We start from the raw sequence: 116,778 nt of genomic DNA, 5'->3' as shown, positions 1-116,778 counted from the left end.
CGGAAGTATCTGGGCTTCCTCTCTGGAGCTCCAGCGCCAGGCCATGCTCGTTTCCCACACTTCAGAAAGCTGTGGTTGGGACTTGCTCAGTTTAGCTAAGAAGCATCCACAGCTTCAGATCTCTCCCTAAATGAGACTGAATCCCCCAGGGTCCTCCCTGGGGGCTCACTCGGGAGTTGTGGGGCTCCAGAGCGAAGGACCGCAGAGCTACCCACTGGCAACAACATGTGGTAGAATCTTCCAGGTTCACAATCACCTTAATCTCGCTCGCAAGTGTCTCCTCTTGCGAAGAGAACCGCAAGTATCTTCCTGGTTAGTTATTTACCCAAGAATTTCAGTAAACCTAACACTTCCTTGGCTGAAAAATAGCCAACTAATTTGATAAAGTTTCATCAGCCAATAGTGAAGCCCAGAGCTGTGATGGGCAGCTCAGGCGTCCCTGTTCCACTCCCTCTTCAGGGACTTGTCTGAAGGCAGCAAAGGCCCGGGCAAGTCATGCTCCTGACAAATGATTTTTTGCACTGGCTACTTGGGTTCCATGGTCCCTCAGCAGCCTTGGCTCTGAGGACACAGACCAGCAGAAACCTTCCTCATAGGCTTGACTTGATTCATCTGGACTTTGCCATCATTACCCTTTGGAGAGGGAAAAATGGTGCTCACTTCATCCTTGTCCTGCCCTCCATTACAGTGTCTGTTCATGTGATCTGGGGTGGAGGAGGATGCCTACTACTTTGAGAGAGACCTGATTCAGTGTTAAGTGGGCCCCTTTCCCAGGGGGCAGGTGTACCCGCCGTCAAGCCCTCTCCTCTTTCTCACTGAGTCTTTGATTATCCACATTTCTCACTTGTACTGGCAGACAGACCCTTTTATTCTTTTATTTATGGCCTGACAGCCTTGTTAGTAGAAAGAAAGAAAAGCTACTTGGATGCATGTGTGCCCTTGGCAGATGCTGTTGCCTTTTCTCCAAATATTCAAGACTGTTTTCTAAGCTTACCACCCATTCCCAGGAGAGGTCTTTTCCTTCAGCCGTCCCCAGGCTTCTGGAAGGAATTGCTGTAAAAGGAATAGCCAACAGGAAGACTTTTTTTTTTTTTTTAAGATTTTATTTATTTATTTATTTGAGAGAGAGAGAAAGAGAGCACAAGTCGGGGGTGAGGAGGGGCAGAGGGAGAGGGTGAAGGAGACTCCCCGCTGAGCAGGGAGCCCGACCCAGGGCTCCATCCCAGGACCCTGAGATCATGACTGGAGCTGAAGGCAGCTGAGCCACCCAGGCGCCCCGCCGTAATGAAGACTTAAGTGGTTGGGAGAGTACATTGGGCCCTGGTGCCATTTTTGAGCATGACTGTGGATGCAAAGGCTGTGGAGAGGTGAATCGCCCACTAACTGGGTGATTGGAGATATCAATCATAATTCCTGCTTCATAAGGTTACTGAGAACTTTAAACGAGGTAAAGGTACATAACATGCTTGATGCATAGTGGGTACAAAATGAGTACTGCTTTCCCGCTCTTAGAAGAGTTCCGTATAAACCCACATTGCAGAGAAACCCATGTGGCACGTCTCACTAGAGTGGGGTGGTTTCAAGCAGAGCGCCTGGAAACAGGCCCTGGGCTTGAAGCTCTCATCTGCCACTTACCAGCTGTGTGGATTCAGTGTGTCTCTTATCTTCTCTGTGTCTTTATTTCCCCACCTTTAAAATGGGACTGATGGCAGTGGTGCTTTCCTCAGAGGATCTTTTGTGAGGATTATTCCAGAGCAGTGCCAGGTATGCAAGAAGTGAAGACGTAAGTTGACTGTTATTATACTATGTTATTATGCTACTGATTGTTATTCCATTTCTGTATGTGCATGAGTTGCAACGCCATCTACAGTTTATTCCTTACCTCACAAATATTCTCCCACACCTGTGTTGTCCAGGATAACACTCCACAATTATGCGCTTCAGATTTCTAAGTTTACCAGGTATTCATAGGTGCTTTGTGGAAAAAAAAATAGATCTGTAGTTAAAGAAATATGTGATTTTTTGACTTAATGATGTTAAACAGGTACTTTTACTGCAGGATGTCACAGATCATTTCACATGCTGACATACTTCAGGTGGAGGTCTCTCTATCCTATAGTTCCTCCCAGACCAGTGTCACCAGGACACACTTTGGGAAGTGTGGGCCTAGGATCAGGCAAAGAAAGGATGAATACCCAGTTTACATCATCAGGGATGGGCCTAGAGGAGATTATGCTGAGCGAAATAAGTCAAGCAAAGAAAGTCAACTATCATATGGTTTCACTTATTTGTGGAACATAAGAAATAGCATGGAGGACATTAGGAGAAGGAAGGGAAAAATGAAGGAGGGGGACTGGAAGGAGAGACGAACCATGAGAGCCTGTCAAGACCACCTTTTTAGAAGGATGTGGTTCCTCATCTAGATATCCATAAAGAAAAGGAAAATGCGGGACACCTGGGTGGCTCGGTCAGTTGAGTGTCTGCCTTGAGCTCAGGTCATGATCCCAGGGCACTGGGATCAAGTCCCACATCGGGCACCCTGCTCAGCAGGGAGTCTGCTTCTCCCTCTGCCTGCTGACCCCTGCTCTCTCTCTCTCTGACAAATAAATAAATAAGTAAAATCTTTCTAAAAAGAGAGAAAGAAAGGGAAAATATTTCCATGTCATTCAGGGATATTTGAATTGTGACAAATTCAATACTCTTGGAATTATTCGTTTGCTTGTTCTTGCTTATTTGTTTTTTAAATTAATGTTATAAATTATCTTTATGACTTAGGTTAGGAAATAGGATCAATATGAATATGAAGGTTTATATCTCCTTTTTGCCCATAGAATATCTAAGGCAAGGTATTAATATACCATGTTGTGATGGAGTTTCATTCTTCTTGCAAATGGGAGCTAGAGAATTCTTTGGTCCTCATTGCTTCAGATATAACAGAAAGAAAAGTATTTGAGGACCAGGAGATACCTGGTCCTGTCATTATCTAGCTGAGTCATGGAGTCAGTCCCCTAGGACTGTTTCCTCACCTCTAAAAGGTGGACAATAAATCTGTTCTTTCAATTTCATTCCGTTGACAGGAACAAATAGAGTAGAAATGAAATTGCTTTTAAGACTTGAAAGAAAGACTTGAAAATCCTAGAAGACATGGTGTTATAAATTACCAAAAAGTTAACTCTGCAATATTAACATAATCTGGATAATGTGGAAAAGCTTGGTCCTCTTACTTCAGCCAGGAAAGTCCCAGGTTTTAAGCAAGAGTTGAAATTATTCAGAATCTGCTATTTGTTTTGAACCATTATCAATAACATAAGCAGGCAGCTTAAGTCTTAAGTGCTATAAAATATATTTGTAAAAAGAGAGGCCAAAAAGAACAAATGCTGGGTTGAGTGAATGCTAAGTTCCTATCTGCATTTTTCCTACTGGTCAAGTTAGGTCATTCACACTTTAAAATTGGGAAGAGGGCCCATGCATTTCAAGTATGACCCTGATGGAAATCTTTCCATGTCAACTGCAGAATAGAGAACTTCTCTCCCTGTGGGGCCTGACTCAGGTGTCTAGAATGTATGCTTGCTCATAAATAGCAGGAGTGTTCAGCGCTGTGATTATTTTTCTTTACCTGGGTTGTTTGGAGAGTTCAGTTCACTCAGGGTAAATGATTAGTGTGTATCCTGGTAGAATATAATGTGTGAGGGAAATTCACGAAAGATATTAACCATTGGTGCTATTCCCCTGGCCAACAGAGACTAGTATGGGCACAGCCCCTTCTGCTCTAAGAGTTACTTACACACCTGGTAGAGTTATTTCAGCTCATCAGGATTCTTTCTCAGAAACAAACCTTGGGGGGCAGAGAGAAGACAATGTCTGTTGTTTTAAAGTATCAGTGGATAGAGAATCAGGAACCTGACATTCTTATCCTGTGTAAGTGACAGTGTGACTATGGGTAAGCCACTTGTCCTCTCTTGACCTCAGTATCTCATCTATAAAGGGAGAGGATTCTTTGGCTGTACAAATGTCAAGAGACAAAGCCAATGTTATAAGCACTACCTGTCCAGTTTGCCACACATCTCACCGGGTGGGCCTTATCTATAGGTAAATAAAGAGGTAGAAAATGAGGCCTAGTGGGCCAAATAAAGCCCTAAAGCAGATTTTTATAGCCTCTTTATAATAATTGTTAAAAGTTTTTATGTCATTAAAAATCCTTAGAAATCAGAAGACATTGCATTAAGAAAGTAGATTTCTGGGGCGCCTGGGTGGCTCAGTGGGTTAAGCCGCTGCCTTCGGCTCGGGTCATGATCTCAGGGTCTTGGGATCGAGTCCTGCATCGGGCTCTCTGCTCAGCGGGGAGCCTGCTTCCCTCTCTCTCTCTCTCTCTCTCTCTCTCTCTGCCTGCCTCTCCGTCTACTTGTGATTTCTCTCTGTCAAATAAATAAATAAAATCTTTAAAAAAAAAAAAGGAAAGAAAGTAGATTTCTGTTTGCTCTTGAAAAATCAAAGATCTGGCTGCATCGGGCTCAAATCCAAATATGGCAAAAATTAGCTAGAGCTGGGTGAGGCTGTTCCCTATGGATTAGGCACATGAGCTTCTGTTTGCCACAGTCCCCACCACTCTCTATTGATACCTACGCCTGGTCTCCTTTATGCTATCCTTCTGACCCCTTTAGGCACTTGAAATTATGATCCTCACCCTAATATATATCTCCTAATCCCAGATGCATTATTTTCCACTTTCAGGACCTTTTCTGAAAGTAAATTTTCTGCAGAGAGATAGAGAGAGAAATCCTTAACACCCTCGCATGAAGTCAATGAGCAGATGATTGTTCTCCAGAGAGGAGGATCTCAGGGCCCTAGTGAGGAGGAAGGAGGGCTGAGAAGCTGGGAAATACCAGTGGAAGGGTAGAAGATTTGGTAAAGAAGTTCTGCAGAACAGAAATATCATGCAAGTCATAAATAAGAGCCACTTACACACCTGAAAAATTTCTACATTAAAAAGAAGTAAAAAGAGGTGAAATTCTTAGGCAAACATACCCCAAATACCTTCATTGCATCGTGTGATCAATTTAAAGGTTATTAATGGGATATTTTATATATTTTCCACACAAAGTCTCTGAAGTCCAGTGTGTATTTTATACACGTAGCTCTTCATCATTCATGCTAGCCACATTTCAAGTACTTAACAGCCTCACGTGGTCGTGGTTCCCATAGACGACAGCACAGAGCTGGAGAACCAACTTACCAGTGTTGCCTAGAGCTCTTGCTAGCTACGTAGCATTCAAAAGGGAACCACATGGATTGAGGGCTCATTATGCATTATATGAAATACAAGTACAATTTGTTTTCTTTTCGTTTGTATGTCTCACTAAAAAAAGATAACTAGAGCAGAAGGTAAATACCACTGAAACAGTATCGAAACACATCTCCTACTATTGCATGGTCCTGCGGACTTCATATTTTTTAGGCTCAGTTTTCTCATCTCTAAAGCTAGTAATAATTGTATTTACCTTAAAAATTTTCTGTAAAATTTATGAAAATGTTTTACAAACTATAACTATGCAGGTTTAACAAAAAGAACAATAGCTGTGTTTTTTTGAATGCTAGCCTCTGTGCTAGAAACTTTGCACGTGTTGTCTTCATCTTTTTAATATCTCTATCCTGTGGTATTATTATGCAGATTTTAAAAGGAGGAAACTGAGGCTTTTAGAAATTAAATATCTTGTGCAAATTCACATGGAGCCAACTATGGTTTTGAAAACAGGTTAGATTATATCTATGGTATTATTCTGCTTACAGAGCCAGAGCGAGCAAGGGAGACACTTCACTTTTTAAGACACTTTGATAAGTATTTTAAAGATGAAAAAACTGGAGCCTTATAATTATACCCAGGATCACATGTATGGCACATGAATGGTCCTGAGAAATTTGGAATTGGACAGTCTCTAAAGTTATCATTCTGGTTTTAAGTCCATTGAACCTTCTGAGCCAAAGGAATCTTCTGATTATTGAGATTACTTTTTAATTCTAAAAAATGTAGAATGAGTCTCTTTGAGGTTGAACTTCTTCAATGGATGGAAATGAATGCATAGGGTTGGGAGGTGAATTTGTTACCATTGGGTGATTCTGCCCCTTCTTTCCTTAAATAACTTCAGTATGAGTCCTTCCGAAGTCATCCTGTTTCCTAGGAATTGTGTTACCACTTCTTTAATGAGATGCTTTATCATCGATTTTCCCAGTTCCAGCCTGACTCATGCAAATATAGGTAAGAGAAATGATTTGTCACCAAGTTCCTCCACAACTATACACAGACTCTGTGTGAACTGAGGCATTGTTGCCACCAGAGAGATGTTGTTTCCACCACAGCAAATGACATGAATTGTTAGTATCCATTATTTTCAATGTGTCTTGGCCAAACCACCTTCCCGGGTGGGTCCCTCCTCCTGCATGCACACACTAATCCCTCCCAGGGCACTACCTTTGTACACCCTGTTCCCACTGCTTGGAGTGCCTTGTCCTACTCTCTCCCATCCAAGTCATGTTTGTCTTTCAAGGATCATTTAGCCGAGGTCAGGATCCTGACAAGTCTACACTGCATCTTTTCTATGTCTTCCAAACACCATCCGCTCCTCTTATCTTAGCCCATCTCATACTCTACCATGTTTTGTCATGGAATTTGAATACGAACTTAGTTCCTGTGTGTATTTTCAGCCAATTAGGTGAAGGTTTCTGGAAGACAGGGGCCCAAATTACACTTTAGCAGTACTTAACACATTTTATTTACTAATTGCATGTACTTATTCTGTACAATGAGGCTGGGTCTATAATAGGTGTGTAATTTCTGTTGAATTAAATAAGTTTTAGATTTGAAAACCATATGGGAGTAGTTATTCCAGAGGTAACAAAGCTCTGCCATAATTTCAAGGTTTTTTATTGTCTCGTTCTCCTTTCCTCTCTGCCCCATCTCTGTAGACCTTGAATGTGAGTTACTAAATCTTGCCCTATTTCCATTTTTACATCTGTTTAAGAGTACTTTGATAATGCTACTTCTTACTTACAATACATATTATTAATATCCTCAAGCAAAAGACTGAATTATCTCACAAAGTATGTGATCAGCACAACATGGAAAGCAATAAAACCGGTATGGATATAGAAAAACTTTGCTCCAGGTGAAAATGTAAAACTAATTGAAAGCAATGACTCAGTCGTCTGCATTTTTCCTGGTATAACAAAGCAGCATGAAATGTACGGTGGCTGTGGATAAATTCTTAATGCCCTTCCAGGTAATGAGTAACTATGTGTGACTAAGACAGAATTAGGAGAAAGTCTCAGACATTGGGGGAAAAAAGTCCCCATGACTATCTAGTCCTGGATACTCCCATTTCTGGGAAAGATTATTATGTCCTTAGCTTGAGTTACATCAGCATTTTTATTTGTCAGTTAGTACCTGAAAGAAGCAGTTATTGTCTTTAATTTAAAAGAAAGAGCAATTATAAAATCCAGAGATCTGGAATTTCCTTGAGCTCCCTCAGGGTCCTTATTTCATACATTTACCCTTTAGTGGGGATTTTCATATTTTCATAGAGATGTATTTGTGAAATCAGCAAACACTGGGACAGAGTGAATGTTGGCAAAGCAGAATGTCCTTCCAGGTCTAGGTTTTCAGGTCCTTAAAGGACAGACTGGACTGGCAGTCTTCACAAGAGTAGGCACTCCGGTTTACCTTTAAGTTAAATTACATTCCAACGTGAAGACTGTTATCACAAGTCCCCATGCCCAGCCCAGCTCCTGAACTCTCCCTCTTGCTGCCATGGATATTTTATCTGGTAAACAGAACTATTGGCTACTTCAAGGCACTCGACATGCCTTGGGCTATTTTTAAGTTATCTGACTCTCTAGCCTGTGGAATTGGTTATGGTTTGCTTCCAAAAGCTGTTTTTTAAAAACAATCTAGAACCAATTGATTCCTCTAGCAGATTTTCTCCATGTTTCTCCTATACCCGTACATACAGGGAGAGGGGGTGGTGGGAGTGAAGGAGGAAGGAAGAGAGGGAGAGGGAAGTGCTCATGCCCCTTTCCCCTCTCAAAGCTGGAATAAGCAACACTCTACTTTGACAACCACCCTAGCTGAGGCCACCCACATCCCAAGCTGGTGAGGGGCTTGGTTTCCTCCCTTGCCATTTGAGAAATCCTTCTGGAGTCCCATCTTTTCCTCAGTCTCCACAGCCAATCAGTAAGTCCTGTCAGCTCTGGTCCCAAAGATCCTGAATCTGTCTGTGGTCCGGGGTCTGACCATAGTCACCTGGTCACCATCCTCTCCCATCTGTCCTACCACATCAGACTCCTGTCTGATCACCCTGCTACTTTTTGCTCCTCTAAAGTTCATTCCTCCCACAGAAGTCTATATTCTCTTTTTAGAACATAAATCAGATTATGTGGCTCCCCTGTTTCAAACTCTAATTGCTTCCCATTCTTCTTAAAACAAAAACCAAATGTCTCTCCTGCCTCGGCGAGCTCTCTACCTCCTGGGTCTCTCATGGTGACTGACCGACCTCTTATGGCAGCACCCTCCCCTTCCCTGGACATCTTGTATTCTTCCCATCATCAAGACTCCCAGAGCATGCCTTGCATCCTTGACTGTGCTGTCTCTCTGCCTGGAACCCTCTTCCCTCTGATCTTCACATGGGTGGTGTCTTCTTTGTGCTAATCTCAACTTGTAGTCACCTCATCAGGGAAGCCTTCCTTGGTATCCGTCTCCAAAGGAGCCTCCTTGACACCCTACCATATCACCCTCAAGCAACTCTCTGCAGAGCACTTATCACAGTCTGATATTTTCTTATTTATTACTTTTATTTAATTTCTTTAACATTTCTCTTTCCCCACTAGGCTATCACTTTTTCACTCACCCTGTATCTCCAATGTCTAGGACAAAGCCTTCCAAAGAGTAGGTGCTTTTAAGTAGATTTTGAGTGGATGACTAGACAAATAATAAATGTCATGGCCAGTAGCCATTCAGTAATGGTATCTGCGGAGCATCTACAGTATGTAAGGTTTTAACGTTGTATTACACTGACATGGCCAGTTTTAATTTATGTATAAGCTTCACCACATTATCACATATGATCCTTGTGGGAAACTCTGAGGAAATTAAGGGAAAGGAATCAAAGACACTTGCTGCCAAGAAGCTGTACATTGCTTTCTGTCTAATGCCAGAAAAAGGAATACGCATGTTAGGGACTCAGTCCTTTCCTTGTAGCAGAGCCAGCTAAGCCCAAGCAGAAATCAGACATGTGAGACCAGGACCCACCAATAGTTTCCAAGCATTTATTTGTCTGGTTGATCTGCATCATCTTGTTTCTCAGCTGATGGTGCAAGGAAGAGTTTAATGAATGGGGAGGGACGCTGAGGGCAAAATGAGGGGGCCCAGCAGGGCTTGAACCCTCAGAAGGCAAGACAAGAGCCAGAAGCTGAGGTGCTATTTGCAGGAAAGAATTTGGGAATCTTTGAGCACAAGCAGAACAGCTTTGGGACTCAAGGTATAAAACATGGCCAAGGGTGGAGGGTGTTTTCCTTTCTCTTGCAAGGAATGAATGCAGTGTGCTCGCAGCATGAGCAGCAATGGCCAGGAGCACAGAGCTCAGAGGAGCTCTGCCCGTGGGCCAAGGGCCAGGGGGCAGCTCTGGGGTGCTAGAACACAAGGACACTCTACCACTTCCCTCTGAGCAGCGCCAAAGTCCCAAGGCACTGAATGCAACTCTAGGCCACTGTAAAGTTCTGTATGGCCTTAGTACCCAAAAGCGCACAGAGGCCTGGCCAGCAGCTCAGCACCTTGTGCCAGGCGGGGCTGAGTCAGAGACTTGGGCCCTGTGCAGACATGTTTGCGCTCAGGGCACCAGTAGAGTATAGTTTCAAATGACCATCAAACCATATACCCCCACGAGTGGCAAACTTTGTTTGAGTATACTTAATACATCCTGCGGACTTATCCCGATAAGGAGAGAGACTTTGAGAGAGGATGCATGGAGGGCTAGCGTGTGGAGCCATCAGCCAGCAAAATGTGGGTGAAAATATTGTCTAATTGGCCCCTACAGGCTGGTGAGGCCTGGGGACATTTGATTACATACTTGCCAAGGAGGCTCAGTAAACAGGTTCAGACCTACTCATTCGGGAGGCAATTAAGTACAAATGTCAAGGGGAAGCCAAAGGCAACAATGGGCAGAACAATGGCTCTACTGTGGCACCCAGCCCTTTGTGGGCTTCTGGGGGGTTTGCTGTCAGCCCACTGGCCACTCTGCCACTATGCTTAAGAAGGCATAATTAATTAACAGGAGCTAATTGTAATGGCTTCTGCCTAAGGGGTTACATGCTGCGTAAGTTTACAAAATATGGAAAATAATTTCCTTCCCTGCAAGGACACTGTCAGTCCAACAGAAAGGTGCCCCAGAACTGTAGCAAAAGGGTTCAATTCAGATTGGGTTTCTAAAGTTCTCTATTTAGGAGCCAAATATAAAACACATGTAATTGTCTTCCAAATCACCAGCAAGAAATTTAGCTCAGTATAACCTATGCATTCTTCCATCCTCAAAAGCCTCCCTGAGATCTTGCACACAGTAGGCACTTAATATCTGTTGCATGAGAGAATGGACTTGCAGCAAGAAATGAATGTTCTTTCTGACTTGGCAGCTCACCTCCAGAAGTGAAACCCTGGAGGGCAGCATAGGCACATTCCAAGTGACATGGAGAAAATCAGTTCCTTTCCCATTAACATTCCCAGGAAAAAAATAAAACAATTCTGCTTTATAGAGCTGAATTCAAGGTAAAGCAAGATTTTAACAAAACAATTCTACCTGTGTGGTGGTCTAGTTGTCCCCACTATAGAAAAGATTCGCATGGTTGGTTTCATTCTGTTCGTTGGAAAGCTCTGTGAGTACGTGTGAGCATACGGTCTGTGGGGCGTGTGCAATGTTAACAGAATGACAGAAACCATTACAGTCTACAGCCACAATGGTGAGCACTGTGAATGCCATGCGAAGCAACTAGAATAAAGTTCATCAATGTTCAGGATGGAGACTTAAAAACAATGGGCCTTGTCACCATTGAGCAGCCCGGGGAGTTTGGAATGGCCATAAAAGAAAGCCCTAGATCAGTGTGGGGTTGCAAGAAAGCTGGTTGTTGTGCCTAAAGAAGATAGTCATGTTCACAACGTAGCAGGCGTCTGCTGGAGCAGAGTAAGGAGCTCACAGCCATGTCTCATTTACCCCTCCCTAGACGGTCTCCCTGGGGCCACAAGGTAGACCATCTAATCACATTGTCCCATGTGCAATCCAGGCAGGATCACCAACAGCTCAGAGTCTGCCTATCTCTGAGCTGATTTCACAAGTGAATCTCCCAGGGATTTTCAGGTGACCTCAGAAGGCCTTCAGATAGCAGCATCTTGGGGCGGGTTCAGTATACAATAACCATTACTTTGCATCACTACAGCTGTTATGACCAGGAAGGCAAAGAATCCTTTAGGAAACGTGTCTATCCTTAAGGGATAGCCTACACTTCTAGAGAATTCAGGCAGCCCCAAGATCCTGACTTCAATTTTATATGACATATTACAGCTATCCAGGTTCCCAAGACAACTCTCAATCTCAGATATCCTGTTCCCTTGCCTGGCGAGTGCCTCCTGGGCAGCTCTCGTCAGGGCTTAGTGTTTGCTATGGGCGGGGAGTATGGAACTGCCCTAGTTAGAAAGCAAAGTTGAGGTTCTTTCCATCAACTGTTGCTCCCAAAATGATGGTGACTCATCCGTGCCCAATCACCTGGAGAGCTGAAGGTGAGTCATCACAGAGGCAGGAGACGGTTATGCAGACCCTGAGGATCCAGGTTTAGGAAGGAAAGGACCAAGTCAGACACGACCAGAACAAGCCAGAAGTCCTTACCCACTCTCCCTGAGCCGAGCCATGCTAAGCTTTAAATAAATTTAATCCCATTTTTCTCCCACCACTTTTCATTTTTATTTATCACTACCCGTTGAGCCAGAAGCAGAATGGTCAAAACATTTCCAGTGAATCTGAATTTTCAGGGTATTCACAGTCCGCCTGGAAGCAGCAGGAAGTGGAATTTATAGATTGGTGTTACCCGGCAGGCAATTTCCCAAGCCTCAGCATTTGGACTTGTTTTTAATTAAATAAATGTGCAGGCTTAATGGGACTGGATCTCTGGATCCCTGGAGGTCTCCCAATAAATTGAGATAAGATCCTTAACCCAGAGGCATTAGCATCCCCTAGAAAGCCCCGACAGGTGGGCGTTCCAGCGAGTGGGAAGGATGATTGCAGAGTGAAGTAAATCCCTGGGAGGTCAGGAAGTTCTTGGCAGGTGTGGAGAGTACCACGAGGTACTACGAGGATAGAAGGAAAAGGTTCTCACAGATGAGGAGCTTTTCAGCAATGGAGAGGCAGCAGCCATAAAAAGCATGGTTCTTTCTGCCTGGGCTTGAATTCCGGCTCCTGTCCTCATTGGCTGGCCAAGAGGGGACTTGGATTCTCTAAGAGAAGCTTCCTGGTTTTAGAACAGGGATAATAATAGTACCTCCATCAAAGCTTGCTGTGTGCAAACCTCGAATGGCTTCTGACTTAAGAGCCTCATCTGTCTACACCAAACCACATAATTCTTCTGCTCAAGACCCTCCAATGGCTCCCATCTCATTGACAGGAGAACCCAAGTGCTCTCTGAGACCTCCAGGGGCTGGCTGCCTGCTGGCTCTCTCAGCTCCACCATCTTCCCTGCACCCTAGGTCCCAGCCCCACTGGATGGCTTGTAGTTTCTGGCACACAGAGTAGCCTGACCTCCCCTCTCCTCAAACACTTTGAATCGGTTCCCTCCCCTGTAAGTGCCCCCATCCTCATGCCAGGCTCCTCCCTCAAGGTCATCTGAAGCGCCATGCCACCTCCATAGAGAGGACTGCATTGGCCACGTGGATACAACAGCCAGCAGCATTTTCTCCAGTGCTCCCTAAGTACCGGGTGAGGGAAGAACAGCAGGCTCTCGGCTTCCCCCACAGGTCTCCCAGCTTTTTCTTGGTGGTTGTTTCCAAAGTCCATGATGTTTGTAGATACGAAGAACGGAGCAGTGGTCTCAACCTCCAGTTAACATCTGTCATCCCAGAGGCTCGCCACTCCATGTCTCTTGCTCCCAAAGCTGCAGAGAGCCTCTCTGCCAGCACCCATCCTCGGCCAGTTGGAGTTTCTGCCAAGGTGGCAGCCAATGCCTGCTGTCAAGGCCTACTGGCTCTACAGGAGCCAGAAGAGAACTGGGTGCCATGCAGAAAGAAGAAGGGCTCCTCTCCCAGCCTCTTGTCCTTGGGCCCTGAGGCAGTTCACTGACCACACCTCCCCTCACTCACCGCTTAATTTATTGAGCAGTTTTATCTGCTTTGGCCATCTGCCCTGTGACGAGAGTTCAGAGTCCTCAAAACTGGATGAAGAATAAAGGACACACAGTCCTTCCACCTTCCTCTCTTTGTTCACTCCTCCAGCATTTCCCCCTCTAAAAGGAAAGACCAAAGCTCTGGTGCATTTCTACGACAGTGTAGACACCAGAGATGCAAACAGAAATCCATAGCGGGGTATGTGCATGAGGAAAGGGGGTGTCCAAGTAGACTTAAGCATGCCCACACGGTGTCTTTATTCGTGATAGAAGATGGCACCCCTCCCTCAAGACACTGTTGCCATCTCCCAGAAAATTGTCATAAAGAATAGGCAGATCTACAATGTCCACCATGAGGATTGTGTTTACCCAGGTTAACACCTTCCTTCCGGTGCCTGGCACACTGTGGGCAGTCGGTAAACTTCGACCCATTCGATTTGTCATGCTCGTCAACATCCGGAGCCACAGTGAGCCATCAGGCCCCGCCCACAGTTCTTGGTTGTTTGCAAATAATCCTCCCAGCCTCTCTCTCTTCATCTACAAAATCAGAACAAGGACACTGGAGGGCAGAAGGGTCCCTCCTGGCCCCCAGACCACCCCAGCACCGTCCAGGTATCAGCCTGGTCCTCTGGCCCTGCACCAGGTGGCACAGAGGGGAGGTCCGTGAGGCAGAGGGGCAGGCGGGGGGAGGACCGGTGCTAAGCCTGGCATTCCTTGTCCTCCAGGTTCTGCTGAAGAGCCAGCAAGTTAGAAGGGGCTCTGACTCCTGACTTGATGCCAGTTATTACCAGCATGACTTCGGGCAAGTTTCCTAATCTCTCTTAATCCTAAGCACCAGTTACCTTATTCAGGAAAAGTAAAGAACAGAATCGATTTCACTCTACTGGTCAGGGCCCCAGCAGGAGACAGAAATGACACCAGTTATCTGAAGACAAAGAACTAAGCATAAAGAATTGTTGACTGGGTACAAACAGGGCTGTCAGTAAGGAAACTGAAAGTGTGGAAAGATACATCGAAGAGGTCACTGAGGTAGCAAATGTGGGAAGTGGCTACCACCCTTGCGGGGGGTGGAGAAAAAAAGGAAGAACTGGGATTATTAAAACTTAGACACTTAAGGACCAAAGGAGAGCTCCCACAGAGCTGAAACTCAGATCCCTGATCGGGAGCACCGCTGGGCTGACACTGGGGGTCTCTGGATGGGGGTGAGGAGGCTGGTTCTGCACATCGCAAAAAGAGCAAACTGGATTTGACTGTGTTACTGGAATGAGCTCCATTGCCAGGGTGTGGAGGCGTCACCGGGGAGACACTGGAACAGGAAGCAGACAAGAAGCAGCATGTCCCTCTCCCACCCCCAGCCTTGCAGCTTCCCTCTATTGGCCCGTTGGCAGAGCCTGACATGAGGCACTGCCAAAGCAGAAATGGGGTTTGTAGACTCCCAGCTTCAGCAACACAAACTGGGTAGAGATGGCCGGGTCTGGAGCTCTGAGACATTAACTTAACAAGTGGCCCATCCATAGTTGGGATTAAACAAACAAACAAACAAAACCATATATAATGTTTAGCCCAGGGCCAGGCACACAATACATGCTAAATATCCTTATCCTTATCTTCCTCCTCATCATCATTATTATGATAGACAAATGGGCTTGGCAATTAGATGGAAGATAAGGCAGGGTCTGTGGTGGGTTGATTGTAAGACCAGAGATTAATTTCTGGATTCCTTTTTAGAAGGATCACTGATTATAGGTGTAATATAAAGGAATAACATATCAGATATAGGAAGTTGATAAATTAGTCATGTGAACTGACCTCTAAAATGTCCATCCCTCTTCATTCCCATGGCCCTGCATGACATCACACCCCCTTCACCTCTTTCCCAAATTCACTAATTCTTTTCTCCCACCTCCAAACACCTAAATCACTCCACTCCAAGCCCAGTGGTCATTCCTACTGACTGCCTTCCCATCCTTAGACTCCCAATGCCTGTAGGGTAAAAACTAAATTCCTATGACTAACATTAGCACACTCAATGATCTGGTTTGGGAACCCCAGAAATGCTACCTTCCTTTGGATCTAGCACTGACCTCCCACACAAAGGTCAGAATAGAAGAACGAGGAATAGCAAGGAAGTCTGGCTAGACTTACGGAGTCTCACTTTGGATGTCCTGACATCAGCTCTAATTCAGAATATCCCTTTGCTTCTCACCCACCCCTAAAACTTTAATAAGTGCCTCATCACAGCTGAGGTAACATCCTAATGCCCTCAGCTCATGAAGTGCAGCTCTCCTTCATTAAATTAGCAACTCCCTTCTCCCTCTTTGTTCTCTTCAATAGTGTCTTCTTTTACAGTATTGGCTGTATCAGTCAACTAAGGCTAAAATCAGCTGCAGTAACAAATACAACCAATCCCAAATCTCAGTGGGTTTATTTCTCACACATTGTTTATTTCTTACACACATCGTACGCAGGCTTTGGGACAATGGGAGCTCTACTCTACTCCCTTTTCAATCCAGGATCTAGGCTTATGAAGCAGCTCCTCTGAGGAATACTACTAGTTCATGGTTGAAGGACATGAAAAGATAGTGGAACCTCCCAGTGGCTCTTAAAGCTTCTGCTTAGAAGTAGCATGTATCACTTCTACTCAGATTTCATTGGCCAAAGGCCACATGGCTTCTTCTGAGCTCAGTAGAAATAGATATATGATATTCATTAAATTGAGGCCACTGCAAATCATGGGGCCAAGATTGACATCAGTGGTCATAAATGTATAAAATTAGTATTTTGATCAATAAAACAATCGACTATACCATCTTCACCAAGGATCCTATCACCTCACACCTGGATTTTTAAATCTCAGGGGATGACTCATCTTAATATAATCTGGCCCCAATAGAAGTGTTCCCACAGATCCTTTGGGGTCTCCCTGCTTCTAGTGTTTCCATTTAATATCAAGAGTGAAGTGGCTGCCATTTTATTATTTCCTAAATGCTATTATCCTCTTGTCATTCCCTTGCTCAGAACCTGCAGCAGCTCCCTATTGCCATGCAGTTCAAATCTATATTCTGCAGCCTGGTGTTCAAGGCTTCCATCAACTGGTCCTCCCTTTAATGTCCAACTGCATCACAGCCCCAAAAATAGATCCAGCCTGGGGTCTGATGCTTTTCTACACGACTACTCCAAGATTTTGCTTGTGGTATTAATCTTGCTCCTGCTTTCCATCCTTGCCCTACTCTTTCTTTTCCAACAAGTTTATATCCTCCAATTTCTTTAAGAGTTGTCTCAAATCTCATCTTCAAATACAATGCTCTTGAATAATTACTCTTCACTCTTTATCCTGCTCAAAATTCAGAATTACAGCTCTATGTTCTGTTTTTATTTTCTCCTTCTGGAATCATTGTAAATTGGGAAAAGACATTGGGGATTTTCTACTCCACATATAACACCTCTGCTGAATTTAGGCATGAGGAAATTAAGACTTAGGAAAAGAATGAACAGAAATGTCACTAATTTGCTGAGAGACTAGATGGGGAGGGAAATTAAATCTCCTAGTACCTTGTTACTATTCTTCCCCTACACCAGTTTGTCTCTTTTAATTTATATCTATTTCTTCAACTAGATGATAATCTTTTTTAGGGTGGGGATGCCTCATTATATTATCTGTTATGCAAGACCCTTGACAAATACTGTCTCTAATTCTAACAACAACATTGCGGGGTAGCAATTATTCTTATTTTACCAATGAGAAGACTAAGTGTTAGGTAAGCCAAGATATGGGCCCAAATCACCAGTAAATGACAAAACCGTGTTTTTTGAATATCTACAGAAATGGTGCTAGTTCTTACTTAAAAGAGATTAAAATACAATTTACTTAAAAAATAAATGTCTCCACTTTAACATAGTTCTTAATAAATCCTAAAAGAGTAATATATTCAGGACTATGGAAATTTGTGGAGGACTGATATTGGGCCAAGGTATCAGGAAAGAGATTGGACTTGAGTGTGACAATTAAGGATGCACAGAATACGTACAATCTAAGCCAACATGGTGGGTGGGTGCAGGCATTTCCAGCAAGGATAGGGGTGTTGGCAGAAACTGGTAAAATGGGTCTTTGGGAAATTGGGAAAGACTTGTTTTTCAGAAACTATAGTTTTCATAGGAGAGTCACGTAGTATACATTATAACAATAGACTGGGGCAAAGTTACGGAAGGCTTTGAAGGCTGGGTCAAGATTTTGGGGTTTTATTCTATATGTTATGGAAAATCTCCAAAGATGGATGACTTTTAAAAGTGGTGTTTAGGCACCTGGGTGGCTCAGTTGGTTAAAAGTGGTGTTTAATCCAGTGTGTAATATGTGAGTGATGGAAAAGGAACTGAGAGAGAAAAGACCACTTAAAGACCACTTAGAGTGGATTAAAGATCTCTTTAACCACCTACCTTTTAACAGAGAAGACTGACATGGGGGTGGGCAGGTTTTAAAGGGTGATAGAAATCACATCGTTGACTTAAGAATTATTGCTGTTGTTTGTGGAGGAGGGAGGAAGTTAGATAAGTAAAATATAGATTTTTTTTAAGTTGCTCATCCAATACAGTTTTGTTTCCATGAAAACATGAATGGAAGTTGAGGGTACAAAAGCTAATGGAATACTTCCTTGAGATGGGGGCAGGTAGAGTCTATTCCTAGAGAGTTAAAAAACTTTATACCTCCCAATTCCATCTTCATGTTACATGGTCTTCAATAGTAATTCTTGCAATGAGTTTTTTTGTTTGTTTTGTTTTCATTTTGCTCTCTTCTTTCATTAGTAAATTCACAGTTCAGTGAGCATCTATATGGGGCTAAAATTGTGTTGTTTTCAACTTATTTGCTTCAAAGCTTATAATATTTCTTCTTTTTATAAATATTATCAGCAACTTTTTTCTATACAATTATTTGAAAAAAATAAAATGAACCAAATTTATTTAACTTAACAAGATACTCAATTTGCCTGAACTTTAATAAACAAAGATGGCACTATTCCCCAAATGGAAATATGGACCACCCAGACAAAGCAATGTACAATAGTTTCAATTTAAAATTTTAATTCATCATGAGGCGCCTTAGGTGGCTCAGTTGGTTAAGCAACTGACTCAGGTTTCATGATCTCAGGGTGGTAAGATCAAGCCCAGCACTGGGCTCCAAGCTCAGCATGACATCTACTTGAGATTCTCTCTTTCTCCCTATGCTCCATTCTCTGGCTCACACACTCTCTCTAAAATAAAATAAAATAAAATAAAATAAAGCAAAATAAAATGTTAATTCATCAACCAGCATATGGAAATTCAAATGTGAATCACTACAGGTAATTTAATGATTTCATACCTACAATGAGAGTTTAAAAAAAAAAGTATAGATTGAATAAAAATTGGATTTATTACATATGCATACCTCAATACATTAATCATTGGAGTAATATTTCCTTTAAGAACTTCTTTTTTTTTTTAAAGATTTTATTTGTTTATTTGACACACAGAGAGAGAGATCACAAGTAGGCAGAGAGGCAGGCAGAGTGGTGGGGGAAGCAGGCTCTCCGCTGAGCAGAGAGCCCGATGCGGGCCTTGATCCCAGGACACTGAGATCATGACCCAAGCCGAAGGCAGAGGCCTAACCCACTGAGCCACCCAGGTGCCCCGAGAACTTCTTATTTTTAACTCCAGAATCATCGTTGGGATTCCCTTTTGGCCCTTCTCAAAACTTAGAGTTTTCCTTAACTTTGGGATTCAGAGACATCTGGAAGTATTGGCCTAAAGAACATCAGTGGTGTCAAAACATAACTCCCAACTACTAGACCTTAGTTTGGAAACTCCAAGTCATGCTCATTTTACCTTCCACAGGGCCAACTTGTACATTTAATTGAATGACCCAGGAATAATGATGCGGCTTACATCTGAGTATCTGATGTTTTAATCTCATTTCAGGGATAAAAAAATGAAGAGAATTTTGGATTTTGGAAGGTCTAGAAAAAGAGTCTTCAGCCTGCATGACGAGTGCCGTTCCTTACTTAGGGGTTCTAAACTTTTTTTGTGTGGCATGGACCCCTTTGGCAGTCTAATGAAGCCTATGAATCCCTTTGCAGAAAAAAATGTTTTAAAATTCCTAGGCTAAAATATATACGATTAGAAAAAAAGCCAATTAGATTGAAACGTGGTTATCAAAATACTGAGAAACAAATTTATGTTATAGTAACGCATGTCCCTCTTTTTTAACCCTTTAATAATAAGGTCCAGAAGCAGGTCTGAGGATGCTATGATTTTGACACAATGACCATTTTTTACATCATTTTGTGATATCTGCTACAAATATAAAGTGATATGGAAAATATGTGTGATTTCTCCTGGTGAGAGTTAATGGATACTACTAATAGGACAGTGGTTTGTTGTCTACATTTATAGGAGAGAAATGTCTCATTATAATCTGGGAATAGTGAAAATTTTTTTCCATTTCAAGGTCACAGACCCTCCCCCTTAAGTTCTGTTAGTGGGAAGACCTCAGGTTAAGAACACCTATGTTAAAGGATTGTTTCTAAGTAAAACACAAGCTGCCAGGGATTTTACAGACCCCTACTCAGGCAGCATGGAGGTGACCCCACTGCCACTCTGGGAAGGGGTCCACTGAGCTTGCTCATCACTGTAACCAGCCCCTAGCATCATGTCTCACCCAGAGCAGATGTTCATCACAGATATATTGATTGTACGAAGACAGAGTTGGAGAGATATTAGAGGAGATGGCACTTGGCTTTTGAAAGTCCTTTCTGCCCTAATGTTCTGAGACTGTGGCTCTGTGACAAATGCAGAAGGAATTTCACTGAAGCCAGCTCAGAGGGCTATGGCTGCCAGGAAGTGACTGCAGGAGACAGTTCGGGGAGGGGGTAGAAAAGCAATGCAGAACAGCAGGGGTGAAGTGGGCCGGGTGTTGAAAACTCAGCAGTGAGTCTTAACTCCATCCCTAAGATAAAGATCCAGATCAGAAAATGGGGCTGCCACATCCAGTGACCACAGAGGGTAACCAAAGGGCAGAGAAACAGCTGAGGCTGCCCAGCTGTTTTTTGGTTGTTTTTTTTCTTTTTTCTTTTTTCTTTTTTCTTTTCCTGCTGCATGTCTATCAGCAAGGGGAATGGACAGGAAATTCATTCTTCAAGATTCTGGCTCATAATTCTCTTGATGAGGAGATTATTTGTAAGCCTAAAGTCTTTCTGTGTTTCTGACAAGAGTGATTAGTGGAAAGTGTTGATTGAGGGTGCTCCCCACCTCTACCCCCTAGAAAAGAAAGAAGGCCGAATTCACACAGCCTTGTGAAGCTCCTGTCAGGACAAAGTGTTGGAAATTAAGACAAACATAATGTAAAGCAATTGTTAAGGTTAATAATAGTTGTAAACTTGACACAGATGAATGAATTTATTTCAGTTGAGACATTTATTTATTTCAGTTGAGACATTTAACACTTTTGTATTGGGGGCCCTCACGTTAGACAAAAGAATAATAAAAATAGCTATTATTTTTCAAGTATGCCTACCATGTATCAGGTAACTTGTGTAATTCTGTAATGCTCACAACAAGCCTGTGTGCTTACTAGCCCCTGTAGTGGGTTAAATCGTGGCTGCACCAGAAGATGTGTCTACCTAGAACCTGTCTGTGAATGTGATCTTATTTGGAAAAAAGTTTTTACAGAGAAATTAAGGATTGTGGGATGAGATCATCCTGGACTATTTGGGTGCGTCCTAAATCAATGACAAAAAGTAAGACGGGTTGATCCAGACAGAGGAGAAGACAGAGGAGAAAGCTGCAGGCAGATGAGGTGTTGGTGCCATGGGTCGCTAACTCGAGGAAGGTCAAGGACTGATGTCAGCCACCACAAACTAGGAGAGAAGTATGGAACAGACTCTCCCTCACAGCAACCAGAAAAAAAATCAACCCTGTCAACATGTTGATTTCAGACTTCTAGCTTCTTGAACTTCGAGGGAATAAATTTCTGTTGTTTCCAGCTTCCTGGTTTCCTCTAGGATGTGCTCGAGGCTCTGAGAATCAGGGAACTATTGCTCTACTGTTGAAAACTGCCCATGCGACCGTGGCCAATCATTAACTAGCTAAGACCTGTGTCAGGTATGCTCACCTCTCTGCTGCCCTACCAGACGCATAACTTCAGTGATTCAAGTTGAAATAATCCCGTGAGGGTAATAAAAATCCAGTATGAAGGTTAATCCCATGCCTGGAATCAGAGTGCCTGGATTTGAGGCCAATTTTTCCACTTAGTAACTAGGAGACCACAGGCAAGTTATTTAACCTCTCTCTGTGCCACATTTTTTTTTCTTTTGTACGATGGGAAGAACTCAAGAGGAGCCTAAGGAAATATAACAACAGGTGTAATGTGGTTTCCTGTGTGGGATTCTTGAGCAGAAAGAGGAGATTAAGTAAAACCTGAGGAAATATGAATAAAATATGGACTTTAGATAATAATAGCATATCCATATGGGTTTATTATTATAACAAATGTACCATAATAATATAAGATGTTACTAATAGGGAATAATAGGGATCCCTGGGTGTGAGGCATATGGGAACTCTCTCTTCTAATCAATCTAAAACTGTTCTAAAATATAAAATTAAATTAAATGTTATTTTTTAAATGGGGAAGCTATCAGTACCCTGACTCACAGTATGAAACAAAATTTAGAACAGTGCATGGCACATTGTAAGGGCCATCGTTTGCTACTATTGTTTTAGGATTAGTATCAAGACCAAGATAATTTTGTTTCCCATGTTCCACGAAACAGGCTAAATAATTCCCTTCAAAAGTAAGATGGTGCTATATTGTTAGAGTAAGGTTGTCTGAAAATGTTGTTGCAATTCCAGTTTTGTCTCACTCCAAAGCTAGGTGAAGCTAAATAAAGTCACTAAACATTCTCTTATACCTCAGTATTTCTTGGTTTTTAGATTGTCAAACTGATTTCTGACAACCATCTTACTATCTGCATGCAGTTCAAATGAATAATCCAGCTTATTTATCCGTGAACAAGAAAAAAAATACTTGTAAATATAGCTTTGAAACATGTCTTCAGGTGTTAAAAAATGTTACTGGCTTCCCTGTTTTAAAAACACCTGTACCGGGGCACCTGGGTGGCTCAGTGGGTTAAAGCCTCTGCCTTCGGCTCAGGTCATGATCCCAGGGTCCTGGGATCAAGCCCCGCATTGGGCTCTCTGCTCAGTGGGGAGCCTGCTTCCTCCTCTTTCTCTGCCTGCCTCTCTGCCTCCTTGTCATTTCTATCTGTCAAATAAATAAATAAATCTTTAAAAAAAAAAAAAAAAAAACCTCTACCACATTTTATCCTTTCTTGGGAAATCAGGCAGACTGAATTATAGTGACTCTTCCTCTGCTATGTTGACACCCCACAAGGTAGTCAAATTATTCGTTTCTTATATATTCATGTAGATCCTCATCTCAGTGAAATAACATTTTTATTCCTGAACAATGACATAAAACTGACCACTGTAGAAAGTGAGGCTTCTTGGGGTGCCTGGGTGGCTCAGTGGGTTAAGCCTCTGCCTTCAACTCGGGTCATGATCTCAGGGTTCTGGGACATGCCCACATCAGCCTCTCTGCTTGGCAGGGAGCCTGCTTCCCCCTCTCTCTGCCTGCCTCTCTGCCTATGTGTGATCTCTCTCTCTCTCTCTGTCAAATAAATAAATAAAATCTTTAAAAAAAAAAAAAAAAAGAAGTGAGGCTTCTTATGAGAATGATCGTGTCGAGGAAGGACGTCTAGATTCAAGCAGATTGTTCCCACCTCACCTGAAGCCACACATCCAAAGAGTTTGAGTCAGTAGGAAGGAAAGCAAGTTTGGGACAAAGTGTTGCCCACTTTCTCACCTACCCAAAGGAGAAAACGCTGTTGTCTTAGAGGGAACTACTCTTTTACACCTTCTGCAAGCAAGACAGGCTCAAGGGTCCACAGAAGAGAGCTTGAGGATGGAATGCCGTACTAACAAGAAATAAGCAAAGGGTGGACACAAGCCAGAGTGGGGATCCTCTGCGTCATAGGGAAGTAGCATGCAGTGTTTCATAAGGGAAACCAGACCAGGTCATTCAGTACAAAAAATATTTTAAATAACCAAGGTCAAGACCTGGGTCTGAGTTTAGAGATTTATGAGTCATCACTACCCCAAGTTCTTATTCTGAACTGTCATATAAATGGACTCATTTTTTGGACTTCCCTGAGAAAGAGAATTTTCTCCAGGAAAACCCATCTTGAAAGGTCTTTGAATGAGATAATACGTTCAAACTGCAGCAGGAAACTAATTCACATGTGGATTCTTGGGAAATCTGGCTATAATGCTTAAGTTTGATTCTGGATCTCCTCAACAGGATCTTAGGTAAAATTTCACAAAACTTTCAATATCTCTATTCTTTCTTCTAGCACTTCTGAAACTATTAGGTGGAAATGGATCTAGGAATGCTAATAAGTACATGAAGAAAAAAGGCTTTCCCTAAGCAAACAATTTTTTGTTTAATTGGCTTTTTAATTGTTAAACAAAGGTAAGCAATTTTCTTCACTGTGGGGCATCTTAAAGTGTTTAAAAGGTTAATGAGCACTGTGATTTCTGATACGGGAGATTTGATCCTCTGCATTAACTAAACTATAGGAACATTTCACCATCAGGGTAAGGATTAACAGCTCTCTTCAGAACAGAGTTTGAGAGGTAATACTGATACATTATTTTGATCTGAAGTCTATACTTTATTCAATGCCTCTTCCTCCATTGACACCCATAAAAATAAATCATTCTGTTAGTTAACATTTAAATCCTGTCTTCCTCATCCTTAACTCCCAAAGTTTAGACCCTACACCATCTCAAATTAATTTACACCATGCAACAAATATCCAGTAATCCACCAAGGTCTGGGCTGAGACCAGAGCTGACAACTGCCTTTTCCACGAGTTCCTCTATTAATGCTCAAGATGTCATAATTTTATCAATGTGTAGCAATATTTGCCAAAAAACAAAACAAAAAAAAACTCTCCTAAAATATTTGCAGCTAACACAAAATTTCTTCTGCCAAAAAACTTTCATTACATGTGTTTTGGTTGGAATTTTAAAACTTTGAACTCCTTGATATGAAGAAAATTATTCACTACTTAAAAAAATGTTGAAACTATGGTTGAACCCTCTGCTGCACTGGGCATCAGTTAAAATCCTGGAACACTTTCCTCGGCTACCTGGCCCAGGGAAGGACTACCTGCCGGCACAGCTTCAGCCAGAGAAATTCTGAGACAACAGGATGCAGGACAGACAGGCTGTTTTCATAGTTCCTCAAAGTCCCCCACATCTGACAGCTCACTCAAGGCGTATTTTGTCTGAAAGTAATCATGTCCAACAATATATGGATTCATTCCCTCATTTAATTTACATGCCAGCTGAATTTATTTGTTTTTTAAAAAATTTATTTATTTATTTGAGAGAGAGAGAGAGAGCATGAGCCAGGGGAAGGGAGAGAAGCAGGCTCCCTGCTGAGCAGGGAGCAGGTATTGGATCCCTGGACTCTGGGATCATGACCTGAGCCAAAGACAGACGCTTAACCGACTGAGCCATCCAGGCACCACGAATTTGCTTTTAAAGACTTTTCATCTTCCTCCTTTTCCAATTTCTTTTAAGATTTTATAAGTATTTTTTTTTAATTTTTTAAAGATTTTATTTATTTATTTGACAGAGAGAGATCACAAGTAGGCAGAGAGGCAGGCAGAGAGAGAGGAGGAAGCAGGCTCCCTGCTGAGCAGAGAGCCCAACGTGGGGCTTGATCCCAGGACCCTGGGATCATGACCTGAGTTGAAGGCAGAGGCTTTAATCCGCTGAACCACACAGGTGCCCCTCCTCTTTTTTTAAGATTTTAAATTTTATTTATTTGAGACAGAGAGAGCAGGAGCTTGGGTGAGGAGCAGAAGGACAAAGAAACAGACTCTCCGCTGAGCAAGGAGCCCAGTGCAGAGCTCGAATCCCAGGATCCTGGGATCATGACCTGAGCCCAAGGCAAATGCTTAACTGACTGATGACCCAGATGCCCCTCCTTTCCAATTCTTGAGACATCACCATGTTAACAACATTTTGAACAGTTTATTAGAATAATTTATTGGTCAGCCCTTTTAACGATTAGAGCATTCAATGATCTCAATCCCTTTCCCTATTTGACTTTGCATAACTTACTGGTAGGATTTAGTGAGCGGGCATCAACAACAATCAGAAAAAGTCCATAAAATGGGAGCTGAAAAAAAAAAATGGGAGCTGAAAGTAGTCAACTCTCTATGGACCTCCTCAAGGATATTCCTTAAACATAATCATTAGTGACCATTTCTCCCAGCTTTTTAGAGAATAAAAACCTTCTCTACTGTTACAATTGCATGAATCACATCTTTAAGGTAAAAAAAAAAAAAGTCCAGAATCCTTCTATTTTGCAAGATTTTTTAAAAATTAAAATATGCCCATCTCACCTGCCTTCTTACAGTGCCCTAGTGAGGAATTATATTTTTAAAAAATCTGTTAGGGCAGACTCTTTCCCTATTGGAATTCATCCCAATGGTCTACCTGTACAGTTAGAGAGGACTGTGGGATCATGGGGATTTTCCAGGCTTCTTTTTTTTTTTTTTTTTTTTTTTGCTTCTCAAATACCAAGACACGGGGAATTCAAGAGCAGAGATGCCAGCCAATTGGACTTTCACCAAGCTGAAGGAATGTTAACAATACAAGTATGTAGACAGTCTCACCATGAAGCACTTGCCTGCATTGTTCTGACCCTTCCTATTCTGCCACAAAACACCTTCTGCACAGTTACGATTATACATGACTGTACAGGTTATTACAGCCAACTAAAACTGACCATGACTCTTACTATGGGCAGACCTTATCTGTTATCTCTATGACATGTCTGGAGAAACCACTGATGATGGTTATCAAGCAGAAACGTTCATTATTCTTGGAATCTTCCTAGAGCCCTGGATTCCTTTCCTTTCCTACACAAGACCCATTTGTAGATCCTGTCTATCTTGGAAGTATGTCCAGAATCTAACCACCTCTCACTACATTCCTTGTCTGAGCTTTCATCGTCTCTGGCCTGAACTACTGAAAAAGCCTCTGATAGGTCTCCCTGCTTCCGTCCTTGTCTGCTCAGAGTGATCCTCTCAAAACATAAGCTATGTTATGTCTCACAAAACCCCATAAAAACTTCTCTTCTCTATCAGAATACAAATCCAGAGTTCTACACATGGCCCACAAGGCTTTCCTAAGGAGCTCCTCATTGGCCTGCCCCAGTACCTCCTCAGGCTCACCCAACCCAATCTCACCAGCCACCTTGTCTGTTCCCAAATACTGTGCCCCAGGATCGTATACTTGATCTTCCTCCAGACAGCGCTGTGTCTCTCTCCTTCACTTCCCCAGAGAATTGTGTCATTCCACGTTATCAGAGGCTCCTCTGGCCACCCCACCCGGTCATTTCCTGACCCTTCACCATTCTTCATGTTTCTAAGCATGTACCACCGACTTAGCATGTATATCATTCATCTTTGTTTGTGGGCTTATTGTCCATCTCTTCCAGGAATGTAAGCTCCAAAAGGAAGAGATTTTGTCAGTTTTAATCAATACTGTATTTCCAGAACAGTGCTTGGAACAGAGTAGGATCTCCATAGAGAGTTGCTGAATGAGTATGTGAATGAACAAATAAATAAACCAGAATCCATTTTTACCAGTAATACCACTGCCCATTGCAGCCCCAGAAATAAGAAATGGTGCTCGTCAGAAAAAACATTTGCTTAAAACCAAGGAATCCTAACCTCTAGTTAAACTATTCGAATTATCTTTTAAAAAGAAAAAAAAAAATACTTAGTTTTGCAAGCTGTGAATGAGCAAATCACTCTGCAATCTGTGTGTTCATATGGACTTCTTGTCATGCCATACCATTCACTTCATAGATGGGAAAAAAGGGCACAAAGAGAGTTCTGAGTCAAGTTAGAATAAACTCCTATTCACCGAGATTTTATGAAAAATCTCGTCGTTGGGATTTTTCCACAAACTAAAGTGCAGAAGGAGCTCAGTTCTTTAAGCCTTCAAAATCATTTCCAAAACCTAAAGTGAGTGAGTTTCCCAAGCAGGCCTCACATGCAAGACATACATCAGACTTGCTAAGTGAGAGCTATCTTCCTTGAACCAAGTGTAACTAAGTCCTGAACTTCAGAGTTGGGTGGAGAGGGACTGCGGCTGGAGGAGGAGGAGTTAATCCTGAGTCATTTCCTGGCCACAGGACGCGCCTGCGACCGCCCTCTCCTGGACACAATGCCAGGCCTGGATCCTACAGGCAGTGTCACCTTGCCCTGAAAGGGCAAGGCAACAGGCTTTGTTTCATTTGCTTTTAAGTGATTTGTACCAGACTTCAGTCAGAGAAGGAATACAAAGGATTGTGTGATCCAGGACCACATTTCTGTCTCATTTTTGCTGGTGAATGATCCAAGGATGAACAACAAAACAAACCAAAAGGAAGACAGCTGGATACAGAGATCTAGCTGGAACACGGAGTCTCAAGGTTGAGAAGCAGACATGTCTTAAAGTTCCTTGGGAATTTCATTTCTTGCTGACAGCTGCTTGATGATTCTATGAACACCTTGTGTCTATCAGGAGGCAGTGGGCCTGGTGATGCTAAGTTTGGGTTGGAGGGAGCATTCTGTCTCCAAGGCTTTGCTGCCTGAGCAGCTCTGGGGACACTGGGCAGTTTACAGAGCTTCTCATGCCTCAGTCTCCTCATCTGGTAAATGGAAGTAAAGTAGTTCCTACTTCATAGAGATACTATGAAAATGAAATAAGGCAATATTACCAGATGTTTAATAGTGCCTGGCAAATAGGGAAGAGCTCAATAACACTAACTGCAGTAAACATGAATCCTGAGTGAAATCAGAGGGGGTTCTCCATAAAGGGATGAAGGCTCCTCTGAGGTTCCACCTTGTACAGGTGTGGGGGAGTAGCTGGGGGCAGTAGGTAGCTCCAACTGAGGGCAGAAAGCCAGATAACCATCAGGAAGCATTCCTGGTGAACTCCCTGCCGAAGGAGATATCAAGAAGAATGGGACTAGAATCTCCAAGCCTTCCGTAGTTTGTCATATTTTTTTTTCTTTCCTTCTCATTTTAATGACAATAGACCCTTTCATACCTAATTTATTTCCAATTCTGCATTCCTTTTCTTTTTCTTTTCTTTTCTTTTCTTTTTTTTAAGATTTATTCATTTGTAGAGAGCAAGTGAACATGTGAGCAGGAGGAGGGACAGCGGGAGAGGGAGAGAGAGAGTCCTCAAGCCAACTCCCTGCTGAGCACAGAGCCTGACACGGGACTCATGACCCCGAGATCATGACCTGAGCAGAAATCAAGAGTTGGACCTTAACCAACTGAGCCACCCAGGTGTCCCTGCATTCCTTTTCTTAAAGAAGGCACCCCAAATCACATCATCTTTAGGCTTTTCACAACTGGATTCATCCCAGAATTATATAATTAAATCTTCACCATAATCTTGAAAAGTAGCTATTATCTCCATTTCTCAGGCTGGAAAGTGCTCAGAGATCAGTGGTATCCCCAGCAATATACCATAGGACCCGGCAGGACTGCAATTTGAACCCAGGTCTCTCTATATACAAAATATCATTTCTTCCCACTAGACCCAACTTCCTCCCATCATGAGCATCATGAAGACTTCAAAAAGCGAGCTCCAGACTCCAACCGAACCCGTGTTCAGAGCAGCATTATTCACAATAGCCAAAAGGCAGAAACAATTCCAATGGGTATGGACAATGAGTAGATAAAACAAAATATGCTTTATCCACACAATGGAATATTATCTCTGAAAGAGGAATGAAACTCTAAAGCATGTGGATGAACCTCGAAAACTTTATGCTAAGTGAAATAAGCCACACATAGAAGGCTTCATTGTATGGTTCTACTTTTGGCCAGTTACCTAGAGTAGTGATTTCATAGAGGTGGAAAGAAAGAGTGAGGGTTAGCGGGGGCCAGGGACACAGGAAGTTATTATTTAATGGGTACAAAGTTTCAGTTTGGGATGATAAAAATTCTGGAAAGGGATAGTAGTGAAAGTCGCAAAACAATATGAATGTACTTAATGCCAATGAATTGTACACTTAAAAACGGTTACTGTGATAGATGTTACGTTATGTATATTTTACCACAATAGAAAAAGTGAACTCCAGACTAGAATGTAAGGCCCAGGCCACTAAAAATTTCTCTAACATTTAATACATGTGGGCATTATGCACCAGGATGACAGGAGACTGATCCATATCCTCTTTAAAAGAATTTTTTTGAAAGCCTTGAAATATGAAGGCATCATTTTTTCAAGTGGATACAAATGTATCCTGCACTTTGCAAATGACACACACCTGCAAGTCATCCATAACATGTTGCCAATGCCCTTCCCTGCATTGTGTCACACACATAGATACATCAGGGTCGGACCCTAAGACAAAGCACCCATTTCTTCTGTCTTCTTTCAGCTACTCACTGTGAAACGTTTTCCTAGAAAGACAACTAGAGGTAGACCTGTCACTGGTACTTGAAATAAAGCTGGTAACACAGCAAGACCATCCCCAAAGCTGGCAGTCCTCACTAAGTTCCCAGGGTTTGAATTGGATACCAGCCAGGTCTACTCAGGAGGGTTTTGAGGTGCCCTGGGGCTGGCCCTGATGGGCTCTAGATTGTCACTCTCTGATGTTGAGTGGCTACATTAGGAGAGACCCAAGCCAATTACAGCAAGTCAGATGGGTTCATGTGGCTTCCTGAAGTCAGGGCTCAGCTGAGGACAGCCCATTGCCAAATCTCAGAAGCTGAGGCTCGTTGAAGGACAGAACTGTGTCCTTCAGTGTTACTGAGCTGTGTTACTCCACCTGCCCCCAGCTCAGAGCCTTTGAAGAAGATCAGACTTCTAGAAGGAGTCAGAGCCCCCAGGCTAGGGCTATGAACAATCGGGACAGTATAATTCTGTGAGCCTAATCAGTCTATATAAAAATGTACATGGTGTGACAGGATCTCTTGAGTTTAAAGAATAGAGACTCGTTTGACTACCTGTAAGTAATGGGAATTTGTTTCAAGATACACATTGCCCTAAAAGAGACAGGATCCTGGGAGACCTAAGAAGATCCAGGCCTCAGAGAGATTCAGATTTTATTTATTTATTCGACAGAGAGATCACAAGTAGGCAGAGAGGCAGGCAGAAAGAGAGAGGAGGAAGCAGGCTCCCTGACGAACAGAGAGCCCAATGCAGGGCTCAATCCCAGGACCCTGAGATCATGACCTGAGCCGAAGGCAGAGGCTTTAACCCACTGAGTCACCCAGGTGCCCCCTCAGAGAGACTCAGTCTGGAAGGGCATTTGGGATCTATAGCAATTCTTAGCCTGGGCCATGCTCCTTTCTCCTTGACAGAGTAAGTTTGCCAACCTGACTCTGGTGTCCTGTTCTGGGCTCTGGGTCCCTTCTCTGCTGCTTTGACTATGGCACTCTTGACCCACCATCTCATCTTCTGTACATTATAGCTTTCCTCTGCCTTGGGCCTCTTCCTCCTTCTACCTCCTTGTAGCTGCCAATTCCTCCTGTCATCGACCCCCTCCTTGAAGTCATGTTCCCTCCAAACTGAGTGTACTCCCTGCTAGCTTCAGGTCCCAATACCAAACCCCTGATTTTTAGTCTTTCTTTCCCAGTTCAAATTTCATACGTAAAGGAACAGAGGTAATTAATCTGGGTGCCTTGGCTAAGGGGACACAGTTTTTATCCAGGATACCTTATGGGCTGCTGGTCACCTCATGGAACAACTCGGGTCACTCCCTCCACAGGGGTACAGAGGATTGATACTTTCCAGGAAAAGGCACCAGGTACCACATCTTCAACAAGCAAGAATGTTTTTTCTATACCTTACAGCCTGTTACAAATTTTCAGAGTGGTGCCAAGGTGGAAACAGAATGGATGGACATTTTCTTGTAGCGTTGTTCTACTTTATATTTTCTCTTAAATATTTTTTCCCACCCTGCTTTTTAGGCTTTTTCTCAGCTTTCATCACAACCCAAGCAAAGGATACCTTTTCCTTCTCCTAATTGCATTTGTAGCTCCCAAAAGCATTCATTCATTTACTTATCAATTTATTCATATCCATGGAGGGCATGCTTATAAGAGATAAAAGCCTAGACAATGAAGACATAAAATTCATCCACTGACTTGATAAATATTAATTCACTACCTGCAAAGTGCCAGGCTTATGCCATTTGCTGGGACTATGACGGTAACTAAGACACAGTCCCTGCCTGATGTGTAGCAAGAATTCAGTAAATACTTGTTGAATAAGCAAGTGCCTTAAAGGAGCTCCCAGCTTCGTGGGCAAGAGACGCCAAGTATTAAGCAATTACAAGCAGAGTGAAAAAGGCTGTCTGGAGAAAGTCCTTGGGAAGAGGCCTGGAGAGACACGAAGGTCCTCCTGTGGGCACCCGTGTCTCTGCTGAGACATGGCAGTGAGCTGAGCTAGCCAGTGAGAAAACTGAGGTGAAGGCGGGGGCCTCCAGGCAGCACAAATGGCACAGGCAAAGGCTTGGAAGTAGGGCAGGGAATGAACCTCGAGGGGCTGCAATTAGAGATAAGGTATATAAAGCCGGCAATGATGATTTTAAGAACTGGGAGGGAAGTCTGTACATCAGATGGTACAGGGTCCTCAATTTAAACACAGGGTCATGTTGAGCATCTGGAATTCACCCAGGACCTTGACGTTGCCTGTCTCCAGTTGGCAGAGGGATAGGTAGATGGTCTGGACCTGGTATGTACCACTCCCACTCATATTCCATTGGCAAGAGCTAGTCATTGGAATTCTCTTTAACTGTAAGATAGGCTGGGAGAGACAGTCCGACTGTGTTCCCAGGCACAAGAGATTTCTGGCAGCTGTTAGAACCTTAGAGAAAAGGTTCCAGGAAGTGGTCACATCCAGAGTTGTACGGCCATCCTTGATGCCAGCTCATTGCCGGGGAGGGCAGTGGGTGGACAGACTACTCAGTGACCAGAGCAACACCAGTCTGTCCAAGGTCCATCAGGTGCTTCAGGCAGTCTGGGATGTAAGATCTTAGCTTCCAAAATGAGATTTGACAAGTACATGTTCCATCGATAGAAAAAGGTAGATTTCAAGTAGAAATTGTTAAGAACTATGAAGGCCTTGAGATTTTGCTTGCAGGCTACCAAGAGAGCTCGTCACAGATTCGTGGATGCCGATAGACATAAGGGGTACCAAGGTCAGAGAGAAACGACTGCGTAATTCACACCACTAGCAGCGGCCAGAAGGGCAGCACTTTCTTCCACCAGTTCCCCAAGGTCAAATCCCACGAGATGACACCAAGGGAAAGAGGGGGCACCTGCACATGTGATGGGCTGTGTTACAACAGAGGAGCCCTGAGTTGAGGGAAACTGAACGCTTTATACTGGGCCATAAGCACGCCTGCTCCCATTCTAGAGGGTGACAAGATCTCTGTTTTCCAAAGCTGTAAGCAATCTTTTCTTGGCCTGACAGACCGTATCTGTCCCTTCAGACATCCTTGAAAAGAGAATCTAGAACAAAGGCAGTCAGTGCCTCTGCTTGCAAGACACGCAGAAATGTGAGAGAAATTTGGAGAACTGTCTTTCAGAAAAGAGGTTCCTTTTTAGCCAGGAATGTTCTTCAGCCAGCAGTTTTCTTAACCGGATCCTGCTCCGCCTGACCTCTAGATGTGGGCCCATCGCAGGCTCAGTTCTCAGAGCTCTTCCTTATCTACACTTCTTTCCTTGGGATCTCATTCAGGCTCTTCCCTTTAAATCCATGTTGATGATACCAAATTTACAGTTTACCCTTCAACACTACCCCTACTTCCAGACTCAGAGAGCGAACTGCCTATGTGGCATCCTCCCTTTGTTATCTTGTGGAAGTCTCGAGCGTATTATTGAGTCCCATCCTCCACAGGAAAACGGATCTTTCCCCAGCATAACCCCTCTTAGGAAAGACTATTAGACATTCAGTTGCTCAGGCCAAGAATTTCTCTTTCTTCCGTATCCATGCCAATATTCCATGAGCCTATTCTGTTTTCTTTTCTTTTTTTTTTTTTTAAGATTTTATTTATTTATCTGTCAGAGAGAGATAGCACAAGCAAGTGCACAGGCAGGGGGAGCGGCAGGCAGAGGGAGAAGCTCCCCACTGAGCAAGGAGCCTGATGCAGGACTCAATTCCAACACCCCAGGGTCATGAGCTGAAGGCACACGCTTAACTGACTGAGCCTCCTAGGCATCCCAAGCCTATTCTGTTTTCAAATTATAACTTACGTCTGAGCACTGCTATCCTTCTATAGTACCATATCCTAGTCAACCACCTTGTCTCTTAGACAACTGCCGTAAATTTCTAATTGGCCTCTACCTTCTCACTGTGCCCCATACATTCTAACCTCCATGGCAGCCAGAGTAATTCTTTTCAAACGTAAATCAAATAATATTATTCTGCTTCCAACCTTCCAATGACATTCCAAACGCATTTAGAGTAAAATTCAATGTCAAAACGACGTACCCTCTGAACTCTGCCGCTAAATCGACCCACTAGGCTACCCTTCCTCTCCTTTCTCGTTCTCACTGTCTTTGAAAATGCTGAGCGTGAGGCTCTCTCAGGGCCTTTACACAGTCAGTTAGGGCTCTGTCAGGTGTCAGTTGAGCAGAGAACTCTTCTTGACTATCCTAAATAAAATAACACACCCTCGCTACCCCTCTTTCCTTTTAGCCAGCTTTATCATTTTTCTTCACCTTTATTACTGCCTGATTTTAAGCAGCAGCTTAGAATATATGTTTCATGAGTTAAGAACTTGGGTTTGTTTACTGACATATCTTCTCTGCTTCTACAATAATACCTGACACAGAGTAGATGCTCAGTAAGTATTTGTTGAATGAATGGATGGATGGATGAATGAATGAATGGATGGATGGATGAAAACAGTTAATATGAGGTACGAATATAGAGACAATATCAGGGGCACAGATATTTTATGCCTCAATCTCTTCTTTAAGCTAAATCAATTGATTTCATACCGTGTTTTTCTCCCCAAAGGCTTATCTTTCAGCTCTTTAATAATTCTGGTTTCTCTCTACAGGATTCTTGCCATGTTCTTTCATGTTCGTGTGTATGATGGAGTTCAAAATTGAACATAGCCTTCTGAGAAGAACCTGAGCAGTCTATAATTAGTTTTCCCTCTCTCCACAGGATTCGCATGCTTGTCTAGAAATACACCTTTAAAAGCTAATCTCCCAGGACAAACGCCCAGCCACAAAGAAGCCTGTCCAAGGTCAGACAGTTTAGAGAGTAACAAAGCAAATATTTGATTCTTACCTGTTTGGAGTTTTTACAAATCCCCATACATTCTCCTGAATACATTGGGACGAATATATAATCAACCTCATGAATTTAACCATAGATTGTATCTATTTTAAATTGGCCACTCTTCCTTTTAACCTGCACTGTGATTACCTGCACTGTGCCAAGTGGTGAGCTAGAGGCTGGGACAGAGAAAAGAGCCCTTGGTCCCTATCCAGAAGGATGCCAAATCCTGGGCACCTATGTGTCTGTTTCCATTGTTGTTGTTGTGAAATTATCTAATCTGGCTCTAATTTCATTTTCATATATTATATTTATTTCCAATATCACTTCTTAATTAAGGATTCTATACTCATGGAAAGAATATCTTTCATCTGGTTTGAAAAGCAAGGGAGCACAATGTTTTGCTTTCCCTAGCCTGCCTTCTATTTTAATTGTGAAATAATTTTTCTTTTTCAGAGTTCCTTTCAATTATCTGCGAAGGATTTAACAATGGAATACAAAAATCTCAGGTATATTCCTTTAGCTCATTTTTAAAACCCTCCTTACATATAACTTATATGTTTTTATTTTATTTATCACCTTTACTATTGCTACTAAATTAAAATTATTTTAGGAACAACTTCAGATTATATTTCCATTGCTTTTCTGACATTTTATTGATTAACATTTCACTAAAGATATTAACTTTCTCTAGGATGCAGAGAGACTAAGAGAACTCACACAAAAATTTCTACTGAATGAATTTCCCCACCTTCTTGGTGATTGTACACCTGCTTTCCTTATAAGGAGAACAAGGAAGTAAATCATGTTGAAGTTGCTTTTAAACACAGCTTTCCTTCTTTACCTGTCCAGGTAGCCTGTTTTCATTTCAGTCTTAATGAAAACTTTTAAATTTACATCTCAAGTTTCTTTCCAAAACAGTGTAAGTAGTATTTAACATTTTAAACCTCAAGAAAGAAAGACTTTAACGATGTTCAGCTTTGGTCTTATAATGCTGAAGGTAATTCATTTTTTAATCTGTCTGCACAGCGAGAACTGAAACGAATGGGGATTGAACTGCTTTGCCTGTTCTTTCTATTTCTAGGAAGGAATGATCACGTACAAGGTAAGACCTAAGCTCTCCGATATATTGCTTTTGTGGTATGCTTGATAAACCTGTCATTTGGTTCATAAACTATATCTGAAGTCATTTTTTATTTGATCTGTTCGATCGCTCGTTTGCCATTGAACAAACGCTTTAACATATTACAGGCAGAGGCAGGGCTGTTCCCACAGCATATGCTCTAGGCTTCAGGTAAATAAATACAAAGGTTGCACAGGCATCTTAATGAGGAGAATTAAACAGCTTAACTACACAATAGGGCTCCTTAATTCCTTAGTGACAACCATCTTGGTTAACTTTTCTAGCTATTCTATTGACAAGGTGTTCCACTTAAGAGAAATAATCCTGAGAAAGAAAAACTTACTTTAAAAATAAAAAATCCATTCGTCTGTTGAATTAAAAAAAAAACAACAACATGCATTTAGGAGAGATGCATTTTTTATTGGTAGCAAATAATTTTTAAAAATTAAAGTGGGGGATAGTGAATGAGGATAATAAACATAATGTCCTAAGTTTGTGAAAGTTGAAGTAGTTTTGTATTTTAGGAAAAAAAGAATGATCTCTTGGCTAAAAAGACATATGTCTTCTCCATGGGACAGACGTGAAATATGAACTTTTTAATGAGTTGCTAACATTTTAAGGACTGATCTCTGAAGGCTAACATCAACTCTGATGTTGCTTCAATCGAGCACGTTAAGAACTAGCCTTAAATGAAATGAAATGAAAATGAATGTAAGTCTGCTGAATCCTTGTGTCTTGCTGGGTTTAAACACAGGTGGCTGTGCCATGGGAGGTGCAGAAACCTGTGAAGACTGCTTGCTCATTGGACCTCAGTGTGCCTGGTGTTCTCAGGAGGTAAACAAACCACCTCAGCATGCTGGTAAAACTGCAGTTATGGGTTATGCGGCTTCCCTTGGTGATTGCTCTGGGAGTGTCCTGCCTTCTGTGGGGAACAGGGTGAGACGAATAGGGAAAGGAAAATAAAAGCATCAATAGGCCACAATGTCATTCATGTGATTACCTCCAAAAACAACTTGTGGAGGTGGCGAATGTCAAATCATTGTGAAAATTACCTACCTGGGTGCCTTTATTTAACCTGATTCCTCCTCTTATTTTAAAGTCATTTCTCACTGGTTACGTGTCAAATACCAAGGCTCTGAGTAATCGGAGATCATGGAGATGATATTTTCTAAAGTTAAATGTACATAGGACTTCAATATCATAATTGCGTTCCATCTGGGAACTAGGATCCCCTGGGAAACACTGCTAGGCTCTAAGAGAAATCTTCTAGGTTTGGGGCAAATTTTACTGCTCAGACAGTATCCAGTTCTTTTTAAAAATTAAGCTTTCATGAGCTTGGTGACTGTACCACACCGATGACAAAGCCTGAAACGGACATTCCTTATATGATCAAACTGAAAAGTATGTGAAAGTAATATTAGGGGTGGGGGCATAGGTAACAAGGAATCCCCAGTCACTGCCTCCCGTGGCCCTGAAGAACAGTCTGTAAATGATTCCTGGTAAGAAAGAGCTGCCTTAACTCTTTCTGGATTTAAAACAGTTCTCTACTGAATCTCATAAAGAACATTTGCGCATAAATGAAAGTATACAAATGCCAGGTTCAGCAAGAACTGAGTAACAGGCTCAAAGGGGAATAAGCCTGGGTGCCTGGCCCAGGAGGAAGGGGAGAGAACTATTTAGAGTCAGATTCCAGGGGCACCTGGGTGGCTCAGTGGGTTAAAAGCCTCTGCCTTCCGCTCAGGTCATGATCTCAGGGTCCTGGGATCGAGCCCCGCATCGGGCTCTCTGCTCAGCGGGAAGCCTGCTTCCTCCTCTCTCTGCCTGCCTCTCTGCCTACTTGTGATCTCTCTCTGTCAAATAAATAAATAAAATCTTTAAAAAAAAAAAAAAAGACTCAGATTCCAGGCTGAATGTGTTCCATGGAGGAAGGCCTCAAAGGCACAGAGTGTGAATCAAGCTTACTCCCCCACTACTGCTTTGACAGATGGGCCATACGTAACGCTGCGAAAGAATTATGCTTTTTTTGAGCTCATGTATCAAAAGCGGTTTTGAGGATATACCAAGACGGAAAAACCTATGTATTTTTTTTTATGTTGACTTCCTGAAGAAGACAGTATTAGTTGCATGCCAGAGACATAAAACAACAAATCAGTCTAACTCTAGGCCTACCTGTAGAATTTTTATTTAAATGCATTTTTTAAGAATTCATTTAAGAGAGCTTCTTAAGTTACTATTGATAGTTTTACTTGCAGATGATACTTATTAGCCAAATCACTGTTGATTTTTTTTTTAAAGATTTTATTTATTTATTTGAGAGAGAGAGAGAGAGAAAGTGTGTAGGAGCACAAGTGCAGGGGAAGGGCAGAGGGAGAGGGAGACTGGGATTGTGACCTGAGCCCAAGGGAGACACTTAACCGGAGCCACCCAGGCGCCCCACGAATCACCACCAGTTTTTAAGGCCACATTTTTCTAAATGCTCTCTAATAATAGTAGTAGTTGAAGCAACTGAAGCAAAAAGTACATTAGGCCTCTGTTTAGAACAGATTGAAAAAATGGGTCTAAGGTTAGCACCTCCTCTGACGCGCTGGCCAGCACTGTGGTTACAGGTGGTAGCGGCAACACTTGCTGAGAAGCATCCTGAGGCCTTGTCAAGCCACTGTTTGCCTTGGACATATCAGGAGAAGTTACAGTGTTCGCAATGCTTAGTCCAGGGCCTCAAATATGCACGGGGCTGGCTGACAGATAATGAGTTATATTGTAAAAAATCAATTTCAGGGGAGCCTGGGTAGCTCAATCTGTCAAGTATCTGATTCTTGATTTCGACTCATGTCATGATTTCATGGTCATGGGATCCAGCCCCACGCTGGGCTTAGCGCTCAGCAGGGACTTTTCTTGAGATTCTCTCTCTTCCCTTCTCCCTCTGCCCCTCCTTCCATGCACATGCTCTCTTTCTCTCAAATAAATCAATGAATCTTTAAAAAATGAATTTCAGAAGAAACGTAATTTTTTTAGTTGGTGAAATAGCTAGAGTGGCTTAGAATTCTAAGAGATGAGGAAAAACAGCATGCACATTGGTTTGCTTCTTTTCAAGCATGAGAGTCAATAAGCCTCAGGCTTGACTTTGCTTAGAGCTAAGAGTACCTCTAGAGAAGCCTTGACTCTCAGTTAAGACAGGTCAATGTTGCAAGGTTGTACTGGCCACATCTCTGCTCGGAAACATTCATCTCTCTGTCTCCTGTTACGACATGGATCAGAAGAGGACTGGGAAACTTCTGAGTCCTACACAGAAAGGTGGCCTTTTATGCCATAGTCCCTTTTGCTTCCCACCTCCAAACCTTGGAGAGAAGTTCTACAAGACCTTGAACTGGAACACTTTCAGACACAGAGTTTAAAGTCCCCAAGAGGCGGACTTTAGCGAAGTAAGGCTGCAATAGTGGGGGTAATGAGGCATCCACGAATTAAACCTCAACAGAGAGCTAGATAGGGAAGTGTCACCATCTTTCGCCCTTTCAGACCCCACAGGAAAGCCTGTATTTGCCACCAGATTTGGTAATAGACATACTGAGAGCTAAGACAGTACAGGAGCCTACAGGTGAACCCAAACAGATAAATCCATGGGATGATATTAACTCTAGAACCCAACTGTTTCAAGGATCTGGTCATGGCACAGAAAAAGCTTTAAAGAAGTGAACATTAAAAACAAAATGGCAATGCCGACAAATAAAAGACTGTTAGGTGAATCCAACTGGGTCTAGTTAAAAGGAGATTCTGATTTTACTTGGAATTTTACTGGCAGAATTCTCTGGTTATTCTACTGAAACTTAATTTTAGACCTACAATTAACATCAGGCACATGGGAATATGATATACTGAGTATGGCAAGATGCCTAACTAGCAAAACAAGCAAAAAAAAAAATTTTTTTTTGTCCTATAAACAAATGGTGATTTGTCTTCTTTTTCTTTGTCTTTTTTTTTTTGTCTTTTTTTTAGAATTTTACTCATCCATCTGGAGTTGGAGAAAGGTGTGATACCCCAGCAACTCTCTTAGCTAAAGGATGTCAACTCACTTTCATCGAAAACCCTGTCTCTCAAGTAGAAATACATACAAATAAGCCTCTCAGTGTAGGCAGACAGAAAAATAGTTCTGACATTGTTCAGATTGCGCCCCAAAAGTTGACTCTTAAATTGAGACCAGGTATGTTATAATTTCCAGGAGCATTGGCTCATGTAATACATCTCATGCCACATATGGTAATACCACTATTAAGCTAACATATCTTGTACCATCTTACATATCATTGATTATTTTGACTCAGATTTCCCATTCTGAAGGAAATAGAGAATCGCTGGCCTAACACTTTTCTTCATTCACATCGGTCACTTGCACTCCAAACGCGTTACTAAAATAAGCTTATCTAATAGTAAGCATTTGAATTACTCAAATGTTGTTAAGGCTTACCTCACATTTCTTTAAGCGTTGTAATGTAGCTTTAAACTCCTCTTTATGTTCTTCTCTTTTGCTAAAACCACATACAAAAAAATTCAGCTTATCTTCCATCTAAATGGATGCTAGCTCTCCCAAGGAGATATAAAATATCCTAACTTTTAGCTCCTTCATTAGCTCTAAACTCACTGCTGAGAGATTCTCATGGGCTCATTCACTTGTAAACTTTACCAGATAGTTTATGAAATCCTAAGTATCTTCAACTTCAGTTCTCACTGAAATGAATTGGCCGCTCACGAAGAAGTCTCCATGTATTTTCACGGATTTGCTTTTCTCCGGGGGCTTTGCAGGCAGTGAACAGACTCTACAAGTGCAAGTCCGCCAGACAGAGGATTACCCAGTGGACTTGTATTACCTCATGGACCTCTCAGCCTCCATGGATGATGACCTCAACACCATTAAAGAGCTGGGCTCTCTGCTTTCCAAGGAGATGTCTAAATTAACCAGCAACTTTAGACTGGGCTTCGGCTCTTTTGTGGAAAAACCCGTCTCCCCTTTTGTGAAAACAACACCGGAAGAAATCGCCAACCCTTGCAGGTAAGTAAATGATTCTCTGGCATTGTGGAACACTGATTTTCTGTAAAGATAGCCCCACTCTGAGCTGCGCTTGGCAGGATCTTGCTAACTCCCTGGCATTTCCCACCTGCCAGGTTGGATCTCAGCAGCTCTCTCAGTTGCCTGGGCTTCTTGAAACCAAGTTGACCTCATCTTAATACCTGGTTCTAGTCTTGGGTTCTTGCAGCACTCTCATGTCTGTCTTCCTGTGTAGCAGCTTTTTCAGGATGTGGCAAATTTGACTTTGTGTTTTGTAGACTAGGGAAGCAAATTTTTCACTGTAGGTACCAATGGCCTGTGTCCATCCCAGCCCCTCAGAGACATTCTAGGCCCAAGGACCACCACTTTTTGAGGCTATTGGACAGTAATTCACACTTTCTCAAGGTATCTTTCTCCACTACGATAACTTCTGCCAAAATAACAATTTGTGCAGCTCCGTCTGACATACTTTGGGAAATGAGGATTTCTCTTTCTGCTTGGAGAAGGACTTGGCAACCTTCACTGCTCTCCAATTCGGTAGAAATGAAGCATTACGGACCCCACTATACCCTGTTATTATCAGCTGTTAAAAACATTTATTATCTGGATGATTGTCAAGGGCAAGTTGCTTTGTGATGGCTTACCTGTACAGTCTATGACATATTCAAAATCAAATTATTCAATATCTTTCTATAAAGAAGATCTACCATTTGCTCTGTGCCAGACTCTGTGCTGAAGGTTTCACATACATGACCTCATTCAATCTTCATAATAACATCAGTTGAAAGCAAGTTTTATCATACCTATACTCAGAAGAAGTAACAGAGGCTCTGCCAGGTTAGTAATTCTCCCAAGGCCACATGACTAATCAGTGATCTGTACCAAGTCTAGGTTGATCCCAAACCAAGGCCCTTTCTACTATGAATCTAGTGTATATGCAATGACTTTCCAAAACTATATTGACTTTTAATACTTGTACACACCTAAGGCATCACCTCTAAAAGACAAGCAGCTTTATAATATCATTTAAAAACATTTCAGTGTGGTTCTTAACAATAATCTAACACAGTCAAAATAATTTGACCATGAAAGGAATTCATTACTGATTATAACTGTTAGGAATTGTGTTTGGTTGCAAGCATCAGGGATAGTAGCTTATAAAGGGAGAGTTTTTTTCTTTCTCACATGAACGGAGTCTAGAGAAAGGCAATTCAGGGCTGATATGGCAGGTCCCCACATCAGGGATCTGGACCTTTTCTGCTTTCTGCTCTACCATATTGGCTCTTGGATTTTATCTTCAAGTCCCAAGGAGTTTTCAGGGATATTACTCAAGACTTCTTCATTGTAGGCAGAAAAGAAAGAGGAAAAGAGGGGCAGATCAATAAAGGGCACTGTCTTTCTCCCCACCTTTTACTTTGAGGTATATTTGACATGTACCAAGATGCACACATGGAAAAGCTCTGATGAGTTTTGACAATTGAATATACCAACGTAATTACTACCTAAAACGTGATGTAAAGCATTTCCATCACTTCAGAAAGTTTCTTTGTGTGTATTATAGATAGTTCTACTCCCCCAAAGATAATCGTTTTCTGAATTCATAATTTAGATTGGTTTTTGCCTATTCTTGGATTTCATATAAATGAAAGAATACAGTATATACAATTTATTTCTGGCTTCTTTTGTTCAATATAATGTTTTTGAGATTCATCCATAATTTTGTGATTATCAGCAGTTTGTTCCTTTTTGTTTTAAGTAATAGTCCACTCTGTGTATTTACTATACTTTCACTTATTCATTCTTTCATTGAGGGACATTTGGGTTGTTTCCCACTTTTTGGCTATCATGAAAAATGCTGCTATGATTGACCACTTGCTTATAAATCTTTGTTGTAGGTATGTTTTGTTCTCTTGGATAGATACCTAGAATTGGAACTACTGAATTGTGTAATAAGTGTCACTTTAATCCTTAAAGGAACTATCAAATTTTTTTCCAAAGTAGATGTGCCATTTTACATTCCATCAGCAATGCGTGAGGATTCCAATCATTCCAAATCCTTGATAACATCTAGTATTGTCAGTCTTTCTAATTTTAGCCATTCTAATGGCTGTGTATCTTACTGTAGCTTTAATTTACATTTCCCTAGTAACGAATGTTGTTGAGCATCTTTTCATGTGTCTTTCTCCCATTCTCGTATCTTATTTTGTGAAGTATCTTTTCAAATTTTTTGCCCATTCTTAAAAATTAGATTTTTTTCTTAATATTGTGTCATATGAGTTTCTTGTGTATCGTGGATAAAAGCTCTTCACCAAATCTATGCTTTATAAATATTTCTTCCCAGTTTGTGTGTTGTGCTTTTATTTTTGTAGTAATGCCTTTGGCCAAGCAAAAGTTTCTAGTATTGTTGGAGTCTGGTTTGTCAATTTTTAAAATCTTTGCCCAACCAAATAATCCAAATTGTCTTCTTTTTTTGATTCTAGAAACTTTATGGTTCAAGCTCTTGCATTTAAGTCTATAATCTCAAATTACTTTTTTAGGTTTGGAATGAGGGAAAGGCTTAGATTTGTCTTTTGTTCCCATGCAATTATCCAATTGCTCCAGCACTATTTGTTAAGCAAGATTTTCCTTTCCCTATTGAATTATCTTTATGCCCTTTTTAATAAGCAATTGAGTGCATATGTATGAGTGTAATTCTGGACTCTTCATTCTGACCCACTGACCACTGAATTACACCCATGTAAACACCAATGTCTTCCCATCTTTATTACTGCAACTTTATAAAAAATCTTGAGATCAAAAGTGTAAATCCTCTTTGTTCCCCTTTTGTTTTGCTATTCTAGATACTCTGCATTTCCACAGAAATTTTAGAATCATATTGTTGATTTCTTCAGAAAAACATGCTGAGATTTTGATTAGAATTGCACTGAACTCATATGTCAATTTAGAGAGAATGGATATCTTAAAAATACTGAATGTTCCAATCATTACATATGACATACATTTCCATTCATTTAGATATTGCCTTCTTTTTCTCAGAAATGGTTTGTCATTTTCAAGATAGATATCCCACACATCCTTTGTTTGATTTATTCCTAGGGTTTTTAAAAAATATTATGGTTAATGGTGTTTTCTACTTGTTGGTTGAAAACATACAGAAACGCAGTTGATTTTGTGTACTCACATTGTATTCTGCAACCTTGGTAAATTTTGTCATTGGTTCTAGTTTGATTTTTTTATAAATTCCTAAAAATTTTCTGTGCACTTGATCATGTCATTTATGAATAACAACTTCTTCCTCTTCCAGTTCATATACCTTTTCATTCTTTTTCTTGCCTTATTGCACTGGTTAGGGTCATTTTAAAGTGGAGAGAGATGTCACTTATGTTTCTTGTGATTTTAGGAGAATATCTTCAACATTTCACCATTGATTGTGTTGTTAGCTAGTGGTTTTTTGGATTCCTTTTATGAAATTGAGGAAGTTCCCTTCTATTTCTTCTTGGGTAAAGTTTTTTTTAATCATAAATGGATGTTGAATTTTATTTCCTCAATATAAGGAGTTTTGTCAGAAATTTTCCCCACCTCCTTATATTTGTATCTCATTGGTAGACTTTGTTACATGGCTACAGCTAGTTGGAAAAGAAGCATATTGTTACCCCCAATAAAGCCAGGATTCTGTTAGTAGGGAAGAAAAAAAAGAATGGAACTTTCTAGCACTTCCAACAACACTGAACAAATAGATTTCTAGAGAACAAATTTATGCTGTATAATAAATAGTAAGGTATGGTTACTGTTATCGGTTGTTTGATTCACTTGTAAAGTGAAATAAACTTTGTTTTAACATCTCCTAATTATTTAATACAAAAGCATTTCTAATGCTCTGCCCCCTCCCCTTTTTTTTAATCAGAAAAAGTCATACTTGTTTAAAATCTGTATTATTTAGATCTTAGGGTAGCGAGTCTAGCAGTGTAGTTTCATTTAGGATTTCAAAGTGTTACCTCTGTCTCAGAGGGCTTGTTTAAAATCATTCTTTCTGTCACAGGCCAAATAAAATGTAGGAATATGAAGTACAGTAATGACAATGGGAAACAATGCTAAGGTATGTTGCCAGAGAAAACAACTAAAATTAACAAATAAGGTTCGGCTAAGTGGGCAGCCCATCATCTAAAAAGACCTTGCCTTTAATCAGATTCCTAGAAAAAAGAGAGAAGTTTGGTTTTTCAAAGCTCTGACTGCTTTTCATTCATGCATTCTTTTATTCATTCATTCAACAAAAATTTACTGTGTTCCAACTATGTACCAAGCATTGTGTTAGGCATGGGGATATCTGGAAGAAAAAGATTTGCACCCAGTCCTCAAAAAGTTGAAATTCTTTGGGGAGAAGGCATTCAATATATCATGGTGATATAAGAGCATGGGTTTGATAGTCAGCCCTGGATTCGGTTCTGATTCACCTACTCACTTATAACTTATAACTCACTTATAACACTTATAGATGAGTTTTTCACCCTCAGAGCTTTAGTTTGGAATAACCAGACGAATTACACACAGTGGTCATAAGGATTGGGTGAGGTAATGAAGAATTTGGTACTGGCCTTGACCATGAAGTACTCCATAAATGGTACTTACTAGCAACACCAACAGAGTGAAGTTAGGGGGAGAGCAGAGTATGGTATAAAGTTTGGTGAATGGGGTCCCAAACAAGGGTCATACAATTGATCTCTTGGAAGGTCAATATTTTCCCATTTTTTAAAAGGTATTGCTTTTATTCTTATTGACAAAACCACCATTAGTGGGGCGCCTGGGTGGCTCAGTTGGTTAAGCAGCTCCCTTTGGCTCAGGTCATGATTCCTGGGTCCTGGGATCGATCCTGACATCAGGCTCGCTGCTCAGCAAGGAGCCTGCTTCTCCCTCTCCCTCTGTCTGCTGCTCCCTCTACTCTCTCCCTACTCTCTCCCTCTCTGTCAAATAAATAAATAAAATCTTAAAAAGAAAAAAAAATGACCATTAGTTAAAATTATAAATAACAAGTTCTTTCCCACATTATATTTTTCCTTGCCCATCACATCCTTAATTCTTCCACTTTCTCTGTCCAGATACTACCTCTCAGACATATACACACCAAGAACTTAAATACCAAACATAAAAGTCAATCTTCGATCAATCCAAACCTTATAATTATGGAATAAAATGTTCTTTAGTAGGAAGGCAATGAAAGGTAGGAGGAAAGAGTGTGGAGTTTTTCAGACCTAGGTTTAAATCATAACCTTAGACAAACAACTTACACTCTATGAGTTTGGTCTCTTCTCTTGTAAATGGAGATAATAATATTCACCTCCTAGGATAATTGTGAAAATTGAGCAAGTTTAGAACATAACAAACAAGTGTTAATTTTCTTTCTCTCATCAACTCTTGGTATCTCTAGTTATTTTAAGCTGGAGTCCTCAAACTTTTAGATGTCAGGACTTTCTTACACTTCTAAAAATTAAGACCCCAAAGAGCTTCAGTTTATGTGGGTTATATTTATCAATATTCAGCATATTAGAAAATAAAACAGAAAATTTTAAAATAATTATTTATTGAGTCATTAATAATTACAATAAGAAACACACACAGCACATTACTATAAAACTGCTACTATAAAGCTGCATCTTTGTTAAAAATAAATCTATTTTTCAAAACAAAACAAAAATTGGGCACCTGGGTGGCTCAGTGGGTTAAGCCTCTGCCTTCGGCTCAGGTCATGATCTCAGGGTCCTGGGATCGAGTCCCACATCAGGCTCTCTGCTTAGCAGAGAGCCTGCTTCCCCCTCTCTCTCTGCCTGCCTCTCTGCCTACTTGTGATTTCTCTCTGTGTGTGTCAAATAAATAAATAAAATCTGTAAAAAAAAAGAACACAAAAAATTAACAAGAGGAGTAGCACTGTTTTACGTTTTTACAAATCTCTTAAAATATCTGGTCTAATAAAAAAATGACTGGATTCTCATATCTACTTTGGCATTTAATTTGTTGCAATATTTGTTTTGGTTGAACTCCATGAAAAAAGTCAAACCTCACATAGATACACAGCTGGAAAACAGAAAAGCGTTTGATTTCTTTTTACAATGTCTATGGACATTCTTCTCTGAGACTATGTTCAACCTAGATAAGAGGTAAAAGCTAGTTTCAAGGGGTATCTGAAACAATGTCAAGGAACTTTTAATAAAGCCATTGGTCGGTCTTGCACATTTTTTTTAAAAAGATTGTATTTATTTTTTTATTTGAGAGATCTTGCAAGTAGGGGGAAGGGGCAGAAGGAGAGGGAGAAGCAGAGAAATCCAAGTATACTGTGCTGAACAAGAAGCCTGGCGCAGGACTAGATCCCATGACCCATGAGATCAGACATGAGCTGAAACCAAGAGTCGGAAACTTAACTGACTGAGTCACACAGATGCCCCGTCTTGCACTTCTAATGGCTCTTTTACTTATGTATGGATTTTGTAATATGCTTCAGCCATTTGGAAAATATTGTTTCAGTGAATTGTATAGATCTTCTAAGTTTCATGACACAGTATAAAAAAAGTCACATTTGTTAATATCACCATAAATCTCATCAGATTAAATCTTGAAGTACTGACAAGCTATTGATCTCATGGGTAGCAGATTAAAGTTTTCCAAATTTTAATTTTCTAGTTACCTCAAATTTTATCATTGGCAACAAATACTGACAGTTGTTTTCCTTGAACTGACAGGCTTTCCTCATATTTAAGAACATGCCTGCTAAATACCCAGGTTGGAATAATAGTTTGGCTGTCATGTTTGACATGTAAAACCTGTCCAGGTAAAACCGTTCTATTAAAAAAAGGGCCAGTTCAGCTCAAACAACTGCAAAATTTTTTCCCCATTATAAACTTCCTACTTTGGTGCTGCAGAAATGTTATATGCGTATTTCCCATGTAGTTACACAGAAATATTTATTTATTTATTTATTTGTTTATTTATTTATTTATTTTTAAGTAAGCTCCATGGCCATGGTGGGGTTCAAACTCATGACCCAGAGATCAAGTCACATGTTCTACCAACTGAGCCTGCCAGGTGTCCCAGAAATATATATATATATATATATATATATATATATATATATATATATAAATGTATTCAAGGGTGTAGACTTATAAAATTAATAACTTTTACTGTTTTACCAAGGATAATCAAATGCAACTAGCAATTTTGTTATGATGATAAACACTTGCCAGGAAAAATCCCACACGCCACTAGCCGCTTGCCAGCCACTGCTTTGATCCATGTGAAAGGCAACAGTCGCTTTACTCATCATTGCCTTTGCAGCATCAGTGCAAATGTCAACACAGTGAAAAAGACAAATAACATCTTTTATTATTATTAAAAAATAATTTGACATGAAGGTCTCTCTGAAAATGTTTCAGTGACCTTTGTGGGTCTGTGCACCACACGTTTAAAACCTCTGTTTTAACCTAATCTCTAAAGCTTTTTGGAGTGGCTTGCTTTCTTTATCTTCCTTGGATGTAGAGTCACTAAAAATTTTATTTCACCACGTAGGAACGCTGAAGTGGCTTACGTTTTTAAAGAAATTTCCTTAGGCTGTTATCTAAGACGCAGTAACAAGAATCTATTTTTCCATTGTCATGTTTGTAGATAGGTTGTAATGTACATTTAAAAATATTTAATAGCACAAAGGTCAGACTTTCTTCCTCTATCAAACCCTGTGAGAGATTTCTTTCTTAACATCATTCCTCATGTGCTATGTTTTGTTTGTTTTTTAATATGACACCGACAGTGAGGGAATCATTGTAGTTTTGCAAAAGAGGAAGCAGAGCCATGAAATGCTTAGATTTCTTATATGTACACACACATAAATATATATGAGTGTACAGAATAGTTTCTTATTGCAAAGGTAATACAAGGCCATGTGAGAATGCAGACAAAAAGAGGAAGAGGTAAATTATTTTTAATCCCACTCAAAAAGATGGTGTTGTAATCTTAGTTTATGTGTATTTATTTAAAATTCTAACAAAAATAGTCTTTTTTATATTGTGTTTTCTAATTATTCTGCATTTTAATGTAAATCTATTGTTACCTAGGTACTCAAAATCAAATTATTTTGTAATGAGTACCTACTTCCTTCAATTGCTATGCTAAGAAAGTATCAGCCAAACATGAGTCTCTGTTAGAGGAAGGACTCTGATCAAAACAGGGGAGTCTCCACTCAAAATTTCCTGGCGTCACCCAAGTCTGACATTCTGCTTTGCTTTAGCTGCATGGGTCTCCCAGCCCACGAGTCTGTTTTCTGAATTAAACTAACATTTCCTTCCACTTTCTAAAAAGCACAGAGTTCTAGTAGGTTCTATCTAGTGATTCTAAACCACAGAGGTCAATTTTTTACAAAAAGATAGGAATGCTAATTCTTTGGTTTCAGAAGATGCTCAAATGCCATTTTGGTCCAGTGTGAACAAGCTGACCCAAATAAAAGATTAAGCTAAAAATTTCCAAGAACAGTTAGATTATAGGGACAGTGGCTCACCTCACATAGTTCCATACATTTTATCTCATGTAACCTTCACAAGAACTTTGTGAAGTAGGTAGTATTATCAGTCTCATTTTACAGATGAGGATACTGAGGCCCAGCAGTGGTAAGTGACTTGCCCAAGAATAAAAAACTATTCAGTCCTTTTATTCTAAATTGAATGAATTTTCTTCCAGCACACAACTACTCTAAATGCTAGCAGAGCAATTAGAACAAACACTAAATCATTGCCATTTAATAGGTAACAATTGGGGGGAAAAAATAAACAACAATTGGAAAAGGAAATTAAACCTCTTTCTCATAAATAATTCTTTAAAATATATCTCACATTTTAAGGTTGAAAAACATTTGACTGCATAAAAAGTTTTAAGGTATATATCCCCAAACAGCATAAACAAAATTAAAAGATAAACCACAAGACAAAATGTTGATATTTTTAAGAGAAAAGTTTCTTAAAATTAAGTTAGAAAATAAAAACCAAGAAAATGAACAAAAGATGTAAGTTGGCAATTGGCAAAAGAAGAAATACAAACTGAAAATAAATATGAACAAATGAGTGGTCTTAGTAGCAATAAAATGGAAATTAAAGATTAAATTAAGATGCCATTTTTAACCAATCAACTGGTATATTTTTGTTTTGACTTGTTTATTTTTTTTTTATGATATAACTGATACAATCTTTTTGGAAAGGAGTTTGCTAATATGGATCGAAATGTAACTTAGCACTTTCCCTTGAAAGAATCAATTCTAAGCAGAGATACGGTCTGCAAAGGTGTATGCAGAAGGATCACTGTGTTATTTAATTGCAGAAAGATTTATTAAATAAATTTTTAGTAATACATTATCAAACTGTGATACATCTCATAACTGTTAAAATTTATGTTTTTATTTTATTCTTTATACTCTTATATTAACTCAAATTTTCCTCGGTTAACATGTATTATTTCTTTAATCAGGAAAAAAACCATATGATTCTAGAGGTAGCATTGATCAAATCTATGTTCTGTCCTCAAGTCTGTGCTAGACTCTGTGTAAAATTAATTCATGTAAAAAGTGACAGTAATGTTTAGTAAGCAAGTACCTGAAAAGCACATTGTGCTGTTTGCTTTGCATATTTTATCTCAGTCAGGGCTTACAATGATCCTAATAAGTTGATACTATCTGTGGTCAGCATTTCAGAGCTTCAATGAAAGCTAATGCAAGATATTAAAAATAAGAGAATGAGATTGCCTTCTGAGAATTAAAGTTAAAAATAATGAGTCAGAACGGAAATACAAGAAGTTCCCTAGAAGCTGTAGGCTGGCTCAGGGGCCCACCAGGTGAGGTGTCTTGGCAGAGCTGAAAGATTGAACAGGCCTGTAGGCAACTCATAGGAGGTTAGGGGAATGCCGAGAAAGAGCAGTCCTGGAGGCAAGTATGGGCCATAACCATCCAAGAGCCTTAGCCCAGGCTTTTGCAGAGTTTCCAGTCCTGTGAGCTAGTAGGGCGTCCCAAATTTTTGTTAGCTGAGAAAGCTGACTGCTGGTGAGGGAGAGCCAGATATGATCAAGAACATCCATTCTGGAAATGGTTTTCTTGGGACAACTTAGGCTGCTGAGTTCTTCCAACTCTCCTGTTCTGAAGCCTGAGGATATTTGGATTATGACCTACTTTCCATGAAAGTCTACCGACGGGAAGAAAATAACTATATTTGCAGACACCAGCATTTTGGTCCCAGGAGAGCTCCATTTCTCAGTGTAAACAAATCCATAGTCATTTCCTGATTTGTGTAGTTGATTCTCATCACTCATGGGAGTATTGCTCTACAAACTTTCCGAACACTGACTTAGCCAATGCTAAAACTGCTGCTCTGAGGAGAAACACAAGATTAGGCTCATGTGAGCCTCTGGCTATTTTTTTTTCCAATTGATCAATATATATCTTTATTTTCTGTGTCTTTCTTTTTAAGGACAACTTAACACGTATTGTTGATTCACTAGCATTGTGCTCACAGCCAACAACACTGTATAAGTCATTGCCAGCACAAAGCTTATTTAACAGATATATTTTCTCTATAAGGCCCATAACAGACTTCTTGCACTTGGGAACACTAGACAACAGCACCACACTTGAGGGCCATTCTAAACAGCAAAATCACCAACAAAAAGCCCAAAAATGAAAAAAAAAAAAAAAAAGAAAGAAAGAAAAAGAAAAAATGCACCAAATATACCATGAAAGGACACTTATTTATTTATAGTTTGAGAGCTGAAGCAGAACACAGAGCCTTGTTTTACCTCAGTGAACCAGGTGACTCAAATTTTTTGCCGGTCTGTGTGTGTACATGAGTGAATCAGAACATACGGAAGGTATTGATTTGGGAGTTAAAATAAATATTAGTGAGTATTGTGAAGAATGAAGACTGTATACTTCAGGCAGATGAACTTGGTGAACAGAAGCCTCAGTGTGAAAGATGCTCCAGCTTTCCTGTGCTCACAAGACAGGCTCCTGAACGTAGAAAGCTGTTCTTGTAAGAGTCAACCTGCTCTCCCCAGCTGGCATAGTGGAACCACACTGAGGGTCAGTCTTTTCATCTCTGTACTCTATATACATGTTTCTCAAACATTAGAATGCATCAGGAAGATTTTAATGCATTACGGAACCCATCCCTCACATGTGTCACTCAGTAAGTCTGGAAGAGTAATCCCAGATTTTGCATTTATAACAAGTTACCATGTGATGTTTGTGTGGCTGGTCCAGAGACTGTACTTTGAGAACCTCTGCTCTATACTACTATCTCCATTGTATAAATGAACACCCGAAGCTCAGAGGGTTGAGTAACTTGTCCAAGGTCTCATCCATAACTACTAACCGGCTTTCAGAATAAGATGTGGCTGAATTCATGATCAGCTTTTTCTGTTCAACTGCAATATCTTTGGGGCAGATCTCATCCTAACATGGTGTTTCTCCCATGTGTCAACTGTTTTAAGTGGTAGTTTTATTCCTAGCCAGGCCCACAACAGTCTGTTCAGTCATTGTTGAGTTGAGCTCCAGAACCAAGAGACCTGCTATGATTTAGGGGCCCCTGGCAGGCAGAGTTGGGAGTACAGGAAGGAGCAGAGTAGAAAGAAGATGGGTATCTTTCTCAATCTTGCTACAAGGTGACTCATACTTGATAACAGCTTAAGCTATCAGAATACAAAGGAATTGTTTTCATCACAGAAACTTAATGGTAGATTTTGGTTGAGAAGCACTAGAAGGTAGTGATCACACACACATACACACACACACACACACACACACACAGGAGTGGAGAGTCTGACCTGATTATCTGTTATCTGAGCTTGAGCCAAAATAAACACACAGTAAGCGCTAAGTGGTAGCTAATACGGTCAATTTGGAAGGGGTAAGTGGGAGATGCTGAAACAAGCTTAACTGGGAGCCTCACAGCCAAGTTCCAGAGTCAGCACTTGAGCAAAATCCATCTTCACTTAAGATGAAGTTGCTCGGCTACTAGGTCCATTACTTGTGTGCTATATCCATATTTCATCAAGAACATTTTTACATCTTACTTTTGCAGTAGTATTCCGTACTTCTGCTTACCTACATTTGGATTCAAGCACATTTTGCCATTGACGAATGATGCTGAAAGATTCAATGAAATTGTGAAGAATCAGAAAATTTCTGCTAATATTGACACACCAGAAGGTGGATTTGATGCAATTATGCAAGCTGCTGTGTGTAAGGTACGCTGAGGGCTAACACAAATTGCATCTCTTATCAGCAAGTCTATTTTGAAAAGTTTAGATAACTATCTTTCCTTTAATTGCCATATTTCTACATTTCTTAAAACACAAAATTTCCAAAAATTTGTAATTCAGTCATGTTGAAACAGATACTTTTTTATGTCTGACGTTCAAATGATCTAATAAAATTATAGTAGTGTTGGGAAAAATTGTTTAAAACAGTAGTCATGTATGATTAATTTTCAGAGATCAAGATTAGATTAGTTTTTGAATTAACCATGGTAAAAATAAAAATCAGAGGTAGAAATTAATGAAAAAAGTAAAAATGCCTTGTATTGGTATAAACTTCTACATAAATTTAAGATTATGATTAATAAGATTAGATATCTATTGTTTTGAACCAACAAAATAGATATCAGAAGCTATGTTGTCCCTACAACAATGCAGGAGCACCACTCCTCCTTGACAATCAGGTATCCAAGGGAATGATTCCCCTTCTTCAGATGATAGCTCTTCCTGGAAAATACAAGGAAACAGACAGGGCTGAAAGTCCTGGAAGGTGGGTGGCTGGCAAGGTATTAGGGAAGGAAGGAAAAAAATAAGGTGGGATGGCCCTGCCAGGGTGAGCTTTCCTCCCACTAGTTCTTGGACTAATATCAATTAAAGGGGAGAGCTCTACTAAGAAACAGACAACAGACCATCTTAGAAAGCCATATTCTGGAGGTCATACTTTGATAGGCAATTTTACCTTTGTATTACATTTATAATTTTTGGATGGTATCAGTAGAAAGAGAAAAATGTGCCTAATTTTGGGTGACATTTTAATAAAACAGGCATCCTTTAAGTCCATTATGTATTTCATTCTTACCAGTTTTCTTCAGCTTGGATTTGGGATAATCTATGACCTCCCTCATTCCCTCTCCTCATTTTTCAGGTACATTGAAATCTGGACAGTAAAAATAATTAACTATGTACAAGTCAAGATCAACTGGATAGTGATTATAGTGGAACTATTTTTTCTGAAGCATAAATCATCTGAAAGTGTTATCCAAGAAAAAGCAACTGTCATAGAATTTCGTGTTTTTAATACATTAATAATTACCAATTTACAATAGATAAAAAAGATCAAGATAGATTAGCAATATAGTTTTCATTGTCTGAATGTACCCAATCATAATTGATCTGTTCTCAAGAAATGCCTGCCTCTATCCCATATGACCCAAATGTTTCTTTCTCACTGTAGGAAAAGATCGGCTGGCGGAATGACTCCCTCCATCTCCTGGTCTTTGTGAGTGATGCCGATTCTCATTTTGGAATGGACAGCAAACTGGCAGGCATCGTCATTCCTAATGATGGGCTCTGTCACTTGGACAACAAGAATGAATATTCCATGTCAACTGTCTTGGTGTGTAACCTGCACTCTACATGGTTTCCAGGGTTGCATGTAGGCAAATGAAACAACACTCACCACAACACACATCAGAATAACCCACATTTGGTGAAAACAGTGCACATTTTCTGCTTTGAGATGAACAAATTCCCCTATGAGCTTCCTACGAGAACACACGTGAGGAGTGGTATGTGAGAAGTCTGGGTCTACTATGGCTTGAATGACCCCAGAACCTCCTTCATTTTTCAAAGAGCCCAAGGTCAGTAAAAAGCAGTGCAGTCAGCTCATTCTGTTCTCAAAGACAGCTCCAGAAAGGGGGGCTGAGGCCAAAACAACAATCACCTAGGAGTTTCTGTGAATGATGGGTCCCAGAGTTGTGCCCCCTAATAATATCATACTTTTAGGCACCATGGTGCTTCATGGGGAACAGCCGTCAAGTACTGCTTGGCTGGTGTTTATTCACATTTGGTTTATTTTTGTCATTTAAAATTTAAAATATTTTTAAAATGCTGGTAACATTAAAAGAAAAAAAAAAAAAGCTCTTGACTTGTGCAAAACTTTCAGAGCTCTTTGACATACATGATCACATTTGATGCTCCCCAGAACCCTGGGTATCTAATAGTCCTTGTAGGGACTGTGAGGCTTCCACACAACGTGCATGTGTTGTTCCCTCTGTCTGGAATGCCCTTCCCTCTGAGGCTGCTGAGAGACTCTTAATTATCCTTTAAAACCCAACTCAATGATGACCACTCCCAGAGAGCCCTCTTTGACCTTTGCTGAGCCCCAAAGTGATCAACCCTCCCCTTGCTCTAGTACATAGATGTCTTCTTACCCATCATTATATGGAAATGTGTTTGCTTATGTTTGTCTGTCTTTCTCTACTATGCATTCCTCGGGACCAGGACTGGTGTATAATCTCTATTTCCTGCCAGCACAGTACCTGGAACACAGTGGGTTTTGACTGTGTATGAAATAAAATTAAACTGTGAAGCAGCAACCTGGGAAGGTCATATTATCCCCATTTAATACTTGGGAAAATATGACACAGAGAATTCAATTCTTAAAATGACAGTGCTATAGAAATGTATGTGAGAGAGAGACAGAGACAGAGAAGAGAACCCAGAATACTAATATCAGATTGGAAAAACTATTCTCTAAAAAAAGAATTCAGTGATATATATATATATATATATATATATATATATATATATATATATATGAATATATGAATGACATGGATCTCTTTTGTTATTTATTTTATTATTTTATTATTTATTTATTTATTTTATTACTTTTTTATTACTTTTTCTTGCAATTATTCAAATGCCCCATTAATAGACATCTTGGAAAAAGCAGGATCATAGAAGCAAAGATGACTTGTTGCTTAGTATGATCTCTCATCTAATAAATGTTCAATTCATTGTTTCTCAATAAGTTGCTACAAATGCACAGAAGTCTTGGGTTATCTTCATGCTTGCCTACAGCACTGGACTCGGTTCCAGGGGCCACTAAACTATAGGACATGGTCCCTGGTCTTGAGGAGCACACACATAATATAACTATGTGAATTAAGCCAATTGATCTAGGTCAAATAGAAAATGACACTTGTCCACTTATGAAGGGCTTCATGGTATGATCCTTGCTACATCCCCACAGCAGCTAAAAGTGCAAGAACCTGGAGATAGGAGGGGACAGTGTAGGGGGAAGTCAGGCTTAAAGGTAAAGAATTCTTGGTGTTTGGGTAGTTTAAAAAGCATCTGAACATGTCAGACTCTGGAAGATTTGTATTATCTGGATTCTACTATTGTTTACCAATAAAAATCCAAATAAGATGGCAAGCATGTATTATACAGCCAGATACGCAGTTGGGTCATTTACCTGAGTATTTTAGACAAAATTGCACTTTTCCCTCAATTTGAATCTTGGGTCTAACAAAGATATTAGACAGAATTACTCCTAGAGTGCAGAGTGTTAGTGTCCAGGAAGGATTACTTCCTCCACTTTGGCTGACTTCATGATCAACATATTCTTAGTTTCATTGTTTTTAGGCTTCTTTTTCATTTGAGCTTTCTCTTTGTACATTATCCACATATGGAGTCATACAACAGCCAAAGGTGCTGCACGGTTTTTAACTTTGGCAAGTAGAGGCCATGTTCAAAGTTGATTAATCTATGCCTACTTTATTTTTGAAAGAACTTGTATCACTTGGGAATGAATGTGTCAGTGAAAAAAAAAAAAATACACTGTGTTTTCAGTTGTCCTGAAAAAATATGGCGGGATCCCATAAAACTGATTAGTGACATCAAAACATCAGTAAGACCAAACCCAAAACTGGTGCAGGAATGTCTCAAATCAAATGGACACAGGAATTATAGTGTATCATCCTTCAGCAAGCTGTCCTTTCCTCAGCTCTCAGCCCGCCTCATCCAATTCCAGTAGGAGTTTCTGAGCTACCTGAGTCCCCTCGGTCACATCTATCATCATCTATCCACTCCTCCCCGGACTGTAACATTCTCTACACCTTGAGCCAGCTGCCAAGCGGCACTCAGAAGAATTGTGTCTCTACCCTTGAAAATATGACACACTATAAGTCTTTAAATAAATTCCAAGTGCCCTCCTTAGAAGCAACAGACTATAACATACCACATTGCCAGGCACTGACTCTTAGGAATTAATTGGATTTACAAGATTCAGGCAACAATTATTAAACCAATTAAGTGACTATGTTAATTGTGTATTTTTAAAATTATTATTATTTTTTTTACTTGGAACCAAACCAAAATGCCAAACTCAGTATGATATCTTTGAAAGAAGCATTCCTTTCTTTATTTTACATACTTGAGTTAAGATGATACTTAAAATCTTTATGTCAATTTTAGGAATATCCAACAATTGGACAACTCATTGATAAACTGGTGCAAAATAATGTGCTATTAATCTTTGCTGTGACCCAAGAACAAGTTCATTTATATGAGGTAAGCAAACACTATTTGGGGAATTCCTCTGGGGAGATTACTCAACGTGAAACTTTAACATGAACTCTGAGTGTTTAATGCATGGAACACCATTAGAAAATCGTGAACACTGACAAATATACTGGACACTTGGTAAAGTGGATTCAGTTACTGTTGGCAATTTAAATTACAAACCCAGGGGTACGATGGAGAGTGGGGGACAGATATGGTAGGCCAAGAAAGAAAGAATTCGAGAACGACATGCTAAGTTGTAAAGCACCAATGAATGGAGAGCACCTACCTAACAAAAATCAGTCTGTCTTCCCTTGAACTGTTCCATCTGACCAGGAGAGGGTTAGCAGAGAATGGGAGCAGAATTGACTTCAAACTTTCAGACAGCTATAGGTCAGATGCATATATGTAGAGACACAATTTCAACCATTGAGAAGAAAGAAGTTGAAAGAAAAAACTTGTTAAATTGGGCCAAAATATATTTTCTCCTTCCTAGTAGCTGGATTTGCAGTTCGAGTTTGGAAACACCAGATGCAGAAAGGGAACTGTTTCCTTAGATGAGCTAATGTTCATAAACCACTGCCTAAACTGTAAAATGCATATGCAAACACAAAAGATTTCTGTGGTTTCATGCCAGCCCATGAAAACAGTATGTCAGAATACCATGAATCAAAGTAGTAGCAAATGATTTATTGCTAAAGGATGGTTTCACAGAGAAGTAAGGAATCTCCAGCCTGGCCCCAAGAAAATGTAGAGAAAATAAGTGTACATTAAATTGTCTACATCTTCCTTCTATGCAGAAGCTTCAAATACTCCTAAGTTCAGAGTCTGATCTCCCCTTCCTTTGAAAGGACCTCTTAACTCTCTTGGTGACTTCACAGGGCTCAGGAAACTCTGAGATTATTTCACAGAAGGATTTGATTAAATGCCACTCACTGCTGAGGACAGTATAGCCCATGAGCTTGCAATGGGTTTTGTAGAAAGGATCCAGGAGGAGATCCTATCTTGCATTTTTAATGAGAGGAGGGTATTGTACTCCAGGTGAGATTGCCTTCTGCTGAAAACTAAAAAAGTCCTTGGCAATCAAGCTGCATACTCAAGGCCTTTGTTCTACTCAGAGACCATGTGGGTTCACCTGATCTGGGCATTTTTTTTTTAAAGCTCTTTAGTATGTGATACTTGTTTCCAGTGGTTTTAAGTAGTAGAGCTGCAGTAAAGATTGTTAAAAAAAATACCCCAAATACAATAGGGAGCCTATTCTGCCTTTGATCCTTAAGGCTATAGTGAAAGGACCCCAGGGGTCACAGCACCTCCTCCTCAGCCGGTTCCTGTTTAGAAAGGACAAGAGGGTTGCGCAGAACTTTTCTTAAAAGGGGAGTCTGGGAAATACGATTGATGATCATGAACATAGTCATCCATAACTCACTTCGGTAATAGTCTTTAAGACTCACAACTCATTTACACGCCTCCTCAAAACTGCTATTAAAAAGACAGAAGAAGATGAAAAATAACCACGTGGCAAAACAGAATCTGTCGGATTTAAGTTTGTTACACTGATGGTTCCCCTGTTGCAAAGGAAATGATCATTTCCAAGGAAAACACCAGATTAGAGCCTGCCTCTAATGTAACAGCAGGACATTTATTTTGCCTGCCTACTAATCTCATTATGAGGCGAATTTATGTTCTGTCATGATCTGTGGTCTTTACCATCCAGGCTCCACTAAATTCAAAAGGACATTGTCAGGGAGCCACGCAGCAGACCAGGGCAGCAGCCCACTCTATGACTCTGATGCTTTCTTTCATCATTTTATCTCTATTTTGATAGACTCATCATTTCATCTGCATTAGTGGGGGCAGATGCGGCCGCCTGGTCTAAAAATAATAACAGCGACATTGCACTTCCCTGAAGGCTTCACACGGCATGAAAATGCTGATCTCTTGTTTTATTGATAATGAAAACTGAAAATAAACCAATAATGGCTTGTGTTGCATTTCCATTTAAATCTCTTAGAAGGAGCCCTATATGAGCAGGAGCCCCATGCAACCTGATGTTTGGATAGCTGGCGATAGAAGGAACATATCTACTAAAGAATCAGTGAAAAATAAAATCAGCAGTAGTATAATAAAGCAGCTAAGTTGTTGGGTCTATGGAAATTCCAGAAGGCAATTTGCTTGGCCCGGCTCTGTGTTGAGCACAGTTATGTGCATACAGTCCAGGCAGGGGATGGCTCTGATTCAATGGTGGCCCCTCTTGCAGCAAATACGATTTATGTCGCCCACTCATAGAATGCAGGAAAAATCACTGGTTTTGGTTTTGGGTTGATTTTTTTGTTTTTGTTCTTTGAGAGGGGGGTAACTTTGCTAAAGATGCTCTGGACTGTCCAGATATGTAGTGTTGCTGTTCTTTGTGGTAACAAAGAAGAACGAACAATGGAAAGCATAAAGTAAGCAGTTTTGCCATCAGTTCACTATGACTGCAACGTGCACCCCAGACTCCAGCAAACAGATGATTTTGAACAAACTTATTATTATGAATAGATGCCTGTTTGTCCAATTACAGGGTCCAAAAGATAATGATAGATAATAGACCGAGCAGTAGGTAGTATATTACATTCTAGTGCTAAACACCATTTTGAATCAGGATTCAATTACCCAAGCTTAAAAAAAATAATTTATCTTCTCTGCTGCTTTCAAATGTGTACTGTTAATTTACATTAAGATAGTATCAGGCTGCTAAAGCCCAATTGTCTAATTTGACTAGTCTTTTCTTCCTAGTGAGATATTGAGATAAAAAGCAATTAAATTAGCTTTCTTAACTACGTTGTCAAATCATATTATTAATCACCTGGGATTTGTTGCAAGACTTTGAAAAATTCTAATCTTTCAAAATGTCTACATCTGGCTGGAAAAGATGAGTTTTGTGAAGTTAATAATGATAATTATTATATAACCTAGTATTTACAACATAATGTTGAAACTTTAGAAAGTAAACAAGACATTGGTAATGAACACCTCCAGTTTTGACGCTAACATCTATGACTGCTAATTGATGTCCCTATGGTTATTAGGACAGAGTGATGTATCTAAATCACAGAGACAGGGGACCCATGCTGGTTTTAATACCACCAAAGGGTCCTTTCCTCTGGAGGTGAAACACCCTCAATGATTGCCTGTTTGAGGAGAATGGTGGGTTTTGCTCATCTTTCTGTTTAGGCTATTTCTTGGTGTCAGTAGATTTTCATCTTTTGTCAAATTGGGTCAAAGTTTCTAAATAGTAACTTGGAGTTTTATGTGACAAATACCTGTCAAAGTTGAGGGACCCCATGTACAAGAGCAGGGAGAAGGGTGCCTGACCATTGCTACAATCTTCTGCAGTCCTGGCCATCCCCTCCCCAACCCCTTCCACCTTGGACTCAGATGGCACCAGAGGACAGAAACTCTCTGCCATCACCCTTGGGACCAACCTGTTGGATAAGCTTAAGAGCCTTCTTGCTCGGTTCGTAAAAGGAAAAACCCTGAACAAGTAACCCCATTTGACGATCACTGTTATCTAAGAACAAGCATAAAGAGTAGCCACAACATGCTATGAGCCTGATGTTTTTGTGTGGTTTTTGAATATTATCTATCACATACAAGTTTCATTTTTTTTAGGAATCAAAAACTAACTTTTTTTTTCACCTCTTCTTTCCTTTTTTGCTCATCTTTTGAGCTTTTCACTGAAGCAAGAGAGTTGAAAGGAGAAAGAGAATTAGAGAGGGAGATAAAACAAAAATCGGACCCTTTAAAACAAAAATCGGACCCTTTTGCTGTCTGTTAGCCTGTTCTATTATTGTTTTGTTTTATAATGTTCACTACCAGAAAAGATCAAAACAGTTTTGCTCTGATGAAAACCCCCTTTTCTCTGGCTTCAATTTTGACAAAATAAAAGGACTGGACCAGATGACCTCCAGCTTTAGTAGTCAGAGACTCTAAACCTGGTGGAGGTAAATCACCATGAATTCCAATGATCTACACACCAAGTTCAGGTAGCCAAAATATAGCTAATTTCAGGGCATGGACAAAAACGTTCATTCTATCACCCCCATCCTGTAACGAAGTATTCCAAATTTATGCTCTTAGTTGATATAAAATCATCTAAGAATAAAAAGAGAACTTCTGGATTATGAGAAATCCCCACAGAGTTAACAAATTACTCTTAAGTCAAGTGTAATGGAAAAGGATTTTGACTTCTCTTTAATTGATGGTATCTGGGAATAAAAACTGAGGAGAGCTAGCCTACGCTTTCCTCATTAATGAAAACAGCTTGTAGAGAGGGAGGATTTGGAAATAAAACTCATGTCCTCATATTATCAGGGCAAAGTTGTTAGAAGCATTTTCCACACTAATTAATAAATCACAACCGTGAAAAGTCACCACTAGTTATCCTGAGTTTACACATAGTACTTCTAAAGAACTCAAAGGCTCATAAATCAGAAAATAAACACACAGGGTAAAAAAAATTTAAAGATACAGATTTAAAGTAAGGTTTTAACGAGATGTCCTATTAGGCCGAACCTTAGACAAATACAAAATGGAATTTTTTTAAGTTTTATTGATTTAAGTAATCTCTATACACAATGTGGGGCTCAAACTCCTGACCTTAAGATCAAGAGTCGCATGTTCTTCCCACTGAGCCAGACAGGTACCCCCTAGAATGGAACTTCAACACAAAGCCTAATTGTTTCAAAAATGTACACACCACCCAGAATGTCTAGCATATCTTTAGAACCAATATGTTATTGATAGCAGCCATTTATTCATTCATCGAATATTTCATGAGAACCTCCCTTGGACCAGGCCACGCTTTCTAACTACAGAGGAGGATAAGACAGAGTGACTGCCTTAAGAAGTCTCACAGAGCATTAACAGAAATGTAGACCAATAATTTGCCTAAATAACAGGATGAGGGCATTTTAGAGGTTGTGTTCTGGACAGACATCCCAAGGCAGAGTTTTGCTGTGGGGTCAGAGTTTTCATATCTGTCAATGTTTTTACTTTTTTCTACTCACCGTCTTTGTTAGGAGGGGCAGCAAATTAATTGCCTATTGTAAAACTAGCTTTGATGCTAACAGTATGATAGCATTGGACTAAGCCCTTCACTTTATAACAATGGAAACTGAGAGCCAAAGATGTCATGCAGCTATGACTATGAGAATAATAGGGATGGGATGGTCTGCTGAGGGTTTATTAGGTGGTAGCTTAGGGTTAAGTATTTTAACTCATTTTATCATTTAATCTGCATGTTATGGACGCAAAATAAACCCAAATAAAATAAAAAATAAAAATTAAACCAAATAAAATAAATTAAAATGAAATAAGTAATAAAAGAACTCAAAATAAAACAAGTCGCCTGTGAGAGCCAGGATTTGAACCAAGGCACGTTGAGTCTATAGTCTTCAATCACTGAGTTAAGTTGCACTGGAACCTTGGCTGCTGTCCTGAAAGAGCCCTAACTACTAGACAACCAGAGAAGCAGCCTTGTCAACAAAGTAACCAACTATGAAAGTCAATGAGCAGTAAAAGCACAAAGCCTAAGGGTAGAGCAGAGTAGTGTCACAGATGAAGAGAGGAGTACATAGAATTCTTAAAAATGGCAGAGTCCTTAAAAACCAGTGCACACTTCATCTCGGTCCTTGACTGTTTCTGTTAATTTAGATGAATACAGCAATTTTACAATTTGTGGACTTGAAAAAAAAGAGACATTGGGATTCTGACTTAACGGGCTATTTAAGTTGAGTGGTAAGAACAGGTGACACAGCTAGGACACATCATGCCATTGGCCAACATATCCTCAACAGCTACTCTCTGTAGTAATCACCATCTGCAGTTCCAGCCAAAGGAGGAAAAGGGGGCACATGGTTCAACAAAGACTATAGATTCTGTTATGATGTTACAGTTCAAACACACAGAAAGATAGATTCATATAACGACACCCACATGCCTACTACCCAACTGTCTCAAATCTTAACATTTTGCCACCATATTTGCTTCAGATTTTTTAAGGAAATAAGACATTCCAGATATGGTTGCCTCCTGGGTACCTGTACAACGCTAGCCCTACCCTCCTCTTTCTTCCATAGAATTAATCAATTCTCTGAACTTAGTGTTTATCATGCCCATGTTTATTTTTTGTACCATAAAAAATCTATAGATCCATAAATAATTACATAATTTTGGCTTACAAGTTTAATTTCATGCTGTACCTATTATTTCTGCAATTTGCTTTTCAGCTCAATGTTATGTTTTTGGGGGTGGTTATAATAGTAAAATACACATAGCATAAAATTTACCATTTTAACCACGTTAACATATGCAGTGCTGTGACATTAAGTACATTCACATTGTGGTGCTTGATGTTATGTTTTTGAGGCTTATCCACAGAGATACGTGTACCTCTGGTGTACTCTGTTCCAATGCCATGCACAGTGTATTGAGTGTGTGCACTGCAGTATGCTCATTCTGCAACTGACAACATCAGATTGTTTCCAGTTGTGCAGCATTACAAAGGTTGTGGCCATGCACATCCTCACACATGTGTTCTCCATTGACGATCCATGTCTAGAACTCAAGTCCTTGGCTCACAGGAAATGGCATCTGCAAGTCTCCTAAGTGTGCCCAAACTGCTTCCAAAGTGTCTGTATCAATTAATCTACCAACTCTGTGGGAGTGTGGTCAAAACCAGGAAACAAAAAACACCACACACTTTAAGTTACTTTTCTTCCAATGACAAAATTAATCCATGTTAGTTGCCAAAAAAAGAACAGGGGGAAGGTGGATACAGAAAAACACAAAGAAAATAAAGATCACTCATAAACTCATCACTTAGACACAGCTAACCATTCTTGACATTTTAAAATAACTCTTCTCCTTTTATGCATGTATTTACATAGTTTAACATAATTGGCATCATACTATACATATTAAGTATATTCAGATTTTTTGAATGAATTTATACATTTATAGTCTTATAAAAGCATGAAAATTAAATTGTATTTAGTTGTATGTCAAACAATCACTTTTACTGACAAGAATCACATTAGATGAAATCAAGGGCATTCTACAGTATTCCAAATTTGTGGTTGCTGTACTTACAGGGTGTCTGCTTTAAAATAAAAGCAAACTTGCTCCCAGGCACCTGGGTAGCTTAGTCAGCTTAGTCGGTTAAGCCTCCAGCCTCTGACTCTTAGTTTTGACTCAGGTCATGATCTCGTGGTCATGGGATGGATCCCTGCATTGGGCTCCAGCACTCAGCACTGAGTCTGCTTCACATTCTTTCTCCCACTCCCTCTCCCTCCCCTTCTGTCCCTCTCTCTCTGTGTGCCTGCCTGTGCTCCCTCTCTCAAATAAATAAATAAATAAAATCTTAAAAAGCAAAAACAAACAAACAAAAAAACACCTTGTTCCCTTCCCACCAGCAGCCCCAGAACATCCACAATTACTATATTTTTATATTAACTACCAGGTTGCTTTTTCACATATTTGAATGATACTTAGTTATTTTTTATATATTCATGTAATAACCTTAATAGGACTAGCAAATTATTTCTAGTATTCTTTTTCTAATCCCCAAAAGTGCCCTTTTGATGAGGACTCCAACATCTGTGAAACAAACTGTTTCTTCAAAGGCACCCCTCTCTACCACAAAGTGCTCAAAGCTCTGTTAAGGGTTCCACTCTATGCTTTCTCGGAGCCTCACAGAATTCTTATTTAACTCAGTTACCCATTTATACCCTGAAGCCTACCTACAGCAACACTTGGCCACTCTGTCCATGCCTGCAAGGTTGGCCCAAATTACAGTGATGCTTAAAGGAAGCTCACCTTGGCTTGGATCATCAGACAGGAGTTTAACTACAACCAAGCATTCTTCACATGGTGTAGCCTTTTACAGATTACATAGAGCATCAGGGTGCAAGGACAAGTTAAACTTACAGGCCCTGGGTATAGAAAAATTTGGGAGTATTGTGCATTTTAATTTTATGCCTAATGACCTAAAAGAGCCAAAAATATGCTACAAGAGGTAACTACTAATTACAATATAGTTCAATATTTTCTTGCCCTTGTGGTATTGAATCTTCAAAAAGTAGACAGAAAATTCTCAAAGGAGAACATTTTGTTGAGCTTGAACATTTTGGGCACATTTTATTCACTTATTCAGAAGTCCACATACTTTTTCTATAAGGTTGCCAGATTTAGCACATAAAAATACAGGATATTCTATTTGAATTTCAAATAAACAAAAATCATTTTTCTTAGTATTATTATGTTCCATGACATATTTGAGACCCACACTAAAAACTTTGTAAATATTACTAAAAAATGGAAAAGAATAGTGTGTGACAAAGGAAAAAATAAAAGAGGAGAGTGTAAGACTTTCTTCTATAGGCTTTTCAGGGAAGACCCCTTTTACGAGGTGATTATAAGCAACCTAAAGGTTAAGGAGTTTTCAAGAGGAGAAGGCATGTGCAAAGGCCCAAGGCAGCAAAGGACTCAGTGCTCAATGTGTTTGAGAAACTGAAAAAAGGCTAGTCGGCCTGATGTAAGCTAGGATAGAAGAAGATGCAGTGGAAAAGGTAGGCTACAGCTAGATACCTCAGTCTTAAAGGCCTAGAGAAGTAAGCATGGTGTTATTCCATGGGCATCATGCATTCCAAAACATCACTTTTTTTTCTTGATTAGAAAGTAGATATCACAGGTACCTGACCAACTAAGGACCCCTTATGAATTATGGGTGTATAAGGTTTTTTATTTTATTTTATTTTATTTTATTTTATTTTATTTATTTATAGAGAGATTGAGAGCACGAGCAAGGGGAGGGGCAGAGGGGGAGGGAGAAAGGGTCTGAAGCAGAATCCTCACCAAGCACGGAGCCCAACGCAGGGCTCAATCCCATGACTCCAAGATAGTGACCTGAGTCAAAACCAAGGCTTAATTGACAGAGCTACCCAGGCACCCGTGGGTACATAGGTTTAAAAACATAGCAAATTTATTTTCCAGATTGTCACAACCCTTCCTGGAAGCATCCATTTGGCAACAAGAAGGGTGTGGACGGACTATTCTATAATGGATATTCTTAAACTTTGGTGCTCATTAAAATCACCTAGGAAGCTTTCTAAAAAATCCAGTACCCAGGCCAAACCCTGATCTGATTAATTCAGTATCTCTAAGGCTAAGACCCAGGCGTCATTGTTGCTTTTTTTCTTTTCTTTTCTTTTCTTTTGGTTTTGATTTTGGTTTTAAGTTCCTCAGGTGTCTCGAATCACTCAGGGAGTTTATTGAAACACCAGCTCTGATTCAGGTATAGGATGGGGTCTGAGGTTTTGCATTTCAACTTTTTTTAAAAAGTTGAGGTATAATGGACATATTTCATTAGTTTTAGTTGTACAACGAATGATTCAGTATTTGTATACACTCAAAATGATCACCATGATAAATTTAATTAACATCCATCACCATACATATTTCCAAAAATGTTTTCTTGTGCTGAGAACTTTCAAGATTTACTGTCTTAGCACCTTTCAAATATGTAATACAGTATTGTTAACCGTAGTTGTCATGCTACACATTATATCCCCATGATTTATTTATTTTAAAACTGGAAGTTTTACTTTTTGACTCCCCTTAACCATTTCATCCCCCCACCATCCCCTCTTTCCTCTGGAAACTATCAATATGTTCTCTGTATCTGTGAGCTTGGCATTTTTGTTAGTTGTTTTATTTTGATTTAATTGAATCATATGGTATTTGTCTTTCTCTGCCAAACTTATTTTACTTAGATTTTACTTAGCATAACGCCTTCAAGGTCTAGCAATATTGCTGCAAATGCAAGATCTCTTTCTTTTTATGGCCAAGTAATATTCCACTGTGTGTGTGTGTATGTGTGTGTGTATGTACCACTCTTCTCTATCCATTCAGCTATGGGTGGGCACTTAAGTTGTTTCCATATCTTGGTTATTATAAATAATCCTGTAGTAAACATGAAGGCGCATATATCTTTTTTGAATTAGTGTTTTCATTATCTTTGAATAAACACCCAGAAGTAGAATTGCTGGATTATATGGTAGAAATAAACCCACACATATATACTCAATTAATCTACCACAAAGGAGGCAAAAATATACAATGTCTCTTCAAGTTCTCTTCAAGAAAGGATGTTGGGAAAACTGGACGGCCACCTGCAAAATAATGAAACCAGGCTACTGTCTTCCACTACACACAAAAATTAACTCAAAATGGAATCAAGACTTAAATGTAAGACCTAAAGCTATAAAACTCCTAGAAGAAAACATAGGTGGTAAGCTCCTTGATGTTGGTCTTGGCAGTGATTTTTTGGATCCAACTCTAAAAGCAAAGGCAACAAACAAAAACAAAACTAAACAAGTGGAACTACAACAAACTAAAAAGCTTCTGCACAAAAAAGGAAATGATCAACAAAATGAAAAGGCAACCTACTGAAAGAGAGAAAATATTTGCAAATCATATATCCAGTAAGGGGTTAATGTCTAAAATATATAAAGAATTCACACAAGTCAATAACAAAACAAAAACAAAACCCCAAAACCCTAAACGATCCAATTTTTAAAAAAATATTTTATTTGTTTGACAGAGATCACAAGTAGGCAGAGGCAGGCAGAGAGAGAAGGGGAAGCAGGCTCCCCACTGAGCAGAGAGCCTGATGTGGGGCTCCATCCCAGGACCCCTGGATCACAACCTGAGCCAAAGGCAGAGGCTTTAACCCACTGAGCCACCCAGGAGCCCCAACAATCCAATTAAAAAAAAAAAAAAATGGGCAGAAGACCTGAATAGACACTTCTCCAAAGAAGACGTGCAGATGGCCAACAGGCACATGGAAAGATCCTTAACATCACTCATCATCAGAAAAATGCAAATCATAACCACAGTGAGATATCTGCTCACACCTGTTAGAATGGCTATCATTGAAAAGACAAGAAATAACAAGTGTTGGTGAGGATGTGGAGGAAAGGGAACCCTCTTGCACTGTTGGTGGAAATGTAAATTGATTCAGCCACTATGGAAAGCCATATGGAGGGTCCTCAACAAGTTAAAAATGAGTTTTTGCATTTCTCACAATTTTCCAGATGCTGCTGCTGCTCCTGGCCAACCCACCACACTTGTAGTAACAGGGGCTGATACCCTTTTAGAAGTCCCTGTATATATTCCTGATTTCTCTTTGTTGGTCCCCTTCATCGTGCTTCTCCTAGTCATCTTTCAAAGTTTTATTACCTGCCATTTGGTCTGCAAAGCACATAAGCTGCTACGAAACCCAACATTGTTTCCCATTTTAAAACAGCTCTGAAGCTTTGGGACTTGCATTTGCCAGCAAAGGTCTGCAATCCCTCTCGAAGAGCAGGGTGATCTTATTAAGGGACGATCTGAAGTCTCCTCAGCAACAAATAGTCAGGGTAGCCTCTTTGTTCTCTAAGTCTCCGTTCTCCAATGCCTCTGTGTGCATTTGTTTGTCTCAGCACAGTCATGCACGGTGGGTCCATTCGTCTTCCCTTATCACTCTGTCACTGTTGCCGAGCACTCTCGTTCAGCTGCGTGCTACAGCTCCTTGGCTGACAAGATAATTACATCCCAGGGCAGACTGAGAGAAAGACAGGTAGTGCTCAAAAGTTCCGAAGCCGACTACCTAGTCATTGCTGGTGCAGACTTCAAGATCAAGCACCTGATCTAATTAGTACACTCCCTTTGCTGCCTGCCTGACTGTGGAATGCTGACAATTGAAAGCCTGAAGGCAAAGCAGATAGCATGAAATCCAGAGACAGACATTCATGCTACCTTGTGCCAGAAACAATTACATATTCTTTTTGGAATCTTGGGTGTCCTAGTAACACAGTCAAGCCTGGGGGTAAACTTTTGCATAATACTGGGAGCCCTGCATTTACTGATAATGAACAAGAGAAACGAGCAGAATAAAATCCCACAAGAATGAAAGATCTCACGGGAAGAAAACCTTCTGATTGCCTTCAGAAGGACTTATTTCAGCAAACCCAGCCCACCACTAGCTCTGGAAGAAGCATACTGCTCAACAAAGCAAAGCATCACCAGCAAAGAGCTGTTTTCCTTTGACCAGATAAATAGCACAATATGGTCCCCCGGGACCAAAAAAAAAAAAAATTGCTTCTATGCTTTTGCTACTTGCTACATTTCTTTCAAGATGTAGCCTTTCCATTTGAAAGTGATTATAGCCACAACCCTTTTTCTTCCTTTCTTTTTGCTTCAGGTAAGAAAATGTTCTGGGGTGCCTGGGTGGCTCAGTGGGTTAAGCCACTGCTTTCAACTCGGGTCATGATTCCAGAGTCCTGGGATTGAGCCCCACATAGGGCTCCCTGTTCAGTAGGAAGCCTGCTTCTCCCTCTCCCACTCCTCCTACTTGTGTTCCCTCTCTCACTGTATCTTTCTCTCTGTCAAATAAATATATAAAATCTTAAAAAAAAAATTTAAAGAAAATGTTCTATATTCTCTAACCCACTATATATATCAATACGAGGCATTATTATCGTAACTTTCTTTTTTTTTTTAAGATTGTAAATTTTGTGTTATGTGTTTTTTTTTAATTTTATTTTTTATAAACATATAATATATTTTTATCCCCAGGGGAACAGGTCTGTGAATCGCCAGGTTTACACACTTCACAGCACTCACCATAGCACATACCCTCCCCAATGTCCATAACCCCACCCCACCCCAACCCCCCTCCCCCCATCAACCCTCAGTTTGTTTTGTGAGATTAAGAGTCACTTATGGTTTGTCTCCCTCCCAATCCCATCTTGTTTCATTTACTCTTCTCCTACCCCCTTAACCGCCCATGTTGCATCTCCTCTCCCTCATATCAGGGAGATCATATGATAGTTGTCTTTCTCCGATTGACTTATTTCGCTAAGCATGATACCCTCTAGTTCCATCCACGTCGTCGCAAATGGCAAGATTTCATTTCTTTTGATGGCTACATAGTATTCCATTGTGTATATATACCACATCTTCTTTATCCATTCGTCTGTTGATGGACATCTAGGTTCTTTCCATATTATCGTAACTTTCTAATAAGCCTCACCCTTGATGGCAGTTGGCATTTGCGCCAATTCCTGCCATGGCCCGGCAAGGGCCTGGGGGAGCAGAATGAGCACTAGCTTTGGAGTCAAGATCTGTTTCTAACCACTTATTAGCTCTGTGATCCTGCAAGGTACTCCCTTCTCCAACCAAAACTAAGGGTTTAAGGGTTAAACAAATCAAAAGAATCCTAGCAGACTGCAGGGGGTTGATTTGTATTCCCCACAAAAGATATGTTGACGTACTAACCCCTAGTACCTCAGAGTATGGTGTTATTTGGAAAAAGGGCAATGCAGATGTCATTAGTTAAGATGTGGTTGTACTTGAGCAGGGTAGATCCTTAATCCAACATGAGTGGTGTGCTTATAAGGAGAGAAGAGGCCCAGAGCTGGAGACCTAGAAAAGAGAACACTATGTGAGGATGGAGGTAAAAACTCAAGGGAATGCATCTTCAAGCCCAGGACCATCAAGGACTGCCAGCAACCACCAGAAGCTAGGAAGAGGCGAGCACAGATTTCAAAGGAAGTGTACCCTGTTGACACCTTGATCTCGGACTTCTGGCCTCCAGAACTGTGAGATAACAAATTTCTGTTGGGTTAAGCCACCCACTTAGATATAGCAGCCCTGTGGACCTAATACATTCAGTGAATTTAGATTTACTTGTTAACATCTCTCAGGCTCACCGATGACATCACCAGACCAGAACCATCATTGCCAGGCACTTTCCGTCAGTGGCCTGGCTAAGGGATCTGGTTCTGGAGCAGAGTAGAGAATACCAGAGCAGATGAATCCAGCTCTTTCTAAGCTGGATGTCCTCGGGCAAGCGAACTAAATTCTCTGGGCTTCAATATCTTGGCAGTAAAACAGAGATAATAAGGGTACCTGAATAAAAGTGCTTGTGGGAAGAATGAAAGAGATGGAACTACCAAGTACCACAAATCTTAACTCTAGTTCTTCTTTCCCAGATGATGGTGGGCTACAGGCGAGCTCCAGGCACCTTTAGGACAATCCACATTATGGGCTCATTGTACCAGAACAAAGAACTATATGAAACTAAGGACCTAAAGAGCAAGGTTATCCTGTCCTATGAATTTCTGTTACTTCCCCAAGGCTGCCCAGAGTGCCCACAATAACAGATGCTCCAGAATCCCTGGGTTCCTGAGGATATAGGTGTCCAAAGGCAGGAGGTGCATGGGGAGGCCAGGAGGCTGGTGAGGACCTCTCCATCCCATTGTGAGGTCCCTTGAATTGGTGAATGGAGATCGTGAGGACCTGGTCCTGAAACCAGCTCCTGAGGATGGAGATTCAGAAAGAAGCAGGCTGTGCTGTGAGTGCTGAGGAGTTTGCCAGTGTTTAGCTCCCCTGGGTCCAACCCCAAGTAGAAGAAATCCAGGGAAGAACTGATTATTCCTTATTAGCCAAACACCTGAAAGATCTAAGACCCTTTAAGAATTACCTGTACTATCTCTTATGTAGGTGACATCTTGATTACCAAAATCACCCTCTTGACAACAAGAATGAATGCCTCTCTATGCACTTGTTTGTCTCAGAGCAATCATACCTCATGGGTTCAGCTCTGTAGTGGTCATACCATGGAGTGGGATTGTAGAGCCATTGGCCATATTCTTATTCAACACTGGCAGCTCCTGCCAGTTCTCCAAAGTAGTTGTCCCAGTGTAGATGCCTCCTGAAAAGTACTTGAGAGCATCATCAGTTCTTTTACAGTTTAGACATTCTAGTGGGTGCACACTGGCATCTCATTCTATTTCTCTAATGATTAATGATGTTGAACATTTTTGCCATACTCTTTTGCCACTTGCATATCCATTTTTTCCCAGATGTCTTTTCCTTGTTGATACGCAGGAGTTGTTTAGATATTCTGGTGCCAAATCAGATGTATGTATTATACATATTTTCTCCCACTCAAAGGTCCCTCTTCACTCTCTTAAAGGCATCTTTTCAGAACAGAAATCCCTATTTTAAGTCCTGTTTATCAATCCTTTCCTTTATATAGGTAGTACTTTTGTGTCCTACTTAAGCCATTTTTGTTATCCTTAAGGCAATGAAATTATCTTCCCTGACTTCTATAGTAATAAGTCAGAACAGTAAACACTATTCTGTCTTTTAAGGGTGGTAATCACTGGGAAGCAGCACAAGGGAGGATTCCAGAGGGCTGATTATGCTCTATTTCTTGATCTTGGTGTGATTACTTGCTTGTTTACTTTTAAATATTCATCGAATACTATTTGTTTACTTTTAAATATTCATTTTGTATAGTTATTACTTATAGGCTGTGCATGTGTGTTATACTGCCATTAAAGTTTCTGAGAGAGAAAATGGACAAATAGTAGCTACTAATTGAAGAAATACAAAGTAATGACTATACATATATATATAGTGAGATATTACGGAAAATATTTGCGTACATACTTATAACATCACAGGTTCTCAATCTCTACAAGCCAAACTTTGACTAAATGTATTTTAGCAAACAAAAAACATTTAGTAATATAGTTTAAGACCAGAAATACTGATGTTGATTAATTATATAATATGGAAAATAAATGGCGCTGAGCATAAAGTCCCTCCATATTAATGAGCTTTTGCAGAAAGAGATAAGCAAGAATAAAGCGTAAAGACAAGCAGCAGATTGGTTTTGCACATTCTTTACTAAAATGGCTGCTAGCAGATATATGGGAAGTTAACCTCTCTGCTCTCTGATGAGGGACATGTGTAGCGTGCTCTGTATAAAATGGGACATGTGTAGCGTGCTCTGTATAAAACCACTGAGTCTCAGGTGGTCAAGAGTCTTTGAGACCACAGCAGAAATGGCACAACGGTAGGACAGAAGGAGTTCAGGAGGGTAACCATCTAAGACAGAAACCCAATCAAGATGTCCAGCAAGGATATAGTTAATACTAAACCATATTCCCAGTGCATAAACCTGGAGATGAGTGAACCCAACGGGAAGTGCAATCAAAGCAAGAATGTAGGTCACATTGGAATGTCTCATCTAGCACCAAAAGCAGCCAAGTATCTGCCAAGGTCCTTAGTCTGAGTTTCTTTGAAGAAAAAGCCAACCAGTAATCTGCCTGTGGGTAGCTGGAGTGGCAGGTGCGCAACTGCCCTCAACAAAGCAGGAGTACACACCTGAGAGTTTGTTCTAGCAGCCAGACACCAAGACGCCCTGACTTTGGAGACATTCCTGAGAGAAGCCCAGAGTGCGGATGTGAATTCAGGCACTTTCCTCTCTATCCTTTGTTGCCTGCCCACTAAATGACCTCCTGTCCTCTTCTTTTTATTTTTTTTAATTTTTAAAAAAATTTTTTAAAGATTTTATTTATTTATTTGACAGACAGAAATCACAAGTAGACAGGGTGGGGGGTGGAAGCAGGCTCCCTGCTGAGCAGAGAGCCTGATGCGGGGCTCGATCCCAATACCCTGGGATCATGACCCAAAGGCAGACCCTTAACGACTGAGCCATCCAGGCACGAAACCCAACCCCCTCGTCCTCTTCTTATCCTTCTTCCTAGACAAGGAGGAAATTTCTAAGGAGAAAATGCAAACTGTTGGACAAATAGGAAATCTTTTTTTGATACGGGAGCATAGTGAGCAAATAAATAGGGTTTGATGAAGGAAGTTTAGAAAACTAAGGCAATCAGTAAAAGCCAACTTTGCAAACACGAATGAGAAAAGTAACCTCGGCAACTCCTGGGTGGCATGGTAGCAGGAGAGGGAGAAAAATCCGTAATTAGGATAATCCATGGGCAGATAAGAGGAAATTCAAGCCCAAGAAATTCAAGCCCAAGGAGCTGGCATTTCTAATCACTCATAAAACATCATGTTTTTAGAGTTCACCATTTCTAATACCAAGAGTTATCTTTTACAGTCACGGCGCTGTAATTTATCACATCCAGGCATGCAAAATTATCCTTTTTCTAACATTAAACATGTTTAATCAGGACAATTTATAATAGCACTTTAGGGCTTTAATGAAAGAAAGGCATTTGACACATGATATTTACAGTAATCATAATACTACAAGACTTAAAGTATAATTTTTTATAGTGTTAGATCAGGAAGCCAAATTGTCCATGTTTTCAGTTAATTATTTGCAATGTTTTGGGGAGGAATCACCATCCAGAAATTAATTAATAGTTTTCCTCTACACAATTGTCAGAGTTATCACAGGGTACTGCTACTAGCTGCCAACTCCTTTATACTCTTGCTCTAGTAGCAATCAGCAAAGGCGATTAATGCTAAACTACTTGTCCTAATAGCCAAATGGCAAATGTCATACCACATGCAGGTTCATAATTATGCTCTAGGAAGTAGATGGATTTGGCTGTGTTAACTACAAATTAACCCAAAATTTAGAGGCTACTTGAACTAGTACTTGTGGAAAGTACCCCTTATACCTTGGCCTTGGAGAAACCAGGGCATTTTTCAAGGCTAGCAGTTTCGTGCAAAGCTAAGAGCCGTGACATTCTTTTTCGGGAAGATCCAAACCTTTCTTCATCAAGCTTTAAAGTTTCCTTTTGCCTTCCCTTTTGGGACCAGTCAAATTTACACACATTCCAGCTCCCCTTGAGTGAGATTCAAGTTCCTATTTAAGTATTCACTGTTAACCACAGGTCTTATGCTTCACGGCCCTTTTGACATGTGTTTATTTGAAAAGGCAAGTCAATGAACCGGTGCCTTCGTCAATGAACCGGTGCCTTCGTCATATTTGACAAGTTCTCCCTGACTCAGGGAAACAGAGTGGGGCCCACCTCCCATGGGCGGTGATGTGGGGCACCGGGTTATGAGAGGAATGTTACCTGGATTACTGTCCGTGACCCATTCAAAAATGAAACGCAGTGTCAAGGCAGAGTGACAACTGACGCTTGTAAGAGTTCAGATTTCCATCAGCTTCAAACTTAAACACAATCATAAACACGGAAATAAGTGAAATATTACAAAATCCACCAATTAAAAGCACCACCCATTTTTTCCACGTAAGAGCGGTAAAGACCTTGGAGTTAGCCCAGGTACCCGCCTCTAGCAAGTGCCTGAGCCCTCCTGGAACATGTTGGTGTTCTAACGTCACCCTGGCTTCATTTGTTCCTCTCCTTGCCTCCCCTTGACCTGACCTATTTACCTAATATCATGATTATAACCAATAATTACTATTAATTCTAACTTAGTCTTATAGTACATCTTCTAAGCTACTTAAATTTTCTTGGGAATAAGACAAGATACCATTATGTTTGAATTAGAGGAGGTGCCCTAAATCCTTCACTCAAAACTTTTTTCTCTTTCTATGTGACATTTTAATAAATTCAGTCATCCAACTTCACAACACACAGCAACTCAGGAGACCACAGTTGACAAAAAAAAGAGTGATTGTCTCTTCTTGACATAGCACAGCATATCAAGCCTACTTAATATGTGTTGAATGCAACAGTAAATGAATGAATGTGAAAATTGGTAGGTGAGTGATATCTTACAGTTTAACAAGGAGAAGATAGAAACTATTTCAAAACAAATAAAAGAAGCAAAAGCATAGCAGTTGGGGACCACTTGGTATGAATGTGATCTACCCATGGATTGTAGAAGTATTTGATGATTATAGAGCTATAGTTAATATTGATAAGTATGACTGTTGCTTCAAGAAAACAGTCCAAGTATGCTTGGGAATCTTTATTTAAGAAAACAGAGATGTGTACCATATCCTTTAGAAAACTTTTCATTTGAAAATAAGTTTTAAAACATAAAACTTAAGGGAGGGGTAATTTTCAGCGTTCTGGAAAATTCCCTTCTTTGCAATGCCTCATTCCCTGGTCCTCTTGATCCCTGGAGTGTTGCTGAACTAACGTGAGTTCTCTGCAGGTGGGAGCATGCAGATGGTTTAGAGATAGGTTCTGACTGACTCCATGTTGCTGAGTGGAGATCAATTCCAGTCAACCCCAGCACCACGGTGACATCCCCAAAAGACTGCTCATTACCACTAGGAAAGAGGGCTAACTGCCAAGCCTCCAAATAACTCACTCCTTTTCACCATCAAGCGATTGACAATTAAAGACCCCTGGGTTGAAAGACTCGCAGAGCAACCTGATGGCAGAGAGGGGCCAATGTGGAACTTGGGTTTCCATAACATTACAAAAAAAAAAAGAAGATAGCTCCTGGTAGCGCGCTCAGAATTTTTTGGACAAAAGATGTTCTGCAAATGGAAGACAGTATATAAGTGCTATTATTATTTGAGACTTGACTCCAGTTGTGATATAAATCACAGTTCTAGACTAAGGCAACCACGCACACTTGACATCCCCAGTGGCAACTCTGGCCAGTCTGTTTCCCACTTGTGCACAGGAATGAGCAGCAGGCAGGACCACAGTTTCAGGAGAAACACTGGTTTATTACCAGGATCCTGTTTCCCCCAGCCAGTTAAATAGAGGTGATCTCAACCATCAGGCTGAAACCCACACTTAACATTTCTTGATTATAGGGAGAACATTCACTTATTCTTTTTTGTTTACAGAATTATGCAAAACTCATTCCTGGAGCCACAGTTGGGCTACTTCAGAAGGACTCGGGAAACATTCTCCAGCTGATCATCTCGGCTTATGAAGTATGATATTTTATAGTTGGTTTTTTCTTTTTTTTTTGCATTTCTGTGGTATTCAAAACTAAGATGAGTTTTAGCCAGTTAAATGTGCTTGGATTTGTTAGTGGAGGGAGTACTTATCCAAAGAAAATCTCTCTGCATTTATGCAGATAAAATATCAATTTCGTTCTCTTTATTTGCAGATAGTCTTTCTGAAAGGTGAGGCAGAAAGTAGAAAAATCATAACTTCGATCATAAAGTTGAGGTTATTTTTGTAATAATAACCAATAGCAAAATTTTAATTTTACTGAAAGGCTCCATGAGCTCTATGATTAAGCTCCCCTCTTCTCTGCTTGAAAAAAAAAATTCAGTTTAAAACAGCAGTGAGTAACAGAACTATGTGGAGAAATAACTCCACAGGTTTCATAAGACTACCTCATGACTCAAAGAGAAAAAAGGCACCAAAGACTTTGTTGATTCTCTACTTTTGAGAACCAAGGAATTTTTCATTTTTGTGGATATATACATAGAGAGAGAGACATATATACATATGTATATACACATAGACATAAATTTTTTTGCCTTGACTTGATAAATTAGTACCAGAGTACAGCATTCCTCCCTTAAAATAAAATACATAACTATAGGGTTGCTATGTTCTCTTGCCTTGTCCCTATTTCATAACTTAATTAATCAATGGTAGATGGCCAGTTACCAATTCTTTTTTTAATTTTGTTTCTTAAGTACCATTTCCCTTTTTTGCTTTAACTTACAAAGAAAAAATACATACATGGGCACATAGGCACCAGCACAAAGGTGAAAAGGAAGCTCTAAATTAGAACAGGAATGAGAAAAGTAAATTTTTATGAAGGAGTAAAGCTCCAATAGTTATTCTAAACAGCAGTTACATAATAACAAATAAATAAAATTCTAATTTTGGATGTTTTGAAATTATAAATCGATGACCTACATGCACTATATGCCAATACTTAACATATACTGACCCAGGTATCCTTAAGTAAACATTTCAGAATCATCTGGGAAGCTTTTAAAAATAGGTGTATACAGATTCCGCTCACAGAAGTCTTAGGAGAACTTTAAGGAAAGGAAGAGCTACACATTTTGAAAAAATATTCCCCATTGATTTTGACAACACTCCACCAATTTTGAAACTCACCTTACAGAGGAAAAACAAGATATTTCTTCTCAAACACATTTCCTCAGAGAACAAAATAATAGATGTGTCCATTAAAACTATAGGATGAGGTGGGTTTTCTTGAACTTATAGCCTCAGAAACTTCAGTTTTCTTAGCTCACATCAAAAATTAACTACCACATTAGCTCATACTTGAAATTCTTCCAGACAGGAAAACTTGTCCACAAAATACTATAAAAACCATCCTCCCTCTTATGCAGTAATTAAAGTTTTAATGTGTAGAATCAGATAAAATCACACAGCAATCCTCCACTGCATTAGAAGACACTCAATTTTCTTTAACCCAGAATGCTCAGAAGCATTGGCCACTAACATCTTCAAAGGATTTCAGCAAATTAGAAAACCATGAACATCAGAAACATTTCTTCCTCTTGTTTGACAAGCTCCTTCCATGCCCCTGCTTACTCTGTCTGGGTTTTTGTCTCATTTTGTGGTCCCAAATCATCCACATAACTTACGGGTGATAGAATCAATGCATCAGACATTTAAAGTGAATCTCATGTCCTTATTTTACTACCCAAAAATATAAAGAAGTATCTATTATTCTTCTACTATATAATCTTGCTCTGGAGTTATTATTATAACGTAATGATTCCCTGAATGAAGTATGTAATAGATCTTGGCACTAGTTCGAAATATTTTTCTGTTCAGTTATTTTTATATGTATTCTAAACAGACATTAAAATTATGGGGATCCAGGGGCACCTGGGTGGCTCAGGCAGTTAAGTGACCAACTCTTGAGGCTCCGCTCAAGTCATGATCTTGAGGTCATGATCAGGTCATGATCTGGCTCCATGCTGGGATTCTTTCTCTCCTTCTGCCCCTCCCCCTCTATAAAATTTTTTAAAAATAAAAAATAAAATAAAATATGGGGATCCATCGACCGGATTTCTTTTAAGTCTATAAAAAGATAGAAAGGAAAGAGAATAGATTGAGAGAAAATACTTCTGACTAACTTCTGATTGGACAGAGGTAGACAATGTTTGTTTATAATTAGTGGCTATGAATTTCAGTTCAGTGTTTTACAATGACATATTGACATAAAAACCCTGAAATACCAGATGTGTATTCATTTGACCATCATTCCCTAATTTTCTTCCTTTCTTAACCATGTAATAAAAGATACTGAAATATCAGTGCCCCCCTGGCAAGCTCTCCTAGTAGCATTTAAGCTCCAGAAGGGAAGTGACTTGGTTTGTTTGTTTTGTCTGACTCATAGTAGATGCTCAGTAAATGAGTGAATGATTGGATGAAATATACATATAAACTTTTATGTCTTTTCTTTGAGAAATTCACATGAAAATATTCCTGGCCAAATCTGTAATATGATATTCCAATTGTATCAATGTTAAGATTTCCCTTATTTTGGTCAGATTACATCACCCACTCTTCCTAATTTCAAATTCACAGACATGCAGGTCTTATCCCTCACTTCTTTAGCTCCTGACTTATGGAGCCACCGTCTCTAACATTACTCCTGCTTTACCTCCTGATGATTTCAGTTTCAGTATACCCATATTCCTTCTTATACCCTGGCTTCTGTTTCTTGAACTCTGCTTCTAAAATGATCTTGTCCCCCTCTCTTGTCATACCTTGAACTTTGTTGTTGCTAATAGACTCCTCTATAATCTCAGCTTCATGCAATCCAATCCCTGCCCACCACTTCCTACTTTTTCATCTCACTCCTGTTAGTTCCCCTAGTATTTCTTCCAACCCATCAGGATCTTCAATTAGTTGACCCTACTCTCTCTCTCTTTTTATTCAAGTGACCCTATCTTCTCTTTTCAGTTCCTCATCCCCTTGATATCCTCTTGTGCCTGGGCCCCCAGCTTAAATGCAACCATTAGGATCATTCTGTAGAAACACCCTCACCTCCCATGCCCTTAACAGCTCCACTGGGGTTGCTTGGCCAGTCATGATCCTGGTTAATCCCAACTATCCATTCAACCTGCACAGCTGAACAGGAAGGGAAAAACATAAAATTGTGCTTTAAATTCATGATCACAGACCTCAGGAGGACCCTCGATGCTGCCCAGCAATCATGCTATATATATTTCTCTAGGAGACATCCAAGTGCAGATGTCTGGGAATCGGTTGATATCTTAGTTGGCAATTTAGGAGGGTAACCTGGATGCTCCTAAACATACTTCACCAGTAGTTTTCTCCTTCTCAATTCATGGTAATCCCATCCTTCATGTGGCTAGGGCCAAAAGCTTATAATGATCTTTGACTCTCCTCTTTCTCTTATCATGCATATTTAATCCATCAGAAAATCATGCTGGTTCTGTCTTCAAAATTGCTTAGAATTTGATCCTGACACTGCCTCCACAGCCTTCATCCTGATGGGAGCCACCATTTTTACTCACTTGAATGACTGCAAAAGCCTCCTAAATGCTATTTCTCATTTCCACCTTTGGTTTCCTACAATCTGTTTCAAAAAACAAACAACAACAACAACAACAAAAAAACACACACACAAATCACACCCACACACTAGCCTTTTTCTTTAAAAATATTAAGTAAGGTCATAACACTCTTTTATAGATAACCCTAATTGTTTTCTCATTTTATGTAGAATAACTGCCACATTCTTTAAAACCACCTACAAGGATCCTACCAGATCTGTTCTCCTCCACCCATTACCTCTGTGACTTCACCTTCTATTACTCCATCAGAGAATTGATCCAGTAAAACAACTCTAGACTCCTGGCTATTCTGTTTCCAGAGGAAGTCAGACATACTCTGACCTTAGGGCCTTTGCACTGACTGTACCCTTTTCCTAAAACACTCTTTTGACAGATATCTGCATGCTGATTCCTCACTTCCTCAAAATGTAACCTTCTTACTGGATTCTTACTGAATCGTACTCTAATTAGTTTTTTTTAAATTGCAGACTACACCCCCTAAACACACTCTCTTAATCCTCATTATCCCACCCTAATGTTTTACATAGCATTTATCACCTCTTGACATGCTACATAATTTTCTTATGTATTATATTGTTTCTCTCTGACTTTTCACACTGGCTTATAAACTACAAAAGGTCAGCTATCTTTGTGGGTTTTGCTTCCCAAGCACCTAGGACAGTGTTTGGCACATCACGGGAGTCAATAAATATTTTCTGGATAAATAAACTTATAATGTAACTAGTTGAAACAGATTTAAAGAGTAAATTTTAGGGCACCTGGGTGGCTGAGTTGGTTGAGCGACTGCCTTCGGCTCAAGTCATGATCCCGGACTTTCAGGATCGAGTCCCGCATCGGGCTCCCAGCTCCTTGGGGAGTCTGCTTCTCCCTCTGACCTTCTCCTCTCTCATGCTCTCTCTCACTCAGTCTCTCTCAAATAAATAAATAAAATCTTAAAAAAAAAAAGAGTAAATTTTAGTGCTAAATTGGCAGAATTTGAAATCTTAAGGCATGAGAGAAATAATCTTTATGACTGAGAAATAACACTTCAATCACTGATCAAGACCATATTCTGAAAAATCAGCATTATGTCCACCTACTGAAGGAGTGATGATATGGGGCAAATATAAAAGCAGAGAAGAAGAATGACTTAGAATTTAGTCAGCAACTTAGAATTTGGAGGAAAACAGGGTCATCTTACTATGCTTTGGCAAAATTATAGTTAAGGAAAATCTGAAGCTGAATATGCTTTTAAAATTCCAGGAGGATAGGGACTCAAATCCTAGATGAACTGAAGTATCACTCAGCTCATAGTGTTTTACAATTTATTTTTATTGTTTTATTGCTTTCATTTCTCATAATTTTTTCCTCCAAATACAGACTTTTATTTTATAAAAGAAAGAGGAATAGAAAAAGTCTACATAATAACACTAGATTTCCCCATAACAAATAAATCTTTCTTCCTTTTTCCCTGACAATCTTCCGCCATGAAAACCTTGCCCTTATCTCTCCTCTGTCATAACCTAGATGTTTCATATCTAGTCCTTCTCTCTTCAATCTATGTCATCACATTTACTAACCACCCCAGGTGCCTGATCCCTGTGCCTCAGGCCAGGGTGAATACAACATCCCATCTTTCTTGACTCCAGTCTACTTAACCCCTCACCTGGAAGTCTGACAGACCGAAAGTCTGTCCTGCACACACCTCCCAGACAACTTCCCCGCAGCTATATTTTCAGTGGATTGGACCCCTACTTTAAAGCTATAGGGAATGATTCCCACAAATCTAAAGTCATCTCTGCAAACTTCAAGGTTCTTTGTTGTATGGTGTCTCCCAGGACAGCAGAAGTCTGGGCTGGATCTAAGCCCCAATTTTCCCAATTATATATCCTCGGGGACTGAGCTTTCTCTCTCCTAGTCCCTTCCCCCAAGACACCATTGTCATCCTGTCCACAGATCCACATCCAACATAGCCATTAAGGACTTCTAATACTTCAGCCTTCACCGACCACTCTTTTCTGAACTGTCCCAAACTTGCATCTGTATGACACAATTTTTTAAACCTAATGGTACATTCATTGACCTGTATGTTGACTGCTCTACTTGGGGCCATCTTATTTGTTTTTTTCTCATCAAAATGATGATCATCTTGAGGGCAGAAATCCTGTCTTAAACTCATTCTACAGACCCAACTCTACATTAAATGTACAAAGGGCACATAATAAATTCCAATATTGATTTTGAGGAACAGTTTCTCCCACATTTAACATCTCTAAAATTGGGATATGTTTTATGATTAATGGTGTCTTACAAATGCTGGGTAGAAGTCACAATGTAGTATTCATTGCCTGCAAATATATGAAATTGGCCCTAACTCTATATGTTGTTGTCACCTCAATTTGTTAAGCACACTATTGGTGCTATAGGTGTTGAGCATAATTGCCATTTTCAAATATTTTCAAAAAGGTTGCACTATGATTTGATATTGAAATGAAAAGTTGTTGTATATGCAGCAATGTACCAAAACAGAGCAGCAGGGTATAAATTTGATATCAGTGAAGCAAATATTCATTGTCAAAGGAATGACCTTAATTCGGCATTCCTCGCAAAGCAGAACCAGCTGCTTTATGGGACCTAAGAAATGATGATACTTACAAGTAAAGGAAGCTGTTGTTATATTGTGTTACTGAGATAAAAGCCAAAAAAAAAAAAATGCCTTTAGATGCTAAGCAATGCTACTCAGGGCTGGAGAATTTGCCAAATCCCTTGGAATGGGTAAAATAATTTTCAAAGCCATGATAGACGAATAGGATTGATTCATATGTTGCACCGAATGATCATGAGATATTTTGCCATAATGTCATTGTCATAAAATAATGGTGTATTTTATAATTGATGGCCTCTTAGACTCAATAAAACATGGTGTGTATATGTGCACTATGTGTGTGTGTGTGCGTGCGTACGTGTGCATGTGTGTGTGTGTGTCTTGCTGGCTATCTTGCTTGATTGATAGTATGGTGAATTTCTTTTAGCCCCAATTTCATTTTATTCATTTGTAGTTTAATGAACAGGACTCACAGATTCCTCTGATTGTATTTTTTGGTTGTAATTTATCTCTTTATGTCCTAACTAAAGGAACTGAGGTCTGAGGTGGAACTGGAAGTATTAGGAGACACAGAAGGACTCAACCTATCTTTCACAGCCATCTGTAACAATGGGGCCCTCTTCCCACACCAAAAGAAATGCTCTCATATGAAGGTGGGAGACACAGTAAGTATAAGGTCAATAGATTGTCTGAAAAAATATTCAGGTAAGTCAGAAGTTCCCTTCTTGTTGCTCCGAAGAAAGATTTTTCCTTTCAAGAATTTTAAAAGCGATTTCAACAATGTCCTAATAAATGATTTTGGCAAAGCTGATCCCCATGCAACTTTGTTTCTTCCTATGTATTTTGGTGGATGAAAGAAGATAATTGGTATTTTCTTTTCCAGGCTACATTTAACGTGACTGTGAGTATACCAAACTGTGAGAGAAGAAACAGGCACATTATCATAAAGCCTGTGGGGCTGGGGGACGCCCTAGAAATACTTGTCAGTCCGGAATGCAAATGTGACTGTCAGAAAGAAGTGGAGGTGAACAGCTCCAAATGCCACAATGGGAACGGTTCCTTCCAGTGTGGGGTGTGCGCCTGCAACCCTGGCCACATGGGTCCTCACTGCGAGTGTGGGGAGGACACACTGAGCACGGAGTCCTGCAAGGAGGCCCCAGATCACCCCTCCTGCAGTGGAAGAGGAGACTGCTTCTGTGGGCAGTGCATCTGCCACCTGTCTCCCTATGGAAACATTTATGGGCCCTTCTGCCAGTGTGACAACTTCTCCTGCGTGAGGCACAAAGGGCTGCTCTGTGGAGGTAGGCGTTGTCTAAATCCACCTCACATCGTAAGTGGGCAAGTGTCAAGAAGGGGCTTTACATCCCTTGCACTTTCCACAGTGGTCTGGGCAGAGCAGGTGCTCAGTACATATTTGCTGATCAAGGGAGTGGGTTAATCTCTAGACCAAAGGTAAGTGATCTTCGCTTGCATTTTCTCTGGCTCTCACAATCTCTTGGGGTGAGATCTCTGCCAATTCAACTTTCATCTCTATTGTTATTTCCCTCAGAATTTAGAAAGCAAAAAATGGAAACACCTACTCTTTGGTTATTACCCAGACTACACAAAATTACCTGTAATCTGAACTCCATTATCTTCCAGACTTTTCTCGATCAGGCTTCTGGGTATTTTACCCAACTCTTAAATGCTTAAATGCCTATTACTTTGGAAAAATAAAAAGCTAGGCTGCTTAAGGAACATATTGCCAAGGACAAGGGACACGGAAACACTAAATGAACTTTCAGGGCCTTCATTCATTCCACAAATATTTATTAAACACCTATTATATGACAGATCCTAGATTAGGCACCAGGTATAATAAAGATGAATAAGGATATATGAAGGCTATGGAAAGTGTAAAAATGAAGCACTGCTTGGAATTTTTTAAGCTCGAGAACATGTTTAAATAGAAAAATACATGTTTTAAAATCCTTTGCATATGGAGAATCACTGTAGTTTAAGAATATGTTGCATATACTATGACTATAATAAAAATCATTCTGATATATATCCATATATTTAAGTATAAGTATAATCTATCTGCATAAGAATTGCAAATGCGTTCGTGTTCTTTAAAATGATATAAATTTGTGTTACAACAGGAATATTAACTAACTGCTGACTTTAAGCTCCCAATATCTCCCTTTTTCACAGTGTGTGAGCAGGCAGCTTTTCAAAACAGAAAGCCATTATCTTTAAAGAAAACTAAGAAAGTTATGTTTTCAGACCACAGAGTCAGGAACATAAAAAAGAGACTGATTTTCAGGAAAAAAAGGCCTGAGAAGAGAAGCCTCAAAGAATTCCGAGCTCTTTGAAAGCGCTGTGATGCCGTTAGAAGCGTACCTCCATTTCATTTCTTTGCGGTGGCTCTCGCTACCAACAAGTTTCTCTGAGGTTGCCTTCTTTCTTCTCCCTAGAGAGTGAAAAATGTAGGGTCTGTCCGGATCGAGACACATTTCTCTCCCCTTTCATCGGAAGTCTATTTCCTTATTTAATGGGTGTGTGTCAAAAACCACATCAGTTCTCTTCTCATAAGATGTAAGCAGGACACAACCCAAAGCCAGAGGCTGTGTCCACATCTTGAAATGAATATGCTGGGCAGATTCCCAGACTGCTTCTCTAATAAAAAATCTTTTAATAAAATATGTGCCCAAAACATTCGAAATTACCTTTCAGAAAAAATTCTACCTGTAATCTAATACAATAGGATAGTCGTCCAACCCCCACCTATATTTCACCCTTTAAATCTTAGATCCAAGAAGTCTAGAGCACTGTAATCGCTGAACTGTGCTCAGCAACATAGTTCTTCCAGTTTGTGGATAGTCTTTGACTTTACTTGGTGCCATGTGTGCAAATGGAAATGCACTCAGAAAGGGTTGACTTGGTCTGTGCATTGTAGTTTGGGAGGTCTGATAATAGGGCCTCTCTTTGTATCAGAAACATTGATCGCTAGAGATGTTCTATTTAGAAAACAATTTCTATTTAGAAAACAATTATTTCCTCAGTTAGACGCAGAAAACTTCCCTAATGCCAATTTCCTTCATATTGAGGGTACTTTACAAATCTCAATCATTACTGTTTCTCAAAAGCTATTTTGTTTGTAGTAATATCACAAAGGATGTCACTGTATTATTAGTAACTTTCTCTTTGAAAATGCATAGTGGGGGCACCTGGGTGGCTCAGTTAGTAAAACTTCAGACTCTTGATCTCAGTTCAGGTCTTGATCTCAGGGTCATGAGTTCAAGCCTTGAGTTGGGCTCCACAATGGACGTAGAGCCTACTCCAAAAAAAAAAAAAAAAAAAAAAAAGTTAAAAAATGGTTTAATAAAAGGAAATACTATTATTCAAATTCAACAAATAGTTATGAAATACCTACTATGTGCCTGGCATCCTGCTTAGTGCAAGGATAAAATCTGTGCCTGGCCTTGTGGACAGACACTCTATTGTTTGCAACAAAGGCCAGAATACGCTCCAGCTCTCCTTCTCACGCAGATCTCACTTCTGCGACAACTAATTTACTCTGTGATGCGCCACTTCTCGGAAGGCCTATTACCACAATGTTCTTTTTCATGTAGCTTCTTTCATCCATCTGTAAATACTCACAGATATAGGGCTCCATTGATTTATTCCTTGCCCAAATTCCATTGGTCTTCATATTTTGATTTTTAAGAGATGGGAAACAGGCAGATGGCATTACAGAAAATACTTCCTGCCATTATACACTTACAGTTTTCAGTCAATGGCATTCCAGAGAGACCCATCCCTCTGAAAAGAGCCTGACAATTTTGTCTTGATCTTTGGTTATCATCTTGTTTCTACATGCAGCCATTGTGGAGGTTTTGCTCTTGTTTTTGTGGTTGTGGTTATACGAACAGGTACTTCATAACTGATTCCTTGTGGATATCAATTAGCAGTGATATGGTGGATGGTTCTGGAAAGCCCACAGAAAGAAGGGTTTCTAAATTCTGACAGGAGCTCTTGGAAGAGTTTTCTAAATTTCTGCCTTCAATATAGAAATTTATCCCTATCACGAGAATAATTTCCCCTTTATGCTGAGGGAGAGACAAATAGCAATTGTATTTTAGAGGATAACTTAGATGAGCTCTGTCTGCAGCAACTTTCCATGCACCGCCTCCTTCAAGCTGCCTCTGCCCTGGGTTTCCGCAGCTTTGTTCTCCTTGCTCTCCTACCTCTCAGTCTCCCTGGTAAGATCCTTCTCTCTGATCACATTTTTTTTAAAGATTTACTTATTTGAGAGAGAGGGTGCACAAGCAAAGGGAGAGGGAGAAGAAAACTGCCCACTGAGCAGGGAGCCCGAAGCAGGACTCGATGCAGGGCCCGAGCCAGCAGAGTCACCCCGGCGCCCCTCTCTGATCACATTTTAAGAGTCTCATGCTCTACTGACTGAGCTAGCCGGACGCTGACTCTGATCACATTTTAAATGCTGATGCTCTTCAGGGCTTTTCCCCTCTGCTTTCTCTACATGACCGGATCCACAACAGCTTTACCTGCCATCTATCTCTGATGGATCCAAAACTCAAACCTTTCGGTCTTTCTTTTCATACACACACACACACACACACACACACACACACATATATATACATCTCTGCCTACTAGGATGTCCCATAGGCCCCTCAGAACTCAGCAGAGCCAAAACTGAACTTGACATCTTCCCTACCCAAAGCTGCTCTTCTTCCTCCGCTTCAGAACAACCTATTTGTTCAACAATTAAGCTCCATGCCAGGCACTGGGGATAAACCAGTGAGTGTGAACTGGAGGCTTCCATTCCAGGTTGGTCAGAAGCCGCCCCAGCCACTGAGCACCTCTTTCCTCTCCATTCCCACTGGCACCACTTAGGACATCAGATCTTCTTGCCTCATTTGCTGCAGTGAAACTCCCTCACCAGTTTTCCTGTCTCTAGTTTGACCCTCTCTACAGATGCCAGTATATTTCTAGGCACACAGCTCTTTGTTCAGGTCTCTACTTAAAATTCCATAACTTTCAGGATAACAGTTCTTTCTTTAGCCCATAAAGCTTTTCATGATGTGATTTCTCACTTTCTGTTGACCCTTCCAACCCCCACTCCCGCCATCCTGCCGTCCTGCCACAGCTCATATGCACCTTTGACTCTATCTATACGAATCCACTGTGGGTATTAAGCAGGTCACACGATCACAGACTTCTGACATTTACTTGTGCTTTTTTTCTTGGTTTAAAATGCATGTAACCCTCTTCTGTCTTCCATCTGTAGTATCCAAATTCAGCTCAAGCATCACCTCCCTTGGAAACATCCCCAAATCTCTGGTCTAATTTGGAAACTCTCCCACTGTGTGCATAACACTTAATGCACTGGACTGTATTTATTACTGGTAGTATTTATTTGCCTGTCTCCTACTCTAGACTATAAGCTCAGTGACCTTATTTAATTTTGTATCTTTGTGCCTCATGCAATCTTCGGCACATGATATATGCTCAATTAAAGTTTCTTAAATAAATGAATTTATTAAGCATTCACTATATGCCTGTAGGACATCTAATTGGTGAACACAAAACTAGAAGATTTACACATGATCTCATCTGACCACAACTGCTGTAAGATTTTATTCCCTCTATTTGGTAGATGAGGCTTTTATGATCACTCGGCTTAAATGATGTAGAGGGAAGGCATTCCCCAGGTCTGTGCTGCATCTCTATCTTACGGCACCTTAATTAAAAACAAAAAAATTGTAAAAACAATTTAAATACATACATACATATAAACACACACACACACACACACACACACACACACACACACACACACACCAAGTTGCTATTATAGGCTTGTAGATTATCTCATTTCATCTGCCCATAAATTCTTTTTGATATAACATCAGGTAATCAGATTGGTCTTCAGTTAAGAGACCAGATCAATAAATACATACACTTAGCAAAATTCGTTCCATAAAATATAACTCCTCCTAGCCCCCAACACTCACTTCTTTCTCATTTTTCTCCTTCAGTCTTTCTGAAGTGTTTAAAGGCAAAGGGAAAAGATGCCCCCCCCCATCTGAAGTGGCCATGGCCCTAAGCATCGCGGGGCGTTTGTTTTGCAGATAACGGCGTGTGTGACTGCGGTGAATGCGTGTGCAGATCCGGCTGGGCGGGTGAGTACTGTAACTGCACCACCAGCACAGAGTCTTGCCTCTCGGAGGATGGGGTGCCCTGCAGCGGGCGAGGAGACTGCATCTGTGGCAAATGTGTTTGCACGAACCCCGGAGCCTCTGGACCGACCTGTGAGCGTTGTCCTACCTGTGGCGATCCCTGTAATTCTAAACGGTAATGTCTCAACTTCCCTCCATGTTGCTTTTGTGGGTTTGTTCTCGGAGCATCCACCCAAATGCACAAAGCCACCAAGACCCTGTGATCCTCAGCCTGGAGCGTCCATGTCTCCCTTGCCTCTTTCTTTGTCCTCATTATCCAGGACCACAATGTCACATTTCTGCTAGAAGCAATCCTGGGGAAGCTGAGCTGAGGTCCCACACTGATAACATCAGATGGCCTTTCACTTACAATACCTGCCACACAGAAGGAATGCCGCGGAGGGAGACTGATGGCACTCACACTCAGTGCCTTTTCAGGGGAAACAGACAAGCTTCTTCCTTATCTAGAAGTTTAGAGCCTGACCTTGCTGATTCATTCCTCTCTATAGACTCCTGGAAGCAAAAAGGCAGAAAAAGGATCATGGATTTCCATTTCTTCCCTCTTCTGTACTGCTCATGCTCTTTGGCACCTGTCTTTGGTTGTCATTCTACACAACTATTGTGTGTTGGGTTTTTTCTTTATACCATATGAACAGCAATGACAACAAAACCCTTTTTTGTTTTCCAGTAAAACACTATTTCTTTGGTTAGTAGCTAACTTCTCAGTGAAAGTGGGGGCAACATTTCTAGGTCAAGTGAAGCAAGTCTCCAAATAGGCCGTGTTATGACATTGTAGTGTATAATGTATTATGCAGCAAACATGCTTAAGCAGTTCATAGTTTCATTAACTCTATACCCAACATGGTGACATTTGCATTTCCAGTGTAAATAAAGTAAGAAAATCAATATTCACTCAGTGGTTCCTCACCACTCAAGTGTCAAAACTCCTCTGTCACTGTGTCCGGACATAGGCCATGAGAAGTGTGGGGACATGGTTAGACTTATCTGAATGGAATTAAATGTAAAATGTCCTTTTGGGGTGTCTCTTCCATTATTTATCTATTTAATCTTCTCTGTAAATGTGAGTCAATTTAAAATGTGGGTTATAAAATATGAAGTTACAGAAGTCAAGGTAGTTTAAGTTTGAGGAATCAGGTAATTGCCTTGGTGCTTAGGTTAGCTTTGAGATGAGTCCATTCTTCCATTTATTCATTCATACATTCACTTATCAAATGGGTATTAAGTACCTACTGTTCACCGGAAATTGTGTTAGGCCAAGGGCATATAGTGATGACTGAAACAGTTACAGTTCCTGCCATCACAGGTGCTAAGAATCTAGTGGGAAAGACAGACATTATTTAAAACAATTATTATAACAATATCTTAGCTGACAGTTACAATAAGGGATATAAAGGGTGCTGTGGCACCATATGGCAGGGCTACCACACTAGCTTGGGCAGACATCATTGAGATGCATCAAAGAGTAGAGAGTTTTAAGGGTTTCCACTGTGTCTAGCAGCCCCCTGTGAAGCCACTCTAAGTAAATATATAACCTAGATAAATGCAATATACTTGAAATGCAAAGGCAATTTCCAGCCAAGACTTCTATCCCCACTCCCACATAGACTGCTGCTCCTCAACCCTTCCTACAAAGGAACGCAGAGGCTTCCAGGGCAAGAGAACTAACCGGTAAAGGTTAGAGAAGGCTTGCCTAGGGCAGGGCAATTTCGGCTGAGATTGGGGGAGGCCTGGAGTGAAGCATGGGGGGGAATGTTTCCAGTACTTAAAAGAGTATGCATTTCCATGGCCTGGGGAAGAGAGGGGTAGGATGATACCTAAGAAAACTTTTGCTGTTTTGGGTTACTCCAAACAGTCTGGTTGTGAAGTGATTTTTCAGCATAAGATTTCAGCATGAGTTTTACTTTGCTGTATAGACATCATTAGAGAAGCTTAATTCTTACCAGGCTGTTTTCAGAAATACACTTTTCTGTAATTTTCTGTAAGTAACAATTGTTTGTTTAAAAGCCTGCATTAATAGGATCCAAGTTGTAACCTCAGCTGTTGAAAATACCCCTATAAGGCTTGGACTCATTCAAAATAGTTACAGACAAGTGAATCTTTAAAATAGTCATTCATGACATGTATGAAATCTTACAGTTCTTGTTAAAATACAGACCACTTCTGTTAGGAAATTCAAACTTTGCTTAGTCACTGATCATATTTTAGGGGCATAAACCCTTCTCGTGAGAACGTAAAATGAATCAAAAAATTAAATCAAATACCAAAATAAGTGTATCTTATTGTTAGGGTTTGTTTGTTTGTTATTTAACCAATCAGAAGCAATCATTATAAATAAACAAGGATAGTAGCTATTATCAAGCCTGGCTCACCCAACACTGATTACTAAAGGGAATCAGAATAAGGTAATTTCCTCTTGAACATCACCCAAATATCTTTCTGAAAGTAACAAAAGCAGCGCTCTCTATGAGACACTCCTATAGCACGAATCACAGTAACAGCGGTAAAGCAATACCCCAGCTGCATATCTGTTTTCCACCAACATGCACTGATAAACGCTACTGAATAACGTCCACAGGAGCTGCATCGAATGCCACCTGTCTGCAGATGGCCAGGCCCGAGAAGAATGTGTTGACAAATGCAAGCTAGCCGGTGCGGCCGTCAGTGAAGCAGAAGGTTAGATCGGTCTTAAATCGCTTTCCTTTCCTTTACATTGTTCTTGAGAGGCAGGAACTCTGTGAAGGGCTTTTCAGTAGATTGACCTCAATTGAACCAGGATACTAGTTCAACGTTAGTTTTTAAGAGTAAATGCATCCCATAAGACTAAACACATGTTGGTTTGGGATACAATTTAAAGTCATAGCGATTCTATTTGACTTCAGCTCTGTTGGCAAGTTCACCTTTGTTTAACAAATGCAATTGTAGAGAACTCCAGAATAGATATATATATATATAATTATATATATATAATATTGGCAAATATATATATAAATATATATGTATTTATTTATTTATATATAATATATATATTATATATATTATATATAATATATATATAATATTGGCAAAATGTCATCTCGAATTATATATATATTTTATATATATATATATGAGAAGAAAAATTTTTAAATAGCTAAATTTTAACCCCTAAACCTGAAATCATCCTTTATCATCCAATTGCCGTATTTCCGGATAGGACAAGGTGAAGCATCATATGGGTTTCCGGAGAGCAGCCCTGAGATACCAGGCAGGTTCTGGTTCATGGACATTTTCCCTCCGCTCCTTTATATGTGCTTTTACTATCAACTTCCACTCTTAACTCCCTGTCGCTCACCCCCCAAATACAAGAAGGGCCTGTGACCTTTAACTGCTAACCAAATTCTGCTCTTGCTTTCTCTCACCTGTCATTTTAAGATTTAATGACTTAAACTCAGATTCTTTTTAATGGCAAAAATGTCATCTCGAATATTTAAATGGTTGTATTTTAGCTGGGAAAGCCACTTAAAAAATAATCTGTGAAGAAGATGACTAGCTCCTCCTCAAGGGACAGGCTGCGGGGGTTATTTTTCCATCATCCCAATCTCTGCATTCTCATGCGGCTCAGGTAGAACAGCTTCTCTACACACATGAGACGTTACCAAGACATATCTCAGGCATAGGGCAAAATCAAGACAATTTATGACACTCCAAGATATGTATCTTGAAGAAACAGACGTGGAATAGAGAAATTAATCCACTTCTAAAGTGGAATAAGTTAGCAGCATTTATATTATTTTGAAAATTACCTACATTGTTTCAAAATTGAGATTTCTGACTGTGCACAGTTGAATGACCCTGTATGGAGGAGCACGATCAGTGTTCAAAAGACCCCTCGGCTGTGCTTTTTTGGTGACTAAAGATAGATGTCCCAAATAACATAAATTAGGCAAGATTGTGTGTGCCTGACACTAATACTGAAAGCAGGAAGCAGTAAAAGCACTGAGGAAAGTAGCATTTGTGGACTGTCCACATTAGTAACTAGTTCAAAGTCAAAGCATATCCTCGGGCTTCATTTCACAGCCGTTGAGATATTTACCAAGTATTTCTAAGAAATGGCTAAAAATTGCAGAAAATGCCCTGCAATGACTAGAACTCCATTCACAGGCAGCATGAGAAATTTGATGTGTTGGGGGGTTGGGTAGGGAAAGAGGAGTAAACCTTGGAAACATGGTAAGTATTGAACAGAGTGTTACTATAGTTAAATACACAGTTTTCTCAGTAGATTATCAAATGCTTGGATTTGAGAGGAATACTAGGTCTCAAGGGGCATTTAAAATATTTGCATGATTCTTTTCAGTTTCTAAGTTAGAAATAGTTGTATTTCCCTACTTTGAAGATAATTTACTCAGTTACACAAAAAGGGTAACTGGATTCCTAATATCATTTAAAGCATTAATCTTGCTGAATTTGAGAGAAAAAAATATACTCATCAGTCTATGAATTAAAAAGTCACTTTTCCCAATGAGGATTTTTATAAGTTCTATCTCAAGTTACTCACCCAGTTATGACATTGATCACATTGCCTTGAAATTACCATCACATATTTGGTCTTGTATAGCGACTCTTATCAGCCCATACTTCCCCCCAACAAGGAAACGGAGAGTAAAGTAAAATAGCATAACTTCATAATCCAAAGACGTTATTCCTCAACTGTGCTGTGGAGACTTCAGTGAGCATCTCTAAAGACGTGGTTTAACTTTACTCATTCCATTTTACCAAAAGCCACTTTTTAATTTACCCCAAAACTCTCGTACTCACAACATTATTACTCAAAGTGTGTTCAATGGAAAACTAGTTCTGAAAATGTTAGATGGAAAACAGCACCCATGGTCATATCAGTTTTGGAAATGGGAAGCTAAGCTTTTTGTTTATTTCACGGGACTCCTGAAAAATCATGGATGTTACGTTACATGTATTTTCAGGAACTTTCAGGAGAGGCAAAAGGAAGTAGAGTAAGGAAGGATTCCCAAACTTCCTTGATCACAGAATCCTTTTCTTTTCCTTGGGAAACCATTTCCCATGAGAACTCCTGACTCGTCCCCAGAGCACAGGTCTTAAACCCATAGTTGTCATAATTCTGTGGTTGCATGCACATGGTTTCTATTTCTGTATCCTTCCTGGACCTTCCTAGATACCAGCCTCTTCACCCCGACTCTCACATTTCTTCCTTTCCTAAGTATAATTTCATGGACTGCCTGAGATCTTATTTTCATTGTATTATTCTAGGGCAGCACTGCTGGCACTCATAAAGGAGGGTAAAAAAGAAAGGTCCATTCCTTAATGAACAACAAAAGAAAACCTTAGCAGCTAATTATGCAAATCTCCAGCCCAAGCTGGACTCTTCATTGCACATTCAATAATACCATTTTAATACCCAAACATGACAAAACTGGCTAAATCTAGAGTCATAACAGTCATGAAAAGGAGTGGTGAAGTCATTAAAGCAAGAAGGGAGTCATGACTCAAAGGTCATATTAACAGTTTCATGAAAACTTAAGTAATCCTGGTGAAGTAAATTAAGCCTCTCTGTACTTCAGTATAGCTATTTAAAATAAAATTTAAAAGCAGGATTAATATTACTGAAAGGAGTGTTATAAGTTATAGAAAATACATATAACCTATGTATTTTCTACCTGAGAATAAAATGTTCCAGTAAGTAAGCTTGAGAGGAACAGAGTGGGTGTGCACTGTCATGGTAGAGAGGGAGAGGGAGGGAGAAAATTTCACCAATAAGAAAAGGCATATTCTCCAAGACTTCATGAATCCTAGTTAATTGAGCAGTGTGGTAGGAGGATATGTGGTAAAGGCCATCTAAAAATGACCAAAGTATGATTATATATGCAGTGCCATTATATGACATACACACGAAATAACACAAATATCACTGATCTACTATTGCCTAGAGGTTCCTGAATGTCATAATCCGATCACCTTATTAAAAATACTGTTAACTCACTAAAATACAAGCTCCTGTACATACCACTGCCCTCTCAAATCAGATACCCAGGAGGGTCCCTGGAATCCTTATTTGAAAAAATCCCAGGTGATTTACATAATCGTAAACATTTGGGAATGACCAGATGAGAATGATTTAGAATTAGATTTCCTTATAGTCCTATGTAAATAGATGCTTCTAGTGAATTCATAAGCAATTTCTTCACTTAAATCTATCATTTGAAATCCTATCCAAAATGCTAAATGTTTTACTAGTCCCTTTTTTCATAGCTAATACAGACATTCTTCTCACAGACCCTGACACAAATTTTTTAATCTTATAAATTAAGTGCAAAAACAACTCAGCATTTTTCTTTCTGTGGCTATCACATTGTTGAGTGAGAAATAGCATATTATTTACTTTTGCTTTGTTAGAATCAAAGAAACATACAGATTCTGTATGTGTTTTATTAGAACTTTTAAAATTAAAAGTTTTATTAAAACTTTTATATTTAAGCTAATGAGAAAATTATAGGTCTAGCAAGAGTATGTCCAAGATTATCTGGGACAATCCCAGTTTCAATATTTTGACCCACTGTGTCATAAATCATTAATATTGGATCATATGTCAAAATTTTTGGTTAAGAGCCAACAGTTGTTCTGTTTACAGGTTTCTGAAAAAAGTGTTTCATTGACCAAAAAAAAGGTGTAACAGTATCATTACAAAGTCTACAACTTAGAAGATAGGAGAATTTTAAGCAAGTTTTTTTTTTAATTTGGAAAATGCTACATAATTCTGGCATAGGTACCAGACCACTAAAAATTCTAATAGTATTAACATCTCAGATGGACCATTTTACTATATTTTCAATTTCTGTAGTGACATTCATTTTCTGCCTCTTGAATAAGCCCATAAAAAAACATTTCAATTTGAAAAAGATGTGAGGAAAACTGGATTATGTTTGTGGGTTTGTTTTTTTTTAATTAGCAAAGAGGCTATAATGAATGGTAGGCAAACTGTCAGCTGGGTTCCTTTTAATCTGGGGCTTACTTTCATCCTCCCAGTCCCTGAGTACATAACATTTCTGATATTTGCTATTGTGACAATACATGGCCAGCAATCTTGACTGTGGGAAAGGCCCCCTTAGAAGTATCAGTATCAGTTTGGGCTGCGTAGTCTTTTTCTGAAATGTAATCTAGGCTCCCTCCCAGGTGCTCTAAGCCAAGAGGAACATACAGTCACCTCGTCACCACAATCAGGGTCATTCTATTTCCAAAACAACTAGGCATACCTGCCTTCAAGTACTTTCACTCTATTGAAATCCTGGCCCCCATCAGTTTGATAGGTGCATTTGATGGTCAGTCCTGATTGACCACACCTGGAACTGTTCTTCTGGAACATGAATAGAAACTAAAACTTCAGGTGGTGGGGAAAATCCTGTGTTTTTTATTCCTATTCTGCAGTGTTGGAAATTCCTATTTGCATATTAAAACTCAACACCACTACGCTTTAAAAATAATCTCTTTAGGAATCTCATTTAATCTAATGAATGACTCCTTTATCTGCAGATTTTTCAAAGGATGGTTCTGTTCCCTGTTCTCTGCAAGGAGAAAATGAATGTCTTATTACATTCCTAATAACTACAGATAATGAAGGGAAAAGCATCATTCACAGCATCAATGAGAAAGGTGGGTGGCATGCCTTCCATTGTCAATGGTAAGTGATACTACATGGGAGAGGAGGAAACAACAAGAAATACTCGGGGTAGCTTTCCAGGAAGGACATTTCCAGAATTTTCCCAGTAATTTAAATAGACCTGTTGAAGGGTTTGATGTGTTCCAATGTCTCTTCCTTAGCCCACATAACAAGATGTATTTGTATCAATCATGATCGCCTCAAAAGCTGGCTGATGGTTTGTAGAAAGATGCACTGATTAATTCCAATATAAGCATAAGGTATATCTTTAGGAAAGGCTAGCAGCAGGGAGCCTAACAGTCTGAAAGAATGAGATTTGCATCAGGCAAACCTTGGCTCAAATCCTGCTCTACCACTTAATGGCTGCTTGACATTCTGGAAGATACTTACCTCTGAGTCTCTATTTCCTCATCTATAGAATTCTAAGGGTTGACTCAAGGATTAAATAGAATAATGCATATAAAACATTGCCAGTATGTGCCAGTAATGGGACATGGAGTCAGAAAAGACAGGAAGCAGCAGGTGAGGAAGGAAGGAAGTAATCCATACATAAAAGGACTCTGTTGCTTCTGTGGGTTTTCATCCATACCACCTCATGGAGTTTGCTTGGGGCTTGGGTAGCTCGCAAATAAAAATCTCATCTTCAGCGAAGGAGAGAGAGAAGTTTATATCAGATAGAACAGAAAATTGTGGGAAAGGTATTTCTCTTGAGAAGTTTGAAATTTTAGTGAGTATCAGACTTACCTGGGGAGCTTGATAAAACACCTGCATCCTGTCTATCCTGAATAAGAAGGTGTGATGTGTGGCCCAGGACTCGGCATTTTTTTTATTGGAGAGAGAAAGGGAGAGAGCAAGCACAAGTGGGGGGTGGGAAGGAGCAGAGGGAGAGGGAGAAGAAGACTTCCCACTGAGCAGAAAGCCTGCTGCATCCCAGGGCCCCAAGATCACAGCCTGAGCCGAAGGCAGACTCAACCAACTAAACCACCCCGGTGCCCCCAAGGACTTGGCATTTTAATACTATTCTGCTACAGATGGCTTCAAAACTTCCCTGGCTGTGTTCTTAGATATTCACTGGTGCCTCTTTTCTGTCTTCAATTAATGATGTGTTCCTAAATCTTTCTGGCAGAAATGACAGCTGCATTACATCAGATCTCTCCAGACCCTGTCAGCAACCTCCTCCTCCCCTCCGCAAAAGCTTGGAGCCTGGTTGTGTCCCAGACAATAGCAGCAAGGGCAGGCTAGCAGGCAGGTGTGTTTTGTTGTGCATGCTTGCTTATCAATGTGCCAACAAAATATTAAGTCCTGAATTTAAAGCCAAGAGTATCAAGCTGCCATCTCTAAAGAGTGTAAAAACCAAAGCAAGACCAAAGTAACCAAAACGTAAGTTCAAGACATTATAAATCAACCAAGAAAATATGATTAGAAAAATACCACACTGCAGTGTTGAGGGTGAAGGAGATGTAGAAGTCCACACGATACAAGATACAAAGGGTTGATTGTGATCTTGGCCTTGAAGCTCGGGTGGACAGAGTGCACCTGGAGACTGGATCTTGAAAATCTCATATAAATCAACTTCTTTGAAATGCATATATACAATGCTTTGTACAGGCCATTAGTTAAGGAAATTTAAGATGAATCCTGCTGTACAAGGAAGAGTTACCTAATATAAAAGACCCGCCTCCTCATTACGTGTTTTATAAAGTCAGATTCTTGGAACTATACCCTCCAACCCTCTTTGACAGTGGCAGTAGCTTTAGCAAGTTCTCCTGAAATCAAAGTCATTCCTTTTAATATGGATTCCATTGGATAACATTTTTTTTTTTTGGATTTTTTATTTATTTCACAGAGAGAGAGATCACAAGTAGGCAGAGCGGCAGAGGGGAAGCAGGCTCCCTGCTGAACAAAGAGCCCAATGCGGGGCTTAATCCCAGGACCCTGAGATCATGACCAGGGCTGAATGCAGAGGCTTAACCCACTGAGCCACCCAGGTGTCCCATGGATTCCATTGAAAAAATGAGTTCCAAACAACAAAAATGAACTAGAACTGTTGTTAATTCAGGGGCTTTTGTATCCGGTTGGTTTTGTTTTTATTTTTATTTTTTATTTTTACCTTTATTTGGGTGTGTAAGAGAAAGATGCTTTTAGCTGATAAGGGCCTCCTTGTTACTGAACTGTTGGTCATTTTTTGTTTGTATGTTTGTTTGTTTTGGTGCTTCCACACAATCTGAGTGGCACATAAACACGCCATCCTTCTGAAAGCACTCAGACTCTCTGATGACTTTTTATTAGGGCTTTTTATTCTCCCTATGCTTTTGTAGTAGGGAAAAGTGAGAGGAAAATTACCTTCCCAAGGCTTAAGGGGAGTCACCTGATAGCTCCAAGAAGGCTTATCCCTGTTCATAGGTAGGCCCCAAGCTTCCAGGGGCCCTGAAGACAGAGCCTGTCCTAGAATCTGTAGGCCCTTCTCACAGCGCTAAGACTAGAGAATCCCAGGGTAGCCCATCAAACACAAGGATAGGAAGGAGAAAGTTAAGGCTAAGGATTCCAGGGGTCCTACAAACAAATTTTAAAAGAAACCAAATGAACAGTCACCATCAGGGTGTGTGTGGCTGTAGGGAGAGCTTTGGCCGTCTTTTTTCTTACACCTGGAAGAATTTTCAGAGGAGAAGGGCCACATTCCTAAGAGCCACACTCAAAGAATGACAGTTGGGAGCCTTCCTGGCAGGGATGTGGGTGTGTATGTTATACCCACAGGTCCCAACATGGAGGTTCCAGGCCCTTGAAGTCTTGAGGATAGAAAAGAAGGAAGACTATAGTTGTTGTAATAATAATAATAATAATAATAATAATAGCAGCTCTCATTCATTGTGCCCTTACTAATGTCATATGCCAGGTATCATTCTATGTGCTTTACACGCATTAATTCTTTAAGCACCCTCCATATTACAACCATGTAAAGCAAGTGTTGCTATTATTTCCATTTTACAGATAAGGAAATTGAGGCAAAAAGAAGTTAAAAAATATGTTGGTCTATCAGTAATTAAGTACCAGTGCTGGCTGGGGAGATCTGGCCGGCTAGCGGGGAGTCCATGCTCTTAACTACTGTGCTATACTGCCTCCCACTGGCTGTATGGTCATAATGAATTCCTGGCTACTGGAAACCTGTTGCATCAGCCGCATAGAAATGTTATGCAAACCACATATGTAATTTTAAATTTTCTAGTAATCTCACTAAAAAGAATCTGGTGATATGGATTTTAGTAATGTCTTCTTCAGTCCATTCTATCCAAAATATTGCCATTTAGCATGCAATAAATAAATTATTGAGATGCTTTATTTTTTTCCATACTAAGTCTTCACAGTCAATGTGTATTTTATACTTAGCACACAACCTAATTCGGAAAAGTCACATTTCTGTGCTCAATAGCTACATGTGAAAGAGCTGGCAGATTGGCAGCTCAGGGACTCAGGACCCGAGAACTAGCTGGCACTGGCCAGGACTCGACAGGCAACATAGCATACAGTGGTGGCCCTCTTCTCCCACCTAGAAATACGTCTTCAGTCTGAGCATCTCAGGAAATACTAAAGAGAATGTAAACAGTAGACATTTCTATTGTGTAATAACTGCTCTGGTACTTGGGCCAAAATCTTTTCTTGAGAAATGTAGAATATTTTAATGTGTAATATATTATCAATGTATAAATGTATAATGACTCTAAGTTCTTAAAAATTATCTCTGCCAGGCTATGCCTGTTCCTTCTTTATTTATTCTTTACCGGGGAGCTCTCCTAATTCACATTCTGGCTGCAGGGTCTTAGCAAGCTTCATCTTGCTTTCCACAAGAACATGCTACACCCCACCCCAGACATTTCGTCGTCAAAGATGTAGCCAGTATATATTCTCACTGACACATGCCTGCCACTTTCTTTGCAGGACTGTTGCTAACCTCTTAAAGGCAGCCATGATTCATCTGCTATGCTGGAAACAGTCTTTGAATCTTTATACTATAGTAACTACTTCATTAGCTCCTTTACTTATTTCTGCATAATCTCCTTACATGGTTTTTTTTTTTTTTTTTTTTATCCAAAGAACAGAAGTGTGTGAGGCCAGGCATCATGCTGTTGTGGGGTCATTAGTCCTGCTCAAAATCAGATCAGTTACAGATCCTTACCTTGCAAGCAGCATGACTAGTCCTGTGTGTATAACTCTCCTTATTAAATATCTAAAGGCAATAAGAGTTAGGATAAACTCAGCATGATTCATTTCCTCCCCAGATACCACAGATTTGCCTCACTACTTGCAGAGGGAGGCAGATATTTAATGATAATTTTTATGTGGGATTTTTTTCTCATGAAAGCAAGGGGAGAGCTTAATTATAATGTTTCATTAAGAAATGTATCGTCTCCCAGGAATATTGCAAGAATTATTAGTTATTCTGCTGTCAGTGAGGGAAGGCACTGTATAATTGTGAAATTATATTAATATCATCAATAGAGTCAAAATAACATTTCAGAGAATGTTCCAGTTGAAAGGACTATACAGAACATCTAGTTTCCCAAACTTCCCCGAAAATAAGAATCCCTTGGGATACTGTTAATAATAAAAAATATCTGTGGCTCCATCTAAGACCAACTGAATCACAGTCTCTGGGGAGGGATCTAGGAAGCTGTGAGTTTAATAAGCATGAGCACCTGCACGGTCTTATCCTCAGGGAAGTTAAGGGATTGCTGAAGTCCCACACCTTTGTTTGATGGTTGAGGATCCTGGGGCTCAGAGAGATCAGGGGAATTGTATATCAGACGGCTACTATACATAGAGGGCAACTGAACCCACCTCTCCTGACCCCAGTCCAGGAAATTCCCAGGACACCAGAGCACTGATTAACATTAAAACAAAACTCAAAGTCATCATTGTCCTCTATTAAAAAAAGAAAAAAGAAGCAGCAGCAAGTAGTAAACTTCTTAGGAGGGTGGGTTTTATATAAGTTTGAATATAGTCTCCTAGACAGTTCATGTTTCAAGGAAATCCATGAAAAAGTAACATCGTGTGTGTGTGTGTGTGTGTGTGTGTGTGTGTGTGTGTGAGTGAACACACACATACACATTTCATTTCGATTCTGTCATGTACCCAGAAAAGACCATTTTTGTTATTAAACTGCAGTCTTTTTCACGGTCCTTTGTAGATAATATACTTTGTATATTAATCCTCATTCTTGGATTCTAACTCTTTTTACGTCAGTCATTCAAGTATATATCCATTTGCCTTAAATAACCAAACTCTATCTTTTGTTTTCCTTTGTAGGAATAGGACTTTCCTTCAACAAGTAACTCATTTTTTTAAAATACAGCAAAATGAAACATGTTACAATTTTCCTTCTACCAGAAAAAAATATGGTTGGAAAATTAAATGAGAAATGTTTTCTCTACATCACAAGATTTATTTTACCATCTATCCTTCTTTTTTTTTTTTTTTAAGTGACGTTTTTAAGGTTCCATGCTGGCAGCCCCAGGGCTTGGACTTACAGCCCTGGGATCAAGACCTGAGCTAAGAGCAAGAGCTGGACGCTCAACCAACTGAGCCACCCAGACACCCCAATTATACCATCTTCTTAATATAATTTTCTTTGTTTCCACAGACTGTCCAAAGCCCCCAAACATTCCCATGATTATGTTAGGGGTTTCACTGACTATTCTTCTCATTGGGGTCGTCCTACTGTGCATTTGGAAGCTGCTGGTATCATTTCATGATCGTAAAGAAGTGGCCAAATTTGAAGCAGAACGGTCTAAGGCCAAGTGGCAAACGGTATGTAAACCTTAGGGGCTATTCTTTGTCCAGGGGAGAAAGTGACTTGTGGAAGAGATAGATGTCAGCTTTCTTCTGCTCTAATAGAGAGTGAGAATGTCATGTTCTTTCCCTACCCCTTTTACTGCGTCCCTAACAGCTATGATTTATTTTCTGCTTTGAGGACAAAGGAACCTCCGTTCATTATCTGGGAGCTTGATAGTGCTCAGAGCAGGCATTTTTCTCAGTGCGGTGGGGATTTCCCCCACTCTGAAGAGTCTCATGAAACTCCTTATATAGCTGCTTAGGGACATCAAGGAAATACATTTAATCTTCATCACCAAGAGGAGCATTCAGGCTCCATTTGATAAAGCATAGGTGCTGTATCTAAATGCCTCTATAAATCAGTTGTGTTATAGCCAAAGGAATAATGTTCATGAGTAGCATGGCGGTTCATGCCAATTTCCATAGAGATACTCGTTACTTATAATAGGTCACCATTCCAAATTGAGAAGGCTTTTTAAATACCATCCAGTTAGTTCCTCTGAATAACAAATTTTAAAGAGCTACCTAAAAAATACCTAACAAGTGTCAACCATTATTTATGTGTACTCCATAGATATAATTTATGTTTCTCCTCTTCACAGTAGACAAACACAAAACAGGACTCCAATTTTCTGTGTTTCTTTTCCACAGGACAGATAATTACATTTCTGGAGGGCCATAGAAACAATTTCATGGTTTTAATTTCATCTTTCTGTCTCTAATGGTGTGCCCAGCTCTCTAAAAGCAATTATCTTACATTGCTGATTCTAAATACAGTGATTTCACTGGAGAAAATATAGAAAAACACAATGTTCCTTTGGGTTCATCTGCCCAAATAAATGGATGTTAACACTTTTTTCCTCTAAGTATATAGTGATATCTTCAGTTCTTAAAGCACATAGAATTTCTCTTGGATAAATTTGTCTTGATGAGAGACGTCTATATCTTATGCAGTTATTTTGAAGTAACCCCAACATATGGCACAGGGCAATGGACAGTGAAAATTTTCATCTACTTCATCTTCCTGTTAAAAATGCCTTTAGACACAACGAGCAAATTCAGCGGATGGATCTTGTTTTGATCCTAATTTGAACAGCCCAACTATAAAAATACATTTCTTGGACAACTCTAAGAAGGATAATATAGACTGGGTATTAGAATGATAGCTAGGAATTATGATTAATTCGATTAGGTAAAATAGTGGCATGATGACTTTGCTAGAAAATATCCATATTTTGGAGTGAAAGGAAATGAAGAGTAGGTTTGCTTTGAAATAATTCAGCCAAAGGAGAACGAGGAATAGTGAAGTGAATGTGGCAAAATGTTGATAATTGTTGAATCTGGTTGAGGAGTCTAGAGAAGTTTGTTATATAGCTTTCCTCTTCTTTTGTGTATGTATGAATTTTTCACAATTAAATAAGACCCTTTAGGAAAGTAAATTTGGACTTGCAATGAGAATATAACTTATCCATACATAACAAGGAAAATGTAACCTGATAGTTTAGTTTGCTGACTTAGAACATGGTATTATGAGGCTAAAGTGTTGGGTCAGTTAACTTCAACCAATCCCCTGGCCATAGATGTTTTTAACTCTCACCAGCTCTCAAGCAAATGCCTGGCAATGGTCAAAAAGGGCAATCAGGCAAAAGAATATAGTTAAGTTGGCACAAAGAACCATATGGCAGTAGTTGGTTGAACAATGCCAGCCCTGTGAAGTAGTTTGAGTAATCCCATCTTCAATGTAAGGAAACTGAGGCTCAGAGAAGTTAAGAGACTTCCCAAATGATTGGTCCATAGTGGAGCTGGAAACCTAACTGCAGCCTCTTCCAAGCACAGCCTTGACCCTCCTAGAAATAATAAGCAGGTGTTCTGCAAACAAGTACTTCGGCAATGATGTGATGTGTATCTACTAACCAGCACATTTTAATGTTCTCACACAAAGGCATGAATACTGACAAATGATTAACATCTTTAAAATAACATTTTAATTAACAGTTAATTTCCTCAAAACATGCATTGTTTTCCCTCAGGATGTAGAACATGACTGAAATTCAAATGCTGAATTTTTACTGTTTCTTCATCTAAAATGGAATAAAAATAGGCATTAAACAGATAAAAATCATAAATGAAAAATATTATTCTCTTGTTAAATTGAGTTTCTTTGAATAACAAATATTTGATGTTCTTGACTACATAATAACTGGGTAATAATTATTCACTTGGATGCAAAAGAGGTTTAATTCAAATAATTCAATTCAAATTTCACTAATATATCCTATTAAAAATGTTATTCAGTACATCTATTTTTGGGGTCCTCAACTTGATTCCATTTTTAATTTAAAACCTGTTTTTTCCTGAAGAACTGAATTTGACTGGTCTTCAAACCCCAGGGGACCTCCAGGGTTGGTAGGGATAGTTGGGTCTCCTGACCCATAGGCCTCCATTGGACTCCAAAAGTGTCAGAGCTCAGGACAAGAAAGAGCTTTGTTTCTTACCCCTTGAAACATTTCATCATATCTATAAAGAAAGCTTACCTTTTATTATACTTGTAAAAATAACCTCCCCATCCATATTCTTTATGAAAACACAAAGGGAAGATATTTAAATTCATCTTTGATTAGACATTTTTTCTAGGATGACACATCATTAACTAGAGGCAAAAAATGTTCAGTTTGACATTTCTTGCAGTCATGGATTGATTTTTGTACTGTACTCAGCGAATTAGGTCTGTATTTGGCAGTTAGGCAATCATTAAGAGAGCTGTGGGTCATGACAGCGAGCTTTCTTATTACCACTTTTTTAAGCTCTAAAAATGTGCCATTGCATTTACAGAATCTACAGCCTAAATTAGCACCCCCGGACTCCTGGGGAAATCAGCCTGGTCACCTCAGATCAGGGGGGACCCGAACCTTGTCTAAAGAGTGAAAGACTTCAGACCCATGGGAAATGAAGACCCAAGCCTGTATCTCAGCTAGAAATCCTCTGTAGAGACGTTTCCACCCACAGGGCACTAGAGGAGACAGTATTAGACATTGCCATGCTTTTTCCTGCAAACAAAACCTGCTCTGAGCTTCTTCTCTTGAGTTCTGATCACCAGCCCTTGTGTGATACCTCCCACCAACAATACATCTCTTAAAGGCAGACACTATGTCATTCACCCTTGTATGCTTCTACAAGTTCACTTCTCCCGTTTTTTACTTTCTTTTCAATTTATATTTCATTTTGGGGCCACCTATTGATTCATTCTATTCATTCAGTAAATATTGAGTGCTTGCTGTTGGCTAGACACTTCTTTCAATTCTGGTAAAACCACAGTGAACCAAACAGCCAAAGTCTTAGTTTCTGTCTGTAAATTAGTGTGTTTTCAAACAGAGTAAGATTTTTATGATACATATAAGGCACTGGTCCTGCATATTAAAAATTTAAATGTAGAAGTATAAATTTTAAAATGCTAAGAGGCCTGGCTAGCTCAGTCGGTAGAGCAGGAGACTCTTAAAATGCTAAGAGTATGATTGTCAAATTTATTCAAATGGCTTCCAAACTTGAGCCTGACTCTCTTCTTCCAGTTCATAATGGACAATGAAATTATTTAAATATATTAAAATCATGTAATAACATACTTTCATTTGAACTTTTTTTTTTTTTTAGGGAACCAATCCATTATACAGAGGCTCCACCAGTACCTTTAAAAATGTAACCTATAAACACAGGGAAAAACAAAAGATGGACCTTTCCACAGATGGATAGAACTACTTCATGCATGAAAAAGTCTGCTTCACTGATATGAAATGTTAATGCACTATTTAATTTTTTCTTTTTTTTGTTGCTTCAAAACGAGGTTGGTTTAAGATAATAATAGGTCATTTGGAGATCAGTCATTGTCTGTATGAAGGTTAGAGACTGTGTTGGCAGGTTCAAAATAATCAGGAAGAGAAATACCCTTAGCGAAGGGGTGACTTTGGGGATCATTGAGGAATACTAACTCTGGTGCATTAATGTCTCAAAAAATCATCAAAATGACACAGGGGGGCCTGATTTGCATTTGAAAAACGTTTGAAATTAGAATCTCATTTGTTTCAGGATTATAGCTACCTGAAGTCTTTGTCTCAGCAAAGTCACAAAGTCCATATGCTCACATTAAATAATCACACTTGCGAATTAATTCTAAAGTTTTAGTAAGTCTGCCCTTTCCTAAAGGTGGGTTCTTCTAAAAATCTATGAAAAATGAGACGCTGACTTTTACTTCCATAGAGAGGATGCAATTCTTCTAATGTCCCAAATGTAATAAGTGTTAATTAATAATTTCTGTGGATTTGCATGTACCCAAAAGTCAGGTATACACACAGATAAATATTTTAGAAGAAGAAGTAATTTATAAATTAGAAAGTAAAAAAAAAAAAAAGAAAATTATCAGTAAAAACAAAATAGTTAGTTTATTAATTAGATTATTTCTAATTACCTGAAGAAGAAATTTCTACGCTCAGTTTCCCTCCTGATCCTGAGTTCTCAAACCACTACTTGTCCCATATTTCTCAATCCATTTTTACTTAGTTTTATAGTCATCTAAACCCTGGAGATGTCATATGAAAGTTTTAATTTCTTATTCAAATTTACTTTAAATGGTTAGATAATCAAAAGGAGCTCCAATAATGTAAAATGAACATGGGTTGAAGAGAATAACACTTTAAATGGCTTTAAAGAAAACACATCAAGAGTACAGTCTCTCATGAGTAACAGGCTTTCTATCCATATTCGTTTCCATTTATATAACCTAACTTGCACATTTCAGCTGCATATGGTGACTATGCATCTTGTACTTACTTTAAAAGTAAGATTTTACTTGCAAACTCCATGTGGATAATTAGGGATCCATAGGCTGATTGAGGATATGGACTCTGTAGAATATTATTTCCTATTAGTACTGCTTCACAGAGCACTGTCATCTTATTTGATAAGGAAGCTAAACCTCAGAGAGTGAGTAGAAAAAATTGGTCCAGAATCTAGATCTTCCAGCTCCAAGCTATTTCTTCTCTCCACAGTATGAGGCTAACTCTTTTTCCATGAAATGATGGAAACATTTGGTTAGTTAAGCAATAACTATCATTTGTTTGAAAATGTCCTGAAATGAAAATAGCATTCAAACTACTGGAGCAGAGGTGAGGTCTTGTACTTTGGTGCAGTGTTTATTATCTTTGAGTAAACGGACTGCGAAATCTTTTACTAGGTGAATAGTTCATTATGAATGGAAGTTTCAAATGTACCCACTGAATTGGCAAAGATAATCTATGATGTTTCCTCAATTCTACCATATAAATCTGTACACATCTGATCACTTGGAGTCTTATTTCTTTTCTAGTTTCTAAATAACTCAGGTAAATCAGACACTTGGGGAATACACAGCTATACTAAAAGAATTACTAAACAATCACCTTGGACACCTGAAGGGCAGATGTATCCCCCGTGTTCCTGACTGAAGCCCAGGGTCTGGGGAAAATCTACAGCAACAGTGATGATGCAACAATGGTATTCACCTCTACATGTGACATTTTTTATTATTACTAGAATGGGATTCTAGAAAATATGAGTTTCCTTTGTGTGTATATTGGGGAAGGTAGAGAAGAATCTGCTATTTCTCTGAATACTGTTTTGACCCAAGGCTGGACCTTGAAAAGGCCAAAACGTTAACAGTAGTACTTCTGTTCACTGAAGAGTTATATTACATGAAGATAAATGGTTTTTTTGTAAGTTGTTTTATTGTATTATGTGTTGACATAAATAAACATGGTAATTTAAATAATGAACTTTAGATGGATGATAATTCCTTTTATTTACTTGGTACAAAACCCTCTTCTTGGATTTCCAGATCCCTCTGTGACCTACTCTGACTACCTGCCGGTCTCATTCTGGGGCCAAGGAAAAGAATGGAAAGAGGCAGCTACCAAAGGCAGGAGACAGCAAGGAACTAGCTGCAGTTTGCTGCACAGTTACAATACCCACATCACGAGGTTTTTTTTTTTTAAAAGAGGCCTGGACATTATCCTACATTTTGTAAAATCAGTATTAGTATTATGGGCCGAATTGTGGTCCCTATTCTAAAACTTGTATATGGAAGTCCTAAATCCCAGTACCTCAGAATATGATTGCCTTAGGAGAAAAGGTCTTTTAAAAGGCAATTAAGTTAAAATGAGGTCATGAGATTGGGTCCTAGTCCAACATGATTGGTGTCTTTATAAGAAGAAGAGATTAGGACACAAATGTGCACAAAGGGACAACCATGTAATGACACAGGGAGAGTAAGGCCATCTACAAACCAAAGAGAAAGGCCTTGGAAGCAATAACCCTGCCAACACCTTAATCTGGGCCTTCTGGCCTCCAGAATTGTGAGAAAATGCATTTCTGTTGTGTGAGCCCTCCACTCTGTGATACTTTGCTATGGCAGCCTGAGCAAACCAATACAGGTACATAGTGCTACTTTTCTGGGCATCCATTTGATAGATTCCATGGTGCCATGCTCCTTTTCTCAAAACTAAGCAGAGAGAATCCAGGGCTTACATAAGAAGCCAGCCTAGAAGAAGGCCTTTTGTTAGAAAAGCTCTTTCCTTAAAAAAGGATAGGGAACATCAAGTCAAAAGTACTCATACTCCAGGGGCACCTGGGTGGCTCAGTGGGTTAAACCTCCGCCTTTGGCTCAGGTCATGATCCCAGGGTCCTGGGATTGAGCCCCATATTGGGCTCTCTGCTCACCACGGAGCCTGCTTCCCCCCTCCCTCTCTTCCTGCCTCTCTGCCCACTTGTGATCTCTTGTCTATCAAATAAATAAATGAAATCTTAAAAAAAAAAAAAAAAGAGTACTTATACTCCAAAACAAAACAAACTCTGTGTTGTTGAAAAAAGCTGGGGATATCTGGAAATCCAGAAACTGTTCCCATTTTGAATAGCCCTGAGAAAATCACTTTTCAGCTTAGTTTTCCATCGGCAACATGTTGGCCCTGCCTGTATCTTCCAGCATCTATAGCATAGTAAATGTTCACTAAATTCGTTCAGGCAGTATTATTGAGTGCTTATGATTATGGATACAGAAATGAACAAAATAAGCAGTTCCTGCACTCTCTGGTAGGGGAAAGGAGACGATAGTAAACAAATGAATATCCAATATCGGTATGCACATCCCAGATCCTCTTGTCCCCACCTGTCCCCCAGGTCTAAGCTGATAGTCACCCCAGCACCAACTCATACAGTTCCCTTAATAGTAAAGCCCCATCTTTCCCCTAATTCCCCAGGGGTTGGGGAGCCACAGCAACTCCTGTGCCCAAGTCCAGAGTGCCTGCTGGATCTAGGTAATAAAACAGAAGTTTTAAAAGAAGAATGCAAGGTTAAGTCGCTCTGAATATTAAGGCACTGAGCCTGGGAAAGGAGAGGAAAGAAACAAAAAGTTTACTTGGGTGGGCTTGGGGGAAAGCCAGGAAAGACTAGAAAATTTGGGAAGTGGGAAAAAAAAGTCTTTGGGGTAGCATTTATGTATGGGCGATGTTGAGAATAAGATATGTGGGAATGGGGGTGATCAGCTGTTTATTTTGAAAATACTCATTCTTGTGAGCCTGCTGTTCCCCTGACTAAGGCAGCCTGTGGGGTTTCCCAGCAGGAAGACCCAGCTCCATGGGGGTTTTGGCTGAAAGTCCACATGTTTTAATCTGGTTCACGTTTCCCCTTTAAGACTCTTCAACACAGAAAACATCATGCCCTGAAACACCCTGTGAAACCCCCCAAATGGCAAATGGCAACCCCCAAAGCAACCCAGGGTCTTCAGATTTGTTCTCTCCTTCACCTCTCTACACACAGTCCTGTAGGTACTTCCAGTACCAGAGAAAGCTCTCCTACCAATAACATTCTTTAACCATAGGAGAAAGCTGACCTATCAAAAGAGTAAATTTATTTAAATGTTAGTGATTCATAGCAATTTTTGTCATCTTCATTTCATGGAAATCTAAATGAGAAAAAAAATTCCTTATTCAGAGGGAATGAGAAACAGGGATTGAATGAACTGTGATAAATAAAAATTTTCCCTTCTATTAAATTTTATTATACTGCAGCAGACTCAAATCAGCACAACTGAAAAGCAAGGAACCTTAAGTTCAGGATTTCACAGTGGCTCTTTTAAAGGTCAGTTGGGCTTGGCTACTCTCGTAATAGATGAGCGAAGTTCTGGATGAGGCTCCTGCAGACAGGGGGTGGGGCAGCAGCCACCTAGGCCCACAGCTTGGGTCAAGGCATTAATTCCTTTGGTTTGTGGACCACCACAGGGTTAAATGCTGCCTCCCTGTGCCTTGGAGATATCCAAGTGTGAATCGAAACTTCATCCTCTGTTCTCTCCTATTTGGCTGCACAATCAGCAAAGAGAGAGCAACAGGGGATGTATCCCAGGAGTTTTTGTCCTATAACCTGTCCCGGAAGTAGGCCCTGGGAGAAGCACTGGGCACAGGAGGGCACAGATTGGGCCCAAAGCTGCTCTTCCGTGTCATTAACAAATCTCATGGAGAGTCAAGTTCAGTTTGAAATTTCAGTCTGACCTTCACAATCTCTAGGTGTGTGTTTTATGAGGAAATTTATTGCTTAAATTGTTTTGTTTTTTCAGCTTGAAATGCATTTACATTCACAGTCCTTGCAAAACACCTAATCCTGCTTCAGGTCAACATCTAAGATGATACATCATGAAACTCTATTATTTGTCAATAACTGGGGAGAAAGTCACTAGGTTAATTTTTTCATCCTGTGTAGGCTTTGCTATACCTAGTATGTGTGTGTGTGTGTGTGTGTGTGTGTCTTATTTTTAAAAACTTCCTATTAGGGGCGCCTGGATGGCTCAGTGGGTTAAAGCCTCTGCCTTCGGCTCAGGTCGTGATCCCAGAGTCCTGGGATCGAGCCCCACATCGGGCTCTCTGCTCAGCAGGGAGCCTGCTTAAAGAAAAAAAAAAAAAAACTTCCTATTAAACAATTTTTATCTGTTTGTATATCTTGCCATATATAGGTATATATATACCTATATATATGAACATATATAAATACAAACACACATATTTCTTATTTTATTTTTTTTTAAAGATTTTATTTATTTATCTGACAGAGAGAGAGAGCACAAGTAGGCAGAGAGGCAGGCAGAGAGAGAGGGGAGGAAGTGGGCTCCCTGCCAAGCAGAGAGCCTGATGCAGGATTCGATCCCAAGACCCTGAGATCATGACCTGAGCCGAAGGCAGAGGCTTAACCCGCTGAGCCACCCAGGCTCCCTATTTCTTATTTTAATAGGTAGATCTTCTTAGATTTATTTGAATCTACTACTTATTATTTATTTATATCTATTACTACTTAATAGATCTATTGTTTCTTATTTTAACAGATGTGTCTTACTATCATTAAATAGCTTGCATTGCTAATAAAAATTGATAACACATACTGTTCCGAGTGCTTTATAAATGCTAACTTATTCAGATGGTATGGTATTATTAGTACCTCCCATTTTACAGATGAGGAAATTGAGGCACAGAGATCATAGATAGTATAAACACTGCATTAGGACCATAAAAATTAAAATAAGTAGACTAGCTGTTAGTGTATTTTGCATAGTTTCAGTGTATTAAATGTCTATTTCACTGATTTCAAGAAATGTGTCAGATTTTAGACACTTTTTTACTAAGAAGACGGAATTGGAGAAGAAAAATATATAAGAGAAGATTAAAATCTTTCTCAGCACACAAAGCTACCATTTAATATCCTACGCTTAGATCTAGGCAGTAACAGGATGTGAATATATGTGTCTAACTTCACCTGCTGAGTAGTTCACAGGGAAGAGCCAATAGTCTGATGACACTCCTGTCCTTAACCTGGTTCTATGTTGTATCATTATTGCATATATTGCCCATATTTCCTAGGGTTCTTGTGAGAATTAAATGGAACAACATATTAAAGAATTTGACATATTTGTTTAATAAATGTTCTGTGAATGGTAGTTGTTTTTCATTAACTGAGTTCCTCCAATAATCACCCTCTTGGAAAAAGAGCAGAGTATCCAAGGTTGGGGTTTAGATATGATTGGAAAACTATGACAAGTTTTAAGGAAAAACCGTGAAGCACATGAAAAAGAAAAACATAGAAAGTTCTCTGATACCATGAGTTAGAGAACTCAGAATAAGTATTAAATTATACACAAGAATGATGTTTCTGGGTAAATGTGGTAACAGCTTCTTAAACCAGCCCTTAAGAGAATTTTGTAGAGACTGAAGTCTGACCTGTAAGCCGTTGGGGCCAAGGCAATTCTATTGTGGTGCCCCTTTGGAAAGAGTGGGACACGGAAGAGAGGAGCTGCTTGCAAATGGTGAAAGGAAGATGGGCCCTACTGACCCAGAAGGCAGAGCATCATGCTGTCTAGTGGGAGTGAATGGCGGCATTGGAGGAGGTACCTGCCAGGTCTACAGGTTGAGCAGAGATCTAGAGATGGCAGTAGCCAGGAACATAGTGTATGATGGGAGACTTGGGTTGGACCTGGAGGCAGGTGCTCCATCAGCTTACACAGTGGAAAGTGGAGCAGTGTTTTGGGCCTGGGTGTGATACCATTGAGAAGCAGCACTAAGAAGCTGCTTCTTAAGGGGCATGTAAGGCACCCCCTGAGGATTTTTTGGATGCCAGAGGTGAGTTTAAATCTCAGAAGGGGTCCCTTAAGTCTTCCAGGTGCCATAGTGAAGAATACAGCCAACAAAATTTAGGTCTAAATGTTAAAAAGACCTGGGGGGGGGGGGTCCCGGGTAGCTCAGTCGGTTAGGCATCTGACTCTTGATTTTGGCTCAAGTCATGATTTCACAGTTGTGAGATCAAGCCCTGTGATGGGTGTGGAGCCTGCTTAAGATTCTGTCTCTCCATTTCCCCCTATTCTCACCCCCCTAAAAAAAAAAATAATAAATGTTGGAAAGACTTATTCGTATGCTGTGGGTGCTGACACTGAGGTTTGGGACTCAAAGGATAGACATATTTGATATGAAAGTAGATGAAGGAAAAACCACTTAAAGCAACATTTCTCAAATTAACATTTGTGGCCCCTTAGAGGTCATTGTTCAGTTTTAAGAATAATTTCATAATAATGTATTTTAGTTTTTTTTCCTAGCCCATCTTCCCAGAGGGACAACCCACAGAACGAACCACAGGCTTTTCTAAGAAATAGGAAGGCACTGGGAAAACCGGGGAAAGGAGTGGGAGAATAATGTAGGATGTGAGGACCTAAAGGTCCTCAAGAATACTAATCAAGAATACTAATGGAAATAATAAGGCCACAACTATTTATGACAAATAACAAACTCAAGTGACAAATACCAGATTTTGTTTTTTAAGAAACTTGAACTAACAAGCCAAGACCAGTTCAGTTTGGGGCCTCGCCTTTTTTGAAAATAATTGCTCTTACTAACAAACAGGAATTTGCCTGAATAGAAAGTACAAGTCAAAACAACAGAAAGATTTAGTAAAAAGATGCACAGGTTTTCTGCAGCTCACATAGATGAGTCACACAATCCCCTAGATACAATTAAAGACAAAGGACCAGGGAAAATCCAGGAGGCAGGGTATTTCATCACATTATGGGGAGTAGGACAGTGTACAAAGTATGGCCATGCCATCTGGGTGACCTGGGTTATGCGTGGCATAACTTTATAAGGCACACAGAAAGGAAGTGTGCCATCCCCACGGCTGAAATTAAATCACTCTGGAAATGAAACTAGTAAAAATCCTTACACAGAGATAATTAACCCCTTGTAAAAATAATCCAAGAGACTGTCTTGAAACAAGTGATTCAGGAAGATTTGGATATCCACAAACAGAAAAAAACCAGATTAGGGCTGGAATGTGATTTCTGTAAAAAAAAAGTCACAAGACGACTGATGCTATTTTCTACTGTATGGTGTGAGGAAAGATAGTGCTAATGGAGAGCACTGATCTTCATGGAGCCTAGGAAAAGAAAGGTGAAGGAAAGTCCTGGTCATTGTTTTTCTCATACTGCCAAAAATGAATAGGAAGCTTTAGACACAGGCGTGTCCTCTCCTGGTGGGACAGCTGCTGGAGTGCAGAAACCACTAACCAAGCTTTTCAGTGAGAATTCCTAATGTAGCCTCTTGTCCTTCTAATATCTTTTCTTTGAAATTGGGTTAAAACCTAATATCCCAAATTAGAATCATTTATAACATAAGAAGGTGGGTCTGAAGTGTTCTCCTCAACTAAAACACAGCCATTTTAGCCTAGAGACTTCAGTAACATGTTTCTAAGATTTTACATTTTAGTTTGGATGCTCAGATTTGATTTGTTTTTTTACACTTACTCATTGGTTCTGGAATATGCTCTAGATAAATACAAAATGCATTCACACACACACACACACACTCACACACACACACACACACACACACACACACACACACGCACACACAGCACAAATACTCCTTGGGAAAAAACAAGCAGAGTCATAAGGCATTGAAAAAAATGTTATGGTACAGATTTCTAGAGTTCCTTATACTAGTCTTTATTTCTTACTTCCTCCTTTTCCTCATAAAAGTGAGTTTGGGTGTCAAATGCAGATGTGATTAAAAAAAAAAAATCCCTAAAAAATGGATGAGATTTCTGCTTCCAAAAAGTGGAGTAACAGGAAACAGATTTACTCCCCCAACAAAAGCAAACAAACAAAATATATAAAAGAATGGTTTTCAAGACACTGGACATCAGGCATTAAAGGATACCCGAGACACAGAGGACAAACAAGGTGAGTCCTACATAGTCCTAGCTTATCTGACAGTTGTAGAACATTCTACCCAACAGCAGCAGAAGCTATTATTATTATTTTTAAATATACATGAAATATTTAGCAAAATAGACCATACTCTAGGCCATAAACAAATCTCAATACATTTAGAAAACCTCAAATCACACCAAGTATGTTCTTTGACTATAATGGAATTTTATTAGAAATCAATAGTAAAAAGATATCTGGTCAATCCCCAAATATTTGGGAACAAAATAAGTAACTTCTAAGTAACCCATGGGTCAAAGAAGAACTCAAAATGAAAGTTAGAAAGTATGTTAACCTGAACAAAAGCATAATATATCAGAATATGTGGGATGCCACTAAAGCAGTACATAGGGGTAAATTTGTAGCAATAATGCCTATGTTAGAAAATAAGAAAAATCACAAACCAATGACCTCAGCTTCTACTTTAACCAGAAAAAGAAGACAAAAAACAAGACAAAAAAAAAAAAAAAACTAACTGAGCAGAAGAAAAGAAATAATAAAGTGGAAATCAATGATATAGAATACAAAAAAACAAAAGAGAAAATCAATGACACTCAAAGTTTCCTTAAGATAAATAAAACTGGCAAACCTTTAACAAGATTGACTGGGAAAAGAAAAACAGAAAAAAACAAGTTCTCAATATCAGGAATGACACGTGATATTTCTGTAGAGTCTACAGATAGTAAATGGATAAATAAGGAAACAT

General features: G+C 39.7%; 1 protein-coding gene across 3 annotated transcripts; it reads left to right on the top strand.

Annotated features, from left to right (window-relative positions):
* The first annotated feature begins 35,626 nt into the window (after positions 1 to 35,626).
* Positions 35,627 to 109,059, top strand: LOC111142308 (integrin subunit beta 6). Of its 3 annotated transcripts, XM_022495359.1 has the most exons (16): positions 35,627 to 35,743; positions 35,851 to 35,926; positions 36,699 to 36,778; positions 39,935 to 40,139; positions 40,739 to 40,985; positions 53,078 to 53,243; positions 54,487 to 54,648; positions 57,513 to 57,608; positions 77,230 to 77,319; positions 84,052 to 84,186; positions 84,405 to 84,822; positions 89,659 to 89,881; positions 92,342 to 92,439; positions 97,306 to 97,425; positions 103,068 to 103,234; positions 106,907 to 109,059. In XM_022495359.1, the coding sequence occupies exons 1-16, from the start codon at positions 35,699 to 35,701 to the stop codon at positions 107,003 to 107,005; spliced, it is 2,427 nt and encodes an 808-aa protein (XP_022351067.1). In that variant the 5' UTR covers positions 35,627 to 35,698; the 3' UTR covers positions 107,006 to 109,059. The 3 variants fall into 3 exon arrangements, with proteins under 3 accessions (XP_022351067.1, XP_022351074.1, XP_022351073.1); XM_022495365.1 differs by lacking the exon at positions 35,627 to 35,743 and having other exon boundaries at positions 35,912 to 35,926; positions 39,935 to 39,966; positions 106,907 to 107,154; XM_022495366.1 differs by lacking the exons at positions 35,627 to 35,743; positions 36,699 to 36,778; positions 39,935 to 40,139 and having other exon boundaries at positions 35,866 to 35,926; positions 106,907 to 107,154.
* The last annotated feature ends 7,719 nt before the right edge of the window (positions 109,060 to 116,778 follow it).

The sequence above is a fragment of the Enhydra lutris genome, unplaced genomic scaffold, assembly GCF_002288905.1.
Source record: "Enhydra lutris kenyoni isolate GAN:26980312 unplaced genomic scaffold, ASM228890v2 scaffoldscaffold1, whole genome shotgun sequence".
NCBI lineage: Eukaryota > Metazoa > Chordata > Mammalia > Carnivora > Mustelidae > Enhydra > Enhydra lutris.
Note: the sequence above shows the minus strand (reverse complement) of the source record. Positions and strands in the feature narration are given on the sequence as shown.

What these genes read in the sequence shown, in the direction of transcription:
- LOC111142308 (XM_022495359.1), top strand. Translation starts at nt 35,699, where the DNA reads ATGAAAACTTTTAAATTTACATCTCAAGTTTCTTTCCAAAACAGT. An exon ending in GTGCCTGGTGTTCTCAGGAG is followed by an intron (nt 36,779 to 39,934) that starts GTAAACAAACCA and finishes TCTTTTTTTTAG; the next exon opens with AATTTTACTCATCCATCTGG. An exon ending in AACAAGTTCATTTATATGAG is followed by an intron (nt 57,609 to 77,229) that starts GTAAGCAAACAC and finishes TTTTGTTTACAG; the next exon opens with AATTATGCAAAACTCATTCC.